A 135,576-nucleotide genomic window follows, 5' to 3' on the forward strand; every position below is an offset into this window, starting at 1 on the left:
CTGATTATTTACACCTTAAAGTGTAAGCAGATTCATGTTCATGTTCTTACTTTTTTTTTTTAAGTTGGGCTCAGGTTGGCCTCTAAAAAAAACCTGGAAAATGAAAAACTGCCGATTTATGGAGTTTATGGAGATTTTGTCTGTAAGGCTGTATTTTGCACATAAGCTTTGAGCTAAATGCTAAAAGTGAGGATGTATGAATAGATGTGGATTAACCCTCATTAGCATCCCTAAAACCACAAAGCCACAAAAAGACACAAAAACATGGCACGATCTTTTCTTGTTTCAAAAATGTATTTAACTGTGTAACAATAAAATTCAACAAAGGTCACAACAAAAAATAAAGTCTTCGGAATTCAGTGCCTGGAGAACATTTCATGGAACAAGCTTTCTAGTGCTTTTAACTCTTCCCCCATTCATAAAAACTTTAACAGAAATTTTTATTAATTGCATAAAGCCTACACTGGGTGTGGGTCATCTGACCCAGTGCACAGTGAACACTTAAACCACATCCATGCCGAGGCCCCTCGCAACCTCCGTCAGAGCCTGGACTGCTCCGGAAGCCCCAAAACCATCACAGTCCTCCTGCATCAGTCCTGCAGACTCGTCCTCAATGTGAGGAATGGTGCTCATCACACAGTAGACAGGAGAGTCGCTGCCTCTGGGGCTGGCTTGAGATGACATGTCCTCACCTCCTGAGAACTCCGAGGAGTAGGAGGAGCTGGAGGAGGGCGAGGAGGATCCTGTGGGGGAGCTTCGGCCGCTCTCCAGCGTGACAACGGCGCTCTCGTCCTGACTGCTGCCACTCGGACTTTTCTGAAGGCTCTGAGGCTTCTTGGCCATGTTCTTCATGATCTCCTTTGTCACTTCAACAGTCTCAAAGCGCACCATATTTAACTTCAGGAAACCATCGACATCCTTCCTGTACCTGTATGACAGGAGAGGAGAGGAATCCATTTGAGTTTTTACTTTTTTTCAGCTCTACTTAAATTATATTTGTCGCACCCAGAGGACTGTAAAGCAGAGAGGATGACTATTACCACAGGTGACTCACCTAAAGCGGGAATGTCCAGAGGGCCACTTCAGCTCATGCTTCTTACGAAGGTGAAGTGTAAGAGTGTAACACCAAGAGAACACCTTATCACAGATATGGCATTTATATTTAGCCATTCCCCCAACCTATTGGTCATCAACAAAAAAACATTAGTATATCTACAGTCACAGCAGGCTGAGATGATCTGACCAGGTAATATGTTGGACGACACTGTGTTACAAACCTCATGGACTCTCTTGAAGTGCTGGCTCATTGTTTGGAACGTATGACAAGTATAATCACAGCCCTCCACTGTACAGCTGTACATGGTGCCCTCATTGTGAACCTCTGTGTGCTTCTGCAGATCGCGCTGGTTCTTAAATCTGTGGGGAAATAAAGATGGAAACAGTTAAAAATACTGGCGACTGTAGCTTTTACCCCTCAGCCTCCCTGTAGATGCACCTCTGGTCTAAATGTAAAAATCCAAAGTGATTTTCAGAATAGTTGACCTCACTGAGATTCCAACCTGAGGGAGATTTAGTGTCAATTTCAAATACTTGGTGACATCTTTTTCAAGTTATCGCATTTGCAAGATCTTTAGAAACCTTGAGGACCAAGTCACTGAGTTTCAAACTCATCTGAGACTTTTTGTAGAATCACTTATGGTATGAATTTAAAAATCCTGTCGCCTCCTTTTTTGTATTCACAAATTTGAGTGTCCAAGCCGCCTGCACAGCAGGGTTACGACAGTACCCCATCAGCCTTTCAAGGCTGAGGGGTAAAAACTGATTTTGGTAATAAAGATGTGGCTCTAGCAGCATTCTCACTCACATGTCATGTGTTTGAGCCTCTTACTTCTTACTTACTTATAGTTGTTTACATTTTCAATACAGATGAGTCAAAAATTGCACTGCTACTTAAAAAGTCCCATATTATGGCCCGTTTCTACCCTCATGTGTTCTATTAATATGTTTTTCAAGTTTCAGCTAAAAAATACCTCACAGGTCACTAATTCTTCCCCACCTTTATACCCCTGCTTTTAACTCATCTCCTAACAGGGCGTATCTGGGGGCTTTAAAAGCAAACGAGCTGCTGTGCGACTGAGCTCCAGCCAGGAACAGTCACAGCACACAGCTCTACTGAGTATATAAAGGAAATAAAATTACACACTGCAGAGTTTTTCCTGGCTCGAAATGGGCTGTTCTGAGGGATGAATATGCACATAAGCAGGACTGGTCAGCATAGGCAGTAAAGTCTGTGTTACTGACCAGAAGTGCCTGCATTTTCCTGTTCTTTGTGGTTACTTCATAAATAAAAATGTCTATTATGCTTGAGTAAAAAAAAACACCCCAAATGAAACAGAAACAGTTACAAACATCTGTATGTCAATCCTGCTGATTCTTCTTTGGGGGAGGGTCAGTTGGAGACGATGATTAGGCTGTTCTGACATCACAGGAGGCTGCAAACCAATATATCTCATACAGAGACATAAATGATTGAAAGACAATAAAACAAGGAACTGGTTTCTTTTTTCATATTTTGTGGCTCTTTCTTTAAAAACCCCTTTAAACACAATATTTTAACGAACCTTTCCTAATAGTTTGGTTAAGGTCTTATTAGGAGAATTCCTTAAAGGGTATACAATATTTTTAAGGCACGACTAAAGACTGGTTACATTTGAAGCAGATATTAAAGGGAGTATTTTGACTAAAAACATATAATAAAAAGATCTAAAGAGCAGATATTATCCTGAGCTCATTTCCAGCTCCCATTTTTGTTCTTTGACTCTATACTAGAGTAGCTTTGCATAAATCACAGTTAAGAATAATCCCTGTTTGTTATATACCAGGCCCACGGTGCACCCACTTTGTTCTTCCTCAGTCTGAAAGACCTTTTTTAGCGAATCCTGTATTCACAAACAGAGCTGTGTACCTGAGAGCACCATGTTAAGGATACTGACAAGCTAAGAGCAGAAAACTGTGAGAAATCAAGCATTTAAAGTCACATGAAGGCTGAGTTTTTGCCTCACAGGGATTACTTACACATACACAAACTGAAGGAAATAATGAGTGAGCTGGAATGAAAACTTCCTTGTGACTTTGGATGTGAAAAATGCTACATGGTTCCTCACAAATACACGATTTAAGACGTTAATGATAAAAAAATTTTATGGAAGAGAATTTTACTGAAATAGCTGAAACTTGATAACCCAGCTTTCGCTCCCAGATTAAAGAAAACGATGGAGTTAAGAGTGTGTTTGCTGTTAACTGAACACTTGATGAGCTGTGTTGGAGGATCTACCTTTTATCACAGAAGTCGCACGGGAACGGACGCTCATCACAATGGCGGAACCTGATGTGGATCTTCAGAGCAGCCAAAGTGGTGCAGGTCATGTCACAAAAGGGGCACTTCACCTGATTCACTGAGAGTAAAAAGAAAAAAAGGGGGGCAATGCATGTAACAGATGATCAAACTGAGCCAGAGATCCACCATGGATCTATTAACGTTTAATAACTAACAGATCAGAAAGAAACTGAAATAGATCAGATTTTGTACACCTGACCAACCAAATGACATAACTCAGTACAAAATAAGAGCTCAATGAATACAAATCTAAAGACCACACAGTAGGGAGCTTGACAACAGAAACAAAAGAAAATCTGTAGCAATGTGCGATAAACTGCTCATAAACCGCTCTCTCCATTTCTAATATTTCAAGACAAACAGCCATAAAAACAATTTAATCCCAAAAGAAAACTTAGAAATAAAACTCACCATGCTGACGAACATGATCCCGCAAAAGCCTCTCGCTGGAAAAAGCTTTCCCACAGTGTTCACAAACCAGCGTCTCTGTTAGGATAAGTACACATACAAACATCAGCAATAAGGCGGCGCAATTAAAACATCAACATCACAGAAATTTAATGCGAGCTTAAGCGTCCGTCTCACCTACTGGCTCAGCTTGCCTGTGCAGGTGGTCAAACAGCTTTGTGTTGCTGGAGAACATGCTGCCACACGTAGGGCAGGCGACAAGGCGCTCCTGAGTATGGCTCCGCATATGTTCCCTCAAACGGTATCTGATCTTGAAAAAGGCGTCGCAGCCTGTGAACAAAACGGGAAATGTCACACGGTGTCCAAGGAGATAGCGTCTCACGAACGTTTAAAAAACTCCCGGTCGTACCTGCCCACTGGCAGAAGAGCGCCTGCTGTTGTTGAGGCAGAGACTGTGGTTCAGCACTTTCTATGTGGTTGTCCACATGTCGATAGAACCACTCAGGATTATTAAATGTACACTTTAAAAAAGAAAACAAGGAAAAAATAAATAAATCCCATGATAATATATCAATCGTTTAGTGAAGACTGGATAACTTAAATGAAAAATACCTACATCACATTGCTCCCACTGGCAAACATATCCGTCTGATCCTTCAGGGACCAGATTGTTGCTGTGCATGCCTTGATTGCAGCTGGGAAGATCTGGACGGGACTTGAGTAGCTGTGACCCAATGAACTTGAGCTTCCCATGGTAGTTGTGGAAATAAGCATGGACCTCCAGCTCTGCAGGGCTACCCATGGAGAGAAATTCACATCCATTCCAGAGACAAGCATATTCATCTAATGAGAGAGAAAGAAAGAAAGAAAGAAGGAAGGAAAGAAAGGGAATCAGTAATTATTGCAATATCATTACAGAATGTTTAAAGCAACTTTAAAAACTTTAAAGCACCCACATGTCCAATAACATGAAAACCAGATTAACCGTGATCAGCATGAGGTTGAGAAGTATCTCATCGTATAGTCTGGTGTTGAGTAGAGACAGTTGCTGTGCAGTTGCTGTCACAAAATAAAACTAAAACCATGTACCGACAAAATCTGACTGTAGCTACAAAAGCAGTTTTACTTGTGACTCAAATGAAGCAGGGGGCTTTACAGCGCACTCTGCAGCACTGCCATTCGTAGCATTCGTAATATAAGCAGGTTATGGTTAGATGATGCAGAGATGACTGGTAGGGGTGAGTGATTAAAATAAGCATTTACCAGTAAAATAGTACAGACATCACAAAAAATTCTAATAATCACAATTAGTTTAATCCATAAACTTGCCCCTTTCCTGATTTTTCTTTTTTTTTTTTTTTGCATATTTGTTTCAGATCATCAAACTAATTTTAATATTAGCTACAGACAATTTAATATCTACAAAGGCAGTATTACTGAATCACCAAAATTACTCTAAGAGCGCCTCAGCAACTCATCCAAGATGTCACAAAAGAACCCAGAACAAGAAAATGTGCCACAGCCTGGCCGATGGAGGGACAAAAGTATAAGAGAGGATGAGCTGAAAGGCAAAACAAGAGAAATGCTGCAAAACAGAAAACAGCACAATGACATTTTTTATCTCTATAATCTTGTCCATATAAATCACTGTAAGCCAAAATTTATTTTAAATGACAATAAAATCCAATCACTTGCACTGATCTACACACAACCACAATGAGAGTTCAGTAACAGAAGCACCTCTTTGTAAAATTCAACAGGCATATTTAAACTGGACAACACTTGGACCAAACACTGACCATTAAACCCCATGCTAATAAACTTAATGTGCTGCCCAACAAAAGCTGACCCCTCGCCCACCCCTGCACGCAAAAATCGCTTACCCAGCTCCTCCAGGGCATCGTTGTCCCCCAGGTAGTCCTTCAAATGCAGACACATGTGGTCGCTGAGCTCCTCCATGGAGCGGCCCGTGAAACTGCACGAACCCCACTCACAGACCACCTCAAAGTTCCCGAGTCTCTTTGTTGTCATCATGTCGTTGAGTCCTGTGAGCTCAGCCCCTCGCACCCTAACCAGCCACACAGAAAGTAGGCACATATGTTTAACCCAGGGAGAAAAGGAAACGTTAAACTACGACATCTAAACTACTAAAGACGCCGTTTTGCTAGTTAGCATGTGCTAACGAGGACTGATGGAAACTGAAACATGTTTGTAAATGTTTGAAGAGTCATTAACTGAAGTTAGCGCCAAAGCTCTCACTATCTGACTGAATGAGTAACTAAAACCACATCAAAACATATATTTTTAAAATATATTTTTTGGTCATAACAGTTAATGAGGCCGTTCACAGCTAACAACAGTTTACTTCATCCTTAAGAAGTTGTGTTTGTGTAGATGATGTTTATCTGGCTAACAGATTAGCTCCCGCGAAACCTGTCACAGGTCTGTGCTCTTTATCCGACTTTTCCTAAATTAATACAGCTTGTACATTTTAACCCGGGATTGTATAAATTCATACTGTTGTTTCTAACTCTAGTGATACACAAGGTTTTCATAAATGTTTCTTACAACAGTTAATATCACTTTGTGCAGCAGATCTGAGCTCCTCCTTGCTCTTCCCTCCTCTCAGCTTGTTTGGCTTTGTTTATTTCCTGTCGCTTCTTCTTCGTTTATTATTAAAACTGTGCCGGGAAAGCTGAGCATATCGCCACCTACTGCACTGGAAACCGCAGCAAACTAAAGCCTGAAGTAAATAGCATTTTGTTTTTATACACTTCTTCTTATTATTATCCCCCTCTTCTGCTTCTGCTTCTTCTTCTTTCAGCTTCTCTCTTTAGACGGTCCCACAATGGATTATCTACATCTATCTCTCTATCCTTCTATCACAAATCACCCCTGAAGCTCATCTACAACCACTCCACCCTGTCTGCACTCTCTTCTTCTCTGGATGACTGATTCCAGGTATTTAAACTCATCCAGCTCGAATTTTATGGCGTTATTTTTGTGCCACGCCATAAAATTTCAATTTGAAATAAATACATAAACTCAAAGAAAGGTGAAAGAAAAGAAAAACTGTTTCTTAATTTCTTAAAATAAATCCTCACATTTATGAGAAAAATGTATTTTGTAGTGAAGGAACAAGTCAACCCTTCCCTTTGTATCCTAAAATTAACTTTAAAAAGGTCCAATTCTAGACCTCCTTAAATGCTGTGATGATATCATGATTTTGGGCTACAATTAATATTTCTTTATTGTATCAGACTAAATATATAAATATAATTTAATGTGGTTATTTACTGCAGGGATATTACACACTCCACACACACACAAATATACATTATTTTAATTTGTTCTTATCTTGTATTTACATTTTAATATCCATAAAACATAAAATAACAAGATCCTCTGAATGAATATGGAGTAGTATGGTTTAGTTACGGAGTTTCATTTAAGTAAAAATACTAATAAAATGCTTCAGTACCTGCGCTGAGTTCACTTAAAGTACTATTTAGGAAAGTATAAAAAAAGAGAGCATAAAATAGTCACAAACATAAAATATTTTATATCATAAGATTATTCATATGCGGTTTAAATTCAGCAAGTTTAGTTTAGTTTAGATGTTGTAATCAACTTTTTAGAAAAAAAAATATACTTTTCTATATTAATTGATCAGCTCAGTTATGATTTTATAGTAAAAGAATCGCAACCCTGTGTTTAAGTGTAGCACCACTGATAACCTCGGAAAGCCTTCTGTCTTCTTTGTTCCTTCTTTGGCAGTGCAGTTAAACCACAGCTCTTATGTCTGTTTTTATCTTTAAACGCCAGACCAAACTCCTCCCAGGAAGTGACAACAACTTCTCCTCCACCCTGTCAGCATTTCCTCCAGACACAGAGTGCGAACAAAGAAACAGACCTGTACAATAAGGACTGCTGTGATCAAGCTATTTCACGTGCAGTGGACGGATTAAATGATAGCAGTAATTTTCACTGTTAAATAGTCCTCTCTTGTATAAATTCAGAAATGTTTCCTGTCAGTCTGAAAATCATCCATGCATGCAACTTTATTCTTTATTTTATTCACTTTATTTATCTGGAATGATTTTGATCTTTGACCAAAATCTCTGCATTTTTTCTAGTGTGGTGGATAATTATGACCCAGGCTTAATTATTCCCCTTCTGTTGTGCTGTACTATACTGCATTCTTACACTGGGAAGGTTTCACATGTTGTTAATAGACAGAAAAGAGATGATTTACACCTGAAGGAACTGGTTATCCCTACCAGCCTGAGAAAGCCCTTAATGCCAAGAGAAACAGGAAGCCACTGTAAGCAGAAGGAAACCTGAGATCAGCCTGCAGCCACCTTTCAATCAAGGCTCACAAGGTTTACTGTCAGATTGTGCCATAGATCCCCTCCACTAGAGGTCATGATTTGCTGACCGTCAGTCCTTTGTCTGTCAAAGAAATACAATATTTTCACAAGAGTGCATGTCTCCTAAAGTGAAGTCAGTGCTACACTAATAAAGTTGCTCAGTGTTGCACAAAATGCAGGTATTCATAACAGCAGCCTTATACTGTGGTGCGCATTCAAGGTGATTCATTCCTCTGTGTTCTCAAAAATGAGCTGCTATAAAACGAATAAAGTGGGAAATCATCTGCAGTCTCTTCTGTGCTGTGAATATTTAATACAAATATTGTACATGCCATTTCCCCCACACATGCATTCAAGCCTAAACCCTTTTTACTGTCACAGCTCCTGTTTTGTTTGTGACGGTCACTGAAGTTTATTGTTTCCACCATAATGAACTTCAAAAATATACAATACAATATAATAAGAATATATAATATAATAAGAACTCTTACTTGCACCAACAGTAGCCTACAATATAGGGAGGGACCATGACCAGCCACAAATGTGTTTTAAGGCGGGGGGGGGGGGGCAGAGCCTAGGCAGCTCCAGCACCATTGCTGATCTCTTATTCAATATTTCATGCTGCTCTGCAAACACGAGGGCCCATAACGACTGAATTATTGATGCAGATTTATGTCAGGATGACTGATTCACAGGAAAATGACCACCAGACACCAAAAAGGATGATAAAGGGATAAATGAATGTTTCTTTCCAGTCTTACATCCGCCCTTTCATGATTTCATTAACAGTGAGTGTTTTGTTTTCAGATGAGAGCACTTTGGCTAGCTTGTTTAAACTGAACTGAACGATGCTCGCATAAAATAAATTTATGCAACCTTTAAATGGCTCTCAATTTTACCAGAGTTTGGAGGAGGGAACATCTGCAGAGCACAAACTGTAAGGTCAACAGAAAACAACAAAATCCAAACTTGAAGGAGAATGTCTCAGATTTCCCTTCTGGAGAAATGCAAATCAGCAACACTGAAGTTAAATAGCAATTCAGTACTCTTGCTTAATTATTTAGTTCGATCCTTGGCACAGATACCCTAAGTTTTCAGTTGACTTGGCTTTCTTTGGAAATTCTTCAAGATACAAGTATCTCTTGATGTAAAAAATAATATTTTAGGAGGTTAGATGTAAGTTGTAGAAAGATATTTCAAAGAAAACATGAGTAACCACACAGATTTATCATCACTTCATTTCTTCTGGACTTCCCCTCCTTGCATTTTTATGTCAGTCTACACTGGCCACTTTATAAGGTACAGAAAGCTAGTGCTAACCCCCTTTTGCCTTCAGAGTTGTCCTTATTCTCGGCATAGATTCAATAAGGAGCTGGAAAAAAGGATATTTGATACGAAAGCATCACACAGTTGCTGCAGATTAGTCGACTGCACATGTGTGATGTTGATCTCCCGTTCCACCAGATCCCAAAGGTGCTTTATTGGATTGAGATCTGGTGAGTGTGGAAGCCAGTTGAATACAGTGAACCCCATGTTCAAGAAACCAGTTTAAGATGATTTAAGGTATGTGACATGCCGCATTATCCTGCAGGAAGCAACCATCAGAAGATGGGTACACTGTGGTCATAAAGGGATGGACTTGGTCAGCAACATTAATTGGGTTGGCTTTGGTGCTTAAGTAATGCTCATTTGGTTACTAATGGGAAACAAAACATCCCCCTTACCATTACACCACCACCAGCCTGAACTGTTGATACAAGGAAGGATGGATCCATGATTTCATGTTGTTTGTACCAAATTCTGAGCCTAACTCACCAGACATGGACACGTGTTACCAATGTTTTATGGTTTAATTTCTGAACTGTAGCTTCAGTTTCATGACAGGAGTCATGTTATCTTCTGCTGCTGTAGCCCATCTGCTTCAAGGTTTGACATGTTGTGCATATTCAGAGATACTCTTCTACATACCTTGATTGTAATAAGTCTTTTTGAGCTGTTGCCTTCCTTCCTTTTCTCTGACCTCTGGATATTTGTGATAATGAGCAGCTGAACAGGTGTACCTAACAAAGTGGACAGTGACTGTATATGAAATTTACTTAACAGGATAAGCTGTTGCATTTTAATAAACACTAAAGTCCAAATAAATTCAACAAGTCACAATGCAGGATTCTGCATCACTTTAATCAGTTCATCCAAAGCAAGCTGAGAATACAAGCACAATATCACAACAGCAGTATGACATACGCATGTCATATCGTCACTTCACTCTGGTCTGACGCCACGCGCAGTCCAAACCAGACAGCATATAAGATGAGAGATATAGCACCAGAGTGTCGGAGTGCATAGCAGCACTTGTAGTGGTTGGGTCAGACTTGATGCTTAGCAGGCAGCAGGCTGAAGAGATCAAACACACACACGCACGCACAAAAAAAAAACTTTCACTCAGTTATCACTCATGCACTCACACACACAGAAGCTAAAACTGGAAGCAGACCCACGGTGGCTAGTGCTAGACTGGGCCCTCACACACTGCGGCCGTGTCGGCCACTGAGGGTATCACGGTATACGTCTGTGTTTACAACCAGAGAGGGAAGGCTGGGCTGTGATGACTTTTTGAGGTCATGTCACGAAGAACTCATGCGAGTTTTAGATTTTCAAACAGCAGCAGTTTAAAGAGTCCTGGCCCATTCCTTGTCCTTCAACACATCAGTGCATTCAGAGTGAAAAATGTTGAGCAAATCTAACTAGTTCTCTCTCTTTTTTTAGGCCTATTTGTCTTTTCTTTTTTTAAATTATTTAGCACAACTACAGCGTCACAGCTCAGAGGGGAGGGTGGAGTACAATGCCACAAAGTACTGAGTCATCGTGAAAATTATGGTTTTCTTATTAAATCAAGGGAGTGGATCTCCATTTAGATTGCTTGTGGGTGAAACCATATTGCTGGTGTGTTTATTTTACAGTTTTAATAGCCACTAGACTATGATTTTACTCACTGTATGTACCTTTTTGGTGTGATCAGAATCTATTTCTACTCATGCATTATGTTTGAGAAGGATTTAACCCTATACATTTATCTTTGAAAGCTCAATTTACAAGCTAGGATGTGACTGTGACAGACAGTCAGCTAATGAACCGAAAACAGGGTCTTGCATGCAAGCTGTAGTAATTATATTACAGTTCACTTTCTATCTCAGCAGATATCATCCAGAACAATGAAATGAAAACCAGGACCATACAGCGGAGGCACTGTAATTCACTGTGAAACAGATTATTCACTTTTCACAAAAATCCCTTCATGTGATACAGAAAAACAAAAAAAGCCTCTCTTTGACCTTTTTCTTTTTGTTTACAATCATTTTAACACTGAATTCATCATCCATTCAGACAAAGGTAGAAAGTCCCTTTCATACACACACTACATGTGTACCGATGGCTCCTTTTTAAGGTTTGCTGTCGAAACAGAACTCATAGAAACAATGTGCAAAATTATGTGCTCGATAATAGAAAGCAGTTCTGTGCGCCAGAATACATTCACGTACTTTTCACACATTCACACACGCATAGTTTGCCGTGAAATTATTTGCATTATTCTAAAAGCTCAACATTGGTGCCCATTCAAACTATATATGACCGGACAGCAAAAACAACAGGTAAGGAAATAAACCAAAGGGAAGAGATTCGCTTCATGTGACCACGTCAGCTTGTTTTACTGTTTGCCCGCCTCTGCCAGTCTGTTGCTGATCTCTTTGCTCTTCTTTGTGACGGCTCCGCCCGGTTTGGGTTCTGAGGCGCCCAAAGAAGGTTTCTTCTTGGCTGACTGGGAACTAGAAATCTGCTTCTCTTTAGCTTTTTTCTGCATCCTCCCTGTTGTTGTTGGTGTTGATGATGACTTTTTTGGTTTGGTGCGGGAAACTGGTTTATCCACCTGAAAGAGAGAAGAGATGCGAGACGAGATTAAACTGATGTCAGAGAAACTGATTAATACTTTGGGAAATGGAATTTATTTTGTTTCCTTGCTTGGAGGATGACAACATCATCATTTAAATATGAATCTAAAGCCGATAGCCAATTACCTTGGCTCAGCTTAGCAAAAATTCTGGATAAACACCCTGGCCTTATTGTTCTCCTCTTTAGACACAATCGAACACAACAAACAAATATTTAATGTGAAATCATGTTGAAAATTCAGCAGCACAAACTGCTGTCAGTTTAATAAAATAATTAATAAATATGCCACTACGGTAGATTCCTAATAAAAAAAATTGGCCTGGTTATCCACTGATCACAGATTTCTCTGCCTTCCTGCTGAGCTTGACCCACTTTTAACCACATATGTAAATATCCAGAAGCATCCAGCTCCATTTACTAAGTTACTAAGTTACTGCAGACTTCTGGAGTTTAAGAGTCAATGAATGTGTAAAAATGACTCGCTCTGTAACATGTTTTACAGCATCATGTACCAAAGATTCTAACTGTGAATGGTGCATTCAATGACAATTGGGTTAGGCTTGATCTTTCCACCCAGGAGTGTGGCTACTCCACCTCTCTCAGCCCATTACAGGTGTTGCTCCATCACTTGCAAAGCCAACAACTGAGCCAATCACATTTGTTCAAACGCCTTATAGCAAGACTTTCTAACTGCAGGATGGTGCAGACTTTAACCCCAATGCAAAACTGCCATTTTAACATGTTGAAATAACAAGTTGCAGATCTCAGCTTAGACGGGAATTCTGATGCTGATGATCAGGCATGTCGTTGACACTCTGTGGGAATATTCTAGGATTCTACATTTTATTTCGTTTAGTTTTCCACGTTTAACCAGTGGGGGTGACATAATGAAACCAACCAACACCACCACCACCATGTGGGGTGTGAGGAACTAACAGCTAATGGGGTGACAGTAAGGTTTAGACCACTATGACTGCTAGAACAGCAGAGATGAACCCGAAGTGATACGTTTTCTTGGTTTTGCTCTGCACTGGAAATTTAAAGGGTGACATGCATATAAATTAAATGTGTTGTACATTCATGTATTCTTTCCTTGTCAAACTCACAGGCAGCATACTGTGTTACCATGGAATGCCACTGACCCGCGGACCACATTTTGAGAACCTTTGTGCAAAGCTAAGATAATTAACTGCTGGCTCCAAGCAAGAAAACAAATAAGCATACTTCCCAAAATTTTAAGCTAACCATTTACATCTTTACTTACGGTAGGCTAACTGATAGATTATAAATCAAGTCTTATTTTATCATGCAATACAAACCTTCTTTTATCTTGCTACTCAAGATAATTTCAGGCAAATGACACCATATGCTATAGATGATACTTGCATGATGTGGTTAGTGCAATGAAGATAAAGGTCCAAAAAATAGCACAAAAAGCGTGTTTGTGCCTTTCCTTCTCTAAAAAGTGGTTCGTGCAGTTCCTTATTTAAGAACTTTTAAGGAATATAAAGCATACATGGGATTTAGTTTATATTAGTATATGATGTTAGTATTATGCTTTATAAAATGAAGTAATTTGGTTCAACTACTAATACTGGTGGAGGCTTGACAAGCAGGCCTGCATTGGTGAGATTTGTTCAGATCAAAAGATTGAGTGGGGAAAAGTGGGTGCAGAGATAAATGTGGCCTCAAGCCAGGCGCTTAGCTCATTTCTGCTCTTGAGCTGGAGTTGCCTTAGTGATAACAGACTGATGGAGGGGCTCCCAGCTTTTATAAATGAGCATCAGCATCCAGCGACAAAGTTGCAAATCATGCTCAACTTTTGCTGATTAAATAAACCTTACAAACAATATTGTATAAGATGACAGTGAAAGGTTATTTCTGACCAAAAAAAAAAAAACGTGTTCAGCTCTATTTCTCAGAGTTGTGTAAAGTAAGTTAGGCGTCGCCATGGCAAACCTTGTTAATAAATTTTGTTGCCAGAGACCGTCAGTGTGGGATTAGGAAGACTATGTTACCATGGTACCAGTGTAAAATAAATAAAGAAAGGCACTGCACTCCATCAGGTTTACCAGACATTTTCAGAACAAAGTCCAGATTAGATTTAACACTTTAAATATTTTTGCTTCTTAATGTTGATGACGTGGGTCTCAAAGAATACAATTAGATCCACATGGCTGTGTCACACTGACCTGCACACTGCTGCTACACTAATCAGACAGAGGCACAAAGGATATCAAAAATGCACTGCCATATTCCTAGTATTCCTCTTTATAATCTGTACGCCAATTCATGGTCAGCCATTGCATGAAGAAAAAAAGAAAAGTGCCATCTTGCCCAGTGTTACTAACACAATAGAGCATAAAGCAATGTTTTCTAGGTCCACTGGTGCAACAAATGTTTTGATTTTTATCTGATACATGTTGATAGCATCTCTGCTTCATTGTTTCCTCCAATCCCATCCTTTTTTCCTGTTTTTTTTTCCAAAACCCCATGATGAACTGTTAAAACTACAAATCTCCACAAAAGGTAGTGGCTGGTGCAGGCTGAGAAGTGGGCAAACAGTGAACAAATAACTTTGGGAGGACTGCATCTGGCCACTGGGTGATAAATGTGACTGAGGCTACGTCCACACTAGCCCGGATAAATATGAAAACGGTTCTTTTCGTCTGAGAACGCTCCGCGTCCACACTATCGTTTTCAGTCGTTTTCACATTGTTGTGCGTCCACATTTGGAAACGTCTGAAAACGCTTACGTTCCAGTACTGCGCATGCGTGAAACGCAAGACGATTTTCGACCTGCCTCATTTCTGTCTGCCATTTATTTACTTTTCGGCTCTTTGAAACGTCGCGGCAAAATGTCGAGTTTTTTAAATGGACTAACAATGAGGTGTAGTTGTTGCTGCGTAACACAAAAGTACAAAGTTGCAAAAGCGATTGACAATTAAAGAAATTGAAGAAAAGCTCTCTGGAGCATGTACAAACTGATATTAATCTTTAATAGGGCTGTCAAAATTGAGCGCAAACAAAACACCTGCTGTATAATGCCCTCCGCGATCTTAGTTTAATTGGTCATATGATTGCATCACATGACTAAAATGTGCTGTCGTTTTCGAAAAGGCTCCAGGTTCGCTGTCCACAGTGTGATGCAAAAACGGCGTTTTCAAATGTTTCCGCTTTGGAGAGCGTTTTCAAAACGCTGCATTTTCCTTGACCGAAAACGCCGTCTCAGCGTGGACGGAAGGCCAAAACGGAGAGAAGAAGATGCGTTTTCACAGGAAAACACATTAGTGTGGACATGGCCTGAAGCTCACATTAGCCAAGACGCATACTGTGTGTGTGTGTGTGTGTGTGTCAGTATGCATGTTTTGGCCTTATCAACTTTGAGGTCAGCCTCCATGCCTTCTAGAAGAAACAGAGAACACACCTGACTACAGCAGATTTAGAACAGAGCTGCTCTCAGTCTCTGAGAAGTCCTACAAGGATGAGAGAAGGAGTGGCCACATGAACACACCACTGTAGACACATGACTAACCAATTCAAACCCATTACATGCAAAAAGATCTCACCGTATGTGGGGAATATCTTCAAATAATAGGTTGGTAAAGGGATTACGTCATATTACCATACTCTAATGATGGAATGTCACTTTAGCTTCTGAAATCGATGCAGTGACCATTTTACTATTCATTAGCATATACAGCTTGCTAAATACACAGTATGTATGCTGATTAGCTGAGCGTAGTGTAGCAGAACCAAGTAGCAATGACAAATGCACATCGTGTAATTAAAAAAGAATGTTGACACATAAAGCTGTTCTAGTTTGTGTTTATGGTGAGTTAGACCACATGCCATTAGGCACTGCTTGAATATTTTGTATAATGAGATAACACTTATGGGTTTCAGTCAGTAAGAACTCAAATCACGAAATAGAAACTCTAGCATACAGCCGGGTTAATTTAGGTTTGATATGTGTGCAATTACAAGAAGTCAAAATGGAGATGGAGAGGTATAGTTTCTGCAGATTCGTGCGTGGACGTCATCTCACCTTGGCAGGCTCCTTGCTGGGTTCGCTATACAGGCTGCGTATCCTCCTGCGCTCCAGCAGCTTGTTGTCCGTTGGGTGAGCCTTCACCTGCTCCCCCTTGAATGTGGCACTATAGCTGGTTTCCAGACTGGTCTCCTCCCCAGGGGGTTTATACTGGGATGGAGCTTTGATGGGCTTCACTGGCTTCACATCCTTATAAGCCTTGAACTCAGTCCTAAGAACAGTGTAAATGAGATTTTTATTTTTTTTTATTTATTTTTTTTATTACTGAATAGTTAAGAAAAAAGATAAAATCAGAGTCATTAAATCAACTGACTCTAAAATAAACTGAAACCTGGTCAATGAATCAATTATTAAAACTGAACACAGCTGTGGTGCTCCTCATACAACATTAAAATTAACAGCTAGCCAAAATTAAGCATTGAATTGAGAGAAGAGCGGCCACTGATTATACTGAAAAGACAGAAGATTTACAAATAATGATGATAATAATAATAATAGTAATAATAATAATGATAAAAAGCTTTCTATGAAAGGTTTGCAAGGTACAGATTATCCTTGGCATAGAGGCCTAGGATAATTTGACATCACCACTAGAGGCTATCCTCACTTTTATGTAGACGCTCATGTACCAACCATCAGACATGTACACTGTATTCATGTTGATTACAGCTCAGCCGCAGGTTCTGCAGGACTGTCAGTTTATTTTTAGCAGTCAAATCAAAATTTGACCTTCAGATTTATTGTCCACGCTCTGCAAGACCGGGAAGGGGCAACACGTGCTTTCTTTTCAGGTACATGTAGACAAGAAGTGGACTCGTTGTGAGACACCGCTTACACATGTTTTCTATTACACAGCAGGAAATTAATTAGGAATTCTAATTCAGATTATTATTACTATTATTGTTGTTATTATTATTATTATTATTATTATTATTATTATGACCCTGAAAATAGTTTTTGTTTTTGTTTTTTAATAAATGGGAGCTGTTATTGCAATGTGTAACTGTGTTTTATTCACTGCACAAATGAAAACTTCCGGTTTCCAACTCAACCATTCAGAAAGCAAGGTCATTTATAATAATAATAATGCGCTTTACAATACCACCATTCATTCACTCTCACATTCATACACTGGTGGAGGCAAGCTACAGTTGTAGCCACAGCTGCCCTGGGGCAGACTGACAGAAGCGAGGCTGCCATATCGCGCCATCGGCCCCTCTGGCCAACACCAGTAGGCAAGTAGGGTAAAGTGTCTTGCCCAAGGACACAACGACCAGGACAGAGAGCCCAGGGATCAAACCGGCGACCTTCCGGTTACAGATGCGATTCCCAACCCCCTGAGCCACGGTCGCCCATACAGTCACTAGTCACTTTATTAGGTACACCTTGGTAGCACCCAGTTGGACTTCCTTTTGCTTTCAGAACTGTCCTCATTCACTGTGGCATAAATTCAATAAAGTGAAATTATTCCTCAGAGATTTTAGTGATAGCATCAACCAGTTGCTGCAGATTTGTCAGCTGCACGTCCATGATGCAAATCTCCCGTTACACCACATCCCAGGGGAGCTTTATTAAATCTATTAGATTGAGGTCTGGTGACTGTGGAGCCCATGTGAGTACAGTAAACTCATTGTCGTATTAAGAAAAAAAAAAAAACAAAACAACAGTTCGAGATAATCTGAGTCTTGTGACATTTGTGACATTATCCTGCTGGAAGCAGCCATCACAAGATGGGTACACAGAGGTCATAGAGAGACAGACGTAGTCAGCAACAGTACTCACTTGGTAAGGGGCCCAGAAGGCAGGATGGATCCATGCTTGTTGCTAATGCCAAATTCTGAGCCTACCATCTTAATGTTGCAGCAGAAATCGAAGCTTGGAGTGGACACTGTTTTTGTCCGATTTTAATGGAGGCTATAAAAACTCAAGCTCATTAAATTTATCATTCTGGCAGCCATGTGATTGGCTGATTTGATATTTGTGTTGATGAGCAGTTGAACAGGTGTACCTAACAAAGTGGCCAGTGAGTGTGTGTTCTGGGTTAGAGACAGAAGCCCTTCTTTACTCTTGTATACATGGTTTACTCCTTCATTGGTTTCACATTTTAAAATTCTCATGATCCAAACTGTTTCTACTTCACTGCCTGCAAAACACAGAGAAGTAGACTAATTCAGTTTTGATCTGTAATGAGCTTTTCTCCATGAAATTTCTGTGAAGCATGTCTTCTCAACTTGCATGCCTCGCCTACTCAAAATTGGAGGAAGCCTGAGCAGAAAAAACCCTGTTAAGACACACATGATTACATTCAGATCCTTTTAGTGGCTTTACTCATTCATGGCCCATGGCATTGATTTGGTAGTACTCCCAGGAAGGCTGAAGCAGAAAAAAAATCAATACTGAACCTTTATCTGTAGCAGTGTCAGTTTACATCTGATATCACTGGAGATTGCAAAAAGAGACTCTTCAATAGCCTACCAAAAAATCCTCTAGTGATTTTTGCGTGACAGCTGAAGTGCTTTCAGGGATGCTGTGCTTATTCCTGCTAACACCCTCTGTTACTGTGCACTCGGTAGCAGCAATTACAGAAAATCAAACATGTAATAGAGTGTAGAATAAAAAGTGTTACCTTGAACAGCGCATTGTCACAGCCTTACACGCTTACCTGTAGCTGCTAGAAGTCGACATAACCTCCTTTATCTGCCTGTTCAGAGCGTCTGCAGCCGCTCTGCCTTTCCTCTGCTCCGCGCTCACATCTGCAGCCACCTGTCCCTCCGTCTTCTCACCTGTTTTCCTCTCTGATGACTTTTCCCTCTTCACGCTTCTCTTGACCACCTCTTGTGACTCCTTCTCCTGCGTCTTCTCCTCAATCTCGCTCTTCTCCACCCCGCTCTCGACCTCGGCGGCCACCTGCTCCTGCTTACCGCTTCCTGCGCTCCTTTCCGGACCGCCGGCGGTGGGGCTCGATTTGGGGATCCATGGGTGGTCGTGCTTCTTCGGTATAGGCCAGGGCTTGTAATCCTTCTGATACTGAGTTTCGTTGTTGAAAGGGGCCGGCGATGGCTGGTACTCGTTTCTGGGCTTGCAGCTGGCTTCGGGGCGCACTCTCCACGCCTTGAAGTCTTGGCGCATGACGGACGCAGTAGAGCCATCTTTGCCCGCTGCGGCACCCGTCGCGGGCGGTGCCTTCCCAGCCTCCTGCTCGCCGGGATGGGGCTGGGTTTCTATGGCAATGGCACCGGCCTTCTTCAGTTTCGGCTGCGGATGATGGGGCACATGCGGTACGTCGGCCACGTCGGAGTATCTAGCGAAAACCAAAGGCACCGCGATGTCTGCTTTATCCAGCTCGGACCAAAAGCGATTGATGCAGCAAGCACGCGTAATGCACGGCCATGCCATAATGTTCGATTCTAGGAAGCTGACCAGAGAAAAGATGCTCAAGGGGAAGGAAATAAATCGGGGATAAACACGTAAATAAACGTCCTACTCACGACTCGAACCCTCTTCGTTTTTTGTCCAGTCAGGATTACTCTCGCGTTATGCAATTCCGACGAGCAGATCTAATCTTTGCCCGAGACTTACGGGAGAAGCGCCCACACGCCTCCCTCTCTGCCTCCTCCTGCAGGATGTTGCTCTTGTTCAAGTTTCACAGTTTGGGGGCTTGCTGTGGAGTGTATACATTGCTGTCTGGTTGCGCATCAAAGCGACCCCACCCACATTTGTGTGATCCTTCGACAGTCAGGGGGTCTGCACTGAGTATGCACGATGAACTATCACCTGAGCTCGTCAGCGTCTGGCCAGCAAAGAGGGAGGAGACACGGTTAACCCCAATGCTGCCATGTCACAAACGTAAACCCACAGTGGATGCAAGCCTCGCAGAAGCCTATTGTTCCGTTTTTAGGAAATGGCCGAAAAAAAAAAAAAAAAAAACGTGGCTGAAAATCAGAACAAATAACACGAAATTAACATCAAGTCAAATCCCACTGAATGCAGCGGCCATGATTAAAGTGGGGACGAGATGCAAAATCTGATGATGAAATATTCAAGAAAACAATAAAAAAATATTTTGGTCACTGACTCCGGCTTTATTGGTCTTCTTTACAGAGTCTTATTCAAGCAAAACAAACTTTATATAAAATGCGTGGAAATAAAAATGAAACCATCTTTCCAAACAAACTAACCCATTTATGCCGACTCCTATCCCTGCATCAATCTGCACAGTGAAGCAAACATTTAACTGCATTACAATCAGAACAGTGATGCACGACCATTTAAATCACGTTAGCCTGTACAGGGATGAGCTTTCCACAGATTTGCACTTAGCTGTACAAAATAACTGACATTCTAATTCACTCTACAGTAGAAAACATTTCCTGAGCATTAATTCAGGGATGCTGCTGATATTGATGGAATTGCTCCCTCTCCTGCTCTTCCTGCGTCCTGCACTGTGAATCAACAGGGGCATCTGCCTCCATCATGTGGTTTGAATTAAAAGCACACAATACAAAAACAAAAAAAAAATTAGGCCATTAGTTAATCTCAGCAGCAAAGCCCATCAAGCACAAAACATAGAAAGCCCTTAAAAGTGGACCCATTTCCTGTCATATATGACATAAACTAAATGTTAAAAAAAAAGAAAGAAAAGAATGCTCATTTTAATATGACCAAACTTTCAAACAATGAAGCCAGCGACTAATCACTGTTAAGACTTCAGTCACACAGGCCTAGAGATCAGTAGGCAACCCCCTGGCAAACTCTGGTTACTGGTAGTTAGTGTGTATTTATTAAGCAGTTACTGGCCGTCAGCAGGTGAAAGCAGCTGCAAAGAGGGTGCTGAACAAAAAAAAACCCCTCCTTGCTGTACTTTGCATGAAAGTTGTTGACTTATATGCAAACATTACAGCTTGACGGGTAGTTTGTGACCAACTGCAGGCAAGTTAGGATGCTCCATGCACACTACAGGAAACTGCAGCAATCTGCTAGCAGCTAAAGCAATCGCAAAAATGTCACTGACTGGTATCTAGACCTGTGTAAATAAATCTCAATTTCACAGCAACCGATTGGGAAATAAACATTTTTCCCTCTCAACTGGAAGCTCATCGATTTTTATCTTGTTTCAGACAAAGGATGAACTACAGGGCTGCAGTTGATTGTTTTGAAATTATATAGAGCTAGCCTAGCAGAGATCAGTGAAAGAAACGGGGAATCGTAAATGAACCTGACAGATCCATTTTAAGATAGAAAAATATATAAACATTTACAGAAGAGTCTAGTCTAATAACTCAAGTTGACACAGAATTTGAATGTTTACAGATCGTTTTCTGATTTACAATTTTCAAAAAGTCCACAAGGAATAATGAGTATTCATTTTGTTCCAGACAAATTTGTGAATCTGTTTACAACTCAAGATTAAGTGTGTGGTGCATTTAAATACACCATTTATTCATCTGACCAAATACAATAAGAGCTTAACTTCAGACATGAATGTCAAGCGCTAATTTACGTCTCCATTAAAATTTACTAGTACTTGTATCCACATGTTTTTACACCCCCGAAAATTATGCAATCAATCCAAACTGTTCTGTTCAGCTCACTGCATCACATCATTTCATCCCAGCCTCTTCCTCGGCTACTTCCTCAGACTCTGCATCAACTTCAGTGTCATCCTCTGGATACAGTCTGCAGTATTTGTCCACCATGACATCCAGGTCATGTTTGACATGAGTGTTAACATTAAGCATCGCAAGACTTTTGTTCCATTGGTGAGGAGGCATGCTGTCGAGGTAAGCCTGGAGTCTTCCACTTGCCGTGTCACTTTTGCTGTCCTCTAGCTTCAGCACAGGCAAGGTGGAAAGTACCTTGAGGAAGGAGTTCACATTGGGAAAGAATTTAACGTCTGGGAGCTGCAAGGTTTCATGTATGGTGGTGGGCAGGCGCACCTCTTTGCCTCTGTGCTTCCACTTGATTCTCCAGCAGTGGAGCTCTGCAGGTAACGTGTCAGGATTGGGGAGGTCATTCCGGTAAACATCTGCGTAGTTTTCCTCAGTGGTGTTGAACTTCATTTGGCCCATGACAGCCGGAACCAGCGACAGACACTTCAGGGCTTTGAGGTTAGTCTCAGAGAACATGTCCTCCACCTCCTGCATGATCCCGTGGATTACAGGCATTGTAACATACTCCTTAAAATACGGCTCAGCTTGAATTTCACCCACATCGGCAGCACGCTGTTTCCGTAGAAACAGCCTTGGAACTTTGACGGGAATCTCGATCATGGTAGCCACGCTCACAGCTTCCTCGTACCAAAATTCATGGTAGACATCAATGTTATCATTGACCTCATTAAGTGAATGCAGGACAGCTGTTAGACTGTTGGCAGCAAAAAACACATCAAGTGTTTCCCCTTGGAGATTCCTCCCAAAGGCTCTAGTGAAGGTAAGGACATTCTTCAGGATGACAATGGTGACAACGATCTCAAAGTCTGCAAGAGTTTCTGCTATTGAATATCCATCTGCCACCACAGAGGCAGCAAACTTTCCTTCTTCATTGTCTCGAATATTGTCCATGCACAGCAGCAACGGTGGCAACATATCCAGCAGCACATCAAAGACGTTGTGTTGTTCTATCCAGCCTGGGATACAAGCTTGTTTTAGTGCAGCTCCTTTCTCTTCATTCTTCTGGTAGTGAGTGGAGATGGCTTTCTCGAGCTCATCCTGAGTTGACTGGGCCTGAAAGAAAGCACCAATCCTCCTCAGGGTTTCCATGACCACTTGGACATTGGGGAATGGAAGGCTGTTGGCCAGGTGAATGTTCAGTGCCATATGGGAGCAAGGCATGTGCAATGCCAAGGGATACTTCTCCATCAGTAATATTGCTACTGCTTTCATCTTGGTGGTGGAAATCCCAGTGGCTTTATGGGCCTGACCACGGCAGTCTTCCATGCTGAGCCCCCAGCGATCAGTCAGCTGGGCCTCCAGTCTCTCTACCAGTGCAGGCTCATCACCATCAAATGGCACAAAGTCCAAAAACTCCTCTCGGAGGACGTTCTGCTGATTTACAAAACGTAAAAACAGAGGAAGGTGCTTCTCATTGGCAAATTCCACAAGGTCGCCTGTCACTAGGGAGAAGAAGCGACTCTCTCTCACTTCCATTAGCATCTCCTCCCTCACTGTGTTCTCACAAATGTCCAGGAGCTGACTTTGCTGGGTTACAGAAAGGTATTCAGAGTTCACGGCCATTGCCTCAAAGCGCTTCTTCAAAGCTTCATCTCCAGCGTTCATGCGATAATCTAGGAGGGCCTGGAAGTTGTTGGGTTTAAGTTCTGTTTCTGATGCTTTAAGAGGCATTAACGGTATGCTTTGTTTTCCTAACATGACCACGGCCTCAAACAAAGATCTCAGGTATTCCCGAAATGCCTTCTCCTCCGTGGACAGCTGAGGTTCATCCTCATTGGTGGTTGTGCTATCTTCTGTGGCATCTTTTTTGGAAGCAATCTGGTCAATAGAAGATGCCACTGTGAAGAGAGATGACATAACAACAATCTTCTCAAGAAAACTGATTATAAAATTGGAACAAAAAACAAACAAACAAACAAAAGAACAAAGTCCTAATTTAATAGCTTACATCTCCTTTCTTTTATCTTCCGTATATCTTCTTCAGTCTGCAATTAAAAAAAAAAAAAAAAAAAAAAAGTATAAAAGTTATTTACCAAAACTAAAAACAGTCATGTTATTAACCTTATTTAAAAAGACCCAAAAGCTATCAAATATCTTCCTTACAAGCTCTTTAATCCGCTTGCGATGTCTGGTGTGAGGATTTTTTAAATGGCTTGTTAGATCAAATATTGTTGGAATTGCCGTATCCTTCAGCACAGTCCGATAAGGGCTCTGGGGGAAAAAAAAGAAAAAAAAAAAAAAAAACTAAACAAACAAGCAAACAAAACTCACATAATTAAAATAAGCAACATTTAAAAGATGCACATTTTTGAGGAAATAAATGTAGAGAAGGCTCTGCCTGCTCACGAAATACTCACCGTTTTGCACACCATAGCTGGGTCAAAGTGCTTGGCACATAGTCTGTAGTGCTTATTCAACTGGTCTGATGTTTTTGCCTCTAGATCAGCCCTGCGACAGTTCTCTACCCAGATTCTGCATCTAGAAGTAATAAGAAAATTTATTTGACATGCTAAGATACAGAAATGGATTGAGACTGCCACTGTCCATATGAAGGCTGAGAAGAAAAAGAAAAACTACAGAAACAGCAATATATCCTACCACTTTCTTTTGCAATACATCAATAAAAGTGCAATAAAGTATTTCTATTTTCACTAAAAATCAGGTACTCCAAATGCATTACCCAAGCACTTTTACTAAATTCACAACTTAATAATTGAAGTAGCACTTCTCAAACTTATCATTATAGACAACTTATTAATTCAAATGACTCGTTATTAAAATGGAATAACAACAACATAAAGACAAGCACACCAAAATGCAGAGTTACTTTTTGTCTCTGGTTTGACATTGTGGCCACACTATGTTAAAAAAAAAAAAAAAAAAAAAAAAAAAATCACAATAAAACTGAAAATGGGAGTTAAGAAATAATTTGCTTTTGCTACATTTTGAATGTTGGGCTAGAAAAGGAGATGCAGACCTTAGCAGAAACCACATTGTACAAACATTCGAACAGTCAGGACCTAGTCTACACGTCTTAGATTACATACCAGAAAGTTAGCTCTGAACTCAGTCTGCCATATATATATATATATATATATATATATATATATATATATATATACATACACACACACACACACACGATGTAGTTCAGATAAAAGCTAGTGATTAAACACGGCCTAATAACTGGAAAATTAACGAGAAAATATTTATCGCGCCTTGTTTGTGGTCTTTACGGATTGGTTAGTGGTGTTATAATTCCTCACTTATTTCAGTACAACTTTAGGATACTACACATGGTCTTCTGGACTCTGCTGAATGCTAAAGCTCGTAGCGTACTGTCATATTTGCTGACTTACCTCTCCGGGTCCCGTGGAAACCGAAAAAATGCCAAATCAGATTGCGTGCTTTTCCGCGTACAGTTCGGGGCCGCGCAAAAATTCGGCATGCTTCAGGTTCGGTGGTTAGCTTAGCTAACTTGGCTGCCTATTGTCATCCGCGGACTTCAGTGGTTTTCTTGTAGAAAGCTGAGTGGACGGTGGATACGGCTAAAGATAAGAGATGACTAACATGATCTCAGACAATGTCTGGCAAAGAAAACACTTAAAGGACACACAATACACCAACACACATTCACAACGGTTAAATTTGGGATATATCGCTTTTAACAAAGGGATGTCCCGCCCCCGGAACCTCTGATTGGTCATACCTAAGCTTCCCGTGATAACTACTGGACGCCACAGATAACCCGTCAACCAATTAAAAAGCAAAAAACAGAGTTTTTGTTTTTTCTTCTTCTTCTTCCTGAAATGTAGCGACAGCCGCGCTTCCAGGGGGCACTGCACCTACCTCATTAGCTAACGTATCCGTTAGCCGCTAGGGCAGGACGACCTGCAGTGTTTCAACTAACCGGCAGCATGTGATTTAAATAGGTAGCTAACAAAGGCAAGAAATAACACAACGCGAAGAAATATGCACTATTTCTTCGCGTTGTGTTTTCATCATTTCCCAATACTGAATCCTTCAGGTCAGTGTTAGCTATTTAGATAGTAAGGGTGTTTTCTGTGGTTAGCAACATTACGCATACTCCAGAAATAGGCGTTCGCAGGTGGCTGAGGCAGTAATAACTCGCAGGGGTGAGTGGTCCTGTATGTGGCTCGTTGGTCTAGGGGTATGATTCTCGCTTAGGGTGCGAGAGGTCCCGGGTTCAAATCCCGGACGAGCCCGCCTTTTTTTGACTTTCGGTTTATTAATATTAGTCATAAAAGCTTGACACATGAGTGCAAAAGAGAGCCAAAAAAAAAAAAAAAAAAAACAACACACGAAAGGACACGATTAATGTCGACAACCGCTTTACCAGTGTAAAAAGACTTTTAAATCCGAAGTTATCTCCAAGCATGAAAAGTAGGTGTCTGCACGTGAGACGGCAAGTATAATGTGTTTTACCATTTATCATGAATGGTTCTTTATGTTTCTTTTAAATCCTATACATACTCCCGAGTAAAACATTGAGGGCTCGTCCGGGATTTGAACCCGGGACCTCTCGCACCCGAAGCGAGAATCATACCCCTAGACCAACGAGCCAACGCGGTCACCTATATCCTGTATCCTTTTCTAAATGTAGCATTTTCACTCCGTTTTCTAGGACTACATACTATTACACATCTGAGTATTTCACGTAGATGGGGTCAATGGACAATAAAGACACACAGAGCAATTCAATTAACTTCTTTTTATATATCATACATAAGACTGTCTTAATATAATACAAAGGGCATTGTCATAAACACAGCAAAGTCTTGACTAGATCTTACAATCTGTGGATACATGGACTTATCCTTTCCCCCATGCTGTTCAATTCTATAGTGCATGTTGCATGTACAAAAAAAGTGAAAAAATGTGAACTCAAAAATGAAAAGGATAAATCCAAATTAAATAAGAGGATTTCAACTTCTGTCGGGTGTTCAGATATGTCAACAAGTATACGTGTTTGTGTGTAACCCACAAACTGAACAGGCTTATGAACGATGGAACCTTTTTTTTTTCTCCAACCATGTGCTTCTCATATAACCAAAAAGTAAGGTTTGTGATGTACATGCACTTACAATATACCCTGTGAAAATTATTAAGGTTTGAAGATCTAGCTTTCCCTGTTTGATTCAAACCCTACCTCATAGTGTTGTCCTGATGTAGTCAAGTACCTTTGCCAAAAGGCAAGGTTTTGCCACTAAGAAAACAGGAGTTCCTGCCCACTGAATGGTCACCAAATTGACAAACATAATCAACATACCAGCAGGAGCAAGGTAGTGAGTTCTATACTTCCTTTATTAAAAAAATATAAGTATATACATAAATTCTATTTCAACTATTAAAAAGGGGCTGCATTTCATGACAACTGCTCTAAATAAGAGGTCAATCAGCATGATCTGAAATAGGCGCACACTTACGAGTCACTGCAGTCAAATTTTTTTTTCTTTCAGTCTTTATTTTTGGAATGTTTAGTACCAGTATGAGTGCCAGCAATAAAAACCACCGGCTAATTCTAAATTTCTCAAATTCTGCGGGGTATGAAAAATGATTGCAAATTTGCAAGTATAACCTTGACATCCAGATAAAACTCCAATCTCAATATAGGTAGCTTTACATTTGTGTTTATGGAAAATGCCAAGCATGAATTCGTATGGTGGTTTTCCTTTAAGATGACAACAGCATGACCTGTGTCCTGCCCTTAATTTGAAAGGTGGCTGTGGGCAGGGTTTCTTTTCTCTTTTTTTTTTTTTATATCTAATTTCAAAGCTGGTAAGATGAGCAACAGAAGAAAGAAAGCACTTCAAAATCCCTGATATAAAAAAATAAAAATAATAATAATAATAAATCTGGTAATTGACTGTAATGTTTTGAGGACATGCATTTCTGCCTAGGCAAAGCATGTTATTGTGGGCTGACAGACACCCTTTCCCTTTGAATAGGACAACAATCGTGGGGATCTGCCCTACCAAATCAGAACAATACCATTCAACACAAACTGGTTTGCCACAGTCTTGCTTCACGGCAGAAACTAGCCAAGTTGACCAAATGATGTATGAAAGGCAGCAACACCCTTTGAAATAGTATGATGGGGGCAAAAGAAAAACGACGACACAGAAATAGAACGCATTAGTCTCCTTTGTTTTGTGTTTTTTTTTTTGTGTTTTGTGTTTTTTTTTTTTGTTTTTTTTTTTAGTTGTTTTTTTTTTTAAACCATCAGCCTCTATCTTGCTACTCCGGAGCCTGCAGAGTAACTACCAAATTCTCTAACATACCAAAGTTTTAAAAGACTCCCAAAATAATCTACCAATTAATATGGAAACAGTTTTGGTAAAACGTTGCAAACAAATCTGGCCAGAATACACAATAGCCAACGGTCTCGACAACGGTCTCCAGTTTTGCTAAAGTAATATATTGCAGCTGTTTGTGTTGACGTTAAAATAAGATCTTGATAAACTTTGCGTCAAAGTGGTGAACTGCTACATTATTGGTTACAGACACCTATATGCTATAAAACAACTGCTTTGGTATAAAAACATATCCAAAGGGAAAATAAATTCTTGTAAAATTCACAGCATAATTTGAGGAGAAAAAAGGCAGTCACTTAACTCATTTTTTTCTTCAGTTTCCATGTTTTGGATGGAGAGACTTGTGCAGGTGGTTCTGATGAGGAACTACATGCAGAAGGGGGGGAAAAAAATAAAACATAAAAGGGTAGACTCTGGAATAGTTCTTTCCACTGCAAAATCCTTAACCAGTAAATTTCAAGGAATTAATGTTTAGGAGGTTGTTGTGTACAATAAGACCCTGTTATGTGGGGCCCTGCTGAAGACGAAATCTTTGTCGAGAAAGGCCTCAAATTACCATTCGTGTTTACCTTTTCTAAGTTGTTTTAATTTCTTTAAAGAATTAAGGGCTGTCTAGAGAGAAAAATAGAGAAAAGCCATCTTAATTCAAATGATAATGTCCAGCTCCATCCCATTCCAAGTCCATGAGTCATAAGGCCAAAGGGTTATCTAGAACCAGCCACTGACTGTCTTCCTTTCACTGGGCTGGATCCTTTCGTCTCCCACGCCCATCGCTGCTCTCGCCTGTGCCGGGCCCGGTTGCAGCTTGCAGGACTACGGGGCCTCTAGGCCTGAGGGGTGGTGCTTCCCTCTTCTTGGACCCCGGCTGGTGCCAGTATCCACCTGCGGGGTCTCCTCTCCACCCGGCCAGCACACGCATAGGGACTCCACTGCTATGTGCTCCCCTTTGACAGAGTTACACAATACCAACCAACAACAAGAAATATCACCGCAAACACTTCCCCTCATTGTCAAGCTACAGGATTTACAAGCAGCTTTTTACGTGAAACTTCACAAAACAAAAAAAGGGCAAAAATAATTAAGAACCAGTGAAACAGTAATGTCAGGCAGTCCATGGTTTGAACCGAAGGAGGACGCCAAGCATTTCATCACCAACAGCTACCTGCAAAACAGCTTCAAACTTTGCTCTGAAATGCTCCTTAGAAGATTTTGCCACATAATACCATATGGTGATTACTTGGTGGTTACATGAAACTGGTGAAATGGTAAAATGGATGTCTCAATCTCACTATGGTTATTCCGCAGTATTATTTTGTGCCTAATGATTGCAAAAGAAAAACTGGTGAAAATTACATATATACTTTTTAACAAAGGTTTATCTCTGTAGTAGCGGTTCAGTGATATCTCCCTTCTGACGTGAGCAGCTTTTGTTCTCAACACACCTTGTAGTAAAAAACACCACCTTAAAAATGACGCACAGGGGGAACACACAGCAAAATGTCAGTGCAGTCACGAGCTGGCCATAGAACTCTGCTGCACACACACTCCAGTCATTGGAGACTCTTCCCGGTCCATGCCCTGCCTCATGCCCAGGTGGCCTTCCGCTAGGTAGTGGGCAGGCCCTGTGTTCGTTCCCATGGAGAATGCAGGGTGCGCTGCCATGCCAGTCTCCTGCCGTGGGTTCGAGAAGGCACCTAGCCCCATGCTCAGCCCACCATTCTGACCAAAGTCAAGGGCTCCAGCGGGCAAATGGCGGAGCTGGTAGGCCTGGTTGCCATGGTTCCCAGTGGAAGAGGACGATGTAGAGGAAGAGGAGGCAGAGGAAGACAGGGAGGTCATGGACAGATGGCCATGAACCACCTCCATGGAGTCCTGTGTCGAGGAGCTGTGTGTCGGGGAAGTGTAGTGGCGTGGGCGTGGACGTGTAGCCATCATCTGCCCATGGTGGTGATGAGTATGTGAGTGGGGATGCAGGGCCTTAGGGTGCTGAGGTGGGACATGGAAGGTGGTCTCCTGGACTGGGTGGGTCTCTCCAGTGACTGATTCGGGTCCGACGCCACCTCCCCACACCAGCGGTGGTGGGTAAGGCTGTCTTGCCTGTCAAATAAGAAGAGTCAGTAGTGGAATACAGCTAAAACCTTTCTTTGAGAACATAAACTAAACAAAATAAAAATTCACAATTCAGGAACTATGACCATTTCTGACGAGTAATACTAATAATAAAATAACATGTCATACATGAAAAATAAATTCAAGAATATTTTTGATGAGTGAAGGAAGTCTTGTATGACACTAACAGGAAGTCATTTGTATGAACTTTAAAAAAAAAAAAGCTATTAAGTTTTGGTTTAATCAACCAGCATTCCAAGAACTTAGTACAACTTTTTAATTTTCAGCTACCTTACTGACCTGTGGGCAGAGGCTGTCACCATCCATGGCAGGCATTGCCGTGCCGAAATGTCCTCCACTATGCAAGTGGTGATGGGTAGGGTCTGATCTGGCTCTGCCACTGGTACTTGTCCCAGATGATCCTCCTGAGTTTTAAACAAAACAAAAGCCTCAGCAATTCAAATATGTCAAATTCTGTCCCACACAGCTGTATGGGTTTCATACCATGTTGTTTTTCTTGGTCATTTTACTTGTGGTAAGAGTTAAGAAACAGTTTACAAAAACCGCATTTTACCAAACAAAGTCAGCATATTTTTTGGTTACTTAACCATGTTACCTAATGCAAGAACATACAGATGTACACATATTACTACTTAAAAAGGATTAACACTGCACCCAGAATCTGTAGCTGGTGGCTGTTACCTGAGCTAGAGGAGGTGCTGGAGGTGGTTCCTGAAGACTGGGACTGCTCTAATGCGGGGCTTGTAGACACACTACTGCTTGTATTGGTCCCCTCATCCGCAGTCTTCTTGAAGAAGCTGTGCTGCAGGGCATAGTAGGGCTGGATGCGGCTCTTAGGGTCATAGTCCAACATCCGGAGGATCAGGTCCTTGAACTTCAAGTAGTCAGCAACAGCATGGCCAGACTCCCCCGCCCGCCGCCCACCTGGACCCCCTGTCTCCACACCCAAGATGGAGTGGAGCTTCCGCGAAGCTGGAGGCTTATACTATTTAAATCAGAGGACCGTCACATTAAAGGCAACTCGTGTATCACCAAAATCTACAGTAATGATTCCAGAACATTCAACAAAACAAACTGTGGCAAGAGTGCATCTGCACAAAGAAAAGAGCTCACCCTTTTGCCATCTTTGGTCTTCTTAACACTCCATGTACCATCCGAAAGCTTCTCAAAGAACTTCCTGGCTTTTGGGGCTAGGTCCATTATGTGATTAGGCGGGATACCAAGAACCTCAACTATTTTGTTCATCTGGTCCACCTGGACAAAGTGTTAATAATAAAGTTACTTCCTGTCATGCTGACAGAAAGGAATATTTGACAAAACCTCTGACATTTATACTTGCAACTTAAAGCAGACTGAAGACTTCTTATTAATACATTAAGTTAAATGTCAATCTAAAGATGACTATTCTTAAACATTTATCTGACATTTTAAAGAAAAATGTAAACATGAGGTGAAAGCTATTGCTATTTGTTATCATTAGTGGCGTTACAGCATAGAACAAACCTAAGAAGTGTTTCACTTTTTTTTTTTACCTCGTTAGCTCCGCTGAACAGAGGTTCCCCAGTGTGCATCTCTACCAAGATGCAACCCAAGGACCACATGTCAATGGCCAGGTCATAGGGCATTCCCAGCAGCACCTCTGGGGAACGGTAGAAGCGACTCTGGATATACTGGTATATCTACAAAAAGGGTAAAAGAACAGGGATAATGAGACCTTTTATCTAATATAACACCAAGTGTTCAGGGGGAAAAAGTTTATGGCACACTTCCCAGAGATATTTTTTTATATATGTTGATTTGAACTAAAGAAAATGGTAAAAGTACCCTTTGGCCCAGTTGGCATGAGCTGCCAAAGTCCACTATTTTGATGGCACTCCTCTTGGGGTTACAAAGGAGGATGTTCTCAGGCTTCAGGTCACAGTGGATGATGCTGAGCTCAGGTGTGGCCAGGAAGAGTAGCGCCGTGCATAGCTGCTGGGCAAACTTCCGGGTGAGATTGAGTGAGACGCCACGGAAGTTGGTATTTCGGAGCAAGTCGTATAGATTGTAGGACAGCATCTCAAACACGAGGCAGAGGTGGTTCCGAAACATGAAGTGACGCTTTAGGTGGACTGCAGCAAACCAAATTGTACCCATATGAGTCAAATACAGAAAAAGCCATTTTAACTTCTTTGATATGTTTTTTATGATCAGATGCAAATTTCAAGAGTTGATTACCAATGTAGTACTTCATCTCGGTATCATGTTTGTTCATGAGCTCTAGGAGCCGCACTTCAATCTGGGCTTGATTGAGGAAAGCTTTCTTGTTCTTGATGATCTTAATGGCAACCCATTCCTGCTCTGCTCGGTCATATGCTTTCACAACCTAAAGATGCCAAAAACAACAAATATTATCGTTTCTGAAAATTACTTGCCGACTGTTAACCACAGCTAAAAAACCTACAGCTGTTGCTTCACAAATCTTCTGGTGATACAGATGAAAAGTAAACCATAATTTTCTCATAAAAACCTGCATTTTCTCCATGCCATGATTCAAATCATGTGTATATGGTGCACAATGTATAAATTAAGCACCTGTCCAAATGATCCTTTTCCTATCAAGGAATCAATCTCATAGCGGTCCATCCACTTCTCCCCATTCTTGACGATGTAGTCATAGTTGTCATCGTCATAGCCGTCATTAAAGACCTTTCTCTCTTTTTTGTGACTGGAGTCTTCACCCTGACCCTGTTGGTGCCGTCGCTTCTTTTTTGCATAATACACCTGTAAGTTTAAAAAACAGTTCACATAAGTTTCACTGACTATTACAACGTAAAAAGAACGCCAAACACTTAAGTATTCTTTTTTTTTTTTAAGGTGCAACAATTCATCGCTTTAATAACAAAATAACAATAAATAGAACAAAAAGGCTGCCAGATCAAGGTGACACCTTCCTATATCTTGTTTTGTCTGTGCATCATTTCCAAATTCTTGATATATTAACACAATATCACACATGACAAAAGAAACAGTAAATATAAAAGTATATACAATTCTACTTGTAAAACTAACTGAAACATGAAGTAGAACAATAAGAATACCAGCTTATTAATTTCAAATTTAATTATTGCAGCTCTAGATACATGTAATGAAAACAAAACTAACCTCATTGATGTGTTTGTATGTTTTGATAAGGTCAATGGAGAGCTTCCTCAGGGGAGCTGAAGTTGGGTCACGAAAGCACTGGGGCATGTGCCTCTGAAGCATCACAAAAGGGAAATAACAGCATTTTAGGGGGGGAAAAAACTATACACAGCAGCTCTGGATGATACAGCTTAGTGTTAAAGGGCTATCATTAAATGCACTATAATTGATTTTGCACAATATGACATGAACAGAATGAAGAAAACATTTGACAAGCAGCTACTCTGCCTGGTGACAGCAACAAAAGGTGAACCGGATTTTAATAAACCACAAAAAGTATTGCCGGGTTAAGATGAAAGGAAATCCAGGAGGTGGAGAAGGGTAGGGTTAGTGTACCTGATTGGCAGTGAGCTGTGGTGTCTGGTCGCTGTACGGTAAGACCGTAACAGATTGGTCAGTGCTTGGCTGGTGGCGGTCACTGTACTGCTGGTGCGTATGGGGCATTGGAGCAGCCATCTGAAGACCAGCAGTGTGTAAAGAAAAAGAGGGCGCAAGCCGGACGGACGAAGGTTTGCATGCTGAAGTCTCTCCTCCTGGAAGAAATTAACACTCTTTTGAGTTGCAAAATTAACTGATTCAACATTATAGGTAAGAAAAGAACAAAAAAATGTAATAATCTTGATTTGAAACTATTTTATTACCTCCTCCACACAAGAGATGTGTGGCCAAAAAGACAAAGTAAAAATATATTTTCTACTTACTGTACAGACAAAATACAAATGGCCTTTTTGTTTTGCTACTTAAACAGGCAATGCTTCCCTTAACACAAAAAAAGAACCTAAATTTAGCTTTGGGAAAATAAAATACGTATGCAAATTATACATTTCTAGTGTTTATATGTATAGTGAAATAAGATCGTTCTTTAAAAAAAAAAAAAAAAGAGGCAAAAATGATGTTGAGAATAGCAAGAATGAATACATATTTAAGAGAAACGTCAGGTTAATACAAAGTGTCTTTTGTTAAACATTTAAAGGAAAAGAAAAAAAAAACAGCATTAAATGATTACCACAAAATAAAATACAATAGTAACATATTAACCTTTGTGAAGAAAAAGGAGCAAAACAGCAGGTTTAACAGTGAAAAGGGGTGAAAATAAAGCATCTCCACACTGTACAGTGAATCATCCTTCATTTTAAGCCAGAAGGAATCAAAAAATTATTAAATAGCATGTTCAGCTATCAGCATCTCTCACCAGACAACACAATTCACCAGTGCTACACAGTAACCACTATTCAGAATCCCAGCAACAGCACCTAATTAGCATAGCCTATCACCACAGAGATACAGCGTGATTTGGCAAGCCCATCAATGCACAGACCAATCACAACGCAGTATGCAAATAGCCTACTTTTGTTGCCAGGGCAGAGCTGCTCCCATTTTCCAATGAGAAAACAAGAAATAAACAAGAAATAAAATTGAACTTTGGCACACTTAGACGTTGCTTTCAACACAAGAGCCTGACAGCAAAATAGCTGCACAGCCCAAAACCTGCACTCCATCTGAGAGCGTTACAAAGCTGACCCAGCTTTCGAAAAGCAAGAAAGAAAAAAAAAAAAAAAAAAAAAAAAAAAGCACATCCACTGACAGAAATAAGAGGAACTGTAAGAAGATGGAGCACAGTCAAACACTATTTGAAAAGTAACACTTATTTTTCACTTTTATATACATATATAGACACACTTTACAACATATTTTAAATTTAAAGCACTTCCATTTGTCATAACTACTTTGTTTTACTGCTTGTTCAGTTCAGACAAAAAAAAAACAAAAAACGAAACAAATTTTAATTACTTTGAGCTCTGCAATGAAATAATTGCAATGAATTAAATGGTAAATTCTGTACTGACAATTCTTAATTATTCATCCTTACTTGACTTTTTTTACCCCCCTTAAGAGAGTCCTACAAATTTTTGAGTCTGAATTTAAAACAACAACAAAACTGAAAGAAGCTCCTAGAAGAGCACTACTTCCTCACCAAAGGGTTAAGGCTTAATATATGGCAGCTAACCTGGATGCATCTTCTCCTGTAAAATTTCATATCATCCTGGGAGGAGAGTCCAGCAGCAAACCACAACCCACTACAAAGAATAAAAACAGAATATCATCATTGTGCATCTTTGGTGGGACTTAACTTCATAGTGGTTAAACTTTTCATAAGAAGGGACAGAGAACTGCTAGACAGCAGAAGACACCCCAAAACTTTAAGAAGCTCACTTGGGGTAAATGTGTTACTGGAGGGAGTTTACAAACAGACCTCAAATTTGAAAATTTCAAGCTACTTGTGCTTTTACTGTAAAGATAGTTAAGACCCAGGAAATTACATATTTGAAATACTTAATACATATAGTTCTTGTGAAACTTCTAAATAGTTATATCACAGACATTACCTAAAACAGGATTTGCATTGTTGTGGATCTAGAAGAGCACTTGACCTCCTCTCAGAATGTTCATACCGATTTTAAAAATATAATCTAAATGGGGTGAAATTAAATACACAATATTTTAACTTAAAATAGCCATCTGCTACTGAGAACCCAACTGGCCTTACTGCCATTACTGTTTTGACGAAGAACTGAAAAAGTTTGGTTTGACAGAAATTCACAAACACAATGGCAGGCATTATACTAACAAAACTAAGAGGTAAAATTGTCATTTAATTAAAAAAAACGACAAACCACACAGGGGAAAATATCAGCTCTATTTTAACACAAAGCCATTTTGCAAGCGCACTTGTGGCTCTTTAGTCTCCCCTAAATGTCTGATTCTTGTTAATTTTCAGTACTGACATATGAACAGTTCCTTTCCTGGCTCTAGTCATTACGGCATCAACGGGCCTATTTAGGTGTAAATATAACGACAGCTAGCTTGCTATTACTAGCCGTATCATATCATAAGTGATGGCTAAAGACCTCTATAACAAGTCTGCGTGTCATCTTCTCACGCCCAACTGATTAGATCCATTCCAAAGCTGAATCAAACGAAACCAACCCAAAACAATTAAAAGCCTAACGGTCGTGTATAAAGACCGTCGCCGGGTAGCTCTGTACTTACAGATGATGGGGTAGCGCTCGTCATGGTTGGAATTTAGGAAGCATATTCAGTGTTAATTTGCGGCCAGTCTTGCTACATATCGTTCGTGTATGTGACTCCCAATTCCACGCATAAATGACAAACGTATTCAGGCTCACGTTACCGTTAGCAGTCTAACTAGCTAACGCTGTCGTCGTTAACGTTACCCTGAAAACTGCAGGACAAGCAAGCATATCTCTCACCAATCCAGTGTTAACGTTAGCTAGTGACGCTGTGTGTGCAGCCAGCGGGTTGTGGGGCCCATTCAGCTGGTTCGTCAACAAGTCAGCGTTAACCATTAGCCGAGTTAGCCGATTTAGCTACGAGGCGTTAGCCTGGTTAGCTTCCGCACTCCATTGCTGTAAAAATAAAAACTACACCTCTGCAAGTAATATAGTTAGACAGTAATTCACAACGGAAATATGAGCCAGCAGAGCAACATTTTCTTCAATCCTACAATGACAATCTAATATCGCAGGGCTAGCTTTAACGTTAACACTGTGCCAGCATGACTCTTCGTCTAAACCCACACAATCCGCTGCACCCCTCTCTCTCTAGGTTAGTCCAAAAACCAGTTCGGATGCTGTTTCTGTCTGACATTAATAATCAGTTGACCTACTGACTGAAAGCAAACGTTATAGGTGGCTCCAGCGGAGTCGGCGCCGCCACAAAACGTTAGCTAGCCGCCATACCATAAGCTACCTTTCTCAACTTCACGATCGCGTCCATCATTGTTAACCATTGACGTTACACACAACATATACATCCACGAAAGCGTTAACCTGGACGCTTTCGCAATGGCTTTTGCTCACCTCTGATGGCACGATCTTCATTTAAAGTCCAATAACCTGTATGATGAGGAAACTTATCCAGCTTGAGATTCTCCCCTCCCTGCACGGTTAGCGAGTAATGTTAACGTTAAATCCAATTCCCCCGTCCTCTGACCGGCTAAAATAATTCGCCAGTCAGGTTCATTGCGCTCTTCATGTCCCAAGCACTGTGGAAAAACATCGCCTGTCGAAGAAACTCTTGACTAACGTTACTATCAGCTGATGACAAGCGACATGCTAACGATAACTAGCACGCATAACTCACCAGCTAACCTTAGCGAGCTGGCTAGCTAGTTGACAAAATGAACGCAGCTAACATTGGCTAGCTGTAGCTTCTGTGGCTAGCGTCAAGCTAACGAATCTAGCCACCGCTAAATAAATGTTCTGCCAAATTCAGATTTTACGCCGTCTTCGCAAATTTGGCGCCGGCCACTTCGACAAACACGAGAACACGGTTAAATCCGGAGTATTTTAAACGTGAAACGGAATCCGTGTCCTCTGGTAATTTTGGTTAGGAATTTTGTGTCAATTTTCACAAAATGGCGCGCGGTCCAAACCTGCGCAGTGAACCGGCCCGGTGGACCAGAGACACGGACAACTGAGTTAGTGCGGCGCCGCCTAATTATTTCAACTGTGTTAAAACGTCGGTCTCTTGATCTTCTTAATCCGATCCACTAGACGCATTTCGATATCCAAAAACGTCAGACATATATCCACTGACAGCATTATTCCGGCGGGAAGGGAGAACATTTGAAAAGACTGAGCTGGGGAAAAAAACCCTCCTGACAAAATGGCGATGCTCTAGCTTGTTGCCATGGCAACTGTCAATCAAAAAAAAAAAAGGTACCCGGATGTACCAATGACGAATAAGATCTAACTGGCCCGCGTTACAGGACACACATAACTCCGGTGGTGTCCCTGTCTGTCTTTTTCCACCGCGTTTGGCCTGTTGCTATCAACCAGAAGAGATTCAATATTTAGCTGTATCTTTGGACGGTTATTTTCACCGTCTAAAGATACAGCTTCGTACAGCAATATAACCACAAAGAGATTCTAGCTCAGCCAACAAATGGTCATAACAATAACAAAAGGTTAATAACGTGTAAACGTTTTATTTCTTTAATATCTATCTTTGTTAAAAATAGTCATTATTAGACACAGTAATGATGAAATGATGAAACTGTTTAATAAAGCATACACTGTAAAAAGTTTTGGGGAGTTGCTGGAATTCCTCACTTCACAAAATGGGTAAGTTAGTAGGTAGAATCTTTAAAAATTTTCACTGAACATCTTTATTAATTATTAATTAAATCTGTTTGCTAAGCAAAATAATTAGCCTCCTTCCTGATTTTTCGGTTTCTCTTCTTTGCATGCATTCACATCTTTCAGATAAACAAAATAATTTTAAGATTGTTTTAATTCGTTGGGCATTTTTCAAGCATGAGCGACTTTTTTAAGGGCATGCAAATCTCAGTCAAATTTAGTCTTGAACTTTCACTAGGTCACTCTAAAAACCTAATTTTGTTATTTTTTTATATTTCAAATTGTCCAGCTGCATAACCCAAGTGCCCTTGATCTTCATGGCGCAACCTGATTGCTGGACATTTTCCTCATGGATTTTCTGCAAGAGAGCAGAATTCATGGTTCTATCAATTAGGGCAAGTCGTCCAAGGCCTGAAGCAGCAAAACAGCCACAGCCCATCACAATACCACCACCATGTTTAACTCTTCATATAAGTTTCTTTTTTACAAAAGCCTCTGCTAGTTTTATACCAGATGAAATAGAAATCAAACCTTCCAAAGAGGTCCGCTTTTGTCTTTTCAGTAAACCAAATATATTTTCCCAGAGGTCTTGGGGATCATTGGGATGTTTTTTGTTGTTTTGTTGTTTATTGTTGAATCATGAACTCTGACCTTAACTGAAGCAAGTGAGGCCTGAAGTTTGTTAGATGAGTTTTTCTGTGATTTCTTGGATGAATCGTTGATGTGCTCTTAGAGTAATTTTGGTAGGCCAGCCACTCGAGGAAATGTTCATCACTGTTTCACGTTTTCTACATTTGTGCATAATGGCTGTCACCGTGGTTCACTGGAGTCCTAGAGCTTTAGAAATGGCTTTGTAACCCTTCCCGGACCTATAGACGTCAATGACTTCTTTATTTCTCAGCTGTTTCTTTAGATTGTGGCATGATGTGTTGCTTTTTGAGATCTTTCAGTCTACTTCTCTTTGTCAGAGAAGTTCTGTTTAAGTGAAATAGGCTGAAAGATTCACTGGCATTAATCAGGCCTGGGTGTGGCTGGTGAAACTGAACTCAGCTTTCCAAAACCAAAATGTGGTTGATCACAGTTAATTAATGATTTAACAATGGTTGTCCACACTCCACCACCAGCAGCTCTATGTACAGTGGAACTCAGTTTGAGAACTACTGTGGTTGACTGCATTCCATTTTTTTTCTCTGTTCCTGCTAAAGGTTCACAATGAATGGTTAAACCTTTTTTTTACTGCCTGGTTATTGTGGCCAGACAAATTCACTATAGCAATGATATTAATGTTGTTTTTTCTCTTATTCTTGAACTAGGGGCTTGAGAGAGTGTCCATAACTATCCATCCATCCATTCAATTCAATTCAATTCAATTCAATTCAATTCAATTCAATTCAATTCAATTCATTTTTATGTATATAGCGCCAAATCACAACAAAAGTCGCCTCAAGGCGCTTCATAGATACAGAGAAAAACCCAACAATCATATGACCCCCTATGAGCAAGCACTTTGGCGACAGTGGGAAGGAAAAACTCCCTTTTAACAGGAAGAAACCTCCGGCAGAACCAGGCTCAGGGAGGGGCGGCCATCTGCTGCGACCGGTTGGGGTGAGAGAAGGAAGACAGGATAAAAGACATGCTGTGGAAGAGAGACAGAGGTTAATAACAGATATGATTCAATGCAGAGAGGTCTATTAATACATAGTGAGTGAGAAAGGTGATTGGAAAGGAAAAACTCAATGCATCATGGGAATCCCCCGGCAGCCTACGTCTATTGCAGCATAACTAAGGGAGGATTCAGGGTCACCTGGTCCAGCCCTAACTATATGCTTTAGCAAAAAGGAAAGTTTTAAGCCTAATCTTAAAAGTAGAGATAGTGTCTGTCTCCCGAATCCAAACTGGAAGCTGGTTCCACAGAAGAGGGGCCTGAAAACTGAAGGCGCTCCCTCCCATTCTACTTTTAAATACTCTAGGAACAACAAGTAGGCCTGCAGAGCGAGAGCAAAGTGCTCTAATAGGGTGATATGGTACTACAAGGTCATTAAGATAAGATGGGGCCTGATTATTTAAGATCTTGTATGTGAGGAGCAGGATTTTGAATTCAATTCTGGACTTAACAGGAAGCCAATGAAGGGAAGCCAAAACAGGAGAAATATGCTCTCTCTTTCTAGTCCCTGTCAGTACTCTTGCTGCAGCATTTTGGATTAGCTGAAGGCTTTTTAGTGAGTTTTTTGGACATCCTGATAATAATGAATTACAGTAGTCCAGCCTGGAAGTAATAAATGCATGAACTAGTTTTTCAGCGTCACTCTGAGACAGGATATTTCTAATTTTAGAGATGTTGCGCAAATGGAAGAACGCAGTCTTACATATTTGTTTAATATGTGCGTTGAAGGACATATCCTGGTCAAAAATGACTCCAAGGTTCCTCACAGCGTTACTGGAGGCCAAGGTAATGCCATTCAGAGTAAGAATCTGGTTAGATACCATATTTCTAAGCTTTTCAGGGCCAAGTACAATAACCTCAGTTTTATCTGAATTAAGAAGCAGAAAGTTAGCGGCCATCCAGGTCTTTATGTCTTTAAGACATTCCTGCAGTTTAACTAATTGGTGTGTGTTATCTGGCTTCATGGACAGATAGAGCTGGGTGTCATCTGCATAGCAGTGAAAATGTATGCTATGTCTTCTAATGATGCTGCCCAAGGGAAGCATGTATAATGTAAACAGAATTGGTCCTAGCACTGAACCCTGTGGAACTCCATAATTAACCTCAGTGTGTGAAGAGGACTCTCCATTTACATGCACAAATTGGAGTCTATTAGATAGATATGATACAAACCACTGCAGTGCAGTACTTGTAATACCTACAGCATGTTCTAATCGCTCTAATAGGATATTATGGTCGACAGTATCGAATGCTGCACTAAGGTCTAGCAGGACAAGCACAGAGATGAGTCCACTGTCAGAGGCCATAAGAAGATCATTTGTAACCTTCACTAAAGCTGTTTCTGTGCTGTGATGAGCTCTGAAACCTGACTGAAACTCTTCAAATAAACCATTCCTCTGCAGATGATCTGTTAGCTGTTTGACAACTACTCTTTCAAGGATTTTTGATATGAAATCCATCCATCCATCCATCCATCCATCCATCCATCCATCCATCCATCCATCCATCTTCTTCCACTTTATCCGGGGCCGGGTCGCGGGGGCGAGCCTAAGCAAAGAAGCCCAGACCTCCTTCTCCCCATCCACCTCCTCTAGCTTATCCGGGGGAACATCAAGGCGTTCCCAGGCCAGCCGAGAGATATAATCTCTCCAGCGTGTCCTGGGTCTGCCCTGGGGCCTCCTCCCGTTGGGACATGCCCGGAACACCTCACCCAGGAGGTGCTCAGGAGGCATCCTTGTCAGATGCCCAAACCACCTCAGCTGGCTCCTTTCGATGTGGAGGAGCAGCGGCTCTACTCTGAGCCCCTCCCGGATGGCTGAACTTCTCTAAGGGAGAGGCCATCCACCCATCGGAGGAAGCTCATTTCCGCCGCTTGTATCCGCGATCTCGTTCTTTCGGTCACTACCAACAGCTCATGGCCATAGGTGAGGGTAGGGACGTAGATCGACATAAAAATTATGAACAGAATCGGTGACAAAGGGCAGCCCTGGCGGAGCCCATCACCCACCCGGAATGAGTCCGACTTATTGCCGGCAAAGCGAACCAAGCTCTTGCAATGGTTGTATAGGGATCGAATGGCCTGTAACAATGGGCCAGACACCCCATACTCCCATAGCACCTCCCACAGGACACCCCGAGGGACACGGTCGAATGCCTTCTCCAAGTCCACAAAACACATGTAGACTGGTTGGGCAAACTCCCATGTGCCCTCAAGTATCCTTGAGAGGATAAAGAGCATGTCCAGTGTTCCGTGACCAGGACGAAAACCGCATTGTTCCTTCTGTATCTGAGGTTCGACTAGTGGATGAACTCCCCTTTCCAGCACCCTGGCATAGACTTTCCCAGGGAGGCTGAGGAGTGTGATCCCCCTGTAGTTGGAACACACCCTACAGTCCCTCTTCTTAAAGATGGGGACCACCACCCCAGTCTGCCAGTCCAGGGGTACTGCCCCTGATCTCCACGCAACATTGTAGAGGCGTGTCAACCAGGACAGCCCTATAACGTCCAGAGCTTTCAGGAACTCGGGGCGGACCTCATCCACACCAGGGGCTCTGCCACCAAGGAGTTGTTTAACTGTCTCAGTGACCTCGCCCCCGGAAATTGGCGGGTCATCCCCCTCATCCCCAGACTCTGCTTCCTCCTCGGAAGACGTGTCAGTGGGATTAAGGAGGTCCTCGAAATATTCCTTCCACCGCCTGACAATTTTCTCAGTCGAAGTCAGCAGCGCTCCGCCAGCACTATACACAGTGCAGGTAGAGCGCCACTTTCCCCTCCTGAGACGCCTGACGGTTTGCCAGAATCTCTTTGAGGCAGTCCGAAAGTCTTTTTCCATGGCCTCTCCGAACTCCTCCCACACCCGAGTTTTTGCTTCAGCCACTGCCCGAGCCGCATTCAGCTTGGCCTGTCGGTACCTGTCAGCTGCCTCCGAAGTCCTACAGGTTAACCAAGCCCGATAGGACTTCTTCTTCAGCCTGGTGGCTCCCTTCACCTCTGGTGTCCACCATTTGGTTCGGGGGTTACCACAACGACAGGCACCAACCACCTTGCAGCTCAATGCAGCAGCTTCGGCAATGGAGATGCTGAACATGGTCCGTTTGGACTCAATGTCCCCAGTCTCCCTCAGAATGCCGTTGAAGCTCTGCCGGAGGTGTGCGTTGAAGATCTCACGGACTGGGGCCTCTGCTAGGCGTTCCCAGCACACCCTCACTACGCGTTTAGGTGCACTGGGTCTGTCCAGCGTCCTCCCCCGCCACCTGATCCAACTCAACTGACAGCTCAGCCCCTCTCTTTACACGAGTGTCCAGAACATATGGTCGCAGGTCTGGTGATACAACCCCCCCCCCCCCCCCCCCCCAAAACAAAACAACAACAACAACAAAACTGCCAAGAGCTATATCTCACACACTACAGGCCTCAGTTACCATGTTAAATGTTAAAGTTAATGACACTACAATTAGAAAAAGCCTGAACAATTATGAGGAACTTGGTAGAGAAAAGAACATGGTAGTGCTTCAGTTTACAAAGTTACCTCTGAATAAACTACAAAACTTCTGAAGTGATCTCCTTGGACAGATGAGACCAAAGTGTTTGGCTTTGTTGTTGTTTGTTTGATGTTTGACCATAATACACAGTTCTTGGAAAACCAAACAAACATGAGCATAAAGAACAACTTTCGAGTACGGTGGCGGAGGCGTGATGGTTTGGACTAGGTTTGCAGCATTAAGTCAGCCATGAACTTCTCTGTGTACTAAAGTGTTCTAGCACCAAATGTGACAGATAAAACTGGGTTAGACAGAAGAATATTCCCAAGCATGGCTGCAGGTCTAAAACACAATGGCTGAAAAATATAAGAATTAAGGCGCTGCAGTGGCCCAGTCAAAGAGGCAAGACTTTAAGAGAGCTGTGTATAAATGAATGAAGCAACACTGTAAAGAAGAGTGCAATAAAATCCCCCCACAATGATGTGAGAGACTGTTAAAGTCATACAGAAAATAGTTACTTCAAGTTAAAGATGTAGAAGCTGTTGAATCATGGAGTGAACTTAGTTTTTCAGTTTACTTTTATATTAAGCCAAACATATACATGCCCTGGTAGAATATTAAGCCACATCAATTGAAACTAGCATAATAAGCATTGGCTCATGTATTATAGAAGGAGTTTAAAACAAAGAGTATTTAGAAAGCTGTGGTTGAACATTTACATACGGTGATGTACGTCAGTGAGGTCTTGAGCAGGTAACAGTTGCAGGACTTGTCTGAATAATGATTACATATAACAGACAAACACTTAAAGATTCAGACATCTCAGACCTGGAGAAACAAGTTGAGCCAGGAAATCTCATGCTAGTGTCGTGCGTTTACTGGAATGGTCTGGGTGTTTATTTCTTACTATCGTGAAATAAACACTTTATAAACACAGAAATATTGACTAAAGATATCTTAACAGCTAAACAACGGGACAAAAGCAGACTGTGTAGTGGAATGGGACAATTACTTACTAAGTGCAAACAATGACCTTTTCTAACTGTAACTGACATTTTTCATTGTTACGCCTGTTTTGTGATATTTTTAGGCTATAGAAATAAAGCAGATTAAATGAATTTAAAATAGTTTATTTAAATTCATTTCTACTGCAGAAGTTTTAAAGTTTACTTAGTTATCTGTAGCTGTAAGACTCATGTCATTATCACGAGTCGTGCATTTGTAACATGCTTTCCAGTGTCTGTGTCTTCAACAACAGTTTGAGCAACAGGCCACCATGACTGAGATGCCTGCAGTGATAATGAGTCCTGGTAAATGTTCTTAAGTACTGCAACCACAAAATAAACAAAGTTAATATAATTCACTCTTGTTAAGCGCTTAACAAGAGACAAGGAGTTTGAGGCAAGGAGTTTGCATAATTTTCTAATAAAGCCCGCATATCTAATTTTAAACTGGATGTTTAACTAGCATCTGGGAAACTGTAAAGTTTTGCTTGCTCATTTGCTCATTTTCAGGTCAAACACTCATTTAACAGCGAAACCTATTGTCTGAAAAATGCCCCTAAAGCAATATTTATCTTGACACATGTACTGCACGCAGCAGTGAATTTTACTTTAAAAGGTCGCAAGAGGTTCAGTTCATTATAATGAAAGGGAAGTTGTAAACTTATGACATCTGCTGGCTGTGTGGATTCCATATTAGGAGACTCTGAGTGTGCCATACATCCAGTTGAGTGACAAAATACAAAACAGACTCCATTCTGAATGATCAGTTCAACTGACAGTAGCATCAAGCTTTAAACAAAGGGGCATGGGGCTGAAATAAAATTCAAGCACCAACTTGTGGCTTTTATTGTTAAACAGCAGGACTTCACAAGCACACTAATCCCTCAGGAAACAACTGCTTTCCCTTCATACTCTACCTGTTTCACGTATCTGGAATACATAACACCAAACAAAATATGATACAAAGAATAAATATTTACACAAACATGGATTCATATAGATATTAAAATCATATAAAACCTTTAAATGTTTACAGATAATAGAATTAGTTTGACTGAAGTGCCCTAACCAGTCACGCTGGTTTGCCCCAGGGGCACTTCAGCAGGTGATTAAACTCCTTTTCCTCTTTTGTCTCATGCTCCATTGAAGAGGCAAGCAGGAAGAGTTGAGTACTGATAGTATGTACAATAACTGAACGCATGTAGTTTATATAATTATAGACTGAAAATTAATTATGATCAGTCATCAGTGTTTATGATCAATATTTTCACTTAAATAATTCTCCAAAATATCCCCTAAACTCAAATGGTTCCCCCAAAAATCAGCGTGGGTCGATTTTCATTTAGCTCACAATATCAACCATTCATGAACTCACAAACATGCAGCAGGTAAAGGAACCCCTGGTTTCAATACGTGCTCCAGCACATGTACATTTTGTGAAGCCAGGACCAATTTGTACTGAAGACGTGCTGGAAATGGCCCCAGCAGCCTTGGGCTTCTGTCTGCCATTAATATAGAAGAAACCATTTGGGTCCATCACTATGATGGTGTAAGACTGTCATTCCTGCTGATAACCTATCTAATACTGATAATTAATCATGACCATTTATGCCATCTGAACGACTGCATATGGGACTGTTCACTAGCTGACTGAGAAATCTTATTTTTGTGAATCTTTGGACTGTCTTTATGTTTTGCACAAATTAAAGTTCCATTGGCCGATTTTACTCCATCCACTTTTATGGGACTTGCCAAAATGTAGTTGTGTTATATGTAGTGCTGACGTAGGACAGTTTTCCAATTTCATTGTACTATTGTACTATGTATTTCCCTAATTTCCTTCGGGATTAATAAAGTATTCTGATTCTGATGACTGTGCAATGACAATAAAGAGTTATCTTATCTTATCTTATCTTATCTTATCTTATCTTATCTAACCAGAAAAAGAAGGTAAACCATACAAAAGAGATGAAATCTGCTGGATATAAGAATGTTTTAGCCTCTAGGAAATCCCTGCATTATAGATTTAATTTCTGTATTAACTGGCAGTTACCACACCACCATGTCATCATTTATTGGCTCATAGATAACCTTTTGTGTGTGTCTTTTTTATACTCAAGGTTTCTGTAGGTGCACCGTGACGCTGCATCAAGATAGATAGTGTCACTTGATGGCTTCCAAGAGCTATGAGCAATTTAGATGAATAATGTGTCCATTCTTGCATCTTGTGGATAGGGTTAAAAAAACAAAGTCATTTTTATGATATGTTCATTTGAGAAACAATGAGCTTAGTTAGTTGATGTGGTGAAACCTATGCCTGAATACTTAGAAACAAATTCTGTTAAACATATCTGGGTGGAGATTAAGGATGAAAATTTACCGGTATACGAATACAAGTGTAACACAACCTGTTCTGACATTTTCTATTACCCACTCCTATATGAGTTAGCTTTTTTTTTTTTTAGCTTTTTTTTTTTTTTTTTTTTAGCTTTTTCTTGTAATTTTTCTCTTTTTTGTTATCATTCCTGACTTCTTTTCCTCAATACTGAGATATGAAATGATCTCATTTTACCTTCTTGGTCAGACTAGCAGTAGCAGTCACCAAGTAAAACAGAACCACCTCTGAGCCAGGACATTAGTAATGCATTAAAGAAAAGCCATGTCCAAAGTTGTTTTGTTTGACCTACTCTTTATTAGGTACACCTTGCTACTACTGTGTTGGATGCCTCTGACCATCAGAGCTGCCTTGATTTTTCTTAGCACCAATTCAACAAGGTAGTGGAAAAATTCCTTTGAGATCAAAAATTTTATGTTGTTTACACCATTTTCTGACTCTACCGCCTGAATCTCACAGTAGAAATCAAGTCTCTTTTTCCAATCTTCTATTGTCCAGTTTTGGTGAGCCTGCAGCCACAGTTTCCACTTCTTAGCTGAGTCGCACCTGGTGTGGTGTTTTGCTGCTGTGGCCCATCTTCTGTACGTTGTGTGCACTTCTGCATACTCTTGCTGTAACAATTGGTTATTTGAGTTACTGCTGCCTCCAACAGCGATTCAACTGTGTACCTAATAAAGTGGCTACAAGTTTATATTTAATTTATGGGCTTATATGGAATGGACCAGGAGTCTGGCTCTGGCATAAAGCACTTACCTAGTCTCGTGGACTTCTCAGAGCACCTTATACTACGCATCACATTTGCAGATTCAACACACAATATTAGTTTGGTCACTTTAAGCACTCACCTTTCTCACATTCACACCTACAGCCAATTTCAAGCCATGAGGTGACCTCAACCTCAACAATCGCTACAGAGACACCAATAAAAATAAAACCAAAGATCTCTACATCCCTCCCAAGATTCATGCATGATACAGTCAAACCAAACGTTACATTCAAACAGCACAGAAAAGGAACAACAACAACATAGAAAACAATTTCCCATGTTTTTAACCTTTTGTACCTGCCATCCACAGGATTTGGAAAACACAGATTAAATTGATTAATTCAAATGAGGAGAAAGGGTTTCATCAATAAAGAGGACAGGTAACATTTAGAGGGCATAACAAATGATGCAAAGTAAACTAGCTGAAGGTCTTAGTTAAGAACTGTTGCAGCTTTTCATTTAAATTTTCACTAATGATTGTGTTATTTCAGTATGTGTATGTGTACCCAGAAGTTGTACTCATAAAAAGCTGGAAGAGATCTCCTCAAAATTTTAGGCTTTTCCCCTTCATAACGGACCTCAAATTGATGAAATTATGATCAGTGGATTCGAAAAATGCTTCTGGAAACTGAATCCAAGTTATTGAATCACGTTTTCACACTAGTAAGTACTGTGATTGTGCTCTTTGGGCTTTTGTTTAATCACATGTGACAAATGGCTAGTTAAAACACAGTGGAAGCCAACAAATTATCATTTACACATGCAATCATTTATTCTCAATATGGCTCAAGGAAATTAATTATGTTAAGACTTTTTATTATCAATATTTTTGTTTAGGAGAGCCACTTTGTTGCTTTAATTTGAAACAATTAGACCCAGTTGTGACCCTAAAGTGGATAAGCAGAATAAAATGGATCAGTAGATATAGAACTTGCCTCACTAATCTGGTTCAATTTATATTTTTAAGCAGAAGTGGATGAAAATATACAATGAAGTGGAAAGAAAATCGATGTAGTCGATATTTAGAAAAGAAACACAGAAACTTTGCCCCTTTCCTCGTTGGTTTGTCTTTTGTCTTCTTTATTTTTATTTTGAACTTCCTGTTGATCTTCAACAAGCAAATGTGACTCAAAAACAAAGACAAAACCTTTTTTTTCAGGTCTTCTTTTTATTTATACATTTACAACACACCAGATGACAAATCTGCATGAACTCTCTCAACACTGTATCCACTAAAGACAGACATAAAACCAGTTTTTCATTAGTTTTTTTTTTTTTGTTGTTGTTGTTTTTTAATGTTCTCCCTGTAAAGGTGCAGATGTCCCTCATTTATCAGTGGATCAACTTATAAATGTGTCTTTTACAATTTCCACTCTTTTTCCTATTCCACAGTGTTCCTACTTGCTGTAGTTTGCTTCTTAGTATACTGCAGTGGTTAGTGAAGCATCAAACACAATGTAAGTGAAGTCATTTTTAGGACTAAATAATGTTAATTCAAAACATCATATAAGTCAGTTGTGTAGCTTGCATGTGGTACGTTTGGTGAACTTCTGATTAGTTTTAGAAACACAGAAACAAAAAAAAAATCGTCAAACTTTTCTTTCCTTTGACGCCGTCACTACCCATTGCTGTTAAATCTTTGGCCACATGGTGGCAGCAAATGCTAATGTTGGTTGTTATGTTGCCTTTATTCCGAGCAAAGTTAAGATGGAGATAGTGCTGCAAAGGAGAAGAATGACTAATCACGTGATTTCTGCTGCTGTCTTATTGAACGAACCAGTGAATGACAGTGATTATTTAAGAAATAAACTTGCCTCAGAGTGTATGAAAAATCACATTGATGTTTAAATCAGTTAAAGTAAACATTCTTCAGTTAATGGCATATAAAATGTGTCTTTGCCTGCATGGCTTGGACCCTGTCCTCCCAGGCTGTGATGGCTCACTCCGATTGCAGATTCATTCCCTTCTGTTTATTGAAGCTAAACATACAACTTAACTAAAGCACAATAATAAAACCCACACAGACATCAGTAGAAGCACAGCACACATTAATAAATATACTGATCTGAATATTATAGAGAATAAAGATCTTCTGCTACCCCCCTCCCCTCCCCTTCAGAGTGATATTTATGTTAAGCTTCAGTCCAGTTCACTGAGTGAGAGATTTGACATGCCATCAAGCTATATGTTGTCGTGTTTATGATAAATCCTTTCCTGTTTTATTTTGTAATTATTGTTCTTTGTGTATTATTATTAACCCTTTAATAATTGTATGGTCCATTCTGGTCAACCTCATGTGTGTTGTATTAGTCACACTCAGTGTGTGCGTATACACTTGCAGTTGCTCATGTTCAAGTTGCCAGATTTTCGTGTTCAGTCAAGTCTTCCTGGAATTTTCTCGCATCCTTTGTGTTTAATTGTTGACTTCTGTGTGTGTGTGTGTGTGTGTGTGTGTGTGTGTGTAACCTTTTGGTCTGTTTTATGGACTTAGTCTTTTTCCTGTGCCCTCCTGGTTTAGTTTACTCTTGCTGACTGATCACACTTGTATGACCTCTGCCTGTCTGGATTACAGATTTGGGTTTTACTCGGCCTCTGTGTGTCCTCCCCCTGTTGAAGTCTTGTACATCGGCTTGTGCGGTTTACTCCACAACACCCTGTTTCATGTGCTCTTCATAGGTTGTGCATTTGAAGTGTAGGCCAGAGGTACATGTTAGGAGCTTTGAAATAAATGCAGTGAAGCGAAAAGTGCAATATTTCACTTTGACATGGAAGAAAAAAGGGATCTCAAAACTGAATATTTAACTGAAATATTTAAGCCCTCTCCATGTATTCTTTATTTGTATGCATCTCATCCTAAACTGTCTGATTAAAAAAATAATAATAAACTTCAGTTTATGAAACCCAAGCAATAACTGCTGAAGCAACAAAGCTTATCTAATAAAATATGTTAAAACAAAAAAGCACATATCCTCTTGGTTACCAAAACTCTAAAATATAGTATCAGCTATACAAACTGACACCCGGTAAATAGCATTTACCAATCAAATTAGGACTTTCCGGTAGCATGAAGTTTACCAAAAGATCTAACTAGTAGATCATAATGTCAAAAAAGGAGAGGTTAATAAATAAGTTTCTGCATCTCTGAGACTAATCAGATTAGAGACCCATCTTCAAATGCAGAAGCCTCGCAACAGCGGTGAGCCTTCCTAGTAGTGGCTGCCCTCTCAGGTTTTGCCAAACAGTACCTGGGTGACAGGAATTCCCAGAAGACCAGAGGAACTTCAGGCCTTTCTCTCATCAATAAAGTTCAATATTCTACTGTCTGAAAGACACTGGGCAAACATGGCCTCCATGGGAGTGTGCCAAAGTAAATCACTGCCAACCCAGAGGAAGATTAAGCTTCATCTGGATTTTGCTACAGCACACTTTAATATACCTAAGACCTTTTGAGAGAATGCTTAAGTGACTGGAAGACAGGTGATCATTAGAGCTGACAAACTAAATAGAGAATACAACAAAAGACCATTATACTTTCAGTCATGCATGGAGGTGGCAGAGTAATGCTGTGGGACAGCTTTGCAGCTTCAAGGTCGGGGGGCTTGCCACAATTGAGAGAAACATTAATTCCAGCGTCTGACAGAAAATCCTGAAGGAGAACATCAGGTCACCGGTCTGAGCTGGAGCTCAGGTTCAGATGCATTATGCAGCAAGACAAGTCATTCCTAAGATCTGACACAGTTTAGTAAGAGATACACACACAGACACACATACACAAAAAAATTGGGATGGGGTTCAATACCTTTTTCATGCCACTGTACCTGTTCATCCATATTCATCCTGACATAACACCTACTCCAAAATGTCAAAGTCAATTTCTGGAAGGAGATGGAAACCTGATACTGCAGACATGCTGTAGTAATAATGTCTGTGTAGATCCTGCCCATGGCAAAATCTCAGATGCGTTTTGGATCAAATCCAAAATTCTGCTAAGTTTTGTGGCCAAATATTTTAACTGTTTTGGTTTTTTTTGAATAATTCATGGAAACAGGACTAAATCCTGCCTTCCTCTAAAAAAGACAGATGAAAGGACTGAATATATTTACAATAGTTTCCACCGGTAATAACAACAAAAGGTCAGGTTTTGTAATTTTGTATGTCTAATGCAGGAATATTTTTCAAATTTCAAGACTGAGTCTCATTAACTGTTCCTCAAAACTCATCACTTTCCTTGTTTTCTGCATATTTTCTGCAGTATTGACAGATTTGTTATCACTCAACCAGTCACTGTACATTAACTCTGTGCCGTCAGTGTTTTCTGCGTATGCGTGCGAGTGAAATGAAAAAGAAAGACCCGAACCGTGTTGATTTTTATTTCAAAAGATGACCAGATGAAAAAACGAGAAAAATGATAACAACATAATTAACATTGAGTGGACATAACTGTTCCAAATGTACACTTTATTTTAAACAAAAGTACAAAAACAAACATCAGATATTTACAATACTTGCATGGCAATGTTCACTTTCTTTGGTCAATCTTCCAATCAGATGGTTTTACACAAGGTAGGCAACAAACAGCAGCTTGGAGGTCTGAGATTCTCACATGCTGAATATATTATTCAACCAGACACAGAGCAAACTACCGATGACTCAGAACTTAATGACATTTTTTGTAGAGTCTGCAAGCAATTTATCAGTGGTTTAAATCCGAGACATGAGTTATGTGACCATTATTGAATGCGCCTACCAGGATATTTTAGTCTTGTACAATATAAATAGCAAAAAGGAAAAGTAAAATCACATACGTCACAACTACATCCTGGCCTCGTTGCTTTTTCAAATTCATTAAATGCTCTTAAGGGACCAAAACCGTGACATGTACAGCTGCAGGTATTCCATCGTATTCTACACAAACTCGACATGAAACATGAACCCTAGTGCACATCACAAACTTAAGCTGTTACAGGTAGATTTTTAAAAGAAGGCAAACATATCGTAAAGGCTACTTTAAGACAAACATCCCGCTCACTGGGTGTCTTTGATTACAGAAGTATGCCACAGCTACAGAATGAACACTCGTACCTCAACACTGATGGAGCACAAACTCATAGAGGAGTTACATAAAAACAACCTTTTCCTTACTAGTATTTTTTTTAAAGAAAAGCATGAAAGTGAACTTTATGTTGCTTTCATGCAAAAACAAAAAACACGTGTGCAGCAAAACTACAGCCAATAAAAGAAGGTTTAAACTGTGCTATACATTCTCCCAATAATCTACCTGCTTGTGTCGTTAGGTGGCTACGCTGAATGTAAAGAACGTTGGCGAAAAGACGAGGCAAAATTAATTTTCTCCCCTGGTTACACACAATCAAATAATAATAATAATAATTAAAAAACACCTTTGTGAAACATCATGTCCTTGCTGATATACAACATCTAAAACTAATGCTAATACCCTTAGCCCTTTCAGGATTTTATCAATTTCTCAGCTTTTTTTATTTTTACCTGAATGAACAAACTGAAATAATGATAGAAGTGAATGGATTTATGACCTCAAAGTCAAAGGCAGAGGTTGTTTGAGTGTGATGAGGTGAAATAACAAAAAACAAAGCAGAAAAAAACCAAACTATGGCGGTAATGTCCCTTGGTCCCTGCTATGTCCCGAGGGCCGAAAAAGTCGAACACAGACTAACGCAGGCCTACACATCCTTACATCAAAGGCAACTGGTCTAGTAGTGATTTTGCATTTTCTCAGCTTTCCAATTTCCATTCTAACAAACATGAATCCTAATAGTAGACAGGTTTACACATGTATCAGTAGTGCAGACAGGCTATGTATATCACATACAGTATCCATTCTTTTTTTTTTCTTTTTCTTTTTTTTTTTTTAGGAATGGGAGGAGTGAGGGGTTGATGGGCTCGGGGAGATGTTTGGATATGCTTTTTTTGTTTGTTTTTAGTAAAATTCTCCCTGAAACCAAATCCAAACGGTCTTCATCCCAGTGTACACTCTTTCCCCCCCCCTCCCTCCCCAAAGACAGAGGTGAAGAGAAATGTGCAAAAGTTCCACGTTCTCACTGGAAGGGAAAGATTAAAAATGTCTTATTAATTTTTTTGTACAACTTTTATACGTCAAACTCTTTATGTGCATGGTGGAAATGTCTTGCTCTACCTTTCGCATCGCCGCTGTTTCTTTACACCTCAGCTTTTTGGCTGTTTTCCTCCACTTTCTCCTCCAGCTTTTTCTCCTCCTCGGAGGACCCGCACTCCTTCTCGCCGGTCTTCCAGCTTCCTTGCCTGTTTCGATTAAAACAGTCGTTTATTAACCGGTCCTTGCATGGTGATATGACGGTGTGACTGCTTACTACACGTGTGCAGAATAACTCACGGTATAAACTGCCCACTTAGGCTAAAGGGAAGCTATCCATCTACAGCTGCTGTGTACTTACACTATAGTTCACAATCAATCAAGAGCAAACTCCCTTAATTTGGCAAATGGAAGACTGATTAACAAGCAAGCAAAATGGAGCGCTGCCCAGGTACCCAAGCCCTTAATAGTCCTTAAAAGCCTACATTAACCGCAATGATTTTTTTATTTATTTTACCATGTATTTTAATTTGTTAATTCATTTGAAGGAACTGCCAAAAGTAAGATTAGAAGATCAATACTACTTGTATACAAGGTTAGAATAGGATGAATAGTGAAACGGCGAGTCTGGCTGTGTCCAAACTCTAGTTGTACAAAAATGCTCGACCACATCTCCTAATCTTTTAATTCAAGTGTTTATGTTCTACAGGTATATGAAACAGAGCACCTTTCCAATATGTCTTTATAAATATTTGTAAAGGAATTCAAGGAGCTTGTTATAAAGATCTCACTGACGTTTAGTGTGCTTATGTGATAGTATAACACAAGTTGCACCAACTTTGTGAAATTTCTTCCTCCTGGATATTCCACAATCATCTGCAAGTGTTATTATTGCAAAGTGGAAGCATTTAGAAACCACAGCTACTCAGTGCGGTCGCTGAGTGCTGAGGCGCCTGGTGCGTGAAAGCCGACAACGCTCTGGTGACTTGATAGTCTCAAACCTCGTCTGGCTTGTAAACTAAATTTCCACATTAGCCACTTGTTTCCGTCTCTTTGAGTGTTAATGTTAAGTCCAACTTTATATTTACTGCACAGATCTGAGAGCGACATCAGTTTTCTTGTAACTCTCAGCTATGGCTAAATTTACTCAAGTATACAGCTGAATAAATTACTGCTTCTATTAACTGGTCAAAATTGAATTTTGAGTTAATTGCTTTTATTTTAGTATCCTCATATGGTCCGTATCTCATATTTTAAAACAGAGCATTTAATCAAATCAAATATCCATTTGTTTATAAACTAAAAACCTCATGCCAAACAGTGTTATTCCAGCAGTAGTGAACTGCTTTTTGAATTATACATGTTGTTGGCAAGAGGAGTTCATATCAGAAGCTACATTAGGTATGCCTGTTCAGTTTCTTGTTAATACAAATATTTAATCAACCAATCACATGGCAGCAAGTCTATGTATTTAGGTATGTAGACACGGCTGCTGAAGTCCAAATCAGGCATCAGAATAGGGAAGGTGATTTAAAAGTGACTTTGCACGTGGCTCGGTTGTTGATGCCAGATGGTCTGATTTCACAAACTGCTGATCTGCTAAGGTTTTCCCAAATTTGAAAAAAAAAAAAAATCTCCAGTTATGTGCAGTTCTTTGAGCAAAAACGTCCTGGTGATGCCAGAGGTCAGAGGAAAACGGTCAGGCTACTTCAAGCTGATAAGAAGACAACAGTAACTCAAATAACCAGTTCTTACAACCAAGGCATGCAGGAGAGCATCTCTCAATTAACAAAATGCCTAATGTAGAAGCAGATGGGCAACAGCAGCAGGAGACCACGCTGGATGCCATTCCTGTCAGCTAAGATCAGGAACCTGAGGCTATAGTTTGTAAACTCTCACCAAAATTGGAAAACAACAACCCGATGATTGGAAAAAATGTTTCCTCCTCTGATGAGTCTCAATTCCTGCAGCGCCGTTCAGATGGTTACGGTCTGAATTTGGCATAAATAACACCAGAGCATGGATTCATCCTGCCCTGTTAAATGGCTCAGGCTGCTGGCGGAGGGTTAATGACGTGGGAGATATTTTTCTTGGCACACCTTGGCAGAAACTACATGGTGCTGTCATGTCGATATGGACTAAAATCTCAGAGGAATGTTTCCTGTTAAGAATTAAGGCAGTTCTGAAGGCAAAGGAGGGCATCCAGTACTATTAAGGTGTACCTAACAAGTCGTTATGCGCATAATTACTTTCTGCTACATGAATACTACATATACCTGCATGTAAAGTGCAGGTATGCAATGTTTTTGAATCTAAATAAAATATGTTTAACTGGAAATAGAAAAGGACGTTTTAGCAAATCAGAATAACCACGATGCATGAATATAGACACTGCCTAATTAATGAGGAGACCCAGATGGAGGTAAAATTGTGTCTACAAAGATGTTCATTTTATCTTGTTGGGTTACTGGTGAATTTTATGAACACTTTTATGTAGCAGCATTTGTTTAAATGTGCTTCTTACTTGGATTTCTTCGAGTAAACCCAGTATGCCAGTCCTATAACCAAAGTGGCGATGAGGAGACCCACTATAACACCAACCACCAATCTGGTTTGGTCGCTGTCTTCCGACTGATCTGTAAAGAAAGACAAAACAGAAATATCAGAGGCGTGAGTGTCATGTTTCTGTATGCTGCTCCAGTCTGGACAGAAAAAAAATACTCTGGTGTGCATTAAATGCATTGATGAATGGACACATCCGCACTGTGCATGATTATGACTCATTGATTTGAATGTTAATGGGAGCAGTCCCCACTTTAATCTCGTCAATGGGACTATGAACAATGTTGGCATCTTGTCAGGATGCTGGTAGCTCCATTCCTCCTACTGCTTCACAACTATATTTATTTAAAAGAAGCGCACTGTCTAAACATTGTTTTTTCTGCTCTACAGTCCAAGGTGACGCTAAAGATAAATATTTGATAAAGAGCCGTCTTTTAGTGAGCAACATTCGATTCCCCCATAGACTTTTGTCAACCCACTTTCTACTGTTTCTTTACAAGAAGGAAGACCGCGCCAACTTACCTTGTTTATCCATTCTCACCTCCTCAATTACTGAAATCAGATATGAAATAACATTAACGTCCAACCGAAATGAAGGGGGGGAAAAAAACAAAACAAAAAAGCAAGCTTGAAAAATTACTACTCTACATCTACTCGACTTTGCATGCAAGAGGTTCCAAGAGGGAACAGATTAAATCCAGCATCCCAACATACACCCACTGAGCGAGGGGGGGGAGAGAGAAAAGAACGATGTGGAAATGCCATCCCAAACACACAGGAATGAGGAGGCAAGAGAGAACAAATGGTGATATAAACACACTTGGATACCGTCAGACAAGAGTGTGGACTAAGTGCTAAGTGCATGCACTAATTACAGTTTGACAGTGATGGTGAGAGTAAAACGGCTGGACTTTAATAGACAACTACCACCAATACATAAAGTTCTTGAAAGACGTACTAGTGTTTGTGTATGTTTGATACATTGTGTATTTAACAGTGTTTTTTTTCCTGCTTACTCATCAGTGGACTATAAATGCTAAAATAACAACTGATTTTAACTAATTGCCCTTATGGCCACCAAGTTGGTGTGCAATAACGTGACTCCACACACGCTACAGACAATCCCAAACTGGGTGGATTTACCCTGGTGTACATACCTGCTACAATATTGTCGTTTTGTCAAAGCATGTAAACATGATGTCAAGTTAACATGCAGATGGAAAGAGTTAGTAAGAACAGTAGGAAAACACTTAGGAAGGCAGATTAGTGACTTCATGAAAGAAAAATGAAGCCGACACCAAATTATGACTTTGTACTTACAAGAGGACACATTTATAGCTCTGGAATCATTGCCAAGCCTATTGGTCACTGTACAGTGGACAGTTAGATTTGCAGAGGGCACAACTTTGATCTTGTGTGTAATCTTTCCATTGACGAAAGGACTTTCACCAAGCTGAGTAACGAGAGAGAGAGAGAGAGAGAAGAAACAAATGTTAATAGTTGCACATCTGATCCGGATGATTTGAAGAAGATTTGCACCATGAGGGGGCGATGTTGGACCAATAAGTGAGTCAGCCCTTGCATGACAAAGAAACAGCGTGTGTGCCTCTGGGATATAGACTCCTGAGTCTCAGAGGAAAACCCCAGACACAAAGACAAACTGCCAACACCCTTTGCACATCCTCCGCATATACAAAAGGATGTTGCATTCTTGTAAATACTTATTACTGATCCCGTATTCAAGTCTTCACATTTTTCTGAATGGGGGGCGGTGGGATTAAATTGCTGAAATGTGTTACTTTCAAAATGCATTTTTATTTCCTGACAGAGTTCTGTGTATTTTTTTTGGAGTAAATTAAAGATTTTGAGGTTCCTCTCGTGGTTAGACAATGACTGAAAGGGCTGAGAAGAACTGCAACCATCCTGCGCACACCCCCAGGTTTATGTGTAATTCACACCGCTTCACTGAGTGACTCTGCTATCAGTGCGCACACAGGTAGACTGTGGAAACAAAAGAAGAAGAAAAAACGAGGCTCCATTTAAAAAACAGACAATTTTTGTTCTCGTGACAGGCTGCTGGAAAATACTGTGTTTGAGCCTCGGGGAAAATGAAGAAATGTACTCTTTCGAAACACTGACCACAACAGCCTGGACCAGATAAGTTCACAAGTGTGACAGCTGGGGAAAATACTAACAGTGCAAACTGCCATGCACAAAACAGGGGGTATTCATTCACTGTGCAGCAAAAAGGGAAAAAGTAAAGAAAAGCAAGAGCTGTCTCTGGACAAAGACAATAGTAGGAGGCTTAAGCACACAGCCTCTGTTTAGCCACACCTTCACATTTCTGCTGTTGATACACTGAGGTTCGCTGTAAGACAAATGCCACTATGTTTTAAACCCATGCAACTCTATTAATGTTTTTATTCCATATTCACAACCATCTGCTCCCTATCAGGCTCTTAATGAAGCCGAAAGTGGACCTAAATTCTCCTTATAAACCATCTATTGGCTACTTTGTAGAGGACATTCAGACATTGTAATCTAAAGACGTCAATGAAATAGTTACTGCAGGACAAACCTGTTGCCATCTTATATAGGAGGACCACTGTGAGGATGAATTTCTATGACAACCAGTATTGATTCACCAACAAAGGAGTAATGCTTTCAAGGGAAAATGGAACAGAAACACTCAAAGCATTCTGAATGATTTTATATGGCTTGAAAACCTCACTGCAGTCTCAAGAGTGTCTCGAGGTGGAGGAGGGCGGGGTGTGGAGGTCATTTGTTAAAGCCGATACCCATCTTGTTATTTTAACAAATAAATTGCTACACCCAACTGCGACTGAAAACAGGCGCGTTAACAAGCACATGGGGGGGAAACTTTTTCCGTAAGTGCCACTGAGAAATCGCCTTGTCATGACTGGTTTCCAACTACCATGGATGACAATGATGATGAATTCTGTTGTCCTGTGACTGAAATTAGACGTCACCCTGTAGCAGTTTCATATACAGGTACAGATACAATAGTCATCTTCACTGCTGTTATTACTGTGGTTATCTACTAATTGGAAGGTTGGCGGTTCGATCCCTGGCTGGCCCTGGCCAAGTATCCTTGGGCAAAATACTAACCCCAAGTTGCTCTCTGATGCATCCATCCATGTGAATGTTTAATAGAAAAGCACTTTGAGTACTCAGGTTGAGTAGAAAAGCGCTATATAAGAACTCATCCACTTGACCGATTTCAGTATTAAAATTATAATCTCATGATAAATTAAACAAACAAAACAAGTTGATGTTTTTGGGGAGAATAGTCTGTACAGGCATTTAAATTAGCTTTTCTTATATGGTAGTTTTATTATTTGTGGTGGAGTTCACCATGGATGTGATTCTGACAGGCACCCACTTTTAGACTCAAAAGTAATTGAACAATTGAACGATGAGCAGTTTCACAGCCAAATGAGACCCATTCCCTTGTTATTCCATGACAAATTAAGCAGACGAAAGATCTGGGGATGATTCCGAGTGTTGCATTTCCTAAGTTTCCCCTGGCAGTCTCTAAATGCGGTCCAAAGAGATGAAAAAAACCCCAAAACATACCTATCAGAGTGATAGCAAAAACTTTACAAGTGGCAAACTCAACAGTCGGCTACATTCTTAAAACAAGAAGGAATCATAGATTCCTTCTCAGAAGCTCAGAAGATAACTAAAGTGGATGAATGCAAAGTCTTTCCTTGTTTAAAAAAAGCTTTCTCAACTTCATAACCAAGTCAAGAACACTCTCAAGAATGACTTGTAGCCACCCAACAAGCAAAATGTTTGGTTTTCTACTAAAACGAAGCCCTGAATTTGCAATGTGCTGACAGCAGCTATGCTCGCACTGTGTAAAAACAAACACATCTCGCTCACGACCCTGGTGTAGATTCCATAAACAAGTTTACCTTGAGTACCAGAAGGTACATTGATATTTTCACCATTTCACAAGATTTGATTTTGTTAACGGTATACATCGATCCCGAAGGACCTGCTTTTAGCTGTGTTCAAATTCACAGAATCTTGTGAAGCCTCTGAGATGTATGTCATCACCATCCACAGAGCAATCTTCGCCATAACAGAAGCAATAACTGCCTGCATTTATCTTGGGGAAAAAAAACACTTGTAGTTTGTTCTGATGGGACAATAAACTGAAGACTTCACACAACTGTAAGCGTGGCGCTAATGCATGTTTTCTAATAATACAGTATTTTTCCTTTCATGGCTCTTTAAGTCTGACACAGTTTTTTTTCTGAGGATTTTCTTTTGTGCCAGCACTAGGGATGGGTATCGAAAACCGGTTGGAAGTGTTTGCCATTTTTGCAAACGATTCCCTTATCGATTCCAGTCGCCCCGAATGACGTCACCACGAATATGCAAAAGCATTTGCTCACAAAACACACGATGACCTTAAATGAATGTCGTGATTTTAATTCCGCTCCGGACTCGTGAATCTCAACCCAGCAGCAGCGGTAACGTTTGCACGTCCTCTCCCCTTAATGCGGCAGGTAAATAATCAACTAACAGTGCATATTATGTTAGCGCGATCTGCCTTATTACAAAACCTGCCATTACTGTGCATTTAGGTGACCATGATGAGAGAGACAGAGTCTGGCTGGCTCAGATGCTGGCAGTTCTCGCTGCAGTCTACCGGTAGCGTCTCCTTTCAGGCCAGGATAGACGAATGTCACCGAGCAGTGACTACGTTTGTGGTAAAAGGCTTTGCCACAGCAGATGATTTTCGGTAAGTGAATGAGTTTAATTGTAGGCAGGGACATTACTAGATATTCTTGTGTAATTGCTACAGAATAATTTATGTTATACTTTGTTATTGCTACAGAAGAATATTTATTTTATCATTTTACATTTACAATTTTTTTTCCTGGGGACCCTGTGACACCCCATTGGCTGTGGATCTCTTAAGATCTCACTGCTGGGTTTGTAAGGCCATGTTACTCCTAAATTTCTATCTTGTTCAAAGAGAAGATATAAAACAAAGTTCTAAGCTAATCGACCTTAGCGTTCTCCTTTTTTAAAAAGAATCAATAAGAGAATCGATTAAGAATCGAATCGTTAAACAGAATCGAAAATGGAATCGGAATCGTGAAAATCTTATCAATACCCATCCCTCGCCAGCACAGGAGGAGCGAACACATAAAACAAATCTTTTATGTACTGTTAGGAAGAATTCATGGATATGACCTTCAGAAACTGCAACAATTATCCAAGGATAAATTTCCTGCAATTCTGATAATAGGTAAACTTCCAAGCACGTAAAGGGTACATACCACGGTGCCATTAATGCTCCAGGAAACAGCTGGCTTTGGAGAGCCTTCAGCCTCACAAGTCAAGACTTTATGTTGGCCGTCATTACTGCGATTTTTGAACAGGCTCTTTACAACTGCAGGACCTGTAAGGGAACACGTGTTATAAAGCTCGATTTATCGTGGTTTAATCCAATCCACCGGCACATCTAAATATGACTGAGGAAAGGAATTTCTTAGAGAAATCATTTTATATTCGCTGTCCTGCCAACAGTTAGATGAGAAGATGAATACCACTCTCATGTCCCTATGAGTCTAGAGTCATTAGCCATTTGGCTGAAGACTAGAAGTAAAGAAAATCAGCGAGCCAGTCCAAAGGAAAATAATCCCACTAGTGCCTCCAAAAATCAGCAATTAGCATGCTCTGTCTTGTTTATTTTTCAAAATTTGTACAGAAAATAAAGTGTAAAAACAAGATGTAGCTGCGAGTAACCATCTGGAGTCTGATTAAACTGTTAAAATAACTTTTTTAACCACTGATTTTTATATGAATTAAAAAACAACAACGCATATTTAATTAATGCGTTAGCTTTAAGCTGATAGTTTTTACCCTTAGACAAAGTCAGGCTGTTCCATCCATTCTTAAACTTCACAAACTGCCTGTTGGCTGCATACCTTAACTAACTTCAAATATGAGACAGAGTGGTACCAGTTTTCTCTCCCTGCATAAGACTTTTCTTCAAACCCTTACCTTCGACAGTAAGATCAAAAGAAGCTGTCCGGGTGATGTGTCCAACTGTCACCGTCCACTCATAGCGACCAGAGTCCGAGTAACCGAGCTTGGTAAAGTTGGGCTGTTTGCCCAGTTTAGCATTATTCTGAAATAAATCCAAGAGAATATCGGCGCTGTCAATAACAAGCACAAACCCCAATGATTGGAGCTTTGTTATATAAAAGATCGCTTCTACCTTTGTCCAGGAGACCTCTGCCTTTCCGGAAGAATCAATCTGAAGACTCAGATTCAAGGCTTCGCCAGCGCGCTTGACAATATTCCCAGAGGGGCTTAAATTGATGTCTAGGTCTGAAAAGAGGAGAGGATGGCAGAAAGATGGTTCAGAGGCCTGTTAAGGGTCAAAACATTTCTGTTGTTAACCATATAACTCTGCACTTGGCTCACAGCCCTGCAGATGCAGCTTATTAGAAGCAGTGCGGCTGACACAACAATTTCCCCCCAAATCAGAAGAAGACAGTCTTGCAAAGAGAGATATTAGGACTTTCATAATAAATAAGACTGCAGGGAGAAAAGAAAATTATTTGGATACAGATGCAGATGTGTGGAGTAAAATTGCAGTAATTTCTACTTCTAGAGAAATTATTATTTTTGTCTTCTTACAGGTGACGGTGATGTTCCTGGTCGCTTCCATGGACGTGTCATCAGTTAGGGAGCATTTGTATTCACCGGTGGCGTCGCGTGAGACATTCGCGATGGTGTAGGTATCCGTGTTTTCCACGGTCACCAGCTCCCCCTGCAAAAACAGTGAAAACAGCAGCATTTCATTTACGTTGCTGAGGATAAAAGACTGAATAAATACATTTTAGATGAAGTAAGCACTAGTTTGGATGAACAGAAGGAATTTCAAAGCTTTTAATGAGATACCTTAAGGTGAAAGTTAAAGCTGGTAGGAGCTGGGTTACCATCTGCCACACACTTCAAAGTCAAGTTGTCTCCCTCTTTAAGCTCTTTCTGAGGACTGACCTCAAGCATGATGTTCTCCGTGGAGTCTGTGCAGAAAACAGGAGCAAGAAAGTCAGAGGGGCGAGGGTGGAGGGTGTAACAAGTGGAGCGTGCTCCCCAACCAGCTGAATGCAATGGGGACTGCACTCATCCACTGTGTCAGCACGCTACAGAGAACTCTAACTTTGTGCCTCACTATTGGTTATGACCAACTTCAAAATGCAGCAGAGGAGGTGGTTGAATTGCAGTCATAATCTGAGGCACTCAACCAAACAATCCTTTCAAAGCTCAATGTTTCTGCTCCATCTAAGGCAAACTCTTTCAAGAATTTCTTGAAAGAAAATGTTCCAGCACTGATAAGTTCTACTCTGGGCCGTGTTGAGCAGGCAACTTCAATATTTAATGCTGCACTCGGTATAAATCTCAGAATCCACACCTCATTTTTCAACTTTCACCATCAAAAGGTGCCGTTACCCGTGTCTGTCTCGACTGGAAGTGAGAGAATTATAGAAAAAAAAATGTTAATGCACTCGCAAAAACCACAGGCACCGTCTGATTACAGTTGTAAAACGTCTCTTGGTCTTCTCGTGGATCACGAGCTGCTGCTGTGTTACACGTGTGATGTGCAAGAAGCTTGACTTCAATTAAAAAGGGAAACTTTTATTCTCTTTCACTCCATTTTGAAATTCTTGTCATGCCATATTAAATAAGCTGTTTTCTCACCAAAAAGCAACATTTCATCAACAGCAAAGTTTCATCGACGGAAACATACTTTAATTATTGATGTTTAGAAAAGAAAACAGCATCACTGATTCATTTGTGTCAATACTTAAAAAATGTGAATAAAAAATGTTTGTAATTCTCATCGCGGTGGAGGAAACACAGACGTCAGTGAGGAGAATCTTAAACGAAACAACCTGAAATAAAACCGTGTAGCCAGAGAGAGAAAAAACGCCCAGTTCTATGTCCTCTTTAAAACTTTATATACATTCACACAGCACCTTCTTCCTTCAAGTTTGCACCAAATCACAGTACTGCATAAAGGTCCACCTTTCTTTGTGTTCTGCTAGAAAAATGGCAAATAAGGGCAGCGATTTATTAAAACTTGCAAAACTGAATAGAAAAGCAGTACTTAGGCCAAAAACAGAGTTTGTACAATACTAATGAGCTTAAAAGTCACCAATTGCTACGGCCACCTTTATTCTTCAACATAGCCTGAAATCTCAAGGTAAGCTTTCTTCTAATTTCTTTAAATAGTCTTCAGGAATAGCTCATGAATGACATTCAAAGGTCTTCTTTGGATGTTGGCTGCCTTTTGTTCCGTTCTCTGTCAAGATGATCCAACACTGCTTCAATGATGTTGAAGTCCGGAGAATCTGGGGAGGCCAATCCATGATGGATAGTGTGTGTTTTTCTATCCAGGTATGGTTTTACTGCATTGGCAGTGTGTTTGAGATCCACTGTGTTTTACAGATGGCTCCTGACCTTCTCTGTACACACTGACAATGATTTGAACCAAACATTTTAAATCGCTTCATTAGATCTTTTGCCGCTGATTTCGGTTTTCTTCTTTAATTTGGCACACCTCAGCTTTATCTCTCTGTTTCCCTTCCTTGAGAATGACTTGACCGAAGAGCCAGACATCTGTTTGGTCTCACATACTTGCCTGTTTCTTAAAGGCATGACTTTCATACACTGTTCATCTGCTATAGATGGTTTTTTTATGCCTGTTACCTCTCATTTTTGGCTGCCACTTGTCCACTTTCCTCAAATTTTTTTAGGACACACTGCACACCAAGCCATTATATACCAGGTTTCCAGCTAGTAGCTCTCTGGGTATTGCTCTGTTGGCACAATAATGTCATATTGTGTTATCTTTGGCATTTTTTGACTGAAAATGAGTGAACAAGCAACCCACTGCTTGTAATCAAAATACGGAATAATGGGGGGCAGCACGAGTCTGCACAGTACTGCATCCCAAATCTTTTTTCGCTGCTTACCTGTCTGGTCATAGCTGGTCATTAATTCCCAACCACAGCAGAGGGGAGAATTTTCATGGCTCTCCTTTCTTTGCATAGAGTGAAGGTCCTTGTTGTAAGTTAAGCTCCAGCATCTTGACTGTATATAGTTTGTGTTATAGTATATTGTGGATAATTCACAGAGTTTTAAGATGCATTATTATGTTGTGCCTTGGCTACAACAGCTTGCTACAAATATCTTTGCAACAGTTAGTTACAAATGAGGTGCTAAAACAATCCTCTGATACAGGCACATTGTATAGTGTTGTCCTGCTACAGGCAGTGGATTACTGAGACTTTCAAGCTGAAGTAGAATATTGTGGGTGTTTGAGTGGGTGTCGTTTTCAGGATATGGCATGTAGTTTAGACAGAGCGTAAACTTTCAGAGATTTCATGATGATCATCTTGCATTTTAAACCCTTTCTTTGAATTTACAGACAAAAAAATTAAATCAAAATAAAAGGTTTTAGACAAAGTACGCTCAACGACTCACAGGTAATAGTAAAGTTCATGGAAGAGGATTCCAGCGGTAGACCGTCAGCACGGCATTTGAACTTGGCGCCTGTGTCTTCCTTCATTGCAGAATACTCGAGTGTGGAGGTAGTGGTCGAGAGGCCGGTACTAGATTCTTCCACAACAGAAACTTTGATGGAAATCCCTAGACAGAAAACAAACAAGCACTGTCTGAAAACTCTAACAAGGAAAAAAATGTGCAATGACCAAAACACTGCACACAGTCATGAGCCGCGCCGTCATGAGAGTGCAGCAAAATTCATCACAGCAGAATAATTTACAGCAACTGTCCCTGTCAGAGAGAATAAAACCATCTGTGTATGCAATATTTATAAATGTCAAATATTTTTTTTAGAACTCAAAGACAACAAAAGGGATGGTGAACGCTCACCTTTCCCATCAGCCTCCAGAGGTTTATTGTTCTTGAACCATGTGATGTTTGCAGGAGGGTTGGCATCTTTTGCAACACAATTTCCAAGCTGCAAAGCAAAAAAAGGAAAAAAAAAGTGAGAAACAGGCAAGAAAAGCACTCAAAGGATGAATAAAAAAATGCATTTCATGACTATTTTTAAATGACCAAACATATGAGAAAATGAGCTTTTTGTTAATGCCACTCTGGTATTTGAGGACTAAACAGTTTTCCATGCAATAGACCATGAAATGCCTAAAGCATTTGTAAAGCCCCTCAAATCCTTTGGGTCTTTTAATTGTAGCACAAGCGAGATTTCTACTCTTTACTAATTCATGAGAATCACTTCAAAGAAGTCATTACTACAATAACAGGCACCATCTCTGTTAGGCCTCAAGATACGTTAGCTCAAGTAAGGGATTTCCCTTCATGACTCATTGCTTAAAATAATGTAGGCATTAAAATGTTTATCATTAAAAACTCCACCTTAGTAAGTCTTCCAATCTCTAGCTCCTCTGCTTCTCCAGAAATCTCCAACTTTGCCGGCAACTCTGTAGTTGAGGGGAAAAAAACAGTGTGAATGGAAAGGCTGGGTGTTGCTTGTGTCAGTCACAGCACTTGAACGAGGGCATTTCGACAATTTTTCAGCTAATTCAGACTCACTGTGAATTAGGACATTAACTGGGTATTCGAACACGTCTCCGCCGGTCACCACCATGCAAGTGAAAGTCCGCTGGTCGCTGAGCTTGGCGGCAGAGATCAGCAGGCTGGAGTTTTTGTCCATGCTCACACGGACCTTGTATTCATCAGTGGCGCTGATTGAGACATTCTGGTTTTTCTGCTTGACCAGCAGGTATCCTGGAACTCCATCCCCTTTGTCCTGGAGAGCAGAGCGCGCTTGTTATGTGTCGCTCGCATATGGCACTGGCTTCGTGTTCACAATAAAAGCATGCACTGTTCATACAGTGTCATATGGAGGGACAGATGCATGGTCTAATGCACTCAGACTGGGCGTGGTTCGACTTCAGACACAGTAAGAGGGCCTTAGACCTACTTTGCCATTTTGAGAACAACTGATCTCCAGTGTGACTTACATATTTCCATTTAGTGATGGCGATGTCTTCTGCCTTTATGGCTCCACTGTTGCATGGGATCTTGAGCATTTCCCCATACTGGCCAATAATAGGCTCCAAAGAGGTGACTGTAAAAAAGAAACACCGAAAGCACATTTTCAATTGCTTTCTAAGAATGGCTAATCTGGTCACCTGCAACACAGAACGAATTATTAGGACAGAAAATGAAAATGCTTATTATTCTAAATGCTTTGCAGCGCCTCCTGTTTGCATACATTTTACTGACATTTATCAGCACCACTTAGTGCTCGCCTAAACACACGAGGACAGCAGTTTCTATAGAGTTCTGCTAATTTTTCAGCTCCCTTGGGAAAACAACAACAACAACAACAACCTTTCCTGCCCTAAATCTCATTCAAAACATTGCCATGGAGACAAAATGTTCAAGAGGGGGATGGGAGGGGGGTGCCAGGCGAAGTGTCTCAATGGACTGCGATGAGGGGTTAGAGCCAAAGGGCTGCAGGGAAGAAGAGGCTGCCACGGCCCGACTGAAAATGAGGTGTTGCTCAGTTTTTCTGGCATTCAAATTTACATTTCAGACCTCTCGGAGTTCAGGCAGAGGTAAACGCACAAGCGTATGTGTGGAAGCATAAATCTGACAGCTAAAATCCAAAACAGCTTGAGAGCAGCTCAGTAAAGGGTATGAGAGGAAAACGGTGACCAGTCAGATTCTCTCTGCTGAAATAGAGACAAGTAATGTTTGTGTTTTGTGTTTTGTTTTTTTTTACAAGGAAAGTGCAAAACAATGAAGATCCTCCAATATTCTGCGTGCATTCGACCCTGAAATTGTCTGATTATATTCGCGCACAAAAAACCCAGCTGCACACCAAAATGCCATTTCGGCACTGAGAAAAAAAAGTTATACTCTCACTTTCCCTCTGAACACATCAGACTTTTAAAGGTTTTCTTAGTGTGGTACAGAGATGAACTGAATTAATTTGCTCTGTGCGTGATACTCATTTGAATCCTGTTTGAATGAAGGTAAATACTTTTACTCTGGTTACCACTGTCTGTATTAAAACAGAGAAACAACTGGGACCCGGAAGGCATGCTTGCACAGTCGGCAAGTTCAGAGGTGCGCAAATACCTGCCTGGTTTCCTTCGCACACAGTAAACCCCCTGTCGTTAAGTGTCATTTTCTCATCAGGACTATTAAACGAGTCCATAAAATAGTTATGTACATGTGTGATGAAACTAGAGAGACAACAAAATCAGACAGTTTGCCTCGAGTCAACAAAGTCTGCACTTATTGCCGTCCTCCTGACACTAAGCTGAACAAGTTCGCACACCGACACCTGTCACTCATCGTTACGAGCTGTCAACTCGCAAGAAACAGCACCGAGCCCATCGCTGAGCCTGTTTCTGAAGTCACTACTGCAGAAAGATGACAAACACAGACAATTTAATAAGAAGACTTTAAACAAGGCATGTCTGCCTCTTAGCTCTATGGCTTTTTAAAGCTGTTTTCTGCCTTTCCTCTAAACACTACAAGGAGGTTTTACCTCGTAGGGGGCCAAAAAAAAAACAAGTTTGATCTTTCTCTTTTTTTCTCAAAGTATTTAAAAAATATTTTTTGGTCAACAAGGAGATTACAATAATTTAACATGGCTGCTCATAGACTCCTTAAACTTCCTCAAACTTTAATTATAATTAAAGTCAAGTAATTAAATAAAAAAATCACTTGAAAAGCCACATGCTATTAATTGCACAGCCCTATTTTCCCACCTTGTGTCTGGTATAGGTGTTTATATATACCACGTTCTCACTCCCAAAGCGTAACATTTTATGCTAGGGGACAAATCGCTGATATATTACTCTTCAACAACACGTCCCTATATTACGAGATCGGAAAAATGATGAAACATGAGAACCGTTTGGATCGAATCTACACATGTAGAATCTACAGCTTGTGAAATGATCATCTGCCTCTCAACTCTTATTGTGTTGCTTGTCCTTTAAAATAATGAAGATTTTATATAAAAATCGCTTTGGAAAACAGTATTTAATGTCATTAAAGTGCTGGTTAAGGTTAGGGATAAGGTTATGGTTAGGGCTGGAATACATGGCTGGAGCGTGTATTACCGCGGGAGCGCCATTCTACATGATTTCATCCATAACCCGAGGCGTCGTATAAGAATGCCGAAGGTCACCTTTCGCGTTCCTCAGCCCGGCTGTGCCAGCAGGGGCAGACTCCTCTGCTTGAAAGAAAAGTGTGGTTGTATAGAAGTTAGCAGGAAAACAGCTCTTGGGTACCTTAACCTGTGACTTCAATCAACATTTTCCTGAGAGTCAAACATTGAATACAACATGATACTAAATTTGCAAATATGGTCACAAGGGCATTTCCCGGGTTTTCTTTGACATTTTGTTTCAAAAACCTAAGACGGCTGCAGTTACAATGCTGATCTTGAAGATTCACAGTGAGAATTTGCTAGCCACAGTAGATACGTCCATCTTTTATATACAGTCTATGGGCTCCTGGGAAGTTCACTTAAAGGCCCTTCACATACCACATGACAACACTGCACAACTCCTTATTTCCAGCAGCGTGTGCTGTTCATCAAGCAAAACACTGTGGTGTAATTATTTGCTGACCACTGAAAGGTCTCTGTATGGTTAAATGTCACCTTCGCACACTTCATCTACCTCAGACTCTTGGCTTGAATTCAGAAATACCAACTTAACCTAACATGTGTGTTTTTGGATTGTGGGCGGAAACCCACTGAGAAACAGAGGTTGTTTGAACCAGAAACCTTGATGTGAGGCAACGGTGCTAACCGCTTCACCACCGTGCTGCTACGACCCATGTTTGCACAACCAACAGAAACACAGAATGCTAGAAAGCAAACACATTTAGTACATGTCCGGCCATAAAAAAATAAAAATAAATTGCAGACAAATTTCAGAGCATACGTACAGTCTGGTGGATAGATGTTTTTTTTCCCTCCACTCAAACACGTACGGTATTTAAAGTGCCGTCTGCGATGTAGTTTTTGATTACACCGACGAGGGCCACATACTGAAACACCGGCCAAGTAATAAAGCTTCTTTACACTACAAGTGTTTGTGGAGCTTCAACCTCTTTAGATCACTCAGCTCAGGGTGAACTATCTTCTATGTGAGGGAGTACACTTTAGCCTACCTTTTTGGAGAGAGTCAGGCCAGATGAAAATATTGATATCACTCACATGTGTTAAAGCCTGAAGTGGCCAATTGTCTAAAGTGGACCTCTAAAGATCGGTACTCTACATGTTACACCTTGTTTTGGGTTTTGTTTGTTATCTACGTGAAAAGCCAAAGCCTGGCCCTTTTGAAGCATAGGTGCTAAGCTGAACTAACTTTGTCTAAAGCTATTTACATGTTGTTAAGAGTCGCTGCGACCTTCTCAACAGGTGCACTAGGAGAACTACTGAAAATAATTACCTATTTTTAACAGCCCAACAGACAGACTGAACTCTCTGAAGGTGTCCTTGTTCACTATGACATCTGAATAAATTGAAACAAAGTGATGGATGGAAACATCAGAAATTACCAATGCAGAGACCGAAAACAAGATATAGACAGAACAAAAAGGCTCTAAAAAAAGTGTTAAAGTCTATCGGCAGTGGTGGCTGTAATCAGTGCTTACAGCTGCATGAAGCAGAAACAGCTTGTGTGAGCATCAAAGCAGAGTAACCCACTCAGTAAAAGAAAAAAACCTATCTGAGAACACATAGCACTACCACGGCACTTCACCCACATAGATACAATCCCTGCATTTAAATAAGGCTCGGCGACATTTAATAGTGACAGCACGGGACAAAACAAACCTCGCCACATTTCAACTGCTGACAGCTTTACCAGGAATTCTTCACCAAACACAGGGATAAGCTCCATCACTTGTCAACGCAAGTACGTGTATTTCCTGCACTGATTCTCTCATTTCCTATAATTTATTCCGTGTAAAATCTGTTAAAAGCTTTTCGGGAATCAAGTCGTGCAATGATCAGTCTTAACAAATTACTGTGTTTGGGGGAAAAATGTTACCTACCTCAGGTATTCGTACATTCACGAAATGTACTTTGTTTTTAAGCAGTGTAATATAAGAGAAATGTTGCTTTACTGCATGCATGAGCTAAGAATAAATGCACCCACTGGGTCATTTTCTGGACTGTAAATTTCTGCCTGCATTTCACAGAGTCTTGCTCACTTTCCGCGTTTTGGCAATTGGATGTACACGAGTGTGATCCACCTGAAATAATGCAGATTGCTGGTTGTGAACCCAGCATGCTGATGTAGCCATCCTACACTTGGTTGTTTTTAAAGTAAATGAATCGTGCAGGTTTCTGATCCAGGCATAAAAGATTGCCCACGCTGTGTGGCAAAAAGAAAAACATGGAGGCATTGTGAATACATTGAGAGGAATCCATTAATGAGCTCTCTGTTCAAGGGATGCATTTTTGCATGTGTCATATTTGATGACATCCCGTTAGATTACATTTTAGCATTTAAGGTGCCAAAAATAGCCTCTCACTATCTTTATTGTGTGCCTCTCCTGGCCATGTTGATGCCAGAATGCTCTAATGGCTGAGGACAAATCCAAGCGTTTTTCTAAACCAAGTCGGCAACCAAGCCCACATATGCTGTGTCTTAGTAATAAGACACAAACCACTCAGGAGACAATACGAAGGTACACTGCAAGCCCAGCAGTGTTGCAAAGGTTATCACGCTCTCTGTATAATAAACTCCTTGCATTTCAAATTCAAATAGACATTATGAATATTCAAATAGAGCTGCCGTCAGTGTCTCTGAGAACTTTAAAAGAGTCTGCATTAAGGGAAAAAGCATTATCTGTGCAGATTACACTGTCGCACAATGAGAACTAATCGCACATGTTGAGTTACAGAAGACAAAGCTCCTGCTGCTCGCTGAGATAAGGTAATCCTTTTGCAACAAAAGTAGGTGAACTGAGCGACTTCCCGTTGACAAATACACAAGTTTACACCGTGCATACCAATCATCAGCTTGTAATCATTGTCTATATGATGAGGAGGATATTTAACATTTACCACTTCCTTATGGTTTTATCTTGTTGGTGTATGTCTGAAGACAGTAATAACACTTTTATATAATATAATACTTACTATATCCAGCACTGTGCAGCGTCTTTAGTCATCACACATTTGTTTTAATGTCACTCCCAAGCAGAAGCAAAAATTCTCCAACTTTTTGAAGTTTTCCTTTGGACACGGGCCGCTTTTTCACTAATTTTCGGTCCAGTTTCAGCATAATGCTTTTAGTTTGTTTGTTTAAGCCACTTAACACTAAGCTATGAATAATCCAAGCACTAGAAGACACATAATTCCAGTTCAGCCAGTGTTGTGTAAACACAGGAAACCTGGCAAAGCATCAATTTTAAATTGTATCTTTGGGACTTTGTTACCAGCAGCCAGTCACAAAAACACATTGTTTGTTCCCATTTTGTTTTTTATGTTAATCTACGATAAATGCCAAACATAACGCAGTTTGACAGACATATGTTAGCAGGGCGTCCTTAAAATAATTGAGGAAACTGGACAGGTGACCAGTATCTGTCTTTAAGAAGGAAATCCAACAGGGACCCTGCACAGGATCTGGCCCTTCAGTTGATCAGTCTACTGCTCACTGAAGCCTCATCAGAAATGATGTCAGTGGAAGCGTAGCTGTCAAGAAGCCAATCTTAAGGAAGTGAAACAGGGCAAAAAGGCTGAGGTGTGCCAAATCACACAAGAACTGGACTGAAAGTCAGTGGCAACAGGTCTGATGGAGTCCAACGCTGAAATTTTTGGGAGGTGAGTGTTTACAGCCATCTGTAAAACACAGTGGAGGCTCTATCGCAATTTGAAGCTGCATTTTTCAGCATGGCAATGATTCCAGACATGCCGCCAATGTAGCAAAAGCATACCTGATAGATCAGTCATTGACTGGCCTCCCAGAACCTAGACTGCAACATTACTGAAGCAGTGAGGTATCATCTTAAAGAACTTGGAAGAAAGCTGCCTAAGAGAGTTCAGACAATGCTGAAAAATAAAGGCCATACAAAGTATTGACCTTTAAGCTCATTCGAATTGTACAGGCTCAGTTTTTGCCTCCATAGATGCACTGCATGAACATGTGTGTCTATTTCCCAGTTTCCTAGCAAAATACAAAGAAATGAGGGTGACTCAATACTTTTGCACACTTTTGCACAAAGAAGAGAGTTTAGCAGGAGACTTAAAACATTAAATGAGGACATATTTCATGTCATAAGTTATATAGGACACAAGAACCAATGTACATTTCTTTAGCAGAAATTAATTCACAAAGAAAATCCCCATAACAGAAATAAACAAACACTAATTTGGGGCTTTGATGGGATAGTGCTGTGTAGAAAGTACTACTCCAAAAAACTGCATTTTCTCTGTCAAGCTCAGAAAAAAAGTCTGTTTTGAAGGCTGCTTAAAAGATTCAGTATTTCTGGGATTTCAGACTAAAGCTATGAGTTAAAGTAAGACAATATTCTAGTGCACGTCATTTGGTAGTTTTACAAAAAGCATTACAGACTTTTTAGTCTCATCAACCACCCCAAAAAACACATTTGCTCGTCTGAATTTGAATTTCACTGTACTTTTTTCTCTTTCTTACACTGGACATGAAAAATTAGCTGCTACTCTGGCAATGGTAACTCAAGTAAGAGACAGGCGAGTGACAGAGACAGGAGGCAGCACCGCAGGAGATACTTTTATGTTCCTGATTAAGGCGCCTCTATTCCCGAGAAGAGACAGGTGACGACAGCTCAGATATAAACTCACCAGGGAAATCAGCAACCTCTCCGCATTAGTCTCTATATCCCTGTTTTGCTACCTTACGCCCTCCTATTTGTGTGTGTGTGTGTGTGTGTGTGTGTGTGTGTGTCCCTTTGAGCTGCAACAACCAAAAGAAAACCGAGGCCCAAACTTATTAAGTGCTGAAAATGAGGATTGTGCACTGAATGGGGATCCCATGGCGCATGTCCACAAAGACTTGATGGCAAATAGCCTTGCTTCAGAAGCGATTCAGTGTGAAGGGGCAGACAGAACCACTTCAACTGGATCAATAATACTCGAGGAAAGGCTAGATTCTTATAGTGAACGCCGTTTGCCTAAGGAGCAAGAAATCAAAGAAAACCTAACCTCCCGTGACATTCTGCCTCTCGTCCTTGTCTCTTCTTTAATAATTTAACAAGTGCTGAATTTTGATTAGCCATATTAAGAACCTCAAATGAGAGAGATCACCGGTTTAATAAGCTCAAACTCTCATTACTCGCTATCGTGAAAAATTGCCGCAACGCTTCTGTCACATGGAAAGGTGTCAGAAGGACCACCGGGGTCCCCAAAGAATCCTTGTAGATATTTGGTAATAAATGAGCTTTGCAGGCTGTTGTTTTGCCAACTCTTTCACCGAGTACACACGCTCAGCTCGTGCGTTACTGACTATGACAAGCACATGACTCTATTTAAATTCTGCTACAGTATCAGTTCACGCCGAGGAAGCGTTCCAGACCAGCTAGCTGTAGAGAGATTTCTTTAAAAAAAAAACAAAAAAACACAGCCACATCCTCACTATCTGCGTCTGTCTCTCTTGAGGGAAGGGGTGTAATCATGTCACTGATGGATAACTGACAGCACAGCTTGCACAACATCCCTCTCGCACAGTTCCTCTTTTTGTTGCAGGCTGAACCACCTTTCCAAACGTCAACAATGCGTGCTCTATAATTTAGCTTTTTCGTTTTTTTTCTTCTTAGCTGTAATTGCCTGTCACTGTCTTTATAGCATAAAACTGAGAGCATCAGCTTCTATTTCCTTTCTTCTTTCTTTTTTTTACCACACTGGCGTGAGCCCGTTAGGGGGGGGGGAAATCTTCACATCCAAAGCTCTAGCCGCTTTAAGGCATGCATTTCTTTCCATTAGACTGACGGCATCTGACGTGTCATAAAGTCAAATGCTGATTTTAATTCTTGGACACGTAAAGATTAGTCAGACAGATTGTACTAACCTGAGATAATGTAATTAACTTAATTACATTCTTCACTGATGGATTTTTGCTTTACCTTGTCAAATAAAGGAGCTTTCTCTCAGAGCCTGCCTGTTTACAACAAGTGCAGCACGTCTTGTCTAGTGTGGCTCTCACAGATCTAGAAGACGGACGTACCTGTCGTCAGATCCACATTCTTTCCTTTGAAATCCAGTTATATAGTTACAAGTTTGTGAGAAAACAAGGCTACTTCTCTCTTAAGAGAGACGGTCTCCTTCACCGAAGCAAAAAAGTGCTCTAATACATGAAGTCCAGCAATGATGCATCCACTTCAGAGTTAACGCTGCTTAACAGCAGCTAACAGAGGCAAAAACACCAGCGCCTTATTAACAGTATTGCTGTCAATGATCAGAAGTGAGCTTCTCTTCAGATTCCTTTCATAACGTTTTGACTAGGATGTACTTTAATTGGCAATACATTGACATTAAATTGGGAGCGTGCTAATGTAACAGTTGCTAAATATGACCAGATAAAACTACTGGCCTGCGCTGCCACTCTTTCAGCCTTTGAATTATTCTGTGTGAAGGGATTGATGACCACCTTCAGTCACAACTAGACATGTCACTGCTACTCTAGTTGTTTTCTCGGTCGTGTTACAAGCATTATTCATCAAAATGCTGGCACTTTTTTGCGTAATCCCCCAAAATTTGGTATTTAAGTTCAGAGCTCAAGGTTACACTTCAGGCCTTTGACATTTTAATGAAATCAACAAAATCCAGACGTGCATCTTACAAGAAAAAAACAGCAAATTATTACAAATTACTACACGAAAGAACATAGTGGTACTTGTGCTTGATAAACACCGGCAATTATTTATTGATTATCACAAAAAAATTACTGGATAATTGCTATTTTCTACAAGTAAGCAGCAGGTATGAATTTGTTGAAGCACTTTGGGTTCGACAAAAGCTGTAATATGAGAAATGAAAGTTTGAGAGGTTAGGATTTAGAGCCATTTTTCTCATTTATGAAGCGCCATCTGTTTCAGGGCTCAGAAAGCTGCACAACACCCTAAAGATATGGCCCTGTGTCTCTTTGACCTTCAACGGGGCATAGAGGTCTTTCAGAGAAGAACCAATCTGGAAGAAAAAGGTCCATTTGTGGACAGAAAGACTCGGGACAAAGGTTTCATTTTCTGGCAATGGTCCCCAAAGGCTCTGTCTGCAGTTCAGCTGAACTAGGCCAGCCTAGTCTCTTTTGTTTTTAATAAGTGATCCACTCTCTATGGATTCTTATCTACAAGTTCCATGAAAAACGTTGTCTAAAGTCTAACACATTTATTAGTTTTATGATGGAGAAGACTCTGCAATATTGTTTCATATTAATATAACACTGAATCGATGCATGGCCGTGCCTTAGGATGGGAAATTAGTCTCAAGAATAGCAGGCCAATTTATTTTCATGCTCGCTAGGACATGTTCTCAGTGTAACATTCAAAAATCACTTTGCAGACCCGCGTTAAAAACTTCAGGTATCCACATCCAGCATTCAGACAACTGCAAACCTGTCACATTTTCAACTAGTTGATTATTCAATGAAACCCTTTAATTCATCCAGACTCTTCAAAGTATGAGTGTTCTTTTTCTCATCATACGTAACAGTCAGGTGAATATAATAGAAGTTCTGGATGACACATGGAGATTAAAGCCCTCACAGTTGACCACAAGAGATTGCAGAGGGTGGTTTTTCCACTTTTTTAAAAAACTTTTCATCTACTAAACCAATTACGGATTGAAAAAATAATCAATAAAAAAATCTTTGCACTACCAAGGCTGTGAGCCGTGCTACAGCACCCTCGACACCTCCAACAGGTGCAGCAAATTTCAGCCTTCTTAATGAATCTTTGAGAAACAGCGAAACCTGGCAGATCATCAGAATCACCAAGCTGCTTCTGCAGTACTCGTAATGACAGCCCAAGTGAGTTGGCTATTCGTTTGCTGACACGAGAGCATTAAGCCAACAACTGGATATTTATGACTTGATGAAATGTTTCAGGGTGAATTCTGAAAAGATACTTTTGGGAGTATCACTAATAAGTAAGACCAGTTTATTTCCTGCCCTGCCACCATACAGTCGCTGCAAACGACACTTTGCTTGTGAATATGCCGGTGCATTTGTGTCGACTGTAGCATGCTTGTTATCACATCTTCGCTGCTTTCGTCAGGAAGGAACAGCGTTTGAGGTTGTTCTGCTGCTGTGGCGTCTTTGATTTGTTAGTAAATTGCTGCTGATGGGTGCATTTTTATCATCGATGTCTACAATGTCCTTTGAGCTTCTCCACGTGTGCCTAGTTTATTTTCTGTATGTTGTCTGAGATGATTATGCTTTCAAAGATCAACATTTTTTTTTAGCATTAACTATATGGAAAATTTTGCTGGTTCAAACTGGCGTGCTAACACGTTCCAATTTCTTCTTTTGTCCAAAATGCACCAATTTAGTTTACAATACCACGACACAAAGAAGATGATTGGTGTAATTATTTTCTTGAAGACAGCTTTAATGATTCCATCGGCAATGTGTCACAGCACTCATCCAACGTTACCACATTTGTCAAAATAGTTGCGCATTTTCTGTTGGCCATCTAATGATCTAATTAAGTGATTATGTAGCTGTACATCTGACATTGTTGTTCAAAAAAAAAGAGGCTCTCATAAACCAGACTACAATAAAAATAGATAAAAAAAACCCTCACATTTACCCAGCCACTGAGCAGAGCCATGTTTGTCACTTGAGAGCAAAATAAGCCTGTGCTCTGCTGAGGAGGAGGATGGACAGCAAATGGAGAATTATGTAGAGTGTGCAACACACGGTATTATTAGTCCGAGTCTATTAAGCCTAATGGCTCCCCTCCTTCACCTCAGCAGCATGAAAACATTTTTTAGGCCACTGTGCTCTAAAAACCAACAAAAGCACTAATGCTTGGCAAACAAAACAGCCGATTGAAGAATTCATGATAAATCTGGAAATCTCTGCAGTAGATGGAGAGAGGTTTTTAAAACATAAGAATGCACAGATGATGAGCTGACCTGAAAGCTTCAAGGCTCTGGCTCCTTTTTTATTATTATTATCATCGTCATTATTCACATTACTAAAAAAAAAAAAAAAAAAACCCAAAACGCAAAGTTCACCATCATTACTCATTATCCAGTGACATCAATGACTATTAGATAGAAAGATAAAGAAATGCAAGAGCGTTCGCTACACAAAACATCATCAAAATAAAGATTAAACTGTTCAAGGGTGACATACAGGTTTAACCTAAGCAAGTTCTGAAGTCTACTCCATCTGTGACGTGCGAAAGATGAGAATGCAGCTTGGATTATGGAGTATATTGGAATATTAAGTGTACTGTGAAACTGGACTGTAAGCTATATTGCTCAGTCTTAAACGGATAAATAAAATAAAAGAACTATAGAAGCCTTCTAATCTTAGCAGCACTGCGATAATGGCACATGACCACATCACTGGCTTAGAAGTTACAGCTTCTGAAAATAATACAGTCTGGAATTAATTCAGAAAGGTGACGGCCAGATATCACAGATCTATTAAGAGTTCGACAATTAACCTGAAAATTATAAGAGATCAGCCTTTTTGAAGCTGCAGCCTGCATGCCAACAGAGAATAACATCAGGTCACTGGCGGTGGCCAAGTGTCATGGCTGTGTTTTGCAGGTGGATCTTTTGTCTCTTGGCTAACCTGATTTACACTCCTCTCCTGCCAGATATACAGTGTAGCTTCCACGGTGAAGAATATTTATTCTCTACAGAGACATATAGTCAGCTTTCTCTCCCCCTCAAGCAAAGAAAACAATGTTCAGCTGCTGCTTCATGTGTGGTCAACAGACACCCACAGAACACAGCAGGCGGGAACAGGGCTAATGCATTGCCTGCAGTCTCACCTGTCGAGTCCCCATTGTTCCCTTATGACTAAAAATGCTGGCTCCATTTTCTCTGGTTTCAAATTTGTCCTGAGGAGGCCCCGGTACCTGTGCAGGCCTGCTGCTGAGGGATCAGGTTGCTGCCTCTGCCTCTCATCAGGGATCGAGGCGAGAGAACAAAGGAAGAGACGAGGGCCCAAGAAGGAGGGAAAGATTTATTTTGTTTTCAGGTGTTTTAATCCACTTGTGTAATTAACGACTGGCTCCCTAAAGAAGCACCACACTGCTGAAGAAAAACCTTTCATGTTATAGATCTCCGATCTTTTAAAGCTGCACAAAGAAGGTGATTGTAGCCACCTCTAACTCCTAATTTAATGCTTCAAATTAGCATTTGGTCTTTTTTGGAGCTGTGATGACAGAGTTGAGCGCTAAAGTAGAAGCTAACACAAGAAGCTACAACAGGTTTTAAGTGCACAAATACATACAAATTAAATACTGAAATTTGAGACTTTTCAATGGTTTGTTGGCCAAACAAGAAGCCATAATGCTTGTCTTTTACTTGCATGAACAATGGTCTAGTGGTCCAACCCTGTGACTTCTTTTAACTGAGATAACCAGCAATAGTCACCTATGTGGCATTCAGCTGTCAGGCAAAGCACGATGGAAACTTTAACCCTTATTATAAAAGTGACCACCCCACTTTGCTCCACCATGAATAGCTTCAAAAGATCAAAACAGCGTTTTTGTGTGTCCCATGCTGTAAAAACTCCTGCGAGTCTCAAGTGGCCGTTTGAGGAACTGCAATTGTTGGCGCTTCCTCACTGGGTTATTTTTTTTAGCCCTGGAGTTGCAGCTAACAGCCAACACTCTTTATTTACAGATGTTATTAGTTTGGAGATTTGGTTGTTATGTTTGTTTGTTTTGTTTGCTCTTCGAATTGACTCTAAGTGGGCGGGAGTCAACTGGAAAAAGATGACGGCAAATATTTACACACAGGTTTGAGCAAGCTTTAAATGAAAATGTCACACATGCTACATCTGCTGTCCTGATGATTCAGCTCTAATTGCTAAACTCCAAAAACATTTGTAATTTTAATCATTTCAGTCAATCAATCATGAAATATTATATTACCAGCAGTAACCGAGTGGAAAAAAAAGAATTTGCATTGTGGAAGTTAATTTAAGAGTGCCACCTTCTGGGTAAACACCACACGAGTCGTATCATGTCTTGCTTGCTCGTGCTTCCTACAATTCCCGGAATACCTGTTGATAATCCTCAGAGAACAGGTGCAAACACTCTGCACCAGCTGCGGGTTATTCGTGTAGGTGGAACAAATAGCAGCGTGAGCGCCGAAATAATTAGCCCAGAGGACGACGCGAGTCCTGCTCCACATCTCAAAACGCAGGTTGCCTTGTGACTGCATTGCATTCTGGTCCATTAAGGACAATTGTTTTTACTCTGTTTCACTCTGTTTAACTAATGAAGACAGTGTGTGATAGTGAGGGAGTGAAAAAGGGGGAGCATATTTCCTGTTGATGTCTCAGACAACAAAAGTTTTCCATTAAATCATTAAATTAAAGTGAGTGCGGTGGAAAACGCGCGGTGTGTTGTCGCACTCTGTGTTTGACCTGTGATCCAGTTAACGAGAAAAACATTGAACTGAGCAGCAAAACAGACAAAAGACAGCCAGAACCAAGTGCGCGATGTCGGGAGTTCTGCACAATATAAGCACATATATTACAGCACAAATCAGACTTTTTGCATCATTATTAATCAACTATTGAGCTTTGAAGCTGGTTGATGAGAGACGTAAAGATTTACACCATACAAAGAAAAAAATAAACATGAGGAAACTGCAGCACATTCTTGCATTTTTCCCTTTGATTAGTCAGTGAGTTTAATATGAGAATCTAAAAGAGAAGCATTGTCATATATTTAAATTAATTATGGTCAAGTTACTCTAAAATGCCGTCTCATTCGAGCACCAGTGACAGCACAATCAAAGCAGATGATCCAGCTTTGATTTAGCTTAAATTGCTCTCCTAACCTTCAGTGAAGACCTGTAACAAAACTAATATCTGGGTTACAAAAAAAAAAAAAAAGAGTTCTTGTTGGTACTGGGAGTTGAAAGGCACATAAATGTTTCTAGAAGGCTCAAAGACATTATGAAGGAAAACATAGGCACCTTTTTATATAGCATATCTGTGACACACGACTCCCATTATTGGCAGTGTCAGAGTCATTTTTCTCAGCGCGAGGCAGATTGCAAAGATAAAAGCACATTACAAGAGTGGTGATTATCACTCTAAACGACTTGCCATAAGGTTGCCTAGAAATTGATCTTGTGGCGTGATCGTTAGTCTTTGAAATGTTCTCCTCTACACACTCGACCACACGAGCGTCCGTAAAAAGCTCTTAAAAAATGTCATAAATTGCGTCAGCAGATGAGCTGCATGGGTACGGGGAGTGCTCTTAAGACTGCAGCGGGCTCGAGCGAACGGGTGGTAAGTGCACTCAGAAATCACATCCATTATGTTGTGAATTATGTATTTGAGGGGCGCAGGCCACGGGACCTGAGGGGAGAAGTGGTTGTGAGTTGCCTGCGGGCAGACTTGGGGCAGATCAGAAGAGAGCTCACTGTCCTGACTCCAAACATCCGCCATCAACTCCCATTAATGACGTACCATTAAAGGCAACATTAGGCCATTAACAAAGCACGGCCTCAACGCTTGCTACTTATCCATTAACCTCTCCTAATGCAACTCGGTGCCTAACATTTTGGCAATGACTTCATTCTTCTGTTTCCGGAAGAGCTTACATTAGCTCACCCAAGGGTCTGGCTTTGTGAATGAACAGACTGGATTTTTTATGTTCCCCGTCAACAGGAGACGCTATCAGAAGCCCTAATGGATCGCCAAGTCTCGACCCTGTCACGATGACCGTGTTTCTCAGGCAAGAAGTTTAAAAACTCCATCACCGTGAGGATATTAAAGTCCTCCACCGCACAACCTCTCTCCTCTCTCTGCTTTCAAAGTCATTTTCCTAAAAATAGACATGGCCTGCAAGCAAGTTTGCCGGACAAAAGGGATTATCGTATCATTTCTACCCATTAAAATGGAAAACTGGCCATTTCCGACCTGAATCTGTCTGCCATACAGATAAAGCTTATTTTAATTAGGGTTGTGACATGTGGAAATGATCGCACAACACCTTGAAGGCATTTGAAGAGGCGTAGGGTCAAAGTGAAGCATAAAACCTTTAAAAAAAGGAAAAGAATTGCATTTAAACACATTTAAGACTCGAAAATGAACTGTTCCTACAGTGAAGTTCAACATTCAGTTTTTCATTTAAAAACACAGCAGAAATGTAAGAGTTTATTTCAAATGTTGCTTTTGTGTAGCGCGCAGCAAGGCTGAAGTCTGTTAACTCTCAATCCAGGCAGTTCAGACGTGTGATTAGAAACTAGTCATTCATTTTTAATTATTTCTGAGCCATTTAAATGTGATAACATTCTCATATGCCAAGGAGCCTTCAAACTTCATTAAACTGAAGGATCCTACAAGCATTATTGAATTTGTCCTGCTCGCTCATGCCTAATGATGAGCTTGCATCCACACGCAACAACTCTGCTTCTAATCACACAGGCTTTGAATTTAAGTTGGCTAATTGTGCACTTGCTGAAACACTAATAAGAGTCTTTCTATTTTATTGGCCTAAAGTTGCGCTTCGTTTCAAATCCAAAGACTTTTTTTAAATCTCTTGTTTCTTGCCAGTTGTTGGTCCCTTCTGTGCTGAAACACATGGTAGTTTTACAAGTGAAACCCATGCATGGTAAAGAATCCCACGTTTGCGCTGTGGCTAAGTAGTAGAAATAACATGAGAGGCAACATATGTCCTGAAAACACCATCTGCAGTTGCTGATTTTCAGCAACTCCTGCTACACTCCTGAATCTATCGCAGCTGTGATAACAGGTATCTGATCACATGGTTCTTACGGTTACATGCTATTTCGCCTGCGTTTGAGATGAGGCCTGGATAAGCGGACGCGGTTTCTCCGAGGGTAGGACTTGCTTTTGGAAAACTTTATTTTTAGCCCATTTAATTAAAATTACAGCCCTTCTTCCCCTCTAGCGCTCACAGGAAAGTATAATCAGCCCAATTAAGGCTTCAAAATATAGTCACACGGATAATTAAATAAATGTTTACAGTCTAATAAAACAGATTTAAGCTTTAAAGGGGTGAAGTGATGGAGGCAGCAGTGAGTAGCTCTTCACATTAATGACTAGAGCGAGCTTTGAATTTACTGACAAGTCTGAACTGATATCTGCAAATCTAAGCGCAAGGAATGAATCCTCAAGTTCTTAAAACGTCCTCGATTTTTCACCCCTTCCCAGTGAGAGGTGTTAAGAGGGAGCTTTAAAATATTCCCGACACATTCAAAACAACCTTCTTGACATCAAAGTGCTCGTCGTTTCACCAGGTCTCCTCAAGAGGTATCACATCAGACAGGAGGTATCAGGTTTTTTTTTGCATACTGGCCATAAACCTGCCAGCTTCGCTCGCCTCAAGCAACTGAGCCAACTAGCCAACTAGAGCAGGACTGACTTGTAGGGTAAGTGTCTGCTGTCTGGACTGGAGGCAGAACATCATTTGTAATCAGTTTTATTAATAGCATAAAAAGGTCCTCTGGAGTAACAGCATGCTGCAACGGAGGGGGAAAAAAGGAAGCCAGGCTGGTTCTGGGACAGGTGGCCAACTGAGTGAATACCAGTTGGCAATAGCGGTAAATAGTTGGCAATTTTGATAGGCAAGTCACTGTCTGTGTGATTAGTCAAGTTAAAATCTGCTTCCAGCATTGAAGGTTAAGGACTTGCTGCTTTTCTCAGTTTTATGTACATGTAAATCGAATATCTTTGGTGGAGAAACACGCAAGCCAAAGATGTCACCTCGAGCTCTGGAAATGTCAGTTTTTAACATTTTCTTCAATCTTATTAATCAAAAAAAAGGAAAATTCACAAAACATCTAGTAGTGATGTGACATTTTCTAACAGTCACTTAGCCCTGGCCAGGGCTTAAATCAGGACTACAACTACTGCTCATTGTTACAATCAAATTATGCTTTTTTTAATTAGATTTGTTATTATAACAATTGTTTTGTCCATGAAATGTCAAAAAAAAGCAACATTTTACTATAATATGAAAGAAAAGGGAGCACTGGTATTAAATATGAATTATCAAAGTAGATCGTTTTTAAATTTCTGCCAGTCAGCTAAGTCAATTCACAACTTCCCTCTGTTTTGTTTCGCTGTGAATAAATATCCTTTTGGCTTTGGAGTGTTGGCTCATCGAACAAAAACAGCGTTTTGGGCTCTGGGAGCATGTGAGGTTCTTTTTCCCTTTTATTGCGACGCATATTAATGATGAAATCACCAATGCAGCTCTCACTAATACTCATGTTCAGCAAATTACATATGCAAACCGACATAACCCAACTGGAGGGTCAAGATGGAAACATCCACTGAGTCATCAGACTAAAAGCATCCTCATTCTAGTAATTAATTCAGTGAATTATGATCTTTTTTATTATTATTTTGAATTATTACCCCAGCTGGCTGCTTCAGATTCCACTATTTACACAACTGCAATCAGCTTTTGTTCAAGTACCCGCCTGTCTGACTGCCTGTCCCACAAGTGCTCCCTCTCCTCTAAAAGCAGCCCCACCCAGTCCCAGCCCCCACACCTCCCTGAGCAGGAAATCCTTTGAACATTTGTAGCCCATTGATCCTGTGGGAGCAGTTGTGTTTACTATTATGCCATCTGTATGACCATATTACAGTTTCAGGTGGTGCCTGAGGATACCAATCAAACCTGCTGCCACAACACACCCCTCTTGAAGCATCCTGGCAACAAACACCACACAGCCTCTCATGGGAGCAGTGGAAGAAAAAATTTAAAAAGAAGAGGGGAGATAAATCAGGCCAGGAATCATACCTTTTCTACGTGGGTAAACAAGAATGCATCCACTTATCGATCTTAAAGTGCCTCATTAGATGCTGCATGAGGCATGGCCTAATATTTTCCCAATTCAAAATGCATGATGAATAGAAATATGTGCAGTGCTTTTATTATTGCATGAATTTAATTCACGCCACCTACTTTGCCGTATCAATAATGTATGTCTTGTTACGCTGTAAACAACAGAAAATATTAACAGATAGGTATTTCCATTTGTTCGGCAGATGGTTTTTGTAGCTTTCATCTCTGGTAATTGCCGCGGTAAGGCTGATACTTTTATATTAGTTGGGCAAAGAGTCGTGTATGCTGTTGTGCACTCATAATGACAGAACTGACCTTCTAACCCTTCATTGTGAAACAGAGCAAGCAGTGTTCCTCATTCCAATGAGCCAAACAGCCTGGTTGGTATTAAGAGGGCATGACGGTTTCAACTTGTGTCCTGCTTCAGGTTTTGACTCTAGGGGGGTCGTAAAGCCTCTGCTGGCTAAATAGAGCGGAGAGCAGTGGGAGGAATACATGGAATGCAGATAATACATACAAAGGATTATGTACCTGCTTGCACATCAGGTCTGTGTGGTTTCACGTTTAATACCCCTGGACCAACGTTCACTTTGATGGAGGACTGTGAAAAGCTGGAGATTAGCATTATATGCAAAAAAATTCACCTACATTCAAAATGCATTTTATCTTTTGTCAACGCAAGGTCACCATTAGTGTTATACTTCTTTTTTGTTGTTGTCTAAAGACACATAAAAGATAAAACTGTCACAACAAGCCACATCTGATTCTTTTGTTTGTGCCTTTTGTTTCTATGAGATGAGATAACCCCTCTTAGTTGATGTAATTCAGTATATGTCACAGTCATCTTGGTTACAAAGGACCTTTAAGGCATAATAATTTCATTAGCGGTGGCTATTACATTTTCTTCTTCCATCATGGCATGAGGAGAAGCTATACATCAAGCTAAGTGCTTTTAACCATCCACCCTACGGTTGCAGTGCTTCCCACCCAACCTCACTCTGTTTCTTGTCCTGTGCAGTACATCCCAAACAAGCGCATAAAAAAGCCCTGCAGATCTGTCAGATAGTGAGATGTACTGGCAGCAGCGAGACATCCCGCTTCACAAAAAAAAAACCCTGTCAATAAGCAAAAATGTGCCAACACCTCTTCTGCTACTGAAAGGTGTTCAAAATATGAGCAATGTGGCCTGGAGAGCTCATGAACAAAAGTCTCCATGGGAATGTTGTGCACAGACTATCCCCCTTCAAGCAAAGTGAGTCAACATACTGTTCAGAAAGACCTCCAAAGCCATGTGCTGCTTCTGCTTCACGGCCAGACAAAAACAAGGTTTCGGGGTGAAGGCTTCCCTTGAAGTCCAAAAAATGATTTAAAACTGAACAAAAACACCGGGCTTGTCTGTAGGTTGCTTCGCCATTCAGTCCTGATATATAGAGAAGGCTGCTGACTTTCACCATCTAATGTCAAACATACACGATATCTTTGTCAAATACATTTTGTGTTACATATTCTAACTAGCCCTAACCCTACTGGCCTCTTACGCATCAGCGTGTCTGCTGCCCAGCATGCACCAATCTAAACTGTTGTTTGCATAACATGATCCAGGAAGACAATTCAGAAAAGGTGTTGTGAAATATATAGTCTTTACAATACTGCAGCACATGTAGCAGAGTAGCATGACAGCTGGTGTGGAAGCAACGGGTACCTCCATAAAGACCTGCTAAGTGGTTTATGAAATATGCACAATGTAAAAAAGATAATAACCTGTCTTTTGTCCTCTTCAATATATAGTAACTTCTACTCCAATTATATATATATATACTGTATGTATAAAGAATACCCATGCAGGCAGTGATTACTTCCTAACGCTCAGTACTTGCATTGGTCCCAATGAACAAGTATCAGTAAGGCTATTAGGTGGCTTGAACTTTTGATGGCACCATCTTCTCCAATGGACCAATATACAAATGATCTACCTAATACGGTCCTAAAGCCAATATATTTTGACTTTTGACTGAGCAGGAAATGGGAAATTACTCATACACTATATGGACAAAAATACTGGGCTCCCTTCACACTACACCTGCAGAAGCTGCTCAGCCGTGGAAACCCATGCCACGAAGCTCGCGGTTTCTGATGTTAATGCCAGAAGAAGTCAGCAGAGCGCTGGCGCCTTTTACGCGCCATGTGGCTCAGCACCACTTTGTGCCTGAGTTGCTGTGGTTCCTAAATGCTTCCATTTAGCAGTGATACCACTTAATATCTAGGGGGGGGGGAAGAGATTTCACAAACTGACTTGTTGGTGACATCTTATTACAGTACAATCGTTGAATTCAGTGAGCTCTTTCGAATGACTCAATCTTATAAATGATTGTAGAGGCAGACTGCATGGCCAGGTGCTTGATTTTATACACCTGTGGCTATGAGGCTAAAAAACACAAAACAATTAAAAGATTAAGTGCAGCCCAATGCTTTTGTGCATGTAGTGTCTCTTTGGTGAATCCTTTCCTTTCTGTAATGCGCCAACATCAGCAAAGGGTGTTGACAAATATATAAAGAACTTATTTGTGCTAAACACCTGCTGGTATTGTTACTATGAGCATCAACGTATGTTGATGTATCTGGGCTAAAGCACTTCTAAGCTTCGTAAAGGCTGACAAAAAGAAAAGGCCTTTACTGTCTTCAGTTGTTGGTAATATAAAGAACATGCATATTAGGCGACGTAATGACCTGTGACGAAAAAATGCATTACACAAGAGACATCACAAAAAGAAATATAGCCATTCAACCATGATATCTATACAAATGCTGCCCCAAGGAGAAAGGTAACAAAGTTGTCCAATTATTAGAAACCCACTGGGAAATATTGTAGTCTGAACCAATACGCCCGTAAAAACAAACTCTGGCTGTGATGTTGTCTTGGTTTAGCGCATCCATAGGTGGTGGCTCTGTTTATAAATCAGCATGCTCTGGCAAGCCCTTCACAATAAGACAATCAAAACCTGAGATTTTCATGAAAAGGAGTCGAAAATCCATTCAGCTTCAACCAAAACATCCCAAACCTACATTCTTAGCTTTTATTTTCAGCTCTCAATTTTTTATTTATTTCCTTTTATAAATATTTTTGCTGTTTGACCCTGAACATTTAAATGAGATCTTGGCATCATTATAAGAGGAAATGATGTATTATCTCTTCTATAGCTTCTACTTGTATGATGGAGGGCAGGAATGGCAGGGTAATGGTTTCTGGCATCTTCATTATTCAAAATTACACACTTCAAAGCTCATTTAGCAACATCCTCATTCTATAGGCTAGCCAGCAAGAGCAGTAATGTAATTTTTTATGTGACAAGGGCCAGTGTTAACAAGCTAATGGTGAGTTTACTATTAAATATCCCTGCTGTTTTCCATTGTTACCACTTTACAGCAAAGCCACAGTAAAATTAAAAGTGATACATGCAGAGAATTTAGCATTTAGAGGATAAGTCAAGTCAATTATATGTATTTAAACTGTACCAGTGGGATATTTAATGCTTTGAAATTCTCTCCAGGAACACAAGGCTACTTGACCTCTTAAGTCGTCCCATTAGAAAATTAAGTACTGCATCCAATTACCAGACAAGCATCTCTTCACCTTCCTCGTAAGGTCTGGCAGCAGAACAGCCAAATACTTAACAGCAAAGCAGAGCATTTTATCACGAAGCATCTAACACATCAACAAGTCATGCATCAGCGAAAGCATCGCTTGAGGGGTAGCTGCCACGCAAAAACCCACCACTTGACTCCTATGAATAAAAATTGAAGCTGAATGTCAGGAAACATTGCTGCAATTGCAGATGCATTAACAAAAAAACAGTTTTGAGTAACATACTGTAATCTGGTGTGAGGATTACAGTTTTTCTAACTTTTTCCAGGCAGCTGCACATTAGGAGATGCATGCCCAGGGGTCCAAATACAAGTCTCAACTGGAACACATACTAGAATGAAAGAAGGTCTCGACTTTAGAAGGGAAATCACAAGTTCCTCATTTCATGGACTGATTTATGTTTTAGGATTTCCCTTTATTTTATTTTATTTTTTTTTAATAATTCAGCATATAATTTCAGTAAACAGTTTGAAATGTTTATCTTTCATGTTTAGCTAATTACTTCAGTTTGTCTAATTACTTTTCAAGTGTTAAACTACCTCAGGTTTCAGCTTGCTTATTGTAGTGGCAGCCTCGATGTGTATTTGACATATCAGAGTAACATTAAAAGGATTTCTGAATCTTTGTGCACTGGAACTTTTCTCATCAAGCATACGTTAGTTCTCAGGCACCGCAAAGCCAAACTTAGCTGCAGTTCTCGATATCAGTAAGGATGTGGTTACGCTGATACCATTCAAAAATCGAATTGGTTAACTCTTCTAAGAGGTGCCGTTTGAGTTGCTGTTGCCTGTCCAGTGTTGCTACACCTCTGCAAACTGCTTTTCAACCCTATTTCATACGAGATCCTCTGTTCAAGCCGGTTCTGACTTAATCAGTGTTGTATCTGTTATCTACTCCACATATGCAGGTGGAAAGGAGGGGAGGTCCCAGAACAGTGCCAGGATGGTTGCCGAGTAGCCTACTAACATTACTATGAAATATAACCATATTAACATTAACATTAGCTCGCAATGCTGTCTCAGAATGACATAACACAATGATACTTTTTTGGATGAACAAATCTGGATACTGGTATTTGCTTGTGCTGCTGCTTTGCTAAATTGGAAGTATTTATTCGTTGGGTATGAAAAACATGTTAGCAATGTATGTTTTTACTTTTACTATCACCCATCTCTTACTGGGTCACCTAGTCACCTACTTCTGCGTTTAGTTTTTCCTGTGCTTGTGGCCATATTCCGTCTTCTTCAGCATGTAAGGACAGTGTACACCTTGTAGACCTATACTGCCCCCTTCAGCTCTAGAACAATTGCAGCCTTGGTATGTGTACTGCCTGTGGTACCTACAGTAGCTTATGGTAACATCTCCTAATATGGTTGTTCTATATCCGCGGTAATACTGGTATATATATTTTTTATATGATATAAAAATATCTTATTGCGATAGCTATGTGTTTATGTTTCTTAGTGTGCAGAACAAGAAGACAAGCCCGGGCATGTCTGAGAGCGAGACGGATGTGTCCGCTGCTGTTGAGCAACATCATCGAACAGAGCACAGTGCTTTCCAAAAAATGTGCGAAAATGTTCCGGTTAAACGTGGAAACAACAAACCTGTTTCACCACTCCAGGCAAAAACACATTATCAAAGGCAAACCAGTCTATAAAGGAGGGGAGCGACCCAAAACTAAACAAATAACTCCACCGAGTGTCACCGGAGCACTCATTGTACTACTTCAGTGACACTACATCAGTCTGCTCCACTGCTCTTCCTGTGAGAGGAAAAGCAATCAGTGGATTGAAATTACTGATGCATTGACACGATGGAAAAGCAGCTGGTTAAAAAGGTCAGCCTAAGATTATTATATGACACTATTGTAAAGGTCCTGATGAGTTACAAGGTTAAATTACTTTAGTCATTGTTAAACAAGAGTATTAAGAGGTTATTTTATACTTTTACTGAAAATTTCCAGAGAAACACTAGCTAGGCTACATTTGACTCATGCTGTGTCACTGGATGTTGTTGCTATATTGCTGCTGCTGGCACCTTGTTTTAGTAAATTCAGTTTGAATCAGGCAGTTAATAACAGGATCCCACTGCAAAAGAAGGATGGAAAATGATTCTCATTTACTTACACTTATTAAACATTTACAACATTTTTCCCTATCTCATCAGAAGTATTTTTCATGAAATATCGTGATATAAGTTTGAGCCTGTATCGGCCACCACTAACCCCTACGAAATAGTGCGAGCCGAAATCCTCGAAAGAAGATCTTTACAGAGATACCGACCATTTTTAAGAACAACCTGAAAATTCTTTCATTTAAAGAGTAAGGTACTCATCTTAGAAGCATGTGGTACACTGTTATAAAAGGTTCATGGTAGTCATCAGTGTATTGACTCATTGGTGACTCAGAAAGATCTGCCAGTCGTTTAATTTTCCTGTTGTTTGATATTAAACACTGTCAGAATGATGGGCGTTTAATTCCAATCACAGATATGCTGTTGCTATCCTCTGTGAAAGGAAGTCGTCCCTGAATGGGAACTCCTGTCTCCTTACAAGTTCAGCCATAGCAGCATGTAATCAAAGATAGCTTCAGGCACTGCAGACTGCTGCTGCAGTCTATGAAGGGAGGATGGTGGACATCAGCACAACACAAAGAAACAGCTTTTAAGATGGCGAGAATGTGAATACTGAGGTCAAACGCAGACAAAACGTCCCTGTTGAGTCCCAAGGGTGGAACGTAACCGGGAGCAGTGCAATGTTTCATGACTGGAAAACTGCTAAACAGCGTCGGAATGAATAGAGTAACTTCTCAGTATTGCAAAAGAGCTTTGGAGCCAACAGAGGGTGATTCAGAAATAAATGGGAAGACAAAACTCTGTGTCGTTTTATTAGTGGCCCGAGGCTTGGAATGAATGTTTCACCTTTAGCACAAAAGCTGTGTCAACCTGTCTGGCTCCCTTGAACCGCAGACAAAGAAAAAATATAGGTTTGATATAACAGAAGCCTTCTATCTTGCTCAGTGTCTCTTGTATATATAGAAAGAAGCAATGAGGTTTTATGAGAGTGCAGGCATAAATATCAGAGGTCCATCACTGACCCCCTTTTAAGGGCAGGAGGGACATCCTGCTACTGGTAGCACCCATGTGGTGAGACTCGGCTGTCAGTGGTGCTGTGGCTTTCTCTTTCTTTTACCTACAGGATAAATTTGAATAAGGAAAAAGTAGCCCATTAAATGTAATCTACAAAAAAACAAAGGACACATAAGCAGCCACCATGTGGCTTCCCATATATATGTGTCCCTTTGTGGTATTCCTAAAACCGAGGTCAGCTCATTAACATCACAGTTAATGGGAGAGGGGGTGCCACTCAAAGAATTCATTAAAACAGAGCAATAACGCTAATGGAGGATTTGAACAAAGATCCAGGCCCTGTTAAAGATGGGTGTGGCCACAGGCTTTTCAAATGGAGGGGAGACGCTTCCCCCCAGTCAGGTTGCACATGTGAAGCGCCGGGACCGACAGCAGCAACTCTGTGCCCTCTCTGAGGGGTGTGTGCTGTTCCATATTAATGACAAAGACAGCAGCGGGAGCAAGAAGTCGCTATCATACACTCATTTGTTTAAAAAGAGCAAGCGTCACAATACAGTCAGTGGGAGACCACAAGAATCCAGTGAAAGCTGAGGGATGCTTCGATGACAAAAGACCGAAACAACCTCACTTTTAGTCCCCGACCCAAGGACCAATCTGGGGTGCCACTCCTTGTTCACCAAAACCACCGAGTGGCTTCGTGCACATCAATGGGGGCTTTCCTGCATAAATAAGGAAGAAGCACCACTGCATTGCACAGTTATCGCTCTCTCATGTTGTTAAGTCTTCCTTTATAACTGAAACAATGGAACTGTGGTGCCTCTTCTCAGATAACAAATAAACCATTATTTAAACGACAGTGACAAACAAGAGAAAAGGGGGGAAATGAGACATTAATCTGTCTGGTAAAGTATCATAAAGACTCCTCTCACTTTATTTCACTAAGTGTAAGCATGCGAGTTGTAAAGCGGAATGTATAAAAAGTCAATAAAGTGCTAAATTTAAACAATTTTCTGAACCTGAGCAGTTAATTGAAATAAGAAATGGACAACTGAAAAGGCAATTTTGGCTGAGATTATAAAAATGGAATATATCGCACACTCAGGCTCTGAAAGTAGGGCAAGCCAATCACCAAAGTGTAATTAAGATTCACTTGCTGCTGTTTTACTGATAATCCCTTGTGTAAAACTGTCACAGGCGAACAAAAGACCTTTTTCCTCATTGAGTCATTGCCTGAGAGTGATTACTTCTGCCACCCAAGTCCTTTCATTTTCTCAAGGCAAAGCCACTCATACATCTCCCAGCTTGGCCAGTCCAGCAGAGAGGGAATTGCTCTCTCTGACATGTAGGAAGCTCAGCATGTTCACGCGCTCACCCATATTTCTCGACGCTGTCGCGCTCCATCTAATCTGAAGGTGAAGTTTGGTTTGGCGATTACATTTTAGAAGGAATTAAAAGTATTGCAAAAATCTTTAAGTGAATAATAGGACTGCAATTTGAAAAAGTTATCATTAAGCTTAGAGACGGGAACAAGCTGTTCTTGCGGCAACTGTACACACAAACAGGAATCATAAAAAGACCACCCCCCTTCCTCCCCGCACTCCTCCACCTGTTCAGTGTCCTGCTGGGGGCCGAGAGAAACCAGAGTGTGGTTGGAGTGCGCCTCTGTGTGTGTGTGTGTGTGTGTGCACCGCTGCAACCCTCTGCGTGAGGGGGGCAGAGCAGACAAAGACCAAAAAGAAATTAGTATTACACTGTTTCTACCGAACTGCACTACAGTAGAAATACAAATAGCCGAGCTCTTTTTTGCACCACTGAGCACTAAAGCTCTCGGTGTACTGTATGTGGGTAGGCTCAATGCACCACGCCATATGGTACGGATGCACATTTGTCATAAGCATCGTTTCTCTGGGGACAAGCTAATGCACCGGCCTGGTTTCTTAGAAACTGTAACATCCAAAGCCTTTTTTTTTTTCTTCCTCTCACAGAAGTAGAGCAGGTTAATGATCGCCTTTTATGTGAGCTTTCCTAGTTTAAGATTTGCAATGAAACCCTGCTCTTTGCTCTTTCGTGACACATCAAAGACTCTAACAGCTTTAATTTCATCGTAACCCCGGGTTATTTTAAGTTTCACGCAAAACTTCCATCTTTATTTTTAGTTATTTTGGAATTTAAAACGTTGTTTAAAAAGTTGTGACTGCTTATGCCAGAGAGATCCTCACATCCCCGCTATAAAGGCCTGCTGCCAGGGGCGCTGTTAGGAATTCTGCACCCCCCGTTGGGAAGTGACACTGGCCTCTCCACCATAATGCGGCTCTAATTTACAGTATGACCTCGCCTGTCTAAACGGCCCTCTCTTGTTTGAGGAGCCCTTTTGTTTTGTTTTTTCCCCTCCTCTCCATCAGCAGCAGCAGCAGCTCTGCCTGCTGCTCAAACTTCCACTTCTTATTCTGATCGAGACCCGAGGAGCACATGATGCACACAAACAAGCGCACAGAAACCTAAGTCTCTTGTGTGAACATCTGTCTCTTTCTTATATCTCACTTGCTTTGTGCTTCTTGGGTGAGTAATAGCATCTGCTTCACTTTATACTCAATGGTCTTTTTCATCCGAAACACAAGAGCACTAACTGTGTGATACCAGAAAAGATTCCACTTCACACTTTGGCTCCACACATACGACTGAGAGTCCTTTTGAGAGACATTATGAGACACCAAATACGGGTTAAGCATCCAGCAGGATAATAACTTATAGATATCTCTTTTGGGACTATTTGAAGCATTCCTATTATAATAAGTGAGATATATTATGGATGAATGGAAGGTTTGCTCCCTTTATTGGCTTAAGATGTTGCCAGTCAGATTACTCCTATATGATGGTCCAAATTAGGCATTTAAATTTAGCAGATTGTCTTCTTTTCCCATGCATTTGCTCTACTTTGATTACAGAATGGGATTATGTTCTCTACATTTGCAAAAACGTGGCCATTTCCAGATTTTGATCAACAAATGGCTCAGCCACTCGAAGAGATTAGGCCTCAAATTGACAGCAAGTGAAGTGCAGATGCAGGATTTCTATTCAAAGCCATGATTCGCTTGAGTTGTCGTCCTTCCCTTCAATGCATCTGAATTTTGCATGAAGGAATACAATACTTTCCAAGTCACAAAGAAATCTCTTTTCAAAGGAGAAACTACCACAAGCAGTCTTCAAACATCGAGAGGAAGCTGCCTATAAACAAGATGAGACGTGCACAAGCGCCCAAATGAACACTTGTACAAAATCTTACATGTATCTCAAACATACAATTAAAGCTGCTTTCTTTCTTTTTTTCTTTCCTCAGGAATTAACATCAAAACGTTCAGGAGACAAGTCCTGACACAACCTAGTTAGAGATGAAAGAAAGGAGAGTGAACCCATCTCCGGTGAAATTGGGTGACCCCTTCACCCCCTCACCCATCCCTCAACAGATTAGTCCATTAGCAAAAAAAAAAAAAAAAAGGGGAGAGCCCCACTTGCCTGACAAGTAATACCAGCTGTGGCACGGAGCACTGTCTGTCTGTTCAGGAGGGGAGGTGAGGAGGGTGGCGGCGGTGGTGGTGGGGGAAGGGTGGAGACAAGGCGGTGAACAAAAAACAGATGCATCTTTCTGGAATATTTGTTCCAGGACTAATTCAGGACTCTCTCCCCCCCTTCTGTTGTGTCTGGTAGCAGCCATGGCGCGGCCTTCAGCGAAGCAAATATAATAAAACACAGGCTTGTTTTTTCATTACAAGTATTGATGCAGTTTTTATTGCAAATCCAAAACTCAATAAACACCTTCAGGCAGATTCTGCTCACACTGAGTAAATTGGCAAAAAAAACCCGGACAAGTTTCGCTTCACCTTTTGCCCTCTCTCCTTCTCGCCAACTGTGGTCTAAGCAAACACACATGTTTTCACCATCACTTGAGGCCACATGTGTAAATACGCAGCAGCGTGGACAACCGTAAAGTCTGCCCTCATTACCCACTCAGAGCACTCTCCTCCAGTGCTCTGAGCACACGGCACTGCAGCGGCACAGCCGTGTAAAAACACTTTAAAAAGCCCATTCGTTTCCTCTCAAACAAACCACCTGAGCTTGACTGATAGGTGCTGTATGGTGTTAATTTACAACAACAGGAGCCACCGTTGTGTGACGAGGTGAAGGGGAGCAGGGTGATATGAGCCACTCCGCCTCTTTCCTACCCAAGGAAGCACTTGAAAGCCTATGGATTTGCCTATGGCCTGGCTGAGTGACACCAACACATGGCGCTGCTACCTGTTGGCGTGACAGAGGAGACTGTATGGAAATCTACAAGCACACTACATACCACGCCCAACATCAAGAGCACGTTCTCAAAAAAAGAATCATCCTTTGTCATGGTTTCATCACCTTGAGGGAGGGAATAGCGAAATCATGAAAATCCAGCTTAGAAAAAACACTGAAAGCAGAACAGCTGCACTGAAATCACACAGAAAGTTCCAAATTTCTCTGCTAAAACTTAATCACTTGTGCAAGCCATTACAACTGCCCACATCCCAGTGTAATTACTGGAAGGAGCCTGTCAGAAGTGCTTCCCTCCACCTAACAGACAGCCCATAATTAAAATAAATCATACAGGATGTGAGCCAGCATCATTCTGCTCAGCAGCCCGTGTTAACAGAACACACACACGCACATAAAAAAAGAGACATGGTGGTGGTTATGACATCATGGCTTGAGCACATGTTAACACTGGGTGAGGATGACCACCTCACAATGGGCAGTTTATGGAGAAGAAAAGTCACTTTTAAAGACATGAGCTGAATGCGGAGGACAGTTTTACCTCGAGGTGAGGAGTTTTAGGAAACTACTTAGTAATTAATTTTTTTTAAACAGATTACATACTTAGGTGGTTCAGAATTTAACACAATGGAGAGAGGAGGTCACGAAGTTTGTGGCTCATAGGAAGCCCATTTAGTTTCTTTTCTTAAAGAAAGGGGACGTGTTAGTAGCCTGGTGAATCACATGCTACTACATAAAACTATACTGCAGGCTACTAACTTATAACTACGAAACACCCACATTCCTGTTTCCTTCTCTCCCCGGGAATGTGATCGATAAGCCCGGGCTGAAGTTTTGGAGGCACCTGCGTGCTGCAGGTACGGGACTTTCCCCTCGTACCTGCGGCTTCCAGCGCCACAGCCGCCCGCTCGGTGAGACAATAGCTTACCTTGGCTGAGAAGCGCGATGAGGAGGAGGGCAGACGCGTAGCCGGCGGACAACAAGTGCATCCTTGCGAGTTTCACAGATCCTCAGTGGGCTCTTCCAGAGGTTTGTTTAAAACGCACACACAGTTTGGTTTGAGTTTTTTGTTTTGCGTGTTTTTTTTGGTGGATTGATTTAAATCGTCCTCGGGAGCCTGGTGCTGCACAGCCGCAGTTTCACTTGTTTTTGGCTCTTGTTCCAGCGTGGCATGTGCTCGCCAACTCGCGCTCGCGTCAGTTCTGGTGGAACAGGTAATTGTGAGGGGCTCGCGGACGAGCGCGAGGGCGGGGGATACTGTCTGCAGCTCCGCCCCTGAGATACCCCCCCCCCCCCCCCGTCCCTTTTCCCTCTTTCCACCCACTCCACCTTCCCCTCCTGAGCCAACCACCCTCCCACCACCACTTCCTCCCTTCCCCTCCAGCAACATCCTCCCTCCCCTCCTCCTCTTCCTCCTCCTCCTTCACCTCCTCCCACACACAAGTGCACCCCACCCCAGCTCTTTCTTTAAGACCCCCCTCATGTCTCCCCTTGCACCACCCCCCCCACCCCTCTCCCTCACCCTCCTTCTCTCATCTGAAACTCCTATTTCCCTCAAACCCTCCCACCCATTCTCTCTCTTTCCAACAGTCACCACCATCCTGACTTCACACACACTCACACACACACACACACAAAGGGAACCCTTCAGTCAAGCAGCACCTCAGACTTTTTCAAAAAGTACACAAACACCCACCTGCATTTTAAACTCACCCAGCTTTCAACTTGTGTATTATTTAGCAGTTTATTAGGAGTGGGCTGTTTTCTCAGCGAATCAATCAATCAACCAGCCGGTTTATCAAACATGAGAAATGCCAAGGTGACATTTTCACTTATTCTAGTTTTGGTCCAATCAATGGATCCAAAACAGTTTACGGTGAATCAAAAGCTTAATGGGGAAGAAGATGGGGACCGGGGAAAGCTGAACTTTTCTGCTTTTAAACGACTGATCTGTCACCTGATACTAGCAAATTAGTTTTATTTTAATACTCACCCATTTATTTTAGCTGTCACAAAAATAATCATAAAAAAAAAAGTTTTTTAATGTTTTCATCGTTCTGGATAAACTGAACAAGCACATTCCTCTTGTCAAAAATATAACCTGCCATTATTAGACATGTAAAGCTGCTTTTTTAGATCATTTTCTGTTGTTTGTTTTTATTTTTAATTGACAGCAGTGACATTTGATGAGATAGCGAGGACTCTGAATGCTCATGGCAGCTTGAATGTACAGCCATCATATTACTGCCTCCAAGTAAGATACCCATAAGAAATGCACTAAGAGTCTGCAATGATGGAAAATGCCAGAATCTCAAAGTTGCACTTTAACAGAGTGCTTGAGTACTTGTTACTTTCTCCCTTTTGCTGCATCCAACATGAACTTTCACACACTTAGAGATGCACAGGCACACATGCTGAGGTATATTTTCAATCAGCCCCCGCCTTAGACTTGTTTCATGCAGAAAACACCACAGAGCGTCACACAGCTTTGTGCCTCACAGGCAAAAAAACACACCCCAAAAAAAGCAGAAGATTTATGAGGAAGCAGCCTATAGGATGTGCATCCAAGGTTAATTATAATGAGGATATTTCATTCCTTTCCATCCATCCATAATTAAGCCTTAATTAATTATACAGTCCTTTTGTCATCTGTTAAATTTTCAATAATTTCATAGATCTCAATGAATGGCAATGCCGGCATGATGAATATCCATTTAATGGCTATATAACACTTAGAATTAATGTAAGAGCTTCAGATTGCTTTTTACTTCCCATCGCTGGCAGTCGAATCCTGCTCTGTGTCGTGTTAGCAGTCGTCTGCATTCACTTGCATAGCGTGTCGTGGTTTCCGTGTGATGACAAATAGGACGTGATTATAGATGAGGGTTGTTTTCTGTGAAAGTGCAACGCTCTAAAACTGATATAACAATGGCAGTTCCAGCGAGTCCATTTCAGAAGCAGGTAAAAATAACATGAGAGCATGTGAAATGTCATTAAAACCACACTTGCTGCAAATAAAATGATTTACTGCTGTGCTGTAACTGCACGATCGTGCTTGTCTGATCGCAAAATGTGTGTGTATGTGTGTGCCCAGTGTGTGTTGGGTTAAGGGGAATCTACTGGGGGTGAAGAAGTAAGTATTCCTCACCCTGGGTGCGAAATTCATGTAGGTCTGTGATGGCTTGTGCAAATGGAGTGAGGGCACAGGCTGTGAAAACCTAATGCAATTTGATTAGAAGTTAACCGCAAAGCAATATTTTTCCTGCCTCAGTGCGCCGAGAGAAGGGGAAAAAAAATAAGAGAGAGAGAACTATTTGCTTTTTTCTGTGTGACTGAAAGTGAATGAGACTGACTGATGACCAAGCCTGGAGCGTTGTGTTCAATTACAAACAATAACATGTTGGTCATAATTAGGATTTCAGGTGAGGCTGCTCAAGGACTAAACAGTGGAAGAAAACTTGTGCGAACGCTGTGCTAAAACTTCACGTCATGCTTTTTCTTTTCGGCGGAATAAATGCAGCTGAAGCTCAGGTTGATTTTGTATTCACAGGAGAGCATTTTCAGTCAGTCCCCATGACTGGAGAAAGAGATTACACACAGAATAATGAATTACAATATATCATGTCATACTGGAGGAACTGTACCAGCTCCTGCTGTCTTTTATTTGATGAAAGAATGAGCGCTCCTATTTTGACATCTTGTGAGACATCTTGTGACACAGCTCCTGCTATGAGCATGGAAACAAACAACCTTGTGTTGCTATGGACTCAGGCAATGAAAGTACACATTTCTGACATTCAGGGATGCGGCAGACAGATGATCTTTATTTATTTATTTATTCGCTTCCCGTGCTCGCTCGTGTTGTAGATACGCACTAATTATCATAGGTTTGTTTCAAGTATAAAAATAATTAACTTCAGCTTTGTCAGAACAGTGGCAACAGCAGTAACCTGAACTGGCGGCGCGGCTCGATTTGCAGACTGAACAGGATCCCACTCATTTACAGCCCCGCAGTAGTCACTTCTTTTTTGCGTTCCTTCATCCCCCCCCCCCCCAGTTTAAGGAGCTAATATGGAGTGGGTTAATTTGGCTCTTCTCCAAATTTTGCTGAAAATCTAATTTCTCCTCCATCCCGTGGAGGTGTCGGCCCCTTTCAGAACCGCCGGTGGGAGGCAGACGAGTGATTGGTTTCCTACAGATTGGGCTTCAGTAAACTGTGTCAAGAAGCGAACACAGTGACCCTGACATTTTCAGTATGGCCAAGGGAGGGGAAGATCCACTTAATGGCTAGTCCTGCGCCAGCTAACATCCCGACTTTGGATCAATAATTGCTTCATTAGTTAATCTGATTGAGTGTGTGAGCAGCCTGTAGTCGATGCAGAGTTACCTCTCTTTCTGTGAGGAGTCTGTGTTTTATTGATTTCATTGTTCTCTGCAGAGCCTAACTTTTCCCCCCAACTAATCCTCACATTTACACAAAGAAAAGGAGAATGGATCTCTTTGTTTGAGCTCCTCATGCCATCCATGCCTCACTCATATTAAATCCGATCAATAGAAACTTCTTCTTGACGGTGACTGTAAAACAAATGATGGAGGACAAATCACGTCTTATGTTATTCTTCTTGTGCTTTAAAAGGGCAACAGTTTTTGCGTCTGCAGGCTTTACGAAATATTTCTGTTCATTCTTTTTCATATATCTCTGCAAAGAGTTGTGCAGTGTTTCATGTGCGGCGGCAGTTAATAAACCCTGTTGCCTGCCCGTGGTTACTGTAAGCTCGAGGTAATGATCGCGTATTCATGCAACCTGATGTAAAAAGCTGCACAACAAACTGTGAAAACAACACCTACAGATTAGTACCTATTATGCTGATCCCGTGAACATGCTGGTAACCTGTTGCTTAGTTTCGCAGTTAACAGTTAAGGCATATTTTTATCATTTAATGGAGTCATATTTTGTCCACCCAGCAAATACAAGTTCAACGCTGCAGTAATATTTTCTCCAGCTGGGTCTCCACCAACAACTTTCAGTCCAAAGCACGGTGCCAGAAGACAATAGATGCTAAAGAAGATGAAGGGGAACTGCAGAACCTGGTCATTTGTCTTGTTATCAATATAAAAATACTGATAAAAATAAAAATTTTTTAAATAAATGCTAAAAGTTTAAAAGCAAGCGACTACTTCAAGCCTGCCCACGTTTCTGACTGCTCCCTCACTGCCTTTAGCTTCTACATAAATGACTCTTTCCTTGCCTTTAATGGTTTGGCATGCAGGTTGTTTCACTTTGTTTTGTCAAATCTATAAATAGCAGTACAGCAGTGGTCTGAAAAGGAGCAAAAGCAGCAAGTGGAGGGTGGGCACTGTGGTACCAAGTGCATCAAAACATCATTATAGTGAAAAACTGGTCTCTCTATGAATGACTCAAAAAGCATTTCTGAACACATTAGAAGCTTAAATGTGCCTTTAAAACACCCATGATGCTGGATTTGAAGCTTTTAAACACACAGGAGAAACTGAATGATTTTGGCCACCTATAGCCAGGACACACTACCTGACACATTATTTGCTGGATACCGTGTTACGAACGTTTTAATACACTTTTCATAGTCTACATGAATCTGCTTGTCTTGCTATCATGCGTGAGGTCTTTGTGCTGCCTTTAGCTGGTTAATCCTGTATTGTGGAACTGTCTTGGATGTCGGTGCAAATTCACCGAGACAAATTCCTCATTGTGCTTGGTGAAAGAATACGATCTCTAAACGCCTGTGGCCTGATGGGAAGATGCTACAGGAATGACAAAATGCCGTTTTAAAGAGCACAAAAGGGAGGTTCCTTAGGGTATTAAATGAGAGCTCTGAAAAGTCTCTGCTGTCTGATATGATGATCACGGCACAGGTCTTCTAAAGAGGAAATTGCGCACACTTTGTTATTTGCCTTTTCCTGACATTTAGATGAAGGCACACGCACTAATATTCATATCAAGATTTCAAAAGGCAAAGTCTTAATGAAGAGGGGAAAATTCCTGAAAACTCCTCGATATATAGATATATAGTTAATGTAAAAATCCATATAAAAAAATCCATATAAAAAAAATAAAATGAAAAAAAAACCCAACCTGAGAAAACGTGGCTGATACATGTGAGGGAGAATCAATTACAGCAAGAGCTGAGGGAAAAAATAGAGTTCAGATGTACTACAGGTGGAGACGTTCACAGTCTGTGTCTGCCTGCTTTCTGTGGTGGATGCAGCTGCTGGTGTGTGATATATTTGACCCAGTCTGGCAGGTTTGGCTGCTGTGTTGCGTCTGTTTCCCAAATTACCTGGCTGTGAATGCATAAATGTTATTCATTGGCAACATGAAAGGCAGAGAAATTATTCATGAAGATGTAGGCTGGTCTGCTACAACTCAGGCATCTGTCAGCTGTCAGTATTGTTTATTTCTCACCTGAGCCTGAAACTATTTGTTGGTTTGTCAGTTAATGGCGGCTCATTGCCGGCGGAATCGGCGGTACTTAAATGCCGCCTGCTGCAGGCTGATGCTTTGAAAAACAACTCCGAATAAACACAATTGGCATACTCTTGTTATCCCTCTCTAATGCGGCACAGAATATTTCTGGAATACATATTCTGCCACTTTCTTGTAATGACATGCAACACCCAAATGCTCCATGAAATTAACTCTTAAACAACAGATAAGTTATGTTAAGGCAATTTTAAAAAAATTTTAATTCATCGACATGCGGGGATCTCTAAGTTATTTGAACAATTTGTTGTGCACTATCATTTGCTGCTGACTTTTCCTTATTTTTTTTTCTAAGCAGCATTGTGGTGAAAGCAGGTTGACATTCTGTTCAGCAGTTAATCTTTAAAGCACAAGGGGTAGATACCAGCCGAAGAAAGATACCATCTCCTGATATATTGGAGTGAAAAGGGCATGTCAAGAATATCAAACGGATGACAAAGTAATCAAATATAAAAGAACTTTTTTTCCCCCTCTGCAACAACAGAATCAGCTGTTGCCATTTGTATGGTCTGAGAGGAAGGACTGCGGAGATTTCATAGAAATTTGTGCAATGTAGAAAAACAAGACCTCCTGCTTTCGGAGACTGAGGTCTGCATGCTTTGTTTTCGAGCTTTACATACATTAGAATAATCCCGCTCCTATTTGGCTGCTTGAAAATGTGTCACCACATGAGGTTTAGAGAGTTTGGGAACTTTAATGTTCACTTGTGGCAAAAATTTGCTGTCTTTGCTGATTGTTGTCAGCGTATATGTTTGTTTGCAAGTTTATTTAACACACTTCTGGCAAATACCACATTAGCACAGCATGTGTAGCCTAAGCAAGCTCCCAGTTAGGATTTCATTCAAATACAAACAGCAAATGGAAGAAAACTGAAAACACTTGATAATCTATGGCCAAAGATCTGACAACGAGGAAGTGTTTCCACTCAAGTTCCAGTATTAATGAACAGAGGAAAACATTTTACATAACGGCACCTTACATGTCCCCATAAATGTGACAGAAACCCAGAGAGGTTTAGCCATCCTGGCGAGTGTCTGAGGAGCCTATTTACCTTTATAGGCTATAAAACTGAAATGATGATGTGAGATGGTACCGGTTCCTTATTCGCCTTTAATACACATTCAAAGCTCAGAAGCTTTAAGCATAAACAGGATACAACAATCATATATGCATAGACTTTATTTATTTTAACTCGTCAACTGCTTTTTAACACAAATATCTGCCGATCACATGGCAGGTAAAGATGAGCTGTTGAAGTGGTGCCAGATGGGCTGGTGTGAGTAGTTAAGAAACTGCTGATGTACTGGGTTTACAGAGCGTGGTCTGAAAAGGCATAGAAAATATCCACTGAGAAGTTCTCTGAGCAAAAATGCCTTGTTGGTTCAGAGGTCAGAGGAGAAAGGCCATTGTGCTTTGAAGTTGGAGGAAGACAATAGTTTCTCAAATAACCTGTCGTTACAACCAGGGCATGCAGGACAGCATATCTGAATGAACAACATGACAAACACAGAAGCAGATGGCTAGCAGAAGAACACAATGGGTGCCACACCCGTCAGGTACGAGCGAGAAACTATGATATGCATGGGCTCATCAAAATTGGATAATAGAAGATCGGAGGAATGTTACCTGGTTTAATGAGTCTCGATTTCTGCTGTGACGTTTGGATGGTAGGGTCAAGATTTTGCCTGAACAGCATGAAAGCACGGATCCTTCCTGCCTTGTATCAAGAATTCAAGCGCCTGCTGGTGGTGTTAGTAGAGGATATCTTCTTGGCAAACTTTGGGCCCCTTAGTAACAAATGAGAATTGCTTAAACATCCCAGCCTACCTGAATATTGTTGCTGACCATGTTCATGTATTTATGACCACATTATTCTGATAGCTGCTTCCAGCAGGAAAACAGGCCAAAAAGCTCAAAAACATCTCAAACTGCTTATTTGAATGAGTTCCCTGTACTCAGATGGTCTCTACAGTCACTAGATCTCAATCCAATAGGGCACCTTTGGGATGTGGTGGAGCGGGAGATTTGCATCATAGACGTGCAGCCAAGAAATTTGCAAATCTGCTATCATTTCAATATGAACCAAACTCCCTGGGGAATGTTTTCAGCACCTTGTTGAATCTATGCCTCAAATATTTATGCCAGTTCTGAAGGCAAAAGGAGATCCAACCCAGTACTAGCAAGCTGTACACCTGTCCTGAGACAAAATGTGAAAAAGGGTCCCAAATGATCATTCAACATACAAAACAGCCTTTGAGAATCACTCAGAAAGTATCTTTCTCTTCTCTCACAACATATGGACAATCTTGTGAAACCTATTTAGTCTGAGACAAAACTCTGAGCCACATGACAAAGAGGAATTGACATTCTAAACACCAAAGGTCAGTTCAGAATGTTACATTTTTTTCAACCTTTTCTAGCTAGACTTCGCGTGTCATGCTAACCAGTGCAGCCATGTAACCTAAATTACTGAAAGAAGACAAATTAATTCCAGAGCTTGCTTCCTTTATTTATATAACTGCATTTATCCTTGACTTTCACAGTCTATTACATTCCACAGCTAGCATCTTGTTCTGAGCAAACACTAATTTTCAATCCTTGTTTCCACTCAAAAAACATCATAAACATCTGTTAAAAATATATATAAAAAATTATCAGACAACCATCTGGTCCTCTGTGTTTATTTGCGTTTATGTCATAATATACAGTCAAAGTTAATGCATCTATTCAACGCTGTTAGATTGTGCAAGCCTGTTACTGTTGATTATAACCTTGTTTCCATATTATTAAAATAAATAATCATGTAATCACATCATGGTTTTCTAAGGTAATACAGGACCAATCCATAGTTTTTTGTAATCTTTAATTCCTGAACTATTTTCAGAAATTATTCAACGTTTAAATGCTAAAACAGTTTTTTGTTTGTTTGTTTGTTTTAGGAATTCAAGTAAATAACTGTAACTTGGCATCTTCATCAAAGGATAATAATATGATTTACTTTTTCAGCTTTTTTTTTTAAATGGATGATTTGAAAAATTAAATTAACAACAGTAATTATATTTTAGCATTAAAATATTTTGATTAAGGTGCTTGAACATACTGGTGTGTTAACCCTATTATATTTTGTTAAATGCTAGTACTGTTAATTTAGTGTCTAAACCTTACACAGGGTGCTGGTGTAATAGATTTTTTAAGCATTTTACTGATCAAAGATTTGAGCTAAAACAAAATGAAAGAAAAGAAAAAATGTGTATTGGTTGAGAAAAGTTTATATCAGTCAAGTCATATTTAAAATTGAATGAATAACCATCACAAGGGTGAGTATCTTTAACTTAATGTCAAAAGGTTATTAAACAATATTTAAATTTTTAAATTTTAAATTTAAATATACTTGTGGGATACTGTTGTGCCACGCACCGTACAAGAACTAAAATATCTGATAAAAAGTGCACCTTTGGTCCCTGACCTGGAGAAATTTTTGTTGATTTATTTAACATAAAATTTAACATAAGTGTGAAATGATCAGGACCCGCACAGTGTTCCAGTGTCACTCTGAGCACCTTTATTTTTAAATACAGCATTCCCGCTGCTTCGGCACCGTATATATATTCCACCAGGAAGCCAACTTTCCAGCTTCTTCCCACACCACACACTACTCCTTCCTGGGTCCAGGCACTAAAAAGGGCAGAGTACATTAGTTGTATTCCTCTCGCCTGTCCCCTTCGTCCTCCAGGCACAACCCTGTGATCTTACTGTATAACCCCTCCATTGCAGCAGAGCCAGAGACCACATCCACAATAAGATTATCACTTTTATAATGTAACTTTTATTGCCCAAACTGTCAACAAATTCTGGAATGACTCACCTAATAAAGTTTCTGATTGAGAGCCGCTGTCTGGAATTTTTCTTTTCATTCAAATTCCTTTCAGCTCTGTTTTTGGTCTCCACCATGCACCGCAAGATTGCTGTATCACTTCCTGTTCCTGTTACAATGCACAGTGGATTTAGCCAATTTAATTAACAACTAATGTAAGATCTTCATCGTCATAGCGTAATCTTTGCATGCTTTATCCAAAGCACATCTTTTAATGTTAATTGTTCTCACAATATTCATTCACTGTGTCTTTAATGATTTGCTAGCTTAGTGCATAGCTGACTTGCTAGCCGTAAGACCGCTTCACCTGTCCTTCCTCCTTTAGTAATAACGATACTTAATAAATAATTGTACTTAGTAAACATAATAAAGTTAATATTAATTTAAATGAATGAATGCAGCCTTTTTAGAGCAGGGTCACTGAATTGGAGACCCAGCTCCGCACCCATGAAAAATCCATAGCTATCCATGCCCCTAAAGTCGGTAGCATAGCTCCGATTACTTGTTACTCAACAGCAGAGATGGGCAGTAACGCGTTACAAGTAATGCGTTACAAGTAATGCGTTACAAGTAATGCGTTACAAGTAATCTGATTACTTCCGATTACTCCGATTATTAATCCGATTACTTTTTTCAAGTAATGAGTAAAGTAAGGGATTACTATTGCAAAAAAGGTAATTAGATTACTGTTACTTTCCCGTAAGCACACTGCGTTACTGCGTTACTAAAACCGTGATTTTTTTGCGAGAGTGTCTCATGATAATGACGTAAGCGAGTGCGACATTCGTGGCAACAGCTGTGTGCAGATCAACAATAGATAATATATCGAGTGCAGGAGAGAGTATGAGCGTGCAGCGTTTAAAGCGTGGAAGTACTAACCTTACTTTGAGTTTGATTCTGTAAAAAGTGACAAAAACATTAGTGTCCACTGTTCACTGCGTGGGAAGAAAACTTCTTTTTACAGCGAAAAACCCCTTAACTTCCGAGCAAGCACCGAGTACGCTACCAAGTAATGGGAAATTCACAGACAAACTCACGGATTCTTCCACTGACCGCTGCGGCACACCTGCACCAGGGCAAACATCCGCCTGCTATACAGGTGAAAATAGAGCAACAGGACCGCTGAGTCTTTGATTTTCTTTATTTTCTGCTGTATTCCACTTCCATTTATTTGAAAGACTGAGTGTAAACACAAAAAGATATTTTATTTTATGTGCTGGAATGTGCAGAAAATAGGTTTAAATGTTAAACAAATTTCTTCCAGTCAGAGAATGTTGCATATAATTTAATTTTTGCTTGATGCATAAAGTTAAAAGATCAAAACTAATAAAACAAGTTTTAAAAAGAGACTTTTCCATTTAATTACATTTTGTATGATGGATTATGCAGAAAAAGTAGAATTGGGCTGAAAGATCTATCGCTTTATCACCTATTCAGGTTGTAAATCGTGTTTTTAAAAAGAAACTAAGTAATTAATTACTTTTGAAAATAAGTAATCAGTAAAGTAACAGGATTACTTTTGGGGGGAAGTAATCAGTAATTAGTTACTGATTACTTTTTTCAAGTAACTTGACCAACACTGCTCAACAGTTAGTCCAGAGCAGCCGGTAAAAACAGGGGAGATGAAGACGGAGCATAGTCCTAAACAGAAGACCGCTTTACAACACTAACACGTCCATGTGTCTAATCGCAACTGTCATTGTGATTTGGCACTATACAAATAAAACTGAATTCAATTGAATTTATCTGGATTTCGAAGGCATTAAATGCTCAACTCTGTCAGTTGCTAACAACATCTATCTGCTGTTTGGTGCTGTGGTAGTTTTTATAGTGAGCCTGAACCAAAATGGTACATTTTTGGGAGATAACCTCCAGTGGGTTTTTCCACTGAAAGAAAATTTGCTCATTAGTCATCCTAATGTGAAAATATTGATTACAGCCTCTCTTTAAGTCTAAAACTAATAACACTGCATAAAACTGTTGGCAGCCTAACACAAGAAGAAGTCATTAACAACTCTAAATGTGTCTTGCTTTACTTTTTGAACCTTCACCAGTTCTCCACATTTAGATATGAATATAATCAAGATCCCCACAGATAAAAATAAAAATATGTAGTGCTCTGTTCACATATAGCAGTGGTCAGAGGTATTGTTTCTGAAATAGAGTAATCGCAAACTCCTGTCTTCACATGTTTACTTGTTAACAAGTCGTTAAATATCTACCTCAGAAAGTTGATGCTTTTATATTCAGGTTATACATCCGCTGGTTATAGATGTGCCTCTCAATTATTTCTCTTTTTGGCATGATATACATATAAATAAGCATCCTAAAATAACATGCATTCATCTCCAGTGATGCTAGTTTTCAATGAAGGAAATAAACATCTGTAGGTTGTGAAATCTTCTTTGAGTTTCTGCCCCTGTTCAACAGAGAATAGGACTTGTTTTTATTCTGAGGTGGTGTCAAATTTCTGAATGCACTACTGCTCACAGTCCTTGCTCTGGTCCCAATCGTGACAGTGGCTCACAAACACCAACACACAGCATGCATTGACAGTCCTTTTGCATTTATTTGCTGAATTTATCGATTGCCTCAAGTTGCACAATGGTAGAGCAGCTTTACCGCGTACTGTTTTTCTTCTTAAGTTGCAGTCATCACATTTTCAAAATATATCTGCTGTCAGATGCCGGTTGATTTCTCCTTAGACTTTTTATGATTGCTTGATGTTTGTTAGATGTTTTAATTGAATCTCTTGCAAAACAATTATAGATAGAACATCTTTCATATCTTGTGGTGATCAAATCAGTCAGTTCTAAACGTCGGGGACAGAAACCAAGCAACCAGGCTCATTTTGCAGACAGAGCTGAATTACAGATTTTCACATTACTCGAGAGAAAGAATTTAACAAATGAAACGTCATGACAGACCATGGGCATATTGGGCCAAATGATTTCTAATTAAAACAGCATTTTACTGTAATTGCTTTTTACCGGGATGATACTTTAGTGGTGTTTGGTCAGAAATTTTCCATGTTTTTGCACATTGTCTTTCCTGCTGTCCTTTCTCTCAGGAAAACAGTGCTGTCTCGAAAAAGGCACCTAAAGTTTGCTCACTAACTGACTTACTAATACTGTGTTTGCACACTGTGAAAGAAGCACCTTACAGGTGTCACCTGACACCACAGCCATAAAGCTCCTCATTGTTAAAGGCAACAATGCAGATCTAGCCCTGCCGTCAACAGTCCAACACACAGATCTGATTAAGACTGTTTAAACACAGTTGACTGCACTGCAGTGGAGGGACCACTAAAGCCTCCTGACTCTGGAATGTGGATGGATTGGAGCATCTTTGCCCTGAAGGTTTAATACCAGTCTGGGACATGACCAGTCTTCCGTTTGTTGGCCCAAGTCGTGCTGACATTATCTCTTCAGCACCCTGGGGCTGCTCTGAATAACAAGCTGTAGAGTTTATGCACACTGGTGGTGACCTACAGAACCCAGTGCAATTAGCCACACCTACATTTACACCACATCTCCAAACAAACAGGAATTACCATAACAATAAGCTCTGTTTCTGGCCAGTTCTGCCTTCACCTCATGCCGTGTCTGTGACAATGCGGCTTCAGCTACAAGAAGGCATCGCTGGGTGGTGCAGAGCTGGCTGCTGTTGCAGCCTGCAGTAGAAAAAGAAGGCATGTTGTCTGCTATTGTTTGGCTCCAGGACTATTTGAAAGAATGCAAATGACTCTGAAACCAGCCCGAGGCCATGTCAGGGACTCCAGAGTCCCTGCATACCTTCCCCTGCTCAGTGTTTTCATCCTTTGCTCTCTTGTTCACTTTACATTTAAAAATTGTGACATGCCTTAGGTAACACCAACCTAATTTGTTGTTGATTTGTGTTGGCTTTGGGGTATGCTTTTACTGAAATGGTGTGTTTTTTCTTTTCTTTTTTTTTAGTTATTGTCTTCAGACTTATTTATTGTTATTTGATGGAAATAGTATAATCAAATGATTCCCATGACTGTCGACTGTTTACACCATCAAATAGTAAAGTATTTTATTGCCATTAAACAGCCTTTTGATTGACAAACTTCACTCTCTAGATTAACATTTGGCCACAGCTCTTTAATCTTATCCTGTTTTAAAAATCAACAGAGAATTAATTGTGCCATGTGCCGACTGTAATTTTTTTTATTATTATTATCACTGTGGGCAAAAATAGCTTCCTCGTGTGAACTCACGGGACACTTGCAGAGTACTTCATTATTAAAGCTGACGTGTTGCTGCTGTGCTGCCTTCACTCTCTTGTGCTTACTTTCCCTGCACTTTATTCTAAACAATTACTCTTTCCAGCTAATTTTCTCCTTTGTTGTATGCATTTCATATGGAGATTAGCTAGCTGCTCCATTCAACCCAAACCTGCTCTGGCGAGACTGCTCTGAATTTCATGACTTCTTTTTTCCAAGGCTGACTTGCACCATTTTTTTTTTTTTTTTTTGAAAAAAAATCAACTGACTGAGTAACCGGGTGGCTCTAAAAACAGGTGGTGTTTATTGAGAACAATCTAGAAGGCTGTGATGCATACCTGCAATTTATTGGCTTTCTAGCTAAACTTTCAAAATTAAACATTTCTATTTAGTGAGCAAACATTTGAAGGACCACAGAAATTTGCATCAGTGCCATTTAATCAAAATGTAAAAGTCAGAAATGTTGTGTCACCAACTGAAATTGACCTCTTAACCCTGTGTTCATTTGAAATAGCCGACATTCACTCTATAAAATGTCAGACATTTGGGTTTCTTTTCTGTGAAGGACAAATTAAAAAGTACACCACAAACTTACTTTGCAGTATCATAAAGTTGCAATGACAAACATGTTAGCAAGCTGCTGAATATTTTAAAGTGGATACAAAGCAGAATCAGTCTTTATTCGGAGTGATGTTCAATGTCTGATTTATATAAATCAGTGATTGCTCTCCTTTTAGATGCTGGTCTCACAGCAAAAATATAAAGTAGTCACAAAATGTTATGACTAAATAACTAAAGCTCATCTAAATTAAACACAAGGCAAAATCTTGGTTTTAATTTGTGAGTGAATAATGAGTGAGTTATGTTACAGCCTCCTGCCTCCTAAACTGATCTTTGTTGCATCATCAAACAGATCACAGCACAGTTTGTACTCATGTTGGTAACCTTACCTGAAGAGCACCTCTTCCCACCAGGTGTGGAAATGTAGCTAATGCTACAGTCACAGTAGGAAAAACAGTAGTCGGAGTCTCCAGCATGACCTAAATGACTGCAACCGTGTGCAACGAACTTGCAATCTCATTGCCTTTCAAATGGTGGCTTTGAAGAAGGGAGCCAGGACTGTGGCCACTTGCAGTAGTTGGTATCTTCAAAGCAAGCACCAAAACGCAAAAAATCCCTGCAATAAGATAACAGGTAATAAAAGTCAGTCAGGTAGTTAATTTGTGGTTGAATGGGGTCAGTTTGGCAGTTGCATGCAAACTGTTTGTGATAATACACCAATTAACTGTGATAAACTGGTAAAACTTGCAAATCTGTTGCCATCTACATACACAGAAACAGAAATTCACATTAACTGCTTAAATCCAGCCAGAACTTCACAGATTTAAAGCAGAAATTCCTTCACAAATAGTTACATAGTTACTGCAGGTTGACAGCAATGTGTTGGCAATCCTAGAAATTTGTTGGCAGTTATTTGCAAACCTTCACCAATCTCTGGGTCAGACAGTGTGGTCCAGACTAAGTCGGAAGTTGGAATTTTTGAGTTCCTTGTTGAAATTTTCATCTGGAGTACCCCATCAACTCGGATTTTCCACTTGGAAATTTGAACCAGCCCCACCAATCCTAAGTTAAAAATCTAAGAAGCAAAACCAATCCTGTTTTTCCAAAATGTTCCGACTTTCCTAGTGGAACGCACTAACTTTGGTTGCTGCAACTATTTGAAAATTTTTAATGCAAACACAGTTTTTTTCCTTGTTGCAAGGAAGTTGCCGTCCCATTTTTACTCTTGTGTGACTGAGCCATAAAGAGTGGGCCTGAAAATCATGTGTTATGAGATAAAAACCACTGCAGAGCTAATTGAAATCACCTGATCGTGAGCTTATTATGCACCTCAGTTTTCAAATCAAAGGTAGTTTTCTGATCCTTTGTTGATGTAAAAATATTAATGAGTCAAGATTGAAGTGCAGATTAAAGAATCTTCTCGTTTGCTGTGACATCCATGGTGAAGAAATATCTAACATTTAGGTCAAACTGATGCTCTCTTTTGAAAAACAAGCCTTATATCACTGAAATGGCAAACATTTAGAGAGCCCTAACTCTGTCTCTGTGAACGATTATTAGTTTGTCGAGCTGCTGTCAGGCTGAATCTGGAGGTGCAGCTTATCATGCACTGCAGACAAAGTTTCTGCAGCGTCTGACTCAACCATGCAAATATCAGAGTCACTCAGCCCTATAAAAAGACTCAGTCCTATTTTTAAAAGTCCTCGGTGTGAAGGATAATATTTTAAGATATCCATCAAACGCTATGCTTTCACACTGCCCATTACAATTGTTCAAACCTTGTTTCCCCCACTTACGTCACCGGTGTTTCCAAGACCAAATCTTTGTAATTTAATAAAACAGTCAGTAATTTAATCAGATTAACCCCAACATTCACGAGGGGTCAAAAGCAGCCAAAACAATCACTCATTTTTCTTTTTTTTAATTTTGTCCCTCTGAAACACGGCTTGCTGGTGCAATTAAGTGGAAGCAAATGCATTTGCAAAGTGAAACAAGATTACCCCCCTCAAGCAAGGCTGGGCCGCTCTAATGGGCTGCTTACACCTCCCGTGAACCTGCCACGCCTCCAAGGGCTGCACACTGCAAAATATTCAAACATCACAGCTAATGTTAGTGGGGTTGAATGGTTTTCTTTCGCTCACACCATATCATCAGAGAGGCCTTTAAAGAATCATAATGGCTCTTCTATATCCTCCAACCCATTAGCTACAAAGCATGTATAGTCCTAATTTGCATTACTGGCTATTTTCCAGAGCAAACCATAAGGTTGTAGATTGATATCCTATCTTGTTGCCAGCCATTATTTTCCATTCATTCCAGTGCACTATAATAAGTTTGTAGAGGTTTGAAACTTGTTCCAGACAGCTAATCCATCACTATGAGCAACTTGCTGACTTTGTCAGTGATACATAATGCATCATATGCAAGTAAAGGCTATTTTGAAAACTACCCATTGGTGCGTTCAAGGGCACTGATATATAAATGTTAATGTTATTTGCTAGACTAGAACATGTATTAATGTTTTGAAAATCATTCAGTCATTATTTTGATGTTTGATCATTTATTTGGTATCATTTTTCAAGCAGTAAAGCCAAATATTTCCACCAATGATTTGATGCCTGTTGGCTACACTTCACAGCTTTAGGTTTGTGTAGTGGGCCCAGACTGAAATATCTTAACAAGCAAGTAGATGAATTGCTACTGACAGTGGAGGAATCCTAGCGATCGTCTGACTTTTCCTGTAGCGTTACTGTGAATTGATATTTGTGGTTTTGAGGGGTTTGACTTGACTGTCTCGCCTTCAAATGAATTTCGAACCTGAATAAAATTGGATTTTGCCTTTTTGCTTTATTGCCCTATTTCTGCAAAAACTAAACTATGTGATCAGTGCTGTATAACAAATATTGGCAGGCCAACACGATTAAATCACCAGCTAAACATCAGCATGTAAACAGTTCCAGCATGAGTATGGTTTCATTGTAGTGCAACGTCACAGAGTGTTGTTGTTTGTAGGCTTACTGTCCTGTACAAGCTTTGAAAAAAATGAGTAATTCAAGACTATTGGCCCAACCAACTTATATTAGCAAATACTCTCTGATATCATTAGCTAGTATTAGAGTTAAATTGTTTTCAATAAAAGATCATGCTGAGGTTCTCCAGTAGTCAGAGACAAATACCATCAAACAGATGGAAGAAGATGCTGAAAATAGACCGAACTTCAGCCAAGAAAACGTCTAAGAGGGCCCATCCACAAACGACAGAAGTCATTAATTTGTTGCTGAGTTGTTTGGTTGACTCACTAATACAAAGATCCTGATTCTACGTTGTCTAGGACACAAAAGGTTTAAGGGGTCTTGTTTCTGTTAAATAAAACAAGACACAAAGTATTGCAACATTATTAAAAGACTGGAAAGGGGGTTTGATAGATCAAAGCGGAAACACACGTGTTTGGAAGGCCACAAACACAAGAGTCAGCTGATCTGAGCAAAGTCAGCAGTGCGTAAACAAGCAAATAAATAACTACAGAGGACAAATTTAGTGAAATCAGTGTATTTTTGTGTGTCAGGACGCAAAGTCTTGACCCTTATTGTTGTGTTGTTGTGGTTGATTGATCTCCTGTCCCGTGTAGTGGATATTGGACCTTTCCTTGATAACAGAATGATGTGATATGATGTAATTATACTGTTTTCATTTTCCTTTGAATTTCATGAACTTTAAAAGAGTTCCTGAAACAGGAAACACATCTGAACACTAAAAATAAACGTTTTAACAAATAACTTCTCCTAGGTCAACCTTATTGATAAAAAAGGGAGGTGAAAGCTCACAGCCCGGGGCAGAGTGACAACACTTGAAGTCTGTTGTGGCTAGTCATTATTGTGGAAGCTTGGGCTCTGAAGATGAGAGAAAGGAAACATCAGCTCATCTCCACAGGCTCTCCATCGTCTCAGCAGAGTGACACTGTCTGTTTAAGAGAGGTCTCACCTTCCAGAGGGCATGATTCTTTTTTCCCTGTATCAGAGGAATCAATCCCATTTGTTTCTTTGATGGACTGCTTAATCGTGAAGAATCTGTTTTGACTTGACCCAGTATATGCGGATCCCCGGGTATCTGAGTCACACCATGTACACAGATATGGTGAAGAATGCTTTCAGTTTCAAGGGTGTCTGCGAAGATGAGCACCTCCCTCTGGTTTGTGTGCCTCGACAGTCTCGGAGGTTGTGGTCAGCATCACCCTGCATGTTTAAGTCTTTCATATCAATTTCATTAGGATTGAAACTGAAGTGATAAAGAAAGGCGAAGCATGGCTCAGTGCACTTTTAGCAAATATTAATCATATAAATTAAAAGAGTAAATAGTTTGAGGAATGAAACTTTTAGCTGATTACTCTGCATTTATGCGTGTGTAAGTGTATTCATTTATTTTCCATTCTGCACATTGGAATGAAAAAACGTCAGAGCCGTGGCTTACACGTTGCTTCTTATCCATATTGGAGGGTGGGTGCCATCACATTGTCCTTGCTCAGGCTCCTTGAAAGCTTGCATGTCCTCTGAGCTTTCACCTCCTCCACCTCATCCCCTGACAGCTATAAGTCCGACTCCCCTTTTACAATTCAGAGTATTTTTCCTGCTTCACCCAGCCCTCTGCTTCCTGAAGTGTGGATGCTGGAAGAAAATCAGTTAGTAACTCCTGCTGTCCACTGCAAAGGATGCTGAATTAAAGCTTTGTTTTGAAAGGGTTAAAATAACTGTTCCGTTTTTGCAATCCAGCTAAGCTGAAGTTAAGAATCTCATATTGAAGAAACAATTTGATTTTTAGCAATAGAAACATAATATCTGCAAAAAATGTATGTGTATGTGTGTTGGTGTAATCCCAGTCCTTTTGAAAAGAAAATGCACGTTGTCTGTTAGTCAAACCTCCACAAATGTGGCACCAATAGAAAGTCCAGGACTTAAACAGATTGCATAAATTCTGTTTGACGTAGAGGTCTCAGACTCATGTCTCGCACAGAGGACAAGAATGAATAGCTGGGTCACATCACAATATATCAGTATTAGCCTAAGAATCCTACATGGGTTGAGCTGTATCCTTAACTTCAGTAGATTAAGCCATAAGAAAAAATAACATTGCAGCAAAACTCTAATACTACCTAATCACATTATGACTTGATATTGCAAGAATGTAGCTCATCTTTGTAAAATAATTACCAGGCATCCTTTTTGTATCAGTTCCCATTTTCCAATAAATGGAAAACTGATGATTGCCTTAAAAAAATACAAAAACGTCTGAAACTGTCCGGGAAAGTTGTCAGACGTAATCTAATCTAAATGTTACATTAAATGGCCGGTAAAACTGATGAATTATTAAGTATTTTCTCTTAGTCGTGCTGAAGATGTTTGTCTTTTTTCCTGCTCAGTGGGGAATCAGCTCGCTCATTGCATACTGTTAAAGTGTATAAGGGAGATAGAGGTGAGGGGTAATGCAATTACTCACCCGTGTCAACCCTGTTCTCATGTCGGGTGTCTGCATGGATTGATAATGAAAAGGATGACATATCTCTATCTCTAATTAGACAACCCTTTTAAATCACCCTCTTTGTGTATCCTTGTGTCTCACTTCTGCAGAATCAAGTTGCATTTCATTCATCTTCCCGCAGCCTTGGCAACTGCACGAGGACAACAAAACATTAATCTGGTCTTATGCGTAGACGGCAAACTGGCCTGTTTACATTCCTGAAAACACCTGCGAGTGACTCTGCTGCCCGTAATTTCTAATGTGTGACATTAACCAGAAAACCTTGATGTGTGTTTGTCCTTTCACTCATAAAACTCAGTGTGTGCAGTGTTTGGTACATATACATGTACCTCCTCTGTATGCACTTCTTGTTACAGGTTTGAAAGAAATCTTAGCAGTGAATCTGATGACAGGAAAATTGGCTTTGAACTCGGGAAATTCAGAAATCTTCCATGAGTGTATTAAATATGTATCGCTTTTAAATGGATAGTTTGACATTTTAGAAAATACGCTACTTGCTATCGTGGAGAGATTTAGATGAGGAGATCTTACGTCATGTCTGCAAAGGACAATGTAGGATCTTAAATGCTGGACAGGAAAATAAACACACATTTTAATCTTTTTGGTTTCATCCTTGATTCTTGATCTCAGGGCCTGGGATGCCAAATGACCCAAAGAGACAGACCCTAACTCAAAATATCCCAAGAGCTGGTATTTCAGCAATATGCATATAAGATTTGAGTGTCTTGTGAGATGTAGAAATGGGTAATGCTTAAAAATAACCCAGACGTGGAGTGGAAATGTCAAAAAATGCAAATAACTCAGAAAGAAAGGAAGACAGTTTAGCTGTTTTACAGCACAGGGGGGATCCAATCATCCAAGTTTCCACAATTCCAGCAGTTTAACCTGCAACTCTTCAGAGAGCATATGAGCAGTGAAAACAGTGGCATGTCTTATGTGACTTTAGAGAGAAAGCTTTCTAATGAGTCTTATGGGATGTGAATTTTCTGGAGGCACTGTTGCAGAGTTGATTCCACAACTTTACACCAGATTAAATTGCTTGAGTTCAATTCCCTTCCCCACAAAAGAGAAAAGGTTTGTCCACCTTATTTACCTGCAGACCTGAGGAACCTCCTTCTATAGGTTAATGACTTTTCTTTTTTTTGAAAAAAAGCTTCTCTTTTAGCCTCAGTAATGAGTCATGTGACACGATACTCATTTTGAAGACTGGTTATCTTAAATTAACACATGTCCTGGAAACAGTATTTCATTTAATGTCATAGGATTAACTAGCAGACATGTTTGATCTTTGCTTAGTCTTAGTTTTTTATTGTATGTTTTCCTTTAGCCCTTTATAGTTTAAACATATTTCCTGCTGTTATTACTGAATCTGCTGTGCATGTCTGTGCTGGAGAGGGTTTTTTGGCTTAAACTTAATAAAATAAAAAGAAAAAACAAGAGTTCCCCTTGAACAGTCCAATTTCCGGGAAAGCAAGCACACAATTACATCAAATTATATCAATTTTCCAGTAATATCATTAGGACCCATTTTAGCAGACACGTGTACCATGTTACAAAATGTTCATGCACAGCAATCTGCAAATCCTCCCAGTGTTATTTGCTTGTGCCAACAGAAGTATGAGTTGAACTGTATGTTTAGGCAACTCAAAGCGTGTGGTTGAAGTTAGGAAACATTTAAACCTACTGGTTTAAACATAAAGACGTCCACGCTGCTTTGAAGCGCGAGACATAACGTGAACCCAGAGCTCCATCAGAGCTTTTGAATGCTCCCCAGCTATCCTAATCATCGCTCTGTGCCTTCCAAAGATGTTGCCTTTCTTTAACAAAACATGGCTTGTAAACATATTACAGAAGCATATGAATGCTGTTTGGAAATGAAAAGGGGAACTGTACAGTCCCCTGGCATGCACTGAAAAACATTTTGCTTATTGTTGCTTTGCTTGGAAATTTGACCTTCACTGTGCAGTATGATGCATTTAAAACTAAAAGGCTGTTTTTATATTTATCTCCTGAATAGGGGAAATGTTTTTTTCTGAGCTTTTTAGTTTAAGATGTTTGCCAACAGAATATTACACCTCAGGTAGAAGCCAATTCTGGTCCAATAAGCAGCTTATGTACTTGTTATGCAGAAATGTGAAACCTTAGCCCAAGGTGTAGTAACATTGCTGGTTCCATCAGTCTGTTATACATGTCTGTCAGTCATACATATGTCACTTAATATTCCTCATACGGTCCAAGTATGTCCTCTGGTGTCAGCTGGCTGCTTTCCGTGTGTCCCTTCCTTGGTCAGTGTGTTTCCCCTTTCTCTCTTTGACCGAGACTGCAGGCATTTCTCATTTCTCTAAATTGTGTCTGCTTGTCTCCTCTGTCCTGCATCCACCTGCCTGTGATCCGGAAATTAATCCGAGTACACCATGTTGAAGGATATCTCAATTCCTAAATTGCAGAGGGGGGAGGACAGAGGAGGGAGGAGGGAGGAGGTAGAGGGGCCTTAGTAGAGGATGAGCAGGTGTATCCCTCGCTAAAGTGTTTTTACCTTCAAGTGCAAAAGAGGCATGGAACACCGCTAAATGGAACAAACCAAGACTTTATTAATTAGTTGTTTCAGTTATTTAAGCTGCAGATAAAATAGGTGCCCTCCAGTGTTCTTGTGTGAGTGTTTTTTAAAAAAAGTCAGGGTATCGTGTCACGTTGCTCCATGTCATAAATCTAATTGAAAGCAACCTAAATAGAAAACATGCCATGAATAAAGTTGCATTTCATAAAATACAACCAGCATTTATTGATTTGTCAGTCTAAGAATTAATGATGCAGACTTGCCACACCTCATATGTAAAATGAGGTAGTGAGGCAAGGATGTCTCATTTAGACATTTAAACTCCTCTCTCATGTCCATTGCCTCCTCCGCTTCCATCGTTACTGGGAGGGACTAAGATGTGACTAGAGGGGGGATGATGTGGATGTGTGTGCCTTGGGTTGTCTTTTCCTTTGTTTGTGAGGTCCTTTTGGAGGTGTAGCTTCTCAATGTGCCAGATGGAGTTCTGGCATAGCACACCTGTGCTTCATCATCTAATCACCAACCTGCATCTGCCCACTCTCGTCCAGATTTTTACAGCTGTCAAGGTGGTAGCATGTAAAAATACCTTAGTTGTTCATTGCTTTTGTGATTCCTTTCTCGTTTGTGCTCTAGATCTTCATTATGTTAGCTGGCAGTCAATCAACTGTGTCTCTGGATCCTCATCTCTTAAAAAATACTGCTTATCTGCTGTTTACTTCTTCCTTGTCTCCTCAGCCACAGACCACCTAGTCAGCCTATATAGAAACATCTGTGCACATTTCTGCATTTACTAAATAAAATCCCCAGATGCACTCCTTGTGTTGGCATTCTGGAGTGTGAGTCCAACACTTCCTAGTCGTAATCCTTAACTCAAAAAACAGACAGAGCACCTTTAGCTATTCATGCAAAGATTTGTTGCTAAGGCCCCAGTCACACAAGCCTAGAGACAAGTCAGCAACCCGCTGGCAGTCCCCAACTGGTTGGCAGCTGGTTGCTGGAGGTTTCTTGAAGGTACAGGGTGAAACTAGTCTCAAAGAGGTGTATAGTGCTGCACCGAAAATTTCCATGTGATTGATTTAGTCACTAGCAGGTTGTCATGGTTGCATATACTTTCCATGATAGAAACCGACTTGATTTTCCAGTGACACTGAGCAGTGCTGATTTTCTATCACTGGAAAATAACTAAAAATGCTAGTAATATTTCAGTGTTAGAAAAACAACACTGCTAATGTTAGTCATTGTTAATCTTTAACACTGACTAGCTTACTGTTAGAAATATTACACTGTCAAAAGTGTTAATTTAACACTCAAAAGAGTGGACACATATAGACACTTTCTAGTGTTAATTTAACACTGGAGATTTTGCAGTAATGCATAAAAGACCGAATTGCTTTGTATGTGGACGGGGCTCTAATTGGAAGTCTGTTTTATAATAAACAAACTGTCATATAATTTTTATTGCTGTTTATGCTGTTTACTGCAAAACAATCGTGTTTTCAATGAGTTCAGGAACACTGGTAATTTTTGTTAATGTACACAGATCAGATCGAAATGTAAATGTTACTACATCCAACCTAGTAAGATTGCCATCACGATTTCTGTTGAAAAGCAATCAGCGTGTGCATTCAAATATGAAGCCAACACATTCAGATAGCGTCAGATAAATGGAAAGCATGCGTGTGTGGGAGGGGCTCTGGAGTGCACATACAGTACAGTGATTTCCAGTAAAGTAGGAAAACATCTGGTTATAACTTTTTAACTTGTGTATTCATAGATTTTGGATTATTCATTGAGGGAGAAGAACAGTGGCCTTACGTATTTTTTCTACTTATTCGTCATCTTCTTCCTTAATCAAATCTGACCCATTAAAAGGACCTGGTTACTACATTAGTAGCCAGGTATGCTCACTTTCCTTTTTCACCTCTAAGGTATCTGTATAAAATCAGATGACTCATGCAGTTTATTGTGTTTTGATTCTGTCTTGCTACTATTATGTTACAGAGAAAAACATTATTATAACTTTCTCTGAGTCATGGCCAGGGCTAGAAGAACAAGGCAGGTTGTAACAAAACACAATTTCTTTGACTGTCATGTTATATTATCTCTGGTAAACAATCCCCATGGTGGTATATCTGCTTCCCAGAGCTGTTTTAAATACTGAGGCCCCTGCATGGCCTTTGGCACCTGTTATTCCCTCCAAACAAAGCGTCCTTGCTGAGACAAGCCACATTCCTCTTATGAGGGTCAGAGGTTGGCTCCCCAGCGTTGCCTGAATCTTGGCAACTGGTACCCTTTCCAATTCAGAGAGGAGACCTCTATTTCCGGAGGCATCAAATCAACAATGATGTGCTTGTGAGTAGGTCCATCAAATTTCCTCAGTAATGAATCTCCATCCACTGAATTCCTCTCTAACTCGCTTGAGATGAGTCTGCAGACAACATAACCAACATCCAAACCCAATTCCAAAAAAGTTCAGATGCTGTGAAAATAAAAACATAATATGATGACTTGCAAATCTTATGAACCCATATCCATGGGGTTCAGGCATGACTGCAGCTCAGGGGATAAACCATCAGAAGGTTGGCGGTTTGATCCCTGCTCTGCAAAATGTTTTAAACTGGTGAAAGGTTAAGACCGTGACCCTTCTACTGTGAAGCCGTGCTGTTGTAACAGCAGTTGCATGCGGTTAGGCATTGTATTGCAAATTGTAACGCAGAGCATTTTCTAAAAACGACGTCACCTAACTGCAAGAATGTTGCTCTAAAACCTGCGTATAGCTTTCAGCATTGATGGTGACTTTTCAGATTTGCAACTGTGCTAATGCATCTCTATATATCATTGAGGATGGAGGCTTTTGAACTGAGTGCTGTTAAAAAGGCAGATGGCACCGCTCTTTGTCATGGCTCGGCAGGTTAGTGATGGGTTTTGTTTTCCTGTTGGTTTTTGTTTGTGTCCCTTGTCTTCATACTCCTTTATAATCATGCTCAGGTGGAGGTGCGGAGCTGGCTTGGTGTTTCTGCCAGGCACCGGGGTGGAGTCTTCCTGGCAATTCTGTCCTTCCTGCACCTGTTCATAAGGATGCAATTAATGGACCAGTATTTGAGGGTTGAGTTGTGCTGCAGTTCGTTGCCAGATCCTCTTTGTCAGGTGACAATTAGGCTTGTTTTTGTTTGAGTTTAGAGCGCCTTACCTTGCTGTTCAGCTCTTCACATAGTTACCTGTCTGAATTCACAACTGGGAATTGGTTTACTCAAGCCTCAACACGCCAGCCAAAATATGCAAGGAAAGGAATTCACCTGCCAGCCATCTATCTACCCGCTCTCTCAGCTCCATCCCAGAATCTGTGGACAGCCACCAGCCAGACCCATGACCAGTTCTCTCTCGCGTTTTTAACAAATAGGGCCCATTAAACAACCCCAGATACTCAGTATCATGCACCATTCATCTTGAACACTATCTCTGTCCTGCTAGGGAGCCACTGTATACTTCCTCATATCCTCACCACCTTAAATAAATCATTTAATCCTGCCAACTGCCATCTGAGTCTGCTCTTTGAGACCAGTTTGGATCTCATAATGACACTTCTTTAGTGCAGAGGATGCTGCATCCACATTCTCCAAAAGGAATGTCAGATTTTGATTCATCTGATCACAGAAGAGTTTTTTACTTTGCCTCTGAGCTTTGGCTCTGAGAAGACGGCAGCATTCCTGGCAGAGGTGGGACCAAGTCATTGTTTTGCAAGTCTCAAGTAAGTCTCAAGTCTTTATCCTCAAGTCTCAAGTCAAGTCTCAAGTAATGTCAGGCAAGTCAGAGTCGAGTCTCAAGTCACTGGTGTAAAAGTCCGAGTAAAGTCACAAGTCTGAAATTTTGAATTTCAAGTCCTTTCAAGTCTTTAAAAAAAAAAACAAAACGAAAAAAGCATGTTGCAGTTATATGCTAAATGTAAATATTAGACCATGTAATTTTTAAATCTGTGTTTTTCTCAACACATGACAAAATAGTGAACTTAGAAAATATACACAAATTGTGAAATTGCACCTCTTTAAAATGCAGCTCAATTAAACCTAGCTCCAAGAATAATTTTCACCGACAGTTCTGAGATAAGCTGCATGTTATTCTTGGATGCGGTTGTAGGACCAGCTTTAAAATCGCATGACAAAAATATCATACACATTAAAAAAAACTGCATCACCAACGTAGCCTGGACAACATTTGCTAGTTAGATGAAGTCAGCTATCTCATCGTAGCATATTTATATGCATATTTATAATTATACGCTTCTTGGAGTGAGTGCATACACTCATGAAGTTTAGTAACTTCAGGTCACTGCAACAAGCCCAGGTACAGTTTACCGACGGATGGGTACAGGACCTTGAAATGCACCGTGTAGAACGAAAGACCATTGTACCTATCATAAGTTTACCAGTCTCACAAATTGTCTTCATAAATACACATTCGTTAACCGTTTATTAATAGGGCCTTTAAGCTCAATGGTAATTAATTAGCAGTGGAAATAATTTCTGGTAGCATCACAGAAATGTAGCAGTGACAATAATATTGTTTGCTGTAATCGTACTGGGCAATTAGTGATACAAAAAAACCTGTTTTATCCTGTGAATAAAAGTATATGTTTTTGTCAATGTACCATAGTAACAGAGGCGAAACGCAATATTGTGTCAGGACAATTCACTATTTATGCACAATAAACAAAGGAGCATAGCGCGACAATTTCTGTTCAGCGCCGGACTTGCTTGTAACCTATATCACCAATTATGTTATGAAAATGACGTATTAACTACTAAAAAACACTGACCTTCGTGTAAATGCTTGGAGCAGACTAACCTGTGAGCTGGAGTGTTCTGGGACGTTATATTTGATCTTTGAATGGCTGCAATCCAGGCCATCCGTCGCCTCTTTGTTACTTCGGAAACATGGCTCGAACAATTTCTCTTCAACCACGTAATCCGATAACAACCGATCTCTTTACCCGTCTGCTTCCCGTGGCTGTCATGCGACCGGCTATTGCAGTTAATAATACAACAGCTTCTTGACATTTTTGTGTTTCTTTTTATCGCTGTGTGACTGATTTCAATTGAAAGCCTGCGTGCACTAGTACCGCTTGCCACGAGTTCCCAGAATCCTTTGCGGTTTTACCCCTGAATGACGTCACATTTTCAATCTCTATATAATATGCGTGTTAAATTTTATATTTGGGGTAAAATATCAAGTCTTTTCAAGTAAACCGGTTCAAGTCCAATTCAAGTCCCAGGTCATTGGTGTAAAAGTCCAAGTCAAGTCACAAGTCTTAGAACATTTTTTCAAGTCAAGTCTAAAGTCATAAAATTAATGACTCGAGTCTGACTCGAGTCCAAGTCATGTGACTCGAGTCCACACCTCTGATTCCTGGGTCATGTTCACATATGACTTTCTCCTTTTTACACAATAGAGCTTTAACCTGCCTTTGTGGATGGCACAGCAAACTGTGATCACAGACAGTGTTTAATGGATATGTGACTGAGCCCATGCAATGACTTCCATGGCAGAAGTCCACCTAAAAATGTTCAGCCTTTCCCATCAGATTCATAGAAACTTTTGGTGATAGTATGTACGGTGGACGATGAAATATTCAGAACTTTCAGAATTTTATATGAAATTGTTCCATAATTATTAGATGCGGTTTTGTGCAGATTGATAAACCTCTGTCGATCTTTGCTTTTGAGAAACTGCATCTCTAATATATTTTTTAATATTTAGTCATCTTACTGATCTGTTGCCAATTAATCAAATTAGCTGGGCAATGTTCCTCCAGCTGTCTGATTTTACCACCAGTTATATTTCCTGCTTTTGTTACCCCCATCCCAACTTTTTAAGATGTGTCAGTGTCATCAACTTCAGAATGTTTTCTGTGTTCTGTTTTGAATAAAATATGGGTTTATAAGATTTGCAAATTACTGCATTCTGACTCAACATTTTACACATTTTACCTAACTTCATTTTGATTATTTTGATTTATGGTTGTAGTCAAACAACTATACTTAATATTTAATACAACATTTCTTTAGATTACACTTTTAATGATGCGATTGCATCCAATTGATGTATGTATATATATATGTATGAGTAATAAAGAAATGTTTTGGATGACACGTTCACCTTGTACTTGCTCATTTGCATCTTATGACTTTATAAAAATGTGGAACTTCTTAAAGATCTTACTCCTGGAAACCAGTGGAGAATTAAAGGTCTGAGTGCAGGCTTTGCATTTTGATTCTCTGACAGAGAGACCAATTAAAAGTCACCGATGTTATCCAAGGCTGCAGGGCACAGACAGACTGACACCCCCAGTAGAAAACAGCCCACTCAGGTGAATATGAGCCAATAGTCTTTAGAGCAAAATGACTCCACTCATATATCATTAGTCTATGATCTTTAGTGTTTTCTAGGAGGTATTTTTGTTTTATCCAAATCTATAATTTACATTTTCTGTTTTCACTCTCTTCTGACCCGTCTCTCTTGTTTTAACCTCCGTTAGTAAAATCCCACATTTCCAAGCCAAATCTGACATTCCTCGCAGATTTCGCTCAGACTTGTTGCATGCTCCCGCCGTTCGTAGAGACCAATGGGGACACTAACAGCAAGATGAAAAGCACGAGAACCAGTTTTTCCAGTTGAGGAAAGCAAAATCTAACCCCTCTAACACTTTCACAGCACATTAAGGCCTGTGTTTGTAGTTTATCTGGTGACAACAGATTATAGTGTGAAAATTACAGTGCAATTAGTGTGTACATAATGGGTACCTTTTTTTCCAGGACAAAATAAAGCAGAAAGGAAGAAAACAGTGTGTAAGAGAATAACTCAGTAACAATTCTGGTTAAAGCAAATTATACAGTAAGATCTGTGTTTTACAGCACTGCCACAGACAGACAAAGAGAGAAGCAACAACAAGCACTGCTTGATGATACTTGTTTGCAAAACTCGATTTGGTAATGGTGTGATCTTGTTCGCTTTGGTTAATTTAAGCTACAGACCTCTGTAGTTGTAATGATCTTATATTTCAGGGATAGAAGTGACACTGTGTCTTTTTGCCCTTTGCTTTCCTCTTGTTTTTACTTGTTTATCTCAGTCTTCAGCATTTCCCTGTCTCGCCTGTGCTTTCCCGTCAGTGCCCCTCCACCCCCCCACCCCTCCCTATTACTGTATGCGTGCATCTGATGCCTTTCCTTTTCAAATACTTCCCTTTGTTCCTTTGACTTACTTTGTGCATCTCTGGGTCTCTTTGAGAGCATTTCCCACCTTATTTGCCCCACCCTCACTGGTTTCACCTGCGTGTTTAAAATATCTCTCTTTCAACTATCAGTTACCAGTTACACTTTGCCCGTCTATCACCAGTGTTGTTCCTCACGTTTTTGGCTTTCTGGATTAGCATTGTGGATTAAATTTGACTGCTTACAATTATGGACCCCATTTGCAACGTTATGATTCAGAATCATGTATCTGCTGTGTTGTTTTTGGCTCCTCCCATCAGAGTATATGTGGGTGTGTGAGTGTATGTGGTTTTTTTCTCTCCTTCCTTCAAGGTGTGCATGTGTGTGTTGGCTGAGACAAGTGACTGCTGAGTGGCTGATTTGAATAGATTCCCGTGCCTGGATTGGATGATTGGATGGACAGCAGCCTCTGAACCAACAGCTGACAGCAACCTCGCTCCTCTCCTGGTCAAACCCAACAACTAGCCGTCATGTTGCTATTAGCTCTGTGTGTTTCTGTGTAAGAAATCTTGTGTCAAATTCATTAGTTAATAGTCCGAGCTAAATTATGCACCTAGTATCACGACTGCAAGCCAGAAGCCGCTGCTTAGCATCTTTAGTTGTTTGTGTTGCTAGCTTTTCCCCAGGTATGTGGAGTTGGGAGTCGTGTCTCATGTTATGGCCAGGTGACTCCAGGGCTGGGAACATAACAGAAAGTTTTTTAGGCCTTCCTTTGAGTGCATTTTTAACGTCTGCCCTCACTTGGAAATGAAATCAAAAGCAGCAAGAAGGATACCAGGGCACTTTGCAGAGGCAACAATGGCAGCTACTCTCTGTATGAAAGTACCAGTCAGTCATATAACCATTTTCTGCAGCTTATCTGAAGTCAGGCAGCAGTATTGGCACACTAAGTACTCCAGACGTTCTTTCCCAAAAAAAGAACAAAAAAGAAAAAAATAACATTTTCCAGCTGCTCCTGAGGGATTCCAAGGCGAGGCAGGAAAGCCCATTTCATTGTACTCACGATCTCACCTTTTCAGTCAGTCCCCAGCCCTCATGAGCATAGGTGAGTGCTGGAACACAGATGACTTGTAAATTGTAAGCTTTGACCTCTGGTGCATCTTCCTTTTCCTCTTAGCCCGGTACAGCAGTCACATCCATACTGCACCAACTCAGCTGTCAATCTTTGCATTTTACAATCACTTGAGAGCAAGTTAGTGAGATCCTTCATGGAGGCAGCAACTCACTCCCAACCCAGTGGGAGCAATCCAGCAGAGACCCAGAGTTTCAGAAGGAGCTTGCTGTCACTCCAGACGCTTCAGACTTGACTGCAAAGTGCATGCTGAAGGTCAAGGTCTTATCAGGGAAGGACTAACACTGCATTCATATGCTCTTTGGATGGACTCATTATTGGAATTGGGAAGTTGTGCCCTGTTGCATTGTTGTATGGTTTTACCTTGTATTTACCAGTGAAAAACGGAATGCAGCATAGAAATATATGTATATATCCCTGCTGTCGGTTGGATGGTTAGGGTCCGTTGACTGATAACTATTCATGCTTACAGCCAATTAACCGAACATGTGTGTCATTGGACTAAATACCCAGACAGGCTAAGAGAATAAACCCCACACTGGAAGGACCCAGCCGGCCAGCTGTGAGACGGCAGTGTTATCCCTGGATTTGCACCATTAATTAGCATTTTCTTACTATCACCCAAATCCCATCTGCTGCTTTTGTATCTGATTTCATGTGTCAACATAAATTTATTCCCACACGTCAGTGAGGCTCTGGCACGTCCTGGTTTAGGAGGTACCAAGCGTATCCTGTTTTTACCGCTTTAGTTTAGTTTGCATGCATAGATTCACTAAGCTGAGACAGATGGGAATTTGTATCCATTTCAGCCAAGAATTAACCAAAATTAAACGTACACCCTTTAAATACTGGATAAAAAGCTAAATAGTGAACTTGTTAGATATCAGTACTGTGATTGGCTGACATTTTGTGCTACAATGGTGATATTGGAGTGCAGTTCATCATATATTGGTCCAAAACGTTGGTGAATAAGATCAAAGTGTTTTAAAATATTTACCTTTTAATTCATCAGTATTGTTTTTTAAAAACAAATAACTCTACAATAGTTTGGTTCCTGAAACCAAGATGAATCTAAAAAACATAACTATGATGTAACATTGGAGTTGGACTGTGCTGCTAATTATGGGCAGCACAACAACAAGGACCTGGGTTTGAATCCACCATCAGGTCGGGCCTTTCTTTGCAGACTTTGCATGTTCTGCCTGTTGTCTCTGGGTACTCTGGCTTCCCCCCACGGTTCATTGATAAGCAGTTATTGACTTTTTGGTTAACTGGCTATTTTTAAATTGGCCCTAGGTGTGGATGTGAGTGTGAATGGCATTTTGTCTCTCTGTGCAAACTGGTCACCTGTCCCGACTCTTCCTTATGGGCCCTAATCCCAATCTACCCTGAATTGGATAACCTGATGAGATGAATGATGTAAGTAGAGTCCATGATAAGAAATAATGATGGCAGCTCCAGTTGCAGGTCCCTGGTGCACGTTCAGTCCTATGGGTGTTTTGTAATGTCATTAGTAACACCTTTGCTAAATTGCCCATGTGAAAAAGTCTCTTGTGTAACGAACACAAAAGCTCATATTTTTTCAGTAGTTGCTCTTTATCTGAAGTCCAAATAAAAGTAAATTAGCATCACATCTATGTGGATATAACTTCATTTGGCCTCTAGTTATTCTGTTATGCGTAGTGCTGTGAGAAATATAGATTGGGCATCCTCAAATGCAACTTTACCATTTGAGATTTTGCATGTTTAGGACCACATTATACATTTTTTTGTTTTTAAAATGGGCTGCCATCTCTCAGAATAATTATATTTGGTTCAGGATGTTTTTCACGTAAATATGGATGGATATTTATTAAATAAATTCGTTCAGGAGTCAGAATAGTGGACCGGGATTCATAAACAGTGCAGAGCCATCCCCAATTCAAATGTAAATCTGCTGAATGGAGGCTTTTAAACATTTGTTTAGAAAAGAGTGAATGAAGTTCAACTCTGCTCCAGCCGTGCATTAACTGGAGATAATCCAAAGCTGAAAATCAAAAGAATTTATTAAATCTAATTATCATTTCCACCATTTCAATATTCAAAAAATTTAAATAACTCTAATATTGCCTCATTATGTCTTTTATTATCGTGTGTTTAAGACAGTCAAACAGTGTATTTATACATTTTTAAAAATCCACATCTCTGTTTGGGAATCTACCCACTACAAAACACTGGCAAAACAATTGAGACAGGAGCCACTCCCTCACTTTAAACAGCTCTCAGCAAAACGTAGGAGATGAGGTTTGCTAAAAATGAGAGAAAACATGTCTGAAAGGGTATAAATCTTTAATCAAACGATGCTGATGTGCCTTGCCTCCAGCACTCACAGTGCCAAGCTGTATAGCAGAGGCTGAGATCTCAGATCTTGCTTCCCCAAAAAACAGGATAAATCCCCTTCTTCGGTACAAATGTGTCATGGGAGCGGCTCTCTGTGCACTGAAGCTGCTACGTTTTGGGTTCCCTCCTTAGAAACTCCCACAGGGACCCGACACTATTTCAGCATTTTAAAAAGGGAAAGGAACAGGAGGTTGTGAAGCACATACTTAATCTTTTTGCCTCCAGGTAAATATCTAAAACAGTCCTCGTATAAATAAGCAAAAGTGAGATGGTTTGTGAAGTTTAATGTAGACTGAGCATGAGCCGAATAAGAAAGACTGTAGAAATGTATGTGGGGGATTGATGAACTTTAGTTTAATCCTGTATTGTATGAATATGTTTTTAATTGCAGTAATGAAGGGCTCTTATGCTCATCGATTAGTTCCCGCAGCGCTAACTTTGTCTACCTTTTTCACATGTTTACTTTAGGTGTCTTGGCACTATATAGATTTTATGATAAGTGCTGCTTGTAAACCATGCATTACAGCTGTAGTAAAAGGAGGAAGTGGTTATTTATGAATGAAATGTATTAACGGTAGCAAGAGATGGAAATTTCAGCTAGATAATCATGGGTACATTAGGCGGTAGATGGAGGTTTCATGCGGTCTCAGTGTAATATGAGTGCATCAGTGAGCATAATTTGTATTACAGTATTCATGTAAAGCATTATAATATAGTGACGATGCATTCATCACAAGAAAGTGTTTCAGCAAACTACAGGCTCTTAGTCACATTATGCATGTAGCCCTGAAGCACAAAAGATTATGAAATATACACAGTGAAAAGAAGATATTTCTCAAATATCCTCAGATTAATGTAACTGGAAGAAAGTCTTTCTGCTCTACTCATACGTACAAACACATAATACAACATGTCAATTTCCCCCTGAGAAGAGAATGATGACTTCAAAGAGGTTACGCTCGACTCGCTGACAGTAGTTACTTTTGCTAAAATCATATGCATATCCGCACCCACAGGAACAGACATGCATGTAGAGGAAAGATGAAAAGAGCAAATAAACAGCAAACAAAGGCAGTTGGGTTCCCCTAATTAAGCAAACATGCACATGAATGCAGGAGCGATGCAAATGCACACACTGGCAAAAAGGGGGTGGCAATCACATAGGAGACCCCAAAAGCTATTTCCAGTCTAAGGAGAAAATCAGTATGAAATGCAGTCTCATGGTCAGGATGCACAGATATTTTATCAAACCATGGGAACTATGCAAAACCTGTAAGAGTATCAGAGAATCAGGCTGGAACAAAAGGAGACAGATGCTGGAGGAGGAACACCAGCAAGGGGAGTCATTGAATTTTTTTTTTCACCCCAACGTGAGAAATCATTCTTTCACACTCTACCAGAGAGAAAAATGAGCAAATGTTTCAAGAAATGCTGATGAAGACAGAGGAGACAAATGAAGAGCATAAAGTGCAATTCATCATTGTGCTTGACTAAACGAGGAATAAAATAGTTTAATGCGAGAAAGAGTTATCTAGAGCGCCGTTACTGGACAAGCGAGCATTTGTCAATCTATCGACTATAATAAAAACATGTTATTAGTTATTATGTCTACTGTTTGATAATAGCACCATTACATCTGTCCTTCTTAATATAGGTGGCAATGGCAATCAGTTGAATTGCTGAGAGCTTGCAGGAAATGATGACTGGATACAAACAGCTTTAAAAATACTTAATTATTCATAGCAATAATAATGCCATATCTATTAGTCCCACAAGAGTATTTTATTTCCCTTTCTGCACATGGTGCTCAAAGAGAAAAGTGTGGGCCAAAGTGAAGTCATTCGAGTTGGTAGTTGGAGTCTGTGTCTTGCTCAAGGACACACCAGCCTATTGCAATCATTGAAACAGATTTGTAAATGCCTGAAACTGGACTTTAGCAAAAAAAGCGATTGATTTAACTGCTCCACAGCAGCACAGCGACCTAAAAATAATAGTCTTATTATCGCCTTATAACGGGGACACTGAGAGCATTTAGCAAACAGTTGAATATCTGTATATCCAGCAGTCACAAAGCAACATTAGCATTCATTTGGAGCGGTCTTTCTGGCTGCCAAATAAATTTTAGTCCAATATTTACTCTCTTAAGGGTGGTATCTTAACTTTATAGCTGCTAAATGTTCCAGTACATCCAACAGTATTTAACTGTCAGTCTGCTGTGAGGTGCCAGGTATTTACAAAGCTTTAAGATTATTTTTAATCCTAACACATAACAAAAGCAAATATACATACAATATATACAATATACACCATACAATATATTCACCAGCCACTTTATTAGGTATAACTGTTCAACTGCTTGTTAATCAGCCAATCACGGTGCGTTTTGGCCATGTAGACATGCTCCCTGCTGAGGTTCAAACTGAGTATCAAAATGTGTGTTCTGAATGTTGTATGGGTGTTGGTGCCAGATGGGCTGATCTGAGTATTTTTCAACTTCTTTAGGGTTTACAGAGAATGAAAAAGGGAAATTATCTGTGAGCGGCAGTTCTCAGGGTGAAAATGCCTTTCACGATGTCAGAGATCAGAGGAAATGCCATGCTCTTTTGAGCTGAAAGGAAGGCAACAGTAGGTGACTTGTTAGAGCCAAGATAAGCAGTAGAGCATCTCTAAACACACAACATACCAAACCTTGAAGCAGATGGGCTACAGCAGCAGAAGACCACACTGGACGTCATTCCAGCTGAGAGCAAGAAACTTATACTACAGTTCACATGGGATCACCAAAAAAGAAAATTGGAACATGCCTTTATTTCTGCTGTGGCATTCAGATCAGAGTGTAGGGTCACAGTCTGAAAGCATGGAGCCATCCTGCCTTGTATCAACAGTTCAGGCTGGTGGTATTATTTTCTCAGGACACTTCCTTAGTGAGCCCAACTGAGCAACATTTAAAAACCACAGCATGAAAACTGTGGCTCAGGGGGTTGGGAAGCGCAGCTGTAACCGGAAGGTCGCTGGTTCGATCCCTGGGCTCTCTGTCCTGGTCGTTGTGTCTTTGGGCAAGACAGCACCAACTGGTGTGGGGCCGATGGTGCGATATGGCAGCCTCGCTTCGTAGCTTTCCTCCACCAGTGTGTGAATGCAAGAGTGAATGAATAGTGGCATTGAAAAGTGCTATATAAATCCAGTCTATTATTATGAGTCTGTCTACATAACCACAGAGTACCCTTCTGATCACTACTTTGAGTATAATGATGCATCATGTCACAAAGCTCAAAGCAGCTCCAACTAGTTTCTATGGACGGAAATCTATGCCTGAAATATTAAGACATATCTGAAGGAAAAGGCCAAACAGTTTATATATTTAATCTATAAATAACTATTAGCTAACAAGGCTAATGCAAAGCCGTCTCTTTTCCTCTTCCTGCTTACATTTGACATTTGTAGCCACAGTAAAAACAGTTAATGTGTTTCAATAAAAGATGGCATGTTTCTTTTTTTTGTTTGTTTACATATTGAGATAAAGTTCAGGAAAACACTGATTACACTGATGCTGGATTCCTCACAGGAGGGGAAAGCCAACATAAAGTCCAATCAGGAAGAAAAAAACCCACTCAGGAAGGCTGTTACAGAGATTACACTGATACTACAGACTCAGGGTTGTGATCGCCTGATTGGCCTGTGTTTTTTCTCACCTGGGTTCCTGCCCTCTTGGACTTGCACCTGTTAGGCATTGCTGACCGGTTGCAGTTGGGCTAATGACAGCTGACCTATTTAAGATGGAGGCTTTTCCCCATTTGATCTCAGATTGATGCACCGCTTGCAGTATTTCTGCTTGGCTCCTCACTATCTTCATTTTACCTTCACTCTCTGTGTTTAGATTCCCACTGCTGAAAGAAAAGCAGTTTTAGAAAGAGAAAATTGGAAAGTGAGTTGTTAGAGGAGACTGAGTCACAAAGAGGAGACCACCTACCTGCCCCCCAGCCATGCCACTCCTCTGAGACCTGCTCACAACCGACTGTGTTTATTTTATCCTTCACAGTAAGCATCCTGAACTTTTTTACTCTCGTGTCCTGCGATTGTGTCCAGGTTCCCGCCGTGTGCCTGACAATCACAGCTTTCTGCTTTTCTACATGCATGTCACCAACACCTGAATTAGACGAGGAGTACTACCATTAAAACACCAGTTAGAGAAACGAGGTTAAATTGAAAACTGACCCTGAAAAGCTAGAATCAATAAGTATTTAGCGTTAAAAGTCAATATACAACCACTAAATGTGTGATTAGCTAGTTGGCACTAAATGAAATGTGATGATTGTTTTAAACTTGAAGGATTATAATCAAAAGGGAATACTGAAAAGGATAAAAAAGACAAACGAGGAATGACTCCAAAAACATAAAACAAACTGCATGCTTAATAAAGTGTGCATCACTCTAATCTGATGTCATCAATGCAGCTGTGGAAAATGAGGCAGAGAAAGCACTGTTGGATCCTGACGCAGGTGGCACAGGAAAAAGTGCGTCTTTAATGAATGAGTCAGCAAAACCATCTCAAGACTGTGAGCTAATTATCAAAAAGCAAAACATGGTAATTATCACATACTTGACTAAGCACCTTTCATGAGCTCAATTACACCATTTGATTGATTGATGAGGTGCACAAATCCATCCATCCAATTTCTTCCACTTTACCAGGGCCAAACATGGCAGGCAAAAATGGTATAAATACCTACATTTTTTAGGGGTTGGGATGCACTTCCCAACTTCCCAGCTAAGGACGCCAGACCCAGATTTGACCAGAGATGAGAGGACGTTGTAGCAGTTAAAGTCTTCTTGACTCGCT

At 40.4% G+C, this 135,576-nt stretch overlaps 5 protein-coding genes and 2 non-coding genes across 13 annotated transcripts; 1 reads left to right on the top strand and 6 right to left on the bottom strand.

The window, feature by feature from the left end:
- Nucleotides 1-275: 275 nt before the first annotated feature.
- On the bottom strand, nt 276-6,749 carry zgc:112083 (uncharacterized protein LOC550461 homolog). The gene is made up of 10 exons (XM_040008824.1): nt 6,374-6,749; nt 5,689-5,873; nt 4,422-4,648; nt 4,215-4,326; nt 3,983-4,135; nt 3,809-3,883; nt 3,335-3,455; nt 1,278-1,416; nt 1,055-1,179; nt 276-928 (listed from the first exon to the last, which is right to left on the bottom strand). The coding sequence occupies exons 2-10, from the start codon at nt 5,837-5,839 to the stop codon at nt 502-504; spliced, it is 1,530 nt and encodes a 509-aa protein (XP_039864758.1). The 5' UTR covers nt 5,840-5,873; nt 6,374-6,749; the 3' UTR covers nt 276-501.
- A 3,571-nt stretch (nt 6,750-10,320) lies between these two features.
- map6b (microtubule-associated protein 6b) lies at nt 10,321-20,193 on the bottom strand. Of its 3 annotated transcripts, none has more exons than XM_040008833.1 (4): nt 19,663-20,193; nt 18,837-19,589; nt 16,172-16,385; nt 10,321-12,100 (listed from the first exon to the last, which is right to left on the bottom strand). In XM_040008833.1, the coding sequence occupies exons 2-4, from the start codon at nt 19,568-19,570 to the stop codon at nt 11,882-11,884; spliced, it is 1,167 nt and encodes a 388-aa protein (XP_039864767.1). In that variant the 5' UTR covers nt 19,571-19,589; nt 19,663-20,193; the 3' UTR covers nt 10,321-11,881. The 3 variants fall into 3 exon arrangements, with proteins under 3 accessions (XP_039864767.1, XP_039864766.1, XP_039864768.1); XM_040008834.1 differs by adding an exon at nt 15,551-15,599 and having other exon boundaries at nt 11,990-12,100; nt 18,837-20,109; XM_040008832.1 differs by having other exon boundaries at nt 18,837-20,190.
- A 42-nt stretch (nt 20,194-20,235) lies between these two features.
- Nucleotides 20,236-25,541, bottom strand: thap12b (THAP domain containing 12b). The gene is made up of 5 exons (XM_040009692.1): nt 25,203-25,541; nt 24,201-24,321; nt 23,947-24,054; nt 23,792-23,828; nt 20,236-23,681 (listed from the first exon to the last, which is right to left on the bottom strand). Exons 1-5 carry the CDS (start codon nt 25,289-25,291, stop codon nt 21,775-21,777), a joined length of 2,262 nt encoding a protein of 753 aa, XP_039865626.1. The 5' UTR covers nt 25,292-25,541; the 3' UTR covers nt 20,236-21,774.
- Nucleotides 25,542-25,997: 456 nt separating this feature from the next.
- Nucleotides 25,998-26,069, top strand: trnap-agg. Its single transcript has one exon. It is a non-coding gene; the product is annotated as a tRNA-Pro (tRNA).
- Nucleotides 26,070-26,355: 286 nt separating this feature from the next.
- trnap-cgg lies at nt 26,356-26,427 on the bottom strand. Its single transcript has one exon. It is a non-coding gene; the product is annotated as a tRNA-Pro (tRNA).
- A 133-nt stretch (nt 26,428-26,560) lies between these two features.
- On the bottom strand, nt 26,561-38,203 carry dyrk1ab (dual-specificity tyrosine-(Y)-phosphorylation regulated kinase 1A, b). 3 transcript variants are annotated; one of them, XM_040009696.1, is made up of 12 exons: nt 37,373-38,203; nt 35,500-35,569; nt 33,828-34,024; nt 33,453-33,545; nt 32,883-33,071; nt 32,526-32,673; nt 32,133-32,419; nt 31,841-31,987; nt 31,422-31,562; nt 30,990-31,293; nt 30,588-30,712; nt 26,561-30,275 (listed from the first exon to the last, which is right to left on the bottom strand). In XM_040009696.1, exons 2-12 carry the CDS (start codon nt 35,507-35,509, stop codon nt 29,688-29,690), a joined length of 2,229 nt encoding a protein of 742 aa, XP_039865630.1. In that variant the 5' UTR covers nt 35,510-35,569; nt 37,373-38,203; the 3' UTR covers nt 26,561-29,687. The 3 variants fall into 3 exon arrangements, with proteins under 3 accessions (XP_039865630.1, XP_039865627.1, XP_039865628.1); XM_040009693.1 differs by lacking the exon at nt 37,373-38,203 and adding an exon at nt 36,543-37,366; XM_040009694.1 differs by lacking the exon at nt 35,500-35,569.
- A 14,197-nt stretch (nt 38,204-52,400) lies between these two features.
- On the bottom strand, nt 52,401-112,332 carry alcamb (activated leukocyte cell adhesion molecule b). Of its 3 annotated transcripts, XM_040009079.1 has the most exons (18): nt 112,321-112,332; nt 102,478-102,480; nt 97,659-97,920; nt 67,677-67,783; nt 67,246-67,462; nt 67,069-67,133; nt 66,565-66,652; nt 66,154-66,318; nt 63,565-63,689; nt 63,301-63,433; nt 62,876-62,988; nt 62,659-62,785; nt 61,932-62,053; nt 57,934-58,066; nt 57,136-57,165; nt 56,576-56,687; nt 54,136-54,260; nt 52,401-54,040 (listed from the first exon to the last, which is right to left on the bottom strand). In XM_040009079.1, the coding sequence occupies exons 3-17, from the start codon at nt 97,717-97,719 to the stop codon at nt 54,158-54,160; spliced, it is 1,701 nt and encodes a 566-aa protein (XP_039865013.1). In that variant the 5' UTR covers nt 97,720-97,920; nt 102,478-102,480; nt 112,321-112,332; the 3' UTR covers nt 52,401-54,040; nt 54,136-54,157. The 3 variants fall into 3 exon arrangements, with proteins under 3 accessions (XP_039865013.1, XP_039865012.1, XP_039865014.1); XM_040009078.1 differs by lacking the exons at nt 102,478-102,480; nt 112,321-112,332 and having other exon boundaries at nt 97,659-97,968; XM_040009080.1 differs by lacking the exons at nt 57,136-57,165; nt 102,478-102,480; nt 112,321-112,332 and having other exon boundaries at nt 97,659-97,969.
- Between the last annotated feature and the right edge of the window lie 23,244 nt (nt 112,333-135,576).

Source organism: Simochromis diagramma, unplaced genomic scaffold (genome assembly GCF_900408965.1).
Source record: "Simochromis diagramma unplaced genomic scaffold, fSimDia1.1 OVJJ01000344.1, whole genome shotgun sequence".
NCBI classification, from domain to species: Eukaryota; Metazoa; Chordata; class Actinopteri; order Cichliformes; family Cichlidae; genus Simochromis; species Simochromis diagramma.

Coding starts and splice junctions, on each gene's coding strand:
- zgc:112083 (XM_040008824.1), bottom strand. CDS start 5,839: ATGATGACAACAAAGAGACTCGGGAACTTTGAGGTGGTCTGTGAGTGG. Junction 4,649..5,688: donor CGATGCCCTGGAGGAGCTGG/GTAAGCGATTTT, acceptor CTCTCTCATTAG/ATGAATATGCTTGTCTCTGG. Junction 4,327..4,421: donor GCCAGTGGGAGCAATGTGAT/GTAGGTATTTTT, acceptor TCTTTTTTAAAG/TGTACATTTAATAATCCTGA.
- map6b (XM_040008833.1), bottom strand. CDS start 19,570: ATGGCATGGCCGTGCATTACGCGTGCTTGCTGCATCAATCGCTTTTGG. Junction 16,386..18,836: donor TCGACTTCTAGCAGCTACAG/GTAAGCGTGTAA, acceptor CACTGTTCTTAG/GACTGAGTTCAAGGCTTATA. Junction 12,101..16,171: donor CCAGCAAGGAGCCTGCCAAG/GTGAGATGACGT, acceptor TCTCTCTTTCAG/GTGGATAAACCAGTTTCCCG.
- thap12b (XM_040009692.1), bottom strand. CDS start 25,291: ATGCCGAATTTTTGCGCGGCCCCGAACTGTACGCGGAAAAGCACGCAA. Junction 24,322..25,202: donor TTTCCACGGGACCCGGAGAG/GTAAGTCAGCAA, acceptor TATTACTTCTAG/ATGCAGAATCTGGGTAGAGA. Junction 23,682..23,791: donor GAAGATAAAAGAAAGGAGAT/GTAAGCTATTAA, acceptor CTCTCTTCACAG/TGGCATCTTCTATTGACCAG.
- dyrk1ab (XM_040009696.1), bottom strand. Junction 32,674..32,882: donor GAAAAGGATCATTTGGACAG/GTGCTTAATTTA, acceptor TGGCATCTTTAG/GTTGTGAAAGCATATGACCG. Junction 31,294..31,421: donor AGACCAAAGATGGCAAAAGG/GTGAGCTCTTTT, acceptor TGATTTAAATAG/TATAAGCCTCCAGCTTCGCG.
- alcamb (XM_040009079.1), bottom strand. CDS start 97,719: ATGCACTTGTTGTCCGCCGGCTACGCGTCTGCCCTCCTCCTCATCGCG. Junction 67,463..67,676: donor CCATCACTAAATGGAAATAT/GTAAGTCACACT, acceptor TCTGCTCTCCAG/GACAAAGGGGATGGAGTTCC. Junction 57,166..57,933: donor AGCTATAAATGTGTCCTCTT/GTAAGTACAAAG, acceptor ATCTGATTTCAG/TAATTGAGGAGGTGAGAATG.